The sequence below is a fragment of the Thermobia domestica genome, chromosome 4 (genome assembly GCF_964235325.1).
Source record: "Thermobia domestica chromosome 4, izTheDome1.hap1.1, whole genome shotgun sequence".
Taxonomy (NCBI): Eukaryota; Metazoa; Arthropoda; class Insecta; order Zygentoma; family Lepismatidae; genus Thermobia; species Thermobia domestica.
This window is the reverse complement of record NC_137457.1, coordinates 263,160,746-263,304,924: the sequence shown is the minus strand read 5'-3', so window position 1 is coordinate 263,304,924 and position 144,179 is coordinate 263,160,746. Positions and strand designations below refer to the sequence as shown.

Below are 144,179 nucleotides of genomic sequence, written 5' to 3'. Positions count from 1 at the left end.
TTTATTAAAAATATAATATAGCCTATATACCGGTACACATCTTTTACGATTGTGGTTGTGCCCTTTTGTTTCAGTTAAAGATTTTAAAAAAGCAATTTCAGAAACTTTTTCGAGCTCGTTCATCTTTCTTGATTTTGTTTGCGATTCAGATACATCCAAGGAGTTCAACTTATACTCAGGGTCATGACTTTTGTGGAGTACCCACAAGTTGAAAATAATTACGAGCAAACACCACGACGGGCGAAAACCAAACAACAGCCTTAGTCACCTTGCAGTCTATCTCTGTAAAAGTTACAGCACAAACTCAAATCTACGCCTTATCTTGTTCCTGGCAAATCTGTCGATGACACGAGCGTAATCTACGTTTGTCTTGGTGCGTATATAGTAGTGCCAGGTCGCTAAGTCGATCTGCACCCATCCAGGACCGTTGACTGTCTTCAACCTCTTTAGTGTTGAAATGTTCTTTCGGCTGATGCTTTGTATAGGGTATTTTGTACGAATACACCCCCTCTTTTGCAGTGGTGTAATTGAGTATGTAAAAAAAAAAAAAAAAAAAAAAAAAAAGCATTATACCACACTATGAATACGGGGTTGGAAATTGGCTCTATTAGGGAATTTCTTAAATGCAGTTGTTAGAAACATAATATAATTATAGCTATGCTTACAACAATAAAATTATATTATACTAGCCTTCGCCTAGGTAGGGCTTCGCCCCCAGACCCCCAATTTTCTGTGCATACGGCCTCACACAGTATAGCAAATGCTCCTACGTTTTACCGTGGCACAATTTTCGCTTTCTTCCTTCTACGTATCTCTTTCATATAGCATTGGATTGAGCTAAAACTCTGTGACGAAATTCAAACACCTCGTAAGACATTTTAGTGAACCCCCCCCCCCACCTCTTTTCCTTCGCTTCTACGTTAAGTGGCAAAAAACGCTTAAATATGTTTAATTATTTTAAATGAAAAATTAAACAACCAACTTTTATGTCTCTAACCGTAAAGGATCCCGAGATATGAGCATCTTATAATAATAATAATAATAATAATAATAATAATAATAATAATAATAATAATAATAATAATAATAATAATAATAATAATAATAATAATAATAACCGTCCCTTTTTTTCCTTCTAGGTAAAATATCAAAAACGCTGAAATACATATTGAATTATTTTTAGTGAGAAGTCCATACACCAAATTTCATGTTTCTAACCTTTGAAGATTCTTAGATATTGATATCTTATTTTTATAATTGCAAACCCCGCCCCCTTTTCTTCCCCTCCCTCTTTTCCACATTTTACTAAAGCATCAAAAAACGTTGAAACATGTGTCAAATTATTTAAAATGAGAAATCCAAATACCAAATTTCAAGTCTTCATCCTTAAGGGATTCGGAGAGATGGCCACCCCTTCCCTTCGAATTTCCAAGAAACTTTTCCTTAGTGATACCCTACGCCAGAGATCTTATCTACAGTCCGAATTCCAAGTTTCTAGCTTGAGCGGTTTGGTCTGTGCGATCAGTTACTCACTCAGGACTTCGTCTTTTATATAGCAGCTTGTGTTATTTCCCAAGAAAAAATGAAATGCCATTAAAAGTCACAATAAATCCCTGGTCCCTTCCTAATGTTTCCGTGTTTGAACCCCAAAAGTCAGGGCTCTCTTCGTTGATCTAGTAGCTAGCGAACATATCTTTGATCTTTGATGCATGAGGCTCTGTGGTTTGATTCCCGGTGAATGAGCACAGAACGCACTATAGTGGTTCAGATCCAACTTTAAACTCTAATTCTCGTACTGTAAAGCATCGCTTTTGACAAACGAAGTAAATACATATCAATCAATCAACCAACCGAAAAGTCTCAGATTCAGAGAGCCTTTAGGTAAGATTCTATATTTCTCTTTATTCAAGGTAGAGGTATTTGAAGTTTCGGAATACGAACTCCATTTCCATATCCTTTTTCTAGGACACAATTTTAAAATATACCGTATCTTTTTAGTTCAAAGAGTGAGGAGTCTTACCCTCCTTCCTACAGCTGTTCGTCCAACGAATGAATCATATTCTCACTCCTTTGGGGCTTATGGTGACCGCCCCAAGGAACTAGGGACATAAGTATTCACACTTCAAATTTGTCTCTATTAAGTACTACTAAGTACCACACATTTTGACTAGACTCTGCTAGGCTTGTCACACAGATTGAATCGGTCGGGAAAAGACCATATTTGTATTTTTCAACGATAAATGTTGGAAGTAAAATCCAGACCTTTGGGGGGGGCGGTCGCCCCCTCCGCCCCCCTTGGATCCGCCAGTGGCCATTATAGGTTAGTAAAGTTTTATAATTAAGATCATTTCGAGTCCTAATAGCTTGTAATATAATATCAAAAATAACATTAATATGTTATTCCTTCATGTATAGATTCATTAGCATTCAAATTTTATTGCATCGAAATTTATTAGACTCTTAAGAAACGAGACGAGTTCATCAGACCTACATTTCTTAAAATTGTTTTCCTTATCTGAAATACAACTTTGAATTATGAAAATTTTTGAGGTGTAATTGAATAACACCCTGTATATATTTACTCGCTTTTAACCTAGTTACGTATTCTACACACTGCGTTTGGATAACAGTACGGAAGACGAAAACACATGTTAGATATTAAAAAAAAAAAAAAAAAACTCCAGTTAATCCATGTTTTCATCTTTTTTTCTTCTTTGTCTAACCTGGAATACTAATTGCAGCAAGCGAAGGGAAACACATATTATTTATGGGATTGGCACACCCATATTTTATGATATACGGTACAAGATAGTGTAAAGAAACTGTTAGAACAAGTTACACATTATCTTCCCCAAATGTTTCTATGTGCTGCGTGTGTGTGATACGTATATCCTTAAGGGAATCCCTCGATGACACGTCATTGCTTAGAACAAGTTCCTTTAACATATATTAATTAGTTAGAGGATTATAAAACAGGATTGCCAACCGTCAAATACTTGTATCAAATTTGTTTTTCCTTAATTGCATGTTGCTAGGATAGATGCAGCAAATATAGCACAGATAAACAAAACTGCTCAGATAGCGAGATAGAAGCTTCAAGTGTATTATAGAATCGTCCTACAAGTGGCTCTAACAGGGACGAATCCAGGCGGGGGGGGAAGAATTGCCCCCCCAGAAGAGGAAACTTTCTAATTTTATATATAAATAAAACCCATCCCAGAGTTTGGAGCTCTTAAAAGCAGGGGCGTCATTTAGGGGGGGCAGGGAGGGGCATTTCCCCCCTGAGTTTGAGATTTATATAGATTTTATCAATAGAGTAGTAGTAAATGAGTGAAAAACGCGAAATTTTACTTATATCGAGGGGTTTTGCCCCCCCAAGCAAAATCTGAAATGACGCTCCTGCTTAAAAGTACCGGTAGCTCTAAGTAGCACTATTACAATCCATCGCCCCCCCCCCAGAAGTCCGTCCTGGATCCGCCCCTGGGCTCTAGTGTAGAAGTATAGAAGTAAAGTTCACTAATTGTCCTGTTTACTAAAAAAAAGTAGCAATGTCACATGTACATTACGTCTAGGAGTTCAGTTTGTATGGTGTGATATTTTTTCAATTAATATCGAAGCCAGAAGTAGTAGTAGTAGTAGTAAATACCTACCACTTCAGGTGTTAGTAGCGAGATTAGAATGAAGCCGGAATATGTGCTGGAACTCATAATTGATTGCAGAAAAACGCTTCTCGCTATCTATAACTGTCTATTCTGTACCAAACAACGTTAAGCTGGAAGTAGTTGATTTCGAACACTTTCGGTTTAAATATATAGCTAAGAGGAAAAGGATGGTACCTATTCTTAAAATGCTAAATCGATTCCAAAAAAAAAAAATCTCGCAATCTATTATCGTTTTTACTCAATTATGGTCAACGTTAAAACTGGAAGTGGTTAATTTTTGTTGCTTTCGTTTTGAATAGAAGGTCAACAGACAAAACAGTACATACTCTTGAAACACTAAATCGATTAAAAAGAAAAAAATCTTTCGCCGTTTCCTATACTTTTACTCTATGTAGGTCAATATTGTAACCCTAAGTTGTGGTGATTTTTTAAAATCATTTTTCAGTTTTAATAATAAAGTTGGAAATTAAATGTATTCTTAGGACGTTTAATCGATTATAATTAAAACGTTTAATCGATTATCGATTGCAGGAAACCACTTCTATCTTTTACCATTTTTGCTCTACACTGATTAACGTAAAAACCGGAAATAGTTTACTTCTACCACTTCCGGTCTGAATATCATCTTTATCAAGAAAACTCGATTTCTAACTTTTGACTTTCTACATTCTGTTCTGTTATCCTGATCCATTAAGGGGGCGGACTACTAAAAATGCTACAAAAGCTAACCATATTTCTTTTGCCCGTTTTTCGTAAGTGAAAAGAGATAATGAAATGTAACTTACCACAATAATAGATAATGTTATTCTACACCCGAAAAATACGAATCAAAATAATTTTCAGTGTTGCCATCCATAGAAATTACAGTGTGGCCAGAATATGAATTACCCAAACATTTAGGTTAAGGCAGCGACTAGAAAAATGAACTTAACGGTAATTGATGACTTATCACGTTGTCTTGGTTCCTTGTTAACTACTTTCTAAATAATATTTGTATTTATCTTATAATAAACAGTACAAAATAAATAATTTTGCAGTAAACAACAGTACAAAATAAATACAAATATTATTTAAAAAGTAATTAATAAGGAACCAAAACAAAATGATAAGTCATCAATTTCCGTTGAGTTCATTTTTCTAGTCGCTGCCTTAATCTAAATTTTTGGGTAATTCATATTCTGGTCACACTGTAATTTCTATGGATGGCAACACTGAAAATTATTTTGATTCGTATTTTCGGATGTAGAATACCATTTTCTATTATTGTGGAAAGTTACATTTCATTACCTTTTTTCGCTTACGAAAAACGGGCAAAAGAAAAATGGTTAGCTTTCGTATCATCTTTAGTATTCTGCCCCCTTAAGAGTCTTCATCCCGGCGAAATTAAAATACCGCTAATTTTACAGTAATTATGTAATATCTTCAAATAGATAAAAGATAATCGAAATGTGGAACAAGAGCGCCCTAGACAATATTATTTTATATGAGAAACCGTTATCACGACTCACTTATCTGCTTTCGATTTCGAGCCATTTTGAAAATCGGCATTTATTTTCTCGTTTCTAAACATCTGAAAACGGAAAGCCACTACTAGGTGACTTGTGATAACGGTACCTCACGCAAAATAATATTGCCTAGGGCCAGCGTTGTCAGACTCACAGCTCGGAATTATTCCAAAACCTGATCGAAATTATGCTAGATTTGGTCAAATTATGCTAGATCAGCGTTTCCCAACCTTTTTCAACTTGCGGCACACTACGGGTGTAACTTAAATTCTCGCGGCACACTGATAAATATTATTATTATTATTTGCAAATATAAAATACCGTGGTAATTTTTTTTCTGTAATTACTGATCTCTTTCTCACAGAGATGAAAGATCGATCACTAGTTTTCCCCTATGCTAATTCATTATGCTTATATTTTATTCTAATTTTAAAATAGAAAACAATCGCAATGAAATATATTACTCAGATTTTTAAAAATACGCTTTCTTTTTCGAAAACTGTATCCAACCTTTCACTAAGAACTAAGAACACTAAATAACGAACTGTAGCGGCCGACCTGAGGCGCCTTCGGGCCGACCTAATTTTTTTGCTTTTCTTACTGTTATTAAATTCATAATTACTATTTAAAAACCTTTTAATTGCTTTATTGCCATGTAATTATTGCAGGTATTAGTCAATGTTAAATTTCTCTCTTTATATTTTGTTCTTTCTGTGGAATAACTAAGCCAGACGAATACTTAAAGTTAGCTGTTTTCTCGTAAGAGGAAACTCATATCTTTTTCTCCCCTCTTTGCATCTTGAGAAACAGATCTGAATTGGTAACCTATAACCTTCGATTCGCTGCACGTGCAAGGGAATATCTAACCCTTGTGTCTTATCTGAGAGTCTGATGTTATTTTCTGAATACTCTCATTGTCCTCTGTTTAAGCCCAGATGTTCTCAAAAACATGGTAGACGTATAATTAACATTTTGGCGCCGAAGTTGACACTTCGAAAATACTAAATATGTCTATTTTGACACCGTATAAAATAAGTGTCTTGGGAACACTTGTATTTTTGGTATCATTGTGAAACGATTAAGAAACCTGTAAAATCTGGATAAAGCTTGATTTTCTTTGTAATATCAAATTAACCTTTGACTTTTAATTTGGATATTATGTACCAGATGACGCTAAAGCCTTATACTGTTTGTAATAACGCGCATGCGTGACTATTCTAGTTAACACCCTAAATAGTCGTTTAGATTATCAATACCCAATCTAAACGTAAAGACTAATTTCATTGCACACGAGTATCCGCCCTTTTTGGGAAGATACCACCCTACTATACTCCCACGTACGTAACGTGTGAATAAACTCCCTGAATACAAAATAGCTGTACAAGCTGTTCTCAGGGGGAAATCATTGTGTGTCTACGAGGCACGAGCTTCGTGCTCGTCGCCGGGGGCTCCGGCCCACTCTTCGGGCTCAGGCTTCTGTCCTTCGCCCGCCGGACTTGCGTTTCTTCTCTGACTTTGTTAGAGTCATAGAGAGAAGAACTTAGTGCATTACCAGAGTGTGTTATTACACTGTGTTAGTGGAGAACTCCGTCATCTCCGTTCTCCTACCAAGGACCATCTCTGTTTTCATTTCGTGTGTGCAATACAGCAAGAACTTTGTTACTGTGCTGAACGTTGTTTCTAGTAAGTTTACTACTACTACTTGCAGGCAGTCGTAATTCAATCTCTTCATTGAACTGCCCTTGTTTCTCTTTTATCATTGGTCATATTCTGACCCCTCTCAAGTTTCACGCATACGCCACTAGACTTGTGCGTCATCTAAAATTATCTCTGATGTATAACAACTTATTGCTTAACAACTCTTCTGCGCTGTACAAAAGCAACTTACAATAAAACTCATACTATTCTAACTCGGCGTTCCAGTTATTTAAAACGCCTATCTAAAGTTTTCAAAGTACGACCTCACCTACTCATATTCTCTCAGAAAGTACCTCCGAAGAAGCCGTTCGTCGAAGTCATTATTATCACATCTCTTTCGTTCTCTGGTTCCTACGTGAACCACTACACCAGTCACGCCTGTTGAGGACCGAACTCTTTATCTTCTGTAGTTGAGTGAACCATCACCCTTCCGTGTGTGTTCTGCGACTCCAGTACTATTCCTGCATTCGCCGTGAGAATTCCGATTGGAGAAAGAACTTCACTCTCCGTAGGAAGTGGAAGCATCTTGTTGGTTTTACCGCTCGAACCAATACAGACATCTTCTGGGAATTCTTGGTTGCAACGAACATCTTGTTACCACGCTAAGCTCAACTGGACTTATATAGGACTCGACGATATCTCCAGAGGCCACTTGGAACTCTTTCATCTGTGTAGGTGTTGAATTGCGAGGTGAGTGATTTAAATTGTTTTAGTGATTTTAATTGTGCATCTTGATTCCTCGCATCGACTCAGAATCACGTCTACTTCTTTGCACCCAATATCCGATTTCAGTGTTTGTGTAAAGTGATTCTACAACTAAGGTTGTTAGCGATAACTATCTCTTCCATTTTATTGTTTTATCGATTAAATTGTTATTAGGCTGAATTATTTAAGTATAGCTAAGCCTGACCTTGTCTTGTGAAGTTTTATGTATTTGAGGTCCATTAAGTGTGTTAATAATCCTGTCTCCATTGCATTAGCTTTATTTTTAAATTCATTGTTGTATAATACGTGCCTAATTATTAAGTTGTCGTCCCGCTACAAATATTTATTTCTTTGCACGAGTCCTAGTTGTCTATTATTTTGGAGTGCTAATTAATCTCGTTGTTGTGTGGGCTTCACGTTAACTAGTGACCCCCCTTTGGAGCCGCCACTGCCCTAAAGTGCTGGCAATTACCTGCGGGACATTCATGGATCAAGGCTCCCTTATAATCTCGTAAACTCGTGCTTGAACTTTGTAATTAATTATTGTCATACATAGGCACTCATCCTGTTCTCTCTCTCTCTATCAACTCACCTTGCCGACAGCCTGGTTAGTCGGACATTGTTTGAACAGGACGGACCTCCTCCCTACCGTACTAATAAATTGCCGAGCCCCATAGACTGCTCAGCTCCATTACATTTTAATGTCAGGCAACCCTCTAAGTCAGATATTCTTGAGACCTTTCGTGGTCCTTTATTAACTATTCTGTTAGCTTGATTTCGGCTACCTTTGGTAGAGATATTGTCGCTAATAATCTCTTTTTATGTTCGTGACCTGTGGTGGGACTCCCTCACCAGTGGCCGCAAAAGTTCTGATCGCCTCCTGCCACCGGCCCCGACATAAATTTGGTGGCAGCGGTGGGATTCGATCATTAGCTCGTCATCTAATAATGTGTTAATTGATATTGATTATAGAATCCTATGTTGCGTTTGTAAATGACAAAGCAGGAGTTATTTATATTATTACTTTCATTGTGTTATATTGTTTGCTTAGGGTCACATCTATATTCTAGATGAGTAACGTATAATTTAATGTTTAAATTGTGTTAATTGAAATGACAGGTTTCCTATTACGTTGCTCGAAATTTAAATCTAAAAGTAAATATTTTGTGTTAATGTGTTGCGTTGGGCAAATGCCCCCTTCTACCCTGAAAGCTTAACTATCATTTTGCTTGTTCTAGAGAAGTCAATGAGGGAAGGAAAAAGAAACAGTCCATATATCAAAAGAATAGTTCGTTCCTTTTTCTTCAACACAGAGAGAAAACATCTGTTCTCTGTTAGTTTCCCCAGCTGGGCAAAACAAAACAAAAAGAAAAAGAAAAAGAAAGAGCGAGAAAAAGGAAGTGTGTTGGTTAGTGTTCCTCGGTTGTGTAATGCGTTAGTATTAAAAAAAAAAAAAAAGAAACTGTAGGGAAAAATATCAACACAATACCTTGAGAAGGTTTATGGCGCCAAATGCGGGACGGATACTTTCTTCTTCACCTATCGAGATGAAAGCTATTCCGTTCTGTATTCAAAGCTTCTCAACGTATTCTGAGTTCGATTCTTGCAATGGATTTTCGCGAGATTCATTTCAAGAATCATCAGTCGCAAGGCTGGTGTAGGAACTCCAAGTATTCAAATTCTGCTTGTGTGATTAATGAACAAGTCAGTCAAAACAAACATCATTGAAATTTTGAAATTTATTTTGAAATTTTCATTCTGTGAGTCCTTATACTCACGCGTTGTTAGTTCTTTGATTGTGGGTAAATTCTTGATCTTTCCCCGACTGGCTTCTCAGCGTTAGTCGTAAATTAAATATTATGTTAGGTGCTAAAGAGATTCCTTACACGAACTATGCGAACTAAAGCCTTAATATGTTTCGTTTCTCAGTAAAAGTTCATAATGAGATTCATTATTGTGATTTTGAAGTTTCAAATTATTTTAAAAATCTTCTTGGAGGCCAATTTAATTTTATTGTTTATGAATGGACGTGCTTTTTGTTAATTATGAGAGAATTAAGTACACCAAGATTGAAAGTTTAAAAGGGCAATAAATTCAGTTAGTAATTTGTTTTAAGTAGAGACCATTCTTAATAAGCTGTTGTAATATTAAGCCTAACTCGTTATTTTATTATTTTAAGTCGTGTTTGAATAAAGACAACACTAATGTGGGACACCCCTGAAGTATAGTACCCTGTATTTTAAGACCGCAAAGTCCCTTGTATTTTGATTGAATGATAAGAGCGTAAAGTATTAGGATATGCGTTATTGCTTTTTGAAGTCCATGGCATCAAAGTTTTGTAATTTGAATAAAGCTCTTGTAAATTTTAATTGCCAGTGTAAGGCTGTTTTATTAAGGAAGAAATACGTGAACTTAATGTAGTAGAAAGATTAATCCTAACAATTCCGTTTGTGTTTAGCTATTGTTATTAATTAAGGAGACGTTTAAATAATTTATTAGTAGACATTATTAATCAATGAATCTTTTCTTATTCATTATGTTAGAAGTTGAATTATCGATAAATTTATCACTTTCCGGTCACGATAAATTCGACCGTAGTCATTGTGTTAATAATTTCATTTGTTCAGGACGTAAAACCGTGCTCTGTAGTATTGTTATTAATTTTGCTATTCCTTGCCGAGCGCTAATGCCTCGAGTTGTGTAATTATCTTGTAAATTTTAGCGAGCTATCTAATTTTGGAACGTATCGTTGGGAGACACCCTGTCGGAAAATATTGAGACAGTGAACATACCTCTCCCTTGTTCCAGCAGTAATTCATGGAGTCTAGATTAGGTTAGGATGTGTCAATTCCCTTTCCTAAAAAGAGTACCAATTCCATCAAACGTGATAATTAACTATAATTATCAGCCCCAAAGCGTACATTGGTCGTTCAGAGAATTGTCACCTGTTTCTATCGCTTGTATTAGCTGAGAATCGTGCAATCTCTGATGTTTATACTCCGTTGAATCGATCTTATTGTACCAATTCCATCAAACGTGATAATTAACTACAATTATCAGCCCCAAAGCGTAAATTGGTCGTTTCAGAGAATTGCCGCTTGTTTCTATCGCTTGTATTAGCTGAGAATCGCGCAATCTCTAATGTTGATCCTCTGTTATATCGACCTTATTGTATAATGGTGCGTCCGCGTAATTGTAAGGAAGTTAAGCCGGATCTTTGAGAAGGCTTACCCCCTTAAAGGTACGGGACCCTCCTATTACATCCCAGGTCGCTATGGACCCCCTAGGTCCCGCAGCTGTTTATTATCGTTCAGTTTACTAACGAACGACCAGAGAATGTTTGGTTCTTTCGGAAGGAAGCCCAGTGTTTCGTTCGAAAGACACCCTATGGTGTTAAAGTTTTAACTATGTGCTTTTCGAGATGGTAATGATATGTATGGAAGCTAATGTTGTATTTAAATGGTCATAAATATTCTTGCTCGCGAGTGCCTAATCTAATCAAAGGTGCGTTTGTGTAGACCTAATCCTTTTGAGCACTCTTGCTCCCTAATGAGTCCAAGCACGAGTCCTTAAGAAAATCTAAGGTTGTCCGAAGAGATAATTAAATTCGCTTGTCCAATGTATCAAGTATTGTTATGTTTTCTAGCTTCCGCGTAAATTAGTGATGTTATAATATCATGAGTAAAAGAAATGCTTTTGCAAGTCCAGGAATCGAGTTATTTTCTAGAATAAAATTCTTATCGGGCCTAAATGTCAAATACAGCCGCCCTGTTTAGTAAATAAGTGCATTATTGATCACTTTGTAATTGCATATAAACTCTTTCTTGTCTCCTATTTGAAATGATAAATCGTTCTTTTGTGCGTATAGATATTCGAAAAGGTCTCTAAAATGTAAATACGCGGTTAAAATTCCTCAAAGTTAAAGTTATGAATAAATGCGCAGTAAATGTAAGTCCCAGGGTCATATGAGTTAATATTAGATGATAGGCTAAAAGTAATCCTTATTATACCTCTCTTGCCTCCTGCCGTCCGAGTGCCAACTTAATTTGTACCTAAGAGTCGACATCATGTCTCCTGTAAGGAATTCTCGTTGAATTGTATTAATTGTTCTTAAATGTATTTAAGTAATTATAGTCTATTCCCGTTTGATTGTATTTCTATAAGGTTGCGGCACATTCTATTTTTATCATTTGGATATATTGATTATTGTATTTACCAGGAATAGACATTTTAAGCTGTAATTCTAATAATATTCTAACGTGAATATACATTATAATAAATATGATAATGGTATTTGATATATTATGCGTTATAATGCATATGATAATTGTATTCTGATATCTTCTATATGTTATAATTAATATGAATTTTGGTGAATATCCAGGTTCAAAAATTAAGATCTACCAATTGAATGATATTAATATTTTACTGTAAAAGGTAGTTGTTATCATAGTAAGGCAACAAGATAATTGCCTGAAGTTATAATTTAAATTCATTGTTAATTTCTAAACGTCAGTACTTCAGTTATATTGGTTCCTTTGTTAATAAAATGACGTAAAAGCGAAGTACCTCTGTGCAAAGAGTACAATTAAATATATGTTGATTTAAAATTCTATATTGTAACTCTACCTCTCTTATCGATTAACTATTTGTAGCAGTTCATTTTATAAATTGAGACGATTTATTTGATTGATTTTTATTAAGCGTCTGTTCAACTGCGTTGATTAATTATTTGTGGTAGTTCATTCTATAAATTGAGATGATTTATTTGATTGATTTTTATTAAGCGTCTGTTCAACTGCGTTGATTAATTATTTGTGGTAGTTCATTCTATAAATTGAGATGATTTATTTGATTGATTTTTGTTAAGCGTCTGTTCAACTGCGTGACAATAGTCACTAAACAATAATATTGAACCACGCGTTAATTGGCATATTGTTAAATGAAAATGTTGAAAGTCTAGACAATAATTGATCTTGTATATTGGTCGTTTGCGCCATATTGTAATTTAGGTATTTTTTAGACGTAACTATAAAATTGCCATTTAGTTTATGAACACCCGGTATTGAGTCGTGTTCCATATAAATGCTATTTAAAAAGGGTTCATTTTGAAACATTCATACGCTGTCCCGTACTGAATTCTAATTGTTTAAGGGATGAATGTTATAAAGTGTTTAAAAAAAATATATATATATATATATGTTCTAGTTATCCCTTTCGCGCTAAAAGAAATCAGCCTTCATTTCATTCGAAAGATTGTATGAAAACATAGAAATTCTTCTTTTGGCCGTTCTCTGTTTAAAAGAAAAACCAGACCCTTACCAGACAGGGCTGTAGTATAAAATCTTTTTCTTCACACCACCCTGACCTCAGCGTGGAGTGTAGTAGCAAAAAAAAAAAAGAATAGAAAACATCTGAGCGTCAATTCCCAACTACCCTCCGGTAGTGGATAACCTTCGACCTCAGGGAGTCCCAGTAACCCAATTTTGGTAAAGACTAGAAGAGCATAAAAACAAACTGGCTCCCTTTCTTATCGTGTAACTAATGGTTTGTTTTGACAATTTTGGAGTAAGTGATAAAGTGTAAATTTTTAATTAATGTATCAGAAAACAAAACGTAGAAAAAAAAGAAAATTTGCATATAGTAATAATAATAATAATAATAATAATAATAAAAATGAATTAAATACCTCATTAACTAATGTAGTTATACTCTGTATACGGTAGTCTTGCGATTCTATGTAATGTTTATAATCTCTAGAATTTTTAGGTAGTTGATTCTTGTACTTTTAATAATATAGAAGTCATTCAAATCTTTTGTTAAATTTAGTAATTCTATATATATACCTAGTGGAAATTTCGTTTAGGACATGTGCAGTCCTTGAATGTGTAGAGAGATTAAGACTCCAACTACCGTAAATGATTGCAAATTAGTAAAAAAAAAAAAAATGCGTGTAAATATTTGCTATCTATATATACTTCCTTTGTAGTTATAATTGATTTGTAAAGCATAATTGCATGTTACTTGAGTTTAATATCTAACTATATTATTTTAGTATGGGTCATCCATATCCTTTACATATAGGTATATCCTTTGTATATATAGGAACTCGTATTATAATAATAATAACTATAAAAACTGAGTAAAAAAAAAAATTATTTTAAATGTGTACTGTACATAATTGAAGTCATTTGTGTTATCCCTCGCTATAGTGTTTTAATAGGTATAGTGTATTTATACGAAATCAGGTTGTATTGGCCTTGTTAGTCTTTGTATATTTTTATAGACAAAGCTTAGTTTTGTAAATATGTAGGAACAAATCGTATCAACTAGGAACTCTGTATTATACGTATATAACCATTGGTAGAGCCATGTAGTAATTTCTTAAATTTGTGAGTCACTCACAATCGAGATTTTATATCTAAATAATTGGTAGTCTAATGATAACTTTGTTTATTAACGTAGTTTAATAATGATTTTGGGTTCTCATATTTAATTCTAGTTATAGAGGTATATATATAAACATTTCTTTAACTTTTTAATTGTTTGGGTATGACCTAGGTATTAGACCTTTAGATAATCGTATATCTTCTTATATAAAAAAAAATATATATATATATACTTAAGCTATTTTGGGATTCTAGTGAATACTTCGGTACTACTGATATAATTACTTTTGTGTCATATTATTTTATTATGGTGTTACCTAATGCTATATAATTATTTCAATGGGTTTTTACTTTATGGATTTAAGTACTTCGATTATTTAGCTATAATTGTGTATAAAATAATATTCGCTGGTATAAGCAACAAAAATGTTTTACCTTTATGAACTTTACTTAAAGAATTAGTAAGTGTTGCCAACTAGGACTAAGAAATTTTAATTGAATATATCTATGTATGAGTATTAAGCAGTGTTGCCAATCCTAAAGATTAAAAAGTGTTGCCAACTCTAAAGTTTAAAAACAATATTGCCACTTAATATTTTTTTTTTCAAAAAAATTTAAGCCCAAGTAGTCAAAAAAAAAATATTCCTCAGTTCCCTCGTCTATTTTTTTTATTTTACGCGGGAGGACTGTAGCGGCCGACCTGAGGCGCCTTCGGGCCGACCTAATTTTTTTGCTTTTCTTACTGTTATTAAATTCATAATTACTATTTAAAAACCTTTTAATTGCTTTATTGCCATGTAATTATTGCAGGTATTAGTCAATGTTAAATTTCTCTCTTTATATTTTGTTCTTTCTGTGGAATAACTAAGCCAGACGAATACTTAAAGTTAGCTGTTTTCTCGTAAGAGGAAACTCATATCTTTTTCTCCCCTCTTTGCATCTTGAGAAACAGATCTGAATTGGTAACCTATAACCTTCGATTCGCTGCACGTGCAAGGGAATATCTAACCCTTGTGTCTTATCTGAGAGTCTGATGTTATTTTCTGAATACTCTCATTGTCCTCTGTTTAAGCCCAGATGTTCTCAAAAACATGGTAGACGTATAATTAACATTTTGGCGCCGAAGTTGACACTTCGAAAATACTAAATATGTCTATTTTGACACCGTATAAAATAAGTGTCTTGGGAACACTTGTATTTTTGGTATCATTGTGAAACGATTAAGAAACCTGTAAAATCTGGATAAAGCTTGATTTTCTTTGTAATATCAAATTAACCTTTGACTTTTAATTTGGATATTATGTACCAGATGACGCTAAAGCCTTATACTGTTTGTAATAACGCGCATGCGTGACTATTCTAGTTAACACCCTAAATAGTCGTTTAGATTATCAATACCCAATCTAAACGTAAAGACTAATTTCATTGCACACGAGTATCCGCCCTTTTTGGGAAGATACCACCCTACTATACTCCCACGTACGTAACGTGTGAATAAACTCCCTGAATACAAAATAGCTGTACAAGCTGTTCTCAGGGGGAAATCATTGTGTGTCTACGAGGCACGAGCTTCGTGCTCGTCGCCGGGGGCTCCGGCCCACTCTTCGGGCTCAGGCTTCTGTCCTTCGCCCGCCGGACTTGCGTTTCTTCTCTGACTTTGTTAGAGTCATAGAGAGAAGAACTTAGTGCATTACCAGAGTGTGTTATTACACTGTGTTAGTGGAGAACTCCGTCATCTCCGTTCTCCTACCAAGGACCATCTCTGTTTTCATTTCGTGTGTGCAATACAGCAAGAACTTTGTTACTGTGCTGAACGTTGTTTCTAGTAAGTTTACTACTACTACTTGCAGGCAGTCGTAATTCAATCTCTTCATTGAACTGCCCTTGTTTCTCTTTTATCATTGGTCATATTCTGACCCCTCTCAAGTTTCACGCATACGCCACTAGACTTGTGCGTCATCTAAAATTATCTCTGATGTATAACAACTTATTGCTTAACAACTCTTCTGCGCTGTACAAAAGCAACTTACAATAAAACTCATACTATTCTAACTCGGCGTTCCAGTTATTTAAAACGCCTATCTAAAGTTTTCAAAGTACGACCTCACCTACTCATATTCTCTCAGAAAGTACCTCCGAAGAAGCCGTTCGTCGAAGTCATTATTATCACATCTCTTTCGTTCTCTGGTTCCTACGTGAACCACTACACCAGTCACGCCTGTTGAGGACCGAACTCTTTATCTTCTGTAGTTGAGTGAACCATCACCCTTCCGTGTGTGTTCTGCGACTCCAGTACTATTCCTGCATTCGCCGTGAGAATTCCGATTGGAGAAAGAACTTCACTCTCCGTAGGAAGTGGAAGCATCTTGTTGGTTTTACCGCTCGAACCAATACAGACATCTTCTGGGAATTCTTGGTTGCAACGAACATCTTGTTACCACGCTAAGCTCAACTGGACTTATATAGGACTCGACGATATCTCCAGAGGCCACTTGGAACTCTTTCATCTGTGTAGGTGTTGAATTGCGAGGTGAGTGATTTAAATTGTTTTAGTGATTTTAATTGTGCATCTTGATTCCTCGCATCGACTCAGAATCACGTCTACTTCTTTGCACCCAATATCCGATTTCAGTGTTTGTGTAAAGTGATTCTACAACTAAGGTTGTTAGCGATAACTATCTCTTCCATTTTATTGTTTTATCGATTAAATTGTTATTAGGCTGAATTATTTAAGTATAGCCAAGCCTGACCTTGTCTTGTGAAGTTTTATGTATTTGAGGTCCATTAAGTGTGTTAATAATCCTGTCTCCATTGCATTAGCTTTATTTTTAAATTCATTGTTGTATAATACGTGCCTAATTATTAAGTTGTCGTCCCGCTACAAATATTTATTTCTTTGCACGAGTCCTAGTTGTCTATTATTTTGGAGTGCTAATTAATCTCGTTGTTGTGTGGGCTTCACGTTAACTAGTGACCCCCCTTTGGAGCCGCCACTGCCCTAAAGTGCTGGCAATTACCTGCGGGACATTCATGGATCAAGGCTCCCTTATAATCTCGTAAACTCGTGCTTGAACTTTGTAATTAATTATTGTCATACATAGGCACTCATCCTGTTCTCTCTCTCTCTATCAACTCACCTTGCCGACAGCCTGGTTAGTCGGACATTGTTTGAACAGGACGGACCTCCTCCCTACCGTACTAATAAATTGCCGAGCCCCATAGACTGCTCAGCTCCATTACATTTTAATGTCAGGCAACCCTCTAAGTCAGATATTCTTGAGACCTTTCGTGGTCCTTTATTAACTATTCTGTTAGCTTGATTTCGGCTACCTTTGGTAGAGATATTGTCGCTAATAATCTCTTTTTATGTTCGTGACCTGTGGTGGGACTCCCTCACCAGTGGCCGCAAAAGTTCTGATCGCCTCCTGCCACCGGCCCCGACAGAACGAACAAGAAAATGTCTTGTACTTTTAACTTATCTGTTTTAACCCAAACCGGTGCATATTATTGCAATCACAAAGCTTGCGATGCGTCGAAGTCAAAACACACTTATTAAACAAAGTGTTGTTCTGTCATTCACGTGTGAATGAGTGTTCTATGAACGTTCACTTGACGCGTACCGTACAAGTGCTTCCATTTCTCGGTGTTAGTATGACTCTCAATCGAAGCGTAACATAGCAGCTAACCGTGGAAATGTGTACGAGCCGAAATACTGTCTGCTACACAGTAATAGATGTAGAATAATATATTATAATTACAGTAATTTTTTTTCCATGGTAGAAATTCATAGTCATGTGAAATACAAAAATATACATTTATTTCCTATGTCTTGCAATTGAGTTGCTTTAGAATTAATAATTTTGTTTCAATTTCCTCGCGGCACACCAGCAGTCCATTCGCGGCACACCAGTGTGCCGCGGCACACCGGTTGGGAAACGCTGTGCTAGATCCTCATTCAGGAGTTTTAAAAGAAAGAAAAAAAACGAAGTCGAGATATGATAACGTAACTTAAAATACGCAGAGCGCAAGAATGCGTGAATAGAACTCAATACTTCACGCACCAAAGCTTTAACTCAACTAAACTAGTGCAGTCGTTGCCAGACTTAATGGCGTATATATCGTATAAATGAATGCAAAGTGTTTGTTTACATATTTTGAAAGAAAATTACCTCGCAGCATAAGCGGAGTTGGAAATTCTGCTGGGGGGCAGATTTTTGGTCGGTCTCGGACCTTTCATTTCAGGAATAAAGACGGTCATGAAGTCAGAAATAAAGATGGTGAAGTTGTCAAAAAGTTGGGGGGAGAATGGCCCCCATAGCTCCGCCCATGCTTCGGAGTTAGAGGATTAGAAAACCCTGGGTGGAGACACACACACAAAAAAAGGCCAAAACCGTTTCTAACTTACTTCGGAAAATGAGCCTGCCTGTATGGTTTACCGACTGTATGAATCAATGGGAGAGGTCACATTTCTGCCGTTCTTTTTCTTTCCACGACCAACTTCTTTCTCATCTCCAGGTTTTGCGGCTTTTTGATAAACTTGCTGAAATTATGCTAGATTTGGGCAGGATGCTAAAAGCAAGATGCTAAATGCTAAAGACATGCAAATTATGCTAGATTTAGCATCATTATGCCAGATCTGGCAACGCTGCCTAGGGCGCTCTTGTTACATATTTCAATTATCTTTTATCTATTTGAAGATATCACATAATTACTGTAAAATTAGCGGTATTTTAATTTCGCCGGGATAGACTCTTAAGTACGTAGTTCTTGAGATTTTGAGTCTCCCGGACGAACAATTGCACTCACGGACAGAGTAAATATATTTAAAAGAGTGTTTGTAAACCAAACTTCTAAAAAAATATTTATTCTTCAAAATTTAATTGATCTAATATTTCCAGAAGCATGTTTATAATGTCTAAAGTTATAATTAAATCCAAGTTGTATTTTTAAGACGGGAAGAAGATGTGTAATATATCAATTGGCAGTAGAAAAGCTCAGCAAAAGTAAGGTAGCATCAAATCTTATGTAAAAGCAATGATGTGGTTCATAAATCGACATTTTCTCCTTTGTTGCAAATGTAATATATAAGCATTAGTTCTTAGTAGAAGTCAACGTGCGGTTGGTAATCAATATTTTTTCCTCTGTTACAGGTGCAGTAACGTAAGGTACACTCTTGTCCAAAATGATTGTCGCATATCTATAACTGTATTCTTGTAAGAATATAGTTTGATAATGACTTTGTAGGGTACTTTTAATACTGATACTATCTGTATAATAGGGAAATGTGTATTTGAGGTAAATTTCATAGGAAAAGAATTATAAATACGAAAATTAGAATGAGTAAAAGAAAATGTTGCTGAATGGACAAGAAAGGTTTTTTTCGTTTTATTGTTCTTATTTACTGTTCTTTTGACATGAAATTTGCCACATACATGTCTTTGCCGATTATATATATATATATACTAACATTATAAGAAATACTGGGCGAATTCGTTATCTACTTATATCCCTAGAACAACATATTTATAGACATGCAACAATAATTTTGGATATGAGTGTACAATTAAAGTAGTTCAAGAGGAACGAATTGAAATTATTCTGATATTCAGGAAGCGAAATGACTGTTTTCTCGTTTATTTCAAGCGCCAGCATTTATTAATGTGATCTTATCACCCAAAATGTTGTTGTTAAGCTGTTGCAAAAGTTCTCACCAGATTGATTCCACTGTCGACACATAGTGTTGTTCACGGGACGAGAAATAAGTATTTTCGTCTTGTCTCGTAAATTTTGTAGAAAAATCGTTTTGTCCCGATTTACGAAGAATTCTTTATAATCTCGTCTGGATTCTTGAAATGCTTTTTGCGTGCTGTTTTGTAAATTCACGTACAAATTTAGAACTCTGATTTCTTTCTTAATTTTATCTAGAAATTGCTAGAATCCAAAGGGTCTGATATAACAACATTTAAACAAATTTATTCCTAAATAGTCAGGTCCCTAAAAACGTTGTTGTATACCAGTCACGCGTCCCTTCAATCTTGATGCACGCTCGTCGTTCTTCTTTCCCAAACATTTTAGTATGGTGCTTCCACATTCCTCTTCTATTTTAGGACACTGCTGGGTTTGACTGAATAACACACACTCGTTACCACTTGCTATACTTCAACACACACTCGTTACCACTCGCTATACTTCAAAGCCTCACATTACCTTATCAGCTACGGAACTCTTTGTAGTGCTGAGATACAGCCCTCTGAAGTGAAAAGAGTGTTGCCACTATTTTTATACAACCTATATATTTTTCTTGCTATACATTTTGTATTTTATTCTTCAGGTTTCTCACGAGCTCTGTGTTATTTTTTATATAGAATTTTTATTTTATCATGTTATCTATTTGCAACTTTTTAGAAGACTTATTTTTGGTCATTGTTTTTATTTTTAATAAGAAACATACAGCCGGCCATTAGCTTTTACGTGACGGATACAAATAGCTCTTCTGCAGATGTCCTTACTAAACATTATAATCATTTAATTAATCAACCATATATTTGAATAACGAATGGTTAAAGAAGTTATAAATAGTTGCAAAGTCACACATTTTTGCAGATATTTAACGAAGTACAGGTTTGCAATATTGTGTGCAGGAATTTTTGCATAACTCCAAGAGCAGAAGAGGTGGAGAACGCGAGATAGAAAAAGAGGGCACTATATAAACACTGAGAGGAGTAAAATGATGAATGCCCACAGCTTCCTTAACGAGTAAAGACTATTTGTCCAACTGTCGGAACCTTGACCTTCTTCAAGGTCATTTGTGAAAGGTACCCGTTTCTCATCTTTGATAAATGGCTTCAACTATTTTAATCTCAAAGATGGATATTATACGCTGTGATTCTCTCGAAACAGTCCTTTTTTTTTTTTTTTAATTTCTTTGCGTTCATACTACATCCTGACCAGCTGATTATTTGTAATGTTAAGATCTCAATTCGTACTACGACCAAATGCAAGCCAGTTAGTGTTTGCAATAGCAACAACATCAGAACACCATGGATGTTGTCAGATGCTCAGAAGAGGTTAAAGTCCTCTTATGACCAGAAAACAAACTGAACCTCACTCTCCAAGAGCAATTCTGTATGCATTGTGAAGTGCATTAAAAAAGATGTAGTTTACACGTTAATATTCTTAAATATCTGTTTAAATATTATGGTTTTATTTACTCAGTCCAACAGACCAAGTAAATTTTCAGCTATGGCCTAAGAAGAATGTAAACTCTTTATAATGTATTTGATTTGTTAACTCTTTTATTGGTTTATTTGAAGTTTCCTTTTCAGCAGCGAGGCTATATGAGACGTGACAGGGCGCCGCAGTGGCTCAGTGGTAGAATGTTAAAGGTGGGGTCCTTGGTTCGATTTCATATCGCGCCAAATGGACTTTGTGCTGGACAAACACCGTATGCATGGGTTTTCTCGAGGTTCTCCCCTTTCGTCGCACTTTATTCATTGCACCATTCATTGCATTCATTTCTCATCATCACCATGTCCTTTTGCCTAGCATTTCATTTTAGATTTCATTGAGACGTGACACTACAGTTTAACGTGGGGTCCGAATCATGTGAGCTTCCATTGGAAATCGAACCCAGGTCTCCCTCACTCAACGATGATTTCAGAGGGTGACCCGGGGAAATTTCCCCCGGAGCTAAGAAATTCCCCCGCAAGTCATATCATAACCTTAAATATGGAATAATTTATTTGACCTGAAAAATTTAGAAAAGGAATAGTTTCTCATTTGGTTAAGTTCTTTCCAGATGATTTTCTGAAAAACATCTCTAACGAATTTGTTTATAATTCATACAGCAATATTTCATTAGCAACGGTATACTGTGACATGAGCCATTTTCGTGGAAAACATCCAGAACGGGTAGTTTACTTTTGGGGATGATTTTTTTTTTTTTTTTTTTTTTTTTTGTTCGGACGATCTTCTCAAGAAGGACTCAAGCGAGTTTTTTTTTTTTCATATTTCATAAATAAATGTGTCAATAAAGCAATACAGAATATCATTTGTTACTAAAAAAAAAGTAGGTATTTTTACTCTTTGTAGTGTTTTTCTTTTCGGAGAATGCTCTCAAAACTGATTCAGATTATTTTATTTATATTTCATAAAGCTATATTTTAATAATACCCAAAAATATTCTCAAGAGGTAGGGTAAGAAACCCGAATATGAGACCCTAAAAGTTAAGATGCTATATACTGGTTAATTATAGTATAAACAAGCACTGTTGTTACTTTAATATATTCTGTGGAATGTCTCATTTACGATACAAACTATTGGAATACATAAAAATATAACAATAAAAAATTATATTGAAAAATGTTACCAAAGTTGCTACACTGCCATTTTTATGAGGGGTACCGGTACCTAATAAGAGACCCGGGTTTTTTGTGTACTTTTAAAAGAGTTCTTTTATTAATTCCCCATTCAACACTGTCTTTAAGCCAAATCCTGTGATAGTACAAAAATATAAAACGTTTTGCGCAATTTCAATCTAACTCACTTTCTTCAATTTTAAATATACGCACTGTAAAAATTTTACACTTTTTGTGCGCATAAACTGCAACGCTTCTTGATCATTTTTTTAAATGTTTAAATATGTACCAAATGGGAAGAAATGTGTCCAAAATGACAGTACAATGCCAACGGAATCACTTGATAAATGTACAGGACTAAGTCTAAGAGACAGCTTTGTGAATACAGAAATGTCGATATAAATGAGCTCCTAATATAAGACCCAATATTACTATACGGGTCACATTATGAGACCGGTCTCATATATTGAACCTGTTAAGGGTCTCATTAATAAGACATTCGCCCGATAAATAAATGATTAACGCTATCTCAAATATAAGTGGAAGAAAATCGGTAACTCATTACATGTTGCAAGACACATATTCACTGGTATAAAATAAAGTAAAGATAGAAAGAGTATCAAACTTTCCTTCTCCATTTTCAGCGCCTGATGTGTGCATGTTAAGAAAACTTTGTAGGGGAGCAATTTCTTTCAGCCTCCATACTAACAACTCTCCACATAAGAGCTCCTCCGTGGCTAAGCGGTTAGCGTACGCGCCTTTGGCGTGGGAGGCCCGGATTCGATTCCCGGCTGGAGCTCATGTGGTTCGGATTCCCCGTTAATCAGTAGGTCCACGTCTCATATAGGCTCGCTGCTGAACGGGACGTTAAACTCAAAATCAACTCAACTCTCCACATAACGAGCTCACGTGACTTCCGTTATTGTAGTGGACTATTTCCTTTTGTTTTAGCTCGCTTCCACTAGATTGCAGCTCTTGCTTCACAAAATAGGTAGGGGTCTCAATTTAGGTGCCTATCCTCATATTAGGGGTTTTTACAGTATTTTACTCTTGATGAAGACTTTCCATAAGAGGTAGTTTAGTGGTCTTTCTTCGCACGAAATTTTCCGGAAAATCTTTATAATTTTGTGCGTATATTACAAATAAATGTTTCAGTAATAATTGCAACTTAACATGAAGTTCAAGAACCTGGAGCGAGAAAGTGGTCCGGGTCTTTTATTAATACCTTGCACCCTTCTTCAACTCACTCTTTCAACTTCTACCCTACCGTATCCCTTCCTTAAAGGCTTAGTGGCACCATCTATCGGGAGTTTAAGGAAAATAGAGATAATATACATAGAGATATCTGGAGAACGAATTGGCATATTTCTTAAAACAATCAATACTTGAACTTCGATTCATTAGTTGTGTTGACCAGGCACGTACACATAAATTTATTACGGCTGGGGTCTAAATTCAATATGAGGATAAATTACATTAAAAATCCGTAAATCCACCCCTAAAATTGGACTAAATTTACAGTAAAGTCGGGATTTTGAGAGTCTGGTCACCCAGGGTCCATCTTCTGGGTACGTTCCAGGTGTTGAGGTTCCAAAATCTTTCAGTTTTACGTACCACGGTTACCTATGTTGGCGTTAATGATGAGAATGAATGAAATGGTGGAATAAAACAAAGTGGAAGGAAACGGGACAACCTCAAGAACCCATGAGCAGAGTGTTTGATAGATCAGAAAGTCCACTTAGCGCGAGCTGAGATCGAATCAGGGACCCTATAAACAAGAAGCAAACTCTCTATCCTAAGCCACCGCGGTGGATTTTAGGAGACCTGCCGTTTTTCTTTCCTATACCACTGAAACCTACTAATTATTTGTTTGCAAGTACCGTATACCCTTGAATTACATAAAAGAACTTAAAAAAAAAAAAAAAAAAAAAGATATTAGCAACTTTAGAGTTTCTTATCTAGGTTCCATAAAAAGGGAATTATGTAACTTTACATTAAGCTCAAAGTTTTCTTTATATAAAAAAGAACGAATTTATGATTGTATAAAAAGTCATTTCTTGTAATCTTGATCTTACACATAAGATGATTTTCATTTCTTGTTTTACTTAGTAAACAAACAATGAAATGATAGAAGAGAAAAGAATCAGTGATGACGACATTTGTTCCCATTGGCTGAGAAGATTTTGTGATAGTTATATTTACTTGAGATACCTCACTGTAGTTAAACAATAGAAAATGACTGTATTTATCATTTATTTCTAGTTCTATTAGAAAAGATACGTAGTTTCCTGGAATGCCAAGAGCATGTGATATAGTGTATTGTGTGAAATATATACTGCTTTTATTTTAATTGCACGCATTACCTACTGGAGTTGAATATATATATGCATACTTCGTTTCATTTTATAAGCTCTGATTTAAACAAACGATTACCAGGTAAGATATTAATCAAATAATGTATGTTTATTTATGGAAAGTCGGGTGACCGCACGTCTTGGTTACACCGTGACGGTTCCGGTTTGAAGGTTCTGTCCATGTGCCCTAGCCGGTTTGTAAGCTATCCCGGTAAAATTGAATAATATTAAATTTTGTAATTTAAAAGAAGTTGATGATAAGGATGTGATTGTGATCTAAAAGGAAAATAAGGGTATGATCTGGTGTTGATATATAATTACTGTTTGCACTGACTTTACAATTCACCCGCCTAACCAGGCCCGTATCAGAGCAGTAAGAGAAGAGAAAGAGAATTCTTGTTGTGAGTGAGCTTATTTGAGTTCACCTGATTTCATAGTTTCTTAGTACTTATATGTAAATGGTGTATGATAAAGCTTCCAGATATTCCGGTTTAGTAGGAACAGTCAATAAGTTGCATTATCCGTCCCAAATTTACATCATCTGTCCCGGTTCCGAATTTACAAAGGTATCTGTTCCTCTGTCCCGAGTTCAATTCATATGTCCCCCCTAACTCGAATTTACATCATCTGTCCCTCTGTCCCGAATTCACATAATCTGTCCCGAATTTACAACATCTATCCCCTGCCCTGAACTTACATAATCTGTCCCCTGTCCAGAATTTTCATCAACTGTCCCCCTATCCCGAATTTACATCAACTGTCCCCCTGTCCCGAACTTATATCACCTGTCCCCTGACTCGAATTTATATAATGTTTTCCTGTCCCGAATTTACATCATGTGTCTCCCTGTCTCAAATTTACATAATATGCCCTCCTATCCCAAATTTACATCATCTGTCGACTGTTCCGAATTTCCACCATCTGTACCCCTGTCTTGAATTTTCATAATCTGCCCCCTCCGAATTTACATCACCTGTCTCCCTGTTCCGAATTTACGTAATCTGTTCTCCTGTTCCGATGGAATTATTCGGGACTCCGGGTTTGGATTCCCTTCAAAACGTAACTTAATATCATTCGCTCGTTTTTTTATATATAAAAAACTCTTTTTATTAGTCACCGAATCTCAATAAATTTTGGTGACTATTGTCCTATTATTTAATGATTTCTGATATTTCATGAAGGAGATAGTGTACAATTATGAATATATATGAATATACTGTTACTTTTCATAAGGTGTCACGATTTTCCGTCTAGAAATATAGGATCCCGGAATCCTTTTGAACATTGAAAATACATTGAACAAATAACAGTTTAATGTGATTTTACTTAATAGCTGTTGAAAACTGATTACAAAATAAATACGTAATTTTTATCAACTGAATATAAACCATATCTACATGTAGAAGACGAAACCATCTAAACTTTCAAGAAGAGAAAGGAAGGAAATATCGCAACAGCGAGATTAGCGCAATATATGAAATACAGCTTCAGACAAAACAATTCAATTTCTGAAGACAAAAAGTATACTAAATTCATTCCTCCGTTCGTGATGAACGGGGGCACGGTGACTCAGTGGTAGAGCGCTTACCTCTGGTGCGTGGGGTCCCTAGTTCTTTCCCCAGGCAAATAAAGTTGTGGTGGACAACATACTGTCCATGGGTTCTCCCACATTCCCATTCCACGTTCTGGTGAGAACGTAAACCAACGAACTTGTAAGTACAGAAAACTACTGTTTGTTAAGTCAAAATTGGGGAGGGGGCATGGTGACGCAGTGGTAGAGTGTCTACCTCTGGTGCTTGCGGCTCCTGGTTCGATCCATGCCCAACTAAGTTCCTGATGGACAACATCGTGATCGTGGGTTTTCTCGGTGAACTTCTGTTTCCTCCCACAATATCATTTCACCCTTTCTTCCAACATCATTTGATTGCCTTAATTATCGTCTCCCTTAGCCTAAAGGGCATAATTGTGGGACTTTAAACTAAAGGTTTCATTTCATTTCATAACGGAAGATTGTAAGTCATAATTGTATGTATAAACTACTGTTATAGCTTATCCAGAGTTAAGAGTGGACTGTTGGTCTTATGGGAACAGCGATGCCAAGTTGAGATTTAAAAACAAATGCAGAACAGATCGCGCTTCTATTATACTGCCGGCTGATGTTGCCAACTCACGTAGTAAAATATCCACCACCACGATGATTAATAAATAATAATAATAATAATAATAATAATAATAATAATAATAATAATAATAATAATAATAATAATAATAATAAACTTATCACATTGAATCAATTGCACTCCAAAGGATCAATTCCTTCTATTTGTTTTGTCTTTCCACTCTTTATCCACGGCCATCCCAATATTTACCCACGATTCGCCCATGTATACTATGTTTCTATTTTGGTTTCGAAATTTTCTTATTTGCCGTAGATATTTGTGACGCAACGACACAATATTCTCTCTGCATCGCCTTACTTTGTCTTTTCTCATGAACAAATTCAAGCTCTTTTAAACGTACGTGGAACGTGGATCTTTTAAAGTTCGGCCAATCGGGATCTGAATCAGGGGCGGATCCAGTGGGGCGATTGCCCCCCTACCCAGAAGAGAAAACTTTCTTATTTTCTATATATAAATAAAACCCATCCCAAAGTTTGGAGTCCTTAAAAGTAGCAGTATGACAACCCACCGCCCCCCAGAAGTCGGTCCTGGATCCGCCCCTGATCTGAATTCACCTGTTTGAGAACGGAATTGAGTGTTGGTGGCAAATTTCTAAAGAATAACTTATGGACCTTTTGTCTGATCACACTGTTAACAAATTTATTATATTTTACAAATCGACTGTTCTTTTGCAATTTTCTTAATCGCTTCTTGTTCGGTGTTACTAAAGGTCCACGTTATAACTCGCTTCGAATTTTGAAAACAGTTGTCCTGGAAGTTTTCGTGGCTTCTGATGTTTCACTCGCGAACCAGCTTATACTTTTACCCGGGTTTTTCTGCTTTACGTAATTAAACACGTTCATAACAATAGCCCTTTCTTTGCTCTTCAACACTTGACCACTGTTACGCTTAAAAGAGGTGCTGGCTGTAACTTCTTCCATTTTGATATATTAACACACACTCACACACATATACACAAACAGACACACCCGATTTTGTTCCCAGAACAGCACAGTACGTAAATAAACACAATCAACAAAATGCCGAATGCTCAGAGACCACACTCCGTCACACACTGCACAATAGCAGACACAACAGAGAAGAATTTTGTCTGGAGTCAGATGAGTCATCTAGCGCGACAGTAGTATGGGCTGCACTTTAGGACACTTTTTGGCCCCTGGGTCCCTGCCTCAGGACCCATGGTCCCTGGCCGGGGTCAATGACCTAGGGGTACATAGGACCACCCCCTCTAAATTTTGGCAGGGGTACCATGGCCCACCCCCTAAATTTTGGCAGGGGTACATAGGACCACCCCCCTTTAATTTTGGAAATTGCCAAATCTAAAAATTTGGTATGGTAGCCTAGGACCACAGTATGTACCTCTATCAGTATTGGGGGTCTATGTCGTTCCCTTTCATGGGTAAAAAATTGCCAAAAAGTCAAATTTCGGAGGTTTTTGACCTAATTTATCCCCTTGGATGAGGTGTTATTACCCTATATGGTTATATGGGCGTATACAGGGGTCCATTCCCTTTCATAAGACATGGGTATATTAATGCACCCCTTGAAAAATTTGGGAGGGGTACCTTGGCCCACCCCTTAAATTTTGGAAATTGCCCAATTTAAACATTTGGTATTATAGTACAGGACCCTAATATGTATCAAGATAAATTTGGGTGGTCCACCTCGTTCCCTTCTAGGGGTACAAAATTGCCAAAATATAAACGTAAGCAATACGTTGTACCACGTGTTTGGTTTTTGGTCGATTTTATCCCCTTTGATGAGGTGTTATTATCCTATATAGTTATATGGTCATGTATAGGGGTCTATTCCCTAAATTTTGGCAGGGGTACATAGGACCACCCCCCTTAAATTTTGGAAATTGCCAAATCTAAAAATTTGGTATGGTAGCCTAGGACCACGGTATGTACCTCTATCCGTATTGGGGGTCTATGTCGTTCCCTTTCATGGGTAAAAAATTGCCAAAAAGTCAAATTTCGGGGGTTTTTGACCTAATTTATCCCCTTTGATGAGGTGTTATTACCCTATATGGTTATATGGGCGTATACAGGGGTCCATTCCCTTTCATAAGACATGGGTATATTAATGCACCCCTTGAAAAATTTGGGAGGGGTACCTTGGCCCACCCCTTAAATTTTGGAAATTGCTCATTTTATATATTTGGTATTATAGTATTGGACCCTAACATGTATTATAATAAATTTGGGTGGTCCACCTCGTTCACTTCTAGGGCTACAAAATTGCCAAAATATAAACGTAAGCAATACGTTGTACCACGTGTTTGTTCTTTTGGCCCAATTTATCCTCTTGGATGAGGTTCTATTACCTTATATGGTTATGTATAGGGGTCTATTCCCTATCATAAGACATAGGTACATTTGTGCACTCCTTTAAAAATTTGGGAGGGGTACTTTGGCCCACCCCTTAAATTTTAGAAATTGCTCATTTTATATATGTGGTATTATAGTACTGGACCCTAACATGTATTATGATAAATTTGGGTGGTCCACCTCGTTCCCTTTTAGGGGTACAAAATTGCCAAAATATAAACGTAAGCAATACGTTGTACCACGTGTTTGGTTTTGACCTAAGTTATCCCCTTGGATGAGATCCTATTACCTTATATGGTTATATGGTTATGTATAGGGGTCTATTCCCTATCATAAGACATAGGTACATTTGTGCACTCCTTTAAAAATTTGGGAGGGGTACCTTGGCCCACCCCTTAAATTTTAGAAATTGCTCATTTTATATATTTGGTATTATAGTACTGGACCCTAACATCTATTATGATAAATTTGGGTGGTCCACCTGGTTCCCTTTTAGGGGTACAAAATTGTCAAAATATAAACGTAAGCAATACGTTGTACCACGTGTTTGTTTTGGCTCAATTTATCCCCTTGGATGAGGTCCTATTACCTTATATGATTATATGGTTATGTATATTAGTCCATTCCCTATTATAAGACATGGGTATATTGATGCACCCTTTAAAAATTTGGGAGGGGTACCTTGGCCCACCTCTTTATTTTGGAAATTGCCCAGTTTAAACATTTGGTATAATAGTATAAGACCCTATTATATATATATATATTACTATAAATTTGGGTGGTCCATCTCGTTTCCTTTCATGGGTACGAAATTGCCAAATTTTAGTACAACCACGTGTTTCGTTTTCACCTAATTTATTCACTTGGATGAGGTTCTATTACCTAATATGATTATATGGTCATGTATAGGGGTCCATTTTCTATCATAAGACATAGGTACATTGATGCACCCCGGGAGGGGTACCATAGCCAATCCCTTAAATTTTGGAAATTTTTCAATTTAAGCATTCGCTATCATAGTACATGACCTCAATATGTATCATGATAAATTTGGGTGGTCCACCTTGTTCCCTTTCATGAGTAAAAAAATGCCAAAATATAAACATAAGCAATATGTTGTATCACGTGTTTGGTTTTTGGCCCAATTTATCCCGTTTGATGCGGTCTTATTACCGTATATGGTCATATGGTCATGTATATAGGTTCATTTCCTATCATAAGACATGAGTACATTGATGCACCCTTTAAAAATTTGGGAGGGGTATCTTGACTCATCCACTCAGTTTTAGAAATTGTTTAATATAAGCATTTGGTATCTTCGTACAGGTCTTCAATATGTACCACTATAAATTTGGATGGTCCACATCGTTCCCTTTCATGGGTAAAGAACTACCAAAAATCAAATTTCGGAGGTTATTGACCCTTTGATAAGTATTTAGCACGTTATATGGTTTATTACCTTTATATGTTTATGTTCTCTTTTAAATTTGGGAATTATAAAATAACATAATTTGGTAAACGTTTTCTAGGACCCATTGTAGATGTTGGTGTTCCTCTTATGGCCAAATATTCAAAATTTAAAGGTTATTGACCGGCTTTATTATTGAATAACTACAGGATTTATTACTTTTTCATAAGACACAGGTGTATTTGTGTACCAATCTTAAATTTTGGGAGGGGTACATTTCTTATTGTCATATCAATAATTGGTAATTGTTCTTAAAATTGGATAGTATCTCATTCATTGGGTAAATCATTATGATCACGTGATCAGTTATTGACCTATGATGGGATTAGGAGTCCAGGACATTGGTACGTTTAAACTTTGTAGGATAATTTGAGAATGCGTCATTGGTATTGATTATTACAGCCAAATATAAACGTAAGCAATACGATGTACCACGTGATTGACCTTGATGAGGTAGTGTACAGGGATACATAGCTAACCTTATTGAATCTTATGACTCATAGTCTTAAGGGAATACATGCTACAACACTGGCAAAGTTATTGTTGATGTAATTTGATTGGTTGATCACTATCTTTCGTGCAATCTGATTGGCTGATCACTATCTTTCGTGCAATCTGATTGGTTGCTGATTTTCAAATCTTTGCTGCATTCAGTTTTGTTTAACATTTAAAAGTTTGAAACTTTGGTTTGACATTTTTTCGTTTGATATTTTTCGTTTCCAAAATTTTTTTGTTTCAAGATTTTTGTTTGAAAAAATGTTTGTTTCAGAATTTTGTTTGAAATTTATGCTTCAAAATTTTTTGTTTGAAAATTTTTAATTTTTTTGTTGCAAAATTTTGTTTAAAATTTTCGTTTGAAATTTTTCGTTTCCAAATTTTTTTTGTTTCGAATTTTGTTTTTTCAAAATTTTGTTTGAAAATATTTTTCGTTTTAAAATTTTGTGTGAATTTTTCGTTTCCAAATTTTTTCGTTTCAAAAATTTTGTTTCAAAGTTTGGTTTGACATTTTTAAAAGTTTGTGCACTCATTAGTAAAGAACCGGAACTGTTTAGAACTAAAACCTCTGGCAACATTGTGGTGCAATAGTACACATCAGAATATGGGGTTGTACTTGAAATGAAAAAACACAATTCATTGAAATGGATCATTTTATTACACTCCACATACATCCATACCAGATAGTGGTTCTGGATATTGTCGATACAATGTATTTTGAACTTCTTGCACTAGTTTGTCTTTAGCGTATAATTTTAATTCCAATTGAAGTCTTTTAAGGTCTATTGCGATATCAATTGGTGGAAACTCAATGTCCATTTGATCACAAATAAACTGTTTATCAATACAGTTATGCACCCACGAACGATGTTGACAACCATCACAATATCTAGATACATGTTGTACAATATGCATAACACATTTTTCAAAATAGTACTTTTTCAGGAATATACTTGTTTTGTTGCACACTTCCACTGCATGTTTCACACACTGAAATACGCTGATGAATTTGTTCCATTCCGTTTGCGTTAGATACACCATGTTGCGAGGGACATGGAATGTACTATTTCTACGTAACAGCACCATCTTCTCTTCGAGGACTGTACGCATCACCACTTCATGATTTGAGCCTAATGATTTGACTATGGTCACATTTAGCTCATCATGAAAATAATCGTTCATTTGGTCGATTCGTGAACATAATATTTGCCATTCTTCACAGGTCAGTTGTACACCAAATTGTTCTGCTTTGCCCAATCGAATTACTGGTTCAAATGTTTTAGCACTGATACCAATCATCACATGTTTTGTTTGAAATATATTTATTGGATAATAGCTTGCGAAGATGAACTCTTTATCGTTAGAAGTACACATCTTTCCTCCTGAAAAGTACTTGCTCAAATGATTTCGTGGGATGACAGTGTATTTGCTGGTTTATAGAACTACGGCTGACGTCATTGGAAAGGAATGTGCTGACGTTTGAATTCATGGTTTCATCACAGTTGCTGACGTCATGCTGACCAACCAAATTCATACAACTATGTCTGACGTCAAAGGAATGTGCTGACGTTTGAATTCATGATTTCATCACAATTGCTGACGAATCTGGCTGTGTACTAAATTCAAATTGATGACTTCGACCCAAGAATCCTTTGTAACATAAAGATACAGATCCAGTATTTAAGAAACGCAGCAGTTCTTCTTGTTTTGATGCTTCCATGGGAAAATATCTTGCTGGTAAAATTATATTCTTATCATTTTCAAGCTTCACTACGATTCTTAATCCAAACTTTGTAGGGATCGTTTGGCTAGCTAAGATTCTATAAGGTACATTCTGTTGTAAATCAGTAATCTTGGTAAATGATTTCATCACATCACGTGTGTTTAGAAACTGCAGACAAGTAGCCATGATGATGTTATCATGAATACTAACTCGAACGATACTTATATATGACGCAAAACTGATGACGTTGCATCATGTTCTGACGTGTACTATTGCACCACAATGTTGCCAGAGGTTTTAGTTCTAAACAGTTCCGGTTCTTTACTAATGAGTGCACAAACTTTTAAAAATGTCAAACAAAAATTTCAAACAAAAAATTTTCAAACAAAAAAATTTGAAACAAAATTTTCCAAACAAAACTGTTCAAACAAAAATTTTTAAACAGAAAAAAAATTTTGGAAACGAAAAATTTCAAACGAAAAAATTTTAAACAAAAAAATTGAAACAAAAATTTACAAACAAAAAATTTTGAAACAAAAATTTCAAACAAAAATTTTTCAAACAAAAATTTCAAACGAAAAGTTTCAAACAAAATTTTGAAACAAAATTTTCAAACAAAAAATTTCGAAACAAAAATTTTTAAACTAAAAATATCAAACGAAAAATGTCAAACCAAAGTTTCAAACTTTTTAAATGTTAAAACAAAACTGAATGCAGCAAAGATTTGAAAATCAGCAACCAATCAGATTGCACGAAAGATAGTGATCAGCCAATCAGATTGCACGAAAGATAGTGATCAACCAATCAAATTGCATCAACAATAACTTTGCCAGTGTTGTAGCATGTATTCCCTTAAGACTATGAGTCATAAGATTCAATAAGGTTAGCTATGTATCCCTGTACACTACCTCATCAAGGTCAATCACGTGGTACATCGTATTGCTTACGTTTATATTTGGCTGTAATAATCAATACCAATGACGCATTCTCAAATTATCCTACAAAGTTTAAATGTACCAATGTCCTGGACTCCTAATCCCATCATAGGTCAATAACTGATCACGTGATCATAATGATTTACCCAATGAATGAGATACTATCCAATTTTAAGAACAATTACCAATTATTGATATGACAATAAGAAATATACCCCTCCCGAAATTTAAGATTGGTACACAAATACACCTGTGTCTTATGAAAAAGTAATAAATCCTGTAGTTATTCAATAATAAAGCCGGTCAATAACCTTTAAATTTTGAATATTTGGCCATAAGAGGAACACCAACATCTACAATGGGTCCTAGAAAACGTTTACCAAATTATGTTATTTTATAATTCCCAAATTTAAAAGAGAACATAAACATATAAAGGTAATAAACCATATAACGTGCTAAATACTTATCAAAGGGTCAATAACCTCCGAAATTTGATTTTTGGTAGTTCTTTACCCATGAAAGGGAACGATGTGGACCATCCAAATTTATAGTGGTACATATTGAAGACCTGTACGAAGATACCAAATGCTTATATTAAACAATTTCTAAAACTGAGTGGATGAGTCAAGATACCCCTCCCAAATTTTTAAAGGGTGCATCAATGTACTCATGTCTTATGATAGGAAATGAACCTATATACATGACCATATGACCACATACGGTAATAAGACCGCATCAAACGGGATAAATTGGGCCAAAAACCAAACACGTGATACAACATATTGCTTATGTTTATATTTTGGCATTTTTTACTCATGAAAGGGAACAAGGTGGACCACCCAAATTTATCATGATACATATTGAGGTCATGTACTATGATAGCGAATGCTTAAATTGAAAAATTTCCAAAATTTAAGGGATTGGCTATGGTACCCCTCCCGGGGTGCATCAATGTACCTATGTCTTATGATAGAAAATGGACCCCTATACATGACTATATAATCATATTAGGTAATAGGACCTCATCCAAGTGAATAAATTAGGTGAAAACGAAACACGTGGTTGTACTAAAATTTGGCAATTTCGTACCCATGAAAGGAAACGAGATGGACCACCCAAATTTATAGTAATATATATATATATATATATATATAATAGGGTCTTATACTATTATACCAAATGTTTAAACTGGGCAATTTCCAAAATAAAGAGGTGGGCCAAGGTACCCCTCCCAAATTTTTAAAGGGTGCATCAATATACCCATGTCTTATAATAGGGAATGGACTAATATACATAACCATATAATCATATAAGGTAATAGGACCTCATCCAAGGGGATAAATTGAGCCAAAACAAACACGTGGTACAACGTATTGCTTACGTTTATATTTTGACAATTTTGTACCCCTAAAAGGGAACCAGGTGGACCACCCAAATTTATCATAATAGATGTTAGGGTCCAGTACTATAATACCAAATATATAAAATGAGCAATTTCTAAAATTTAAGGGGTGGGCCAAGGTACCCCTCCCAAATTTTTAAAGGAGTGCACAAATGTACCTATGTCTTATGATAGGGAATAGACCCCTATACATAACCATATAACCATATAAGGTAATAGGATCTCATCCAAGGGGATAACTTAGGTCAAAACCAAACACGTGGTACAGTCAGCGACTGTAAAAAGTGGAGGTTGGATACATAAGAAATGATAGCTTTTTCCAGTAGCAGGATAGTTTCACTCTATGTCTGATAGTTGGACAACCAACATGACAGCAAATACATGCCCGAAAACATAACATGCCAGGATATTCCTCCATTTGGAGGAAAAAGTATTACTATCTGAGAGCATCACTTAGAGAAACAACCACGAGATAAATCTACAGAAATTCCATTTACCTTAAGATCAAAGAGATAGGAATTAATGCAAAGGAAACGAAAACAATAATACGCATCATGCAGAGACCGAAAAAGTATGGAAAGCTAAACAAAATGAGAAAAGAAGGAAAGGAAAGAGCAAAAGACATGGGAATAAATTAAATTTTAACACTTAAGGATAAACAGTGTCCGTCTTTCCCCCTGCCCCCATCGTGGGTTTTCTCCCTTCATAGGATAAATCTCTTTCAGTATCAAACGCGAACATCATTTATAGTGTTGGAAAAAATTTAACTCAGTCTAGGCCGAGACTCGAACCCCACACCCTTAGAATGACAGTCTCACGCGTTATCCACTTACCTACACAGGCTCTATCTATAAGTCAGCTATTACCCGCGCTGTTATCAAACGTGTTAACTCAGCCATTGTCGGTGAGCCACCCCAGTTCCATTTGAGGTTTAAATTTTATTTACCTCACTTAGCCATCTATGGGTAGCAGTCCCCTTGCTTTCATAAAAAAACATTTGTTCTGTAGATTAAAATCAAGAATGAATTAATCTGTACTCTTGGGAGCTTACTGGTGCACCAACATATCTATCTATCTATATATATATGTCTATATATATATATATATATATATATATATATATATATATATATATATATATATATATATATATATATGTGTGTGTGTGTGTGTGTGTGTGTGTGTGTGTCGAATTGATTTTGTATTAAAAGAGCGACTTCGTAAATTTACGGAACGCGTGTTAACACAACAGTAAGGACATCTCGTAACGTTGTTACGTAACACACGGAGTGTAAATAAACTTTCAAAACCAGAAGTCGGAAGATATGCCGTAGGTAAGTCGGTAAGACGTCTGCTTGCTGAGTGGAGAAATACGGGTTCAAATCTGGGCTGTTACTTTTTTTTTTTTTTGTTCCGTTGAAAATACATTTCTATATTTTTGCGTTTGAAATTGCTTTCTTTCATTTTTTGTAGATTATCTTAAATTAGTGAAGGCCAAGTAAGATCAGATTACATATATGTCTGCTTTATCTGTGTGTACAGTCCAGATATGGAGTGGGTCAATTGTGTCAAGATTTGTGAGTAGGTCAGTGGATCGTGGGTCAACAGGACGTGACTCATTGTGACACACCACCCACCGTGACCTCTCTGACTCACGCTGACCCTACGTTTTAAATTTTAAGGTGTCCCTCTTTATTCGGCCTCCCTCCTTCAAGGTCTCCCTCCTTATTATTAAATTCAATGTATAGATAATTATTGAGTTGAATTGATTTTGAGTTTAGCGCCCTTTTCAGCAGCGAGGCTATATGAGACGGGACCTACTGATTAACATGTAATCCGAAACACATGAGCTCCCGTTGGAATCAAACCACGGTCTCCCACGCCACAGGTATATAATTGTGTCTTATATAGCAGTTAATATTCTTGCTATAAAGTATAAAGTTAAAGAAACTTGTAGCTTCACGAAAGGCATTTGTTGGTCCTTCAAGGTCAACACAAAAACAAAAAAAAAAACTAATACTAGGTGTGTCTTTACAAGTGACTACTATGATAACAACAGAATGCTGCCTACGTTTAACATATTATGCCTCCGGGGGTTAGTAAAACACTGAACTGTGTGAAAATCGCTGCACACAACAGGTCTTAGGAACACTCACAAATACGTAAAATTGAAAGAACAGAAAATAGTGCATTTTTGAAATAAGCATACAATTCACACTTCACGCAAAGTTCCAATATGGGAAATCAGTCAATATCTTCAGTTGGAATTACTGAAAAAGACAGAAACTGGCTATTTAAAATTCCAAGTGTAAACCTGCGCTTGGAGCGATTCTATTAGCTATATCACAACGCATTTTCGTGAGTTGCCTCTGTGGTCAAGCGTGCTTAATAGCGCTGTTAAATTTCTAGAACCGTAGGGCGGCGGTTCGAGCCTGAGTACAGTATTTTTTTTTTTTCAAAATAGGTTTGGCTTTTTAAAAGTATATATGAAGTTGTATTTTGAAGTGATTGTAAAACAAATTCAGATGAACTTTCACATTTCCAAGCTCACTCGTATTTATTCGCCATGTCCCAAATTTCACAGAAATAAATCCCTACGTTAAGCGGGTTTACATATCCAGACTCCTAACAAGGAAGGGTCACGCAGTGGCTCCGTTGAGATCCGAACGAGACAAATGTGTTTTCATTTGATATATTATAACTAGATAGATCCCAAAGTTATACGTGCCACCGAGCGGAATATCGTGAGTTACAATATATTTTGTAATGTAAGAACTACAAAGCTGGCAGAATATTTTGACCGAATCATTTGTTCGGAAACGGTTGGGTAAATGGAAAACTCGGATAATATGTATCCCGTCATTTTCAAGAACACACTTTTTCGGATAAAAAAGTTTGCCCAGGATCCTCGCAGGGTCCCACATGGGGTCCAACTCAAAATTTTCAAATGACAAGAGGGATTAAGTAGCACATCGTTTGAAAGCTGTTGCAAAATGAAAGAAGATGCAGCAAGTCTCGACTCTCTACGACAACCCTGTGCAAAATGGCGGAGGGTCAAAATGTAAACAGAAACTTAATTGAAAAGTCAATGGTCACCCCTATAAATCGGAAACGGTGAAAAATGTGAAAATAGGAAAGGAAGTGTGGCATTATTTTCAAAGTACAACAATTTAAGGTAAAACGTCTTGTCCCAGGGTCCCCACATGGTCCCAGGTGGGGTCCAACTAAAAAGTTTCAAATAGCAAGAGGGGTTAAGTAGCTCATCGTTTGCAAGATCTTCTTAAATGAAAGTAGATGGAGCAAGTCTCTACTCTCTACGACAACTCTGTCCAAAATTGCGGCGGGTCAAAAAGTAATCAAAAGCTTATTTGATAAACTATGGCCACCTCGAATCCAAGATGGCCGGTTAAAACTTATGTCGTTCATAACAGTACAAATTTAAATCTCTATTTTTCTCTATTATACATTTAGAAACAACAGGAAGATTAAAGAACAATTGAATTTCGATTCACCTCAACTATAATTTCATTCGGTAACAACACATATATGTTTTGTTTGGTTCCCTCGCCATCATTTACTTTAATATAACGAATATGCGATGAACACACAACTCTGACTTCCACTAATTTTGTCATACGTAGTTCATGCATAAAGGACTTGCTGCACCAGTAGGTGGGTGGCTCTATTGTAATTCGTAACTGCGTATTCGTGGCGGTTACATTTGTATGTCATTCGTTGGTTTGATCATAATACTCCAAGCAATACCAAATATACAAAAAAAAAAAAAATCATTTGCAAGATTGGCGAGTAGTACCAAACCATGTGTAAGTCATTTCAGTACTTCGAGTTGCGCCAAACTTTGTTGGTTTAATTACAGTATTCCAAGAAATAACATATTTATATACAAACTCATTTTTCACGCTGGCAGCCATATTGGATTACCTCCAACACCAGTGGTTTGAGCTGGACATGCGTGCGATACATACTATGGCATTTTGAACTCAAGACGTTTCGTTTTTTGAACATTTCGCATCTTTTCGTCATCCACTGATCAACATTCATGCCAAATTTGGTTTTCCTAGCTTCAGCAGTTTGGTATGCCTATCCTTTCGATATAGGTTTTAAGCTGTCTCTTGGATTCAAGGTGGCCATAGATTTTCAATTAAGCTTTTGCTTATATTTTGACCCGCCGCAATTTTGGACAGGGTTGTCGAAGAAAGTCGAGACGTGCTCCATCTTCTTTCACTTAACAAGAGCTTTAAAACGATGTCCTACCTCTCTTGCCATTTGAAACTTTTTAGTTGAACTCCACCTGGGACCATGTGGGGACCCTGGAACAAGACATTTTCACGTTGTGCTTTGAAAATAATGCCACGCTTTCTTTCCTGTTTCCACATTTGTTTTACCGTTTCCGATTTATAGGGGTAGTCATGGACTTTCCAATTAAGATTTTATTTACACTTTGACCCGTCGCCCTTTTGCACACGGTTGTTGTAGAGAGTCGAGACTTGCTGCATTTTCTTTCATTTTACAACAGATTTCAAATGATGTGCCACTTAACCCCCCTTGCCATTTGAAAATTTTGAGTTGGACCCCATCTGGGACCCCGCGGGGGACCCTGGGGCATTTTTTCTTACCACAAAAAGTTTCTCGTTGAAAATGGTGGGATAAGTGTTGGCAGAGTTTTTCACTTACTCAACCATTTCCGAACAAATGACGGTTCAAACTATTCTGCATGGTAATTTTTTGTAGTTCTTACATTACAAAATATGTTGTAACTCACGATATTCCCCCGGTGGCACGTATAACTTTGGGATCCATCTAGTTATAACATATAAAATGCAAACACAATGGTCTCGTTCCGATCTCTGCGGAGCCACTGCGTGACCCTTCCTTGTAAGTATGAAAACATTTACGTTCACTCCAACCTCAATCATTTCATGAATTCAACCTGATTTACATATGTTATTAGGACGTAAAATTGAATGTGATTTATTCTACAAACACTTTTATACATTGCAAGAGCTGTGACGTCTAAATATTCACTGAGAACTCATAGTCGTATCGCAATAAACAAAAGCGAGTATGGAACAGTAAACTGCTTTCACAAAGGTTAAAAGAAAGCCTGCAAAAGCATGCAAAATGGTCGAGTGGTTTAGGTCGATACTCTATCAATCATATGTTTGTGTGTTAAAACCCGATAATAAGTTTTTCTAAGTGTCTTCCTATTTTCATTTGGAGGCGGAAAACATTTCTTTGAATAACCCATTGGAAACTTCTTTTGTTTCAAATTCGGCTAAGACGGAACAAAATATCAATTGCAAATCTAAAATCCATTGCTGAAAACAAAATATAAAGTATGTTTTCCCATTATTATCCTCAGATTTGTAACGAGACCCGGGTTCGATTCCCGGAGGGAGTTCATGTGGTTCGGATTCCACCTTAATCAGTAGGTCCACGTCTCATATAGCCTCGCTGCTGAACGGGACGTAAAACTCAAAATCAATCAATCAATCTCCAAGAGAGAGAAATAAAAAAAACTTTGTTATGGTAAATTCTAGTTCAAAGTTCGAAGCACTTGCTTTTGCACGTGATTTTTTGTTTCTTTTTTCAGGGAACAGAAAAGTTCTGGCGCCTAAGAGATTATACCATATAATATTGCAAATTTGCAAGTGGATGTATTTACATTGCAATTTGTGGTAATAAAGATATTATGATTAGAAAACAATACTGTAATAAGTAAGTTTAATTTCTTCATCCATCGCAAGTCTTAGGGGCCCCTTATACCTCGCCGCCCCCCGAATATCGATATCGAAAATTTCGAATGATATATTCATGTCCATATATTCGCGATATCGAATGTTGATATATGATAATATATATTTATATATCAACGATAGCGATTTATCGACATATCACAGGCCCAGGTCCGAGAAGTGATGCTTGAAATATACTGGAATCAACAATCAAATTCTAAATAAGTTCTCCATTTCCGTATTCAATGTTGAGGGGGAAGAATGTGAACCCGAATAGAAATTTTAAGAAAAACAAATGTTAAGATAAAAGTAGGTTTTCCGTGTCCCCTTGAATATAAAAATTAACAGAAAACTATTACTGCAATTTACCTTTTACTTCTGTTTCTGATTGTTATCACAAATCAGCGACAGTACACATACTTTACATAGTATACCAATACACTCTATAACTTTTCACAACCAAGCAAGCCGGAAGATGAATTTCCTGTAATATTAAAGTGGAATATTCTACAAAATAGTCATAATTCATTGGCTATATTTCTATCAGAACTTTGGTACGGACTAAGAGCTACAAGACTAACAGAACTAAAAATTAAAGATTTCATTCCTTTTTTCTCTCAGACTAAAAGACTTCTGCATTTTCCTAAGATTTTCATTTTCTTAATATAAGTCCCCTATCCTGGGCTAATTCTGGCTACCGCGGTTTCGAGGTAATCGGTAAACGAAAGAGCAAAGTTTTTCGACTCTCAACTCTCGACAGTTTGTAAGAAGATATTTCACAGTTCATGTTGTTATTTCTTCGTTACAAAAACACTTCTAGTTGACTCTATTCATGGTGAATTACTGAACTTATAAACATTGACAATTATTGAAAAATTAATAATTATTTTTAAACATAAAAGACATTACAGTTCACTAGAATGCAGTAGTAGAATGCAGAAGTGAAAGAAAATATTGTTGAGATGCGCAAACTGAATGTGAATAATAAGTGTTTCCCATTCTCTTGTCCAGAGGTGGATCTACGATGGACTTCTGGGGGCTCGGTGGTTGGTAATACTCCTATTTAGAGCTACTTTTAAGAGCTCCAAACTCTGGAATGGGTTTTATTTATATATAAAATAACAAATATTCCCTTTCTGGGAGGCTATCGCCATGATCGCCCACTGGATCCGCCCCCGCTCTTGTGTAGCAGACTTTGAAGATATTTAGCTCCTGCGATGGTGATTAAGGATTGTAACATCTGGATAATTTTTATACTGATATCGGATAGAAACTTATCCGGATTTGCAATATCCGGTTGACGGACAACAAAATGGATGACGGATAACGGATAATATCAGGATAATGGATGACTGATAATATCCGGATAGCGAATGACGGATAATATAGAGGTAACGGATACTATCCGCATGATGGATAACGGATGTCGGATAATATCCGGATAATGGATTTATCCGGATAATTTATAAAATTAAGATAACGGATAACATCTGGATAATAGAACATTCGGATAACTGATTACATCCGGATGACGAATAAAGGATAATATCCGGATAAAGTATGTGGTTTGAAAAAGACAATATAGGAGAGAGACTTATCAATGCTTTCTCCTCATGGAGTTATTAAAAGACGATCATTGGGCAGTGGTCTTTACCATTGAAAGATATTGCTTCTTAAAATGTTTCCTAGTAACTTCCAATTTTCTTGTTCTTGTTGAGCGCGGTGGCTAATGGTAGACCGCTTACTTTGGCGCGTGGGGTCCTTATTGTTTCGATCCCCGGCCAAATAAGTTTGCGGTGGACAAGATCGTATCCGTAGCTTCTCTCAGGGTACTCCCGCTTCTTGCCACTTTTCACTCCATCAATTCTTCTATTATCATTGACTTGCTTTAATCATTCGACACGGCAGCTCAATGGTAGAGCGCTTCCTCTTTTGCGTGGGGTCCTTATTGTTTTGATCACCACCCAAGGAAATTTGTAGTGGACAATATCATATCCGTGGTTTTTCTCAGGGTACTCCTACTTCTTCCCACTTTTCATTCCACAAATTCCTCTATTATTATTGACTGGCTTTAATCATTGCGCGCGGTGGCTCAGTAGTATAGCGCTTCCTCTGGTGGACCAATTAACATTGAGGTGGATGAGATCGTATCTGTGGGTTTTGTCAGGGTACTCCCGCTTCCTCCCACATTTCATTCCACTAATTCTTTATTATCATTGACTTGGTTCAATCATTGGGCGCAGTGGCTCAGTGGTAGAGCGCTTCCTCTGGTGGGCCAAGTAAGTTTGTAATGGACAAGATCGTATCCGTGGGTTTTCTCAGGGTACTCCCGATTCTTCCTACTCTTCATTCCACCAACTCCTGTATTATCATTTACTTGCTTTAATCATTGGGAGCGGTGGCTCAGTGGTAGAGCGCTTCCTCTGGTGCGTGGGGTCCTTATTGTTTCGATCTCCAGTCAAGTAAGTTTGTTGTTGACAAGATCGTCTTCGTGGTTTTTCTCAGGGTACTCCCGCTTCTTCACACTTTCCATTCCAGCAACTTCTATATTAGCATTGACGCTTTAATCGTTGGGCGCGATAGCTCAGTGGTAGAGCTCTATCTCTGGTGCATGGGATCTTTGTTGTTTCGATTCCCGGTCTAGTAAGTTTGTGGTGGACAAGGTCGTATTCGTGAGTTTTTCCAGGTACTCTCGCTTCCTCCCACATTTCATTCAACCAATTCTTCTATCATCATTGACTTGCTTTAATCATTGGAGATGCCTTGGTCCCATGAGGATTGCGGTGATGTCAGAAATCAGATTCGATCCCAAGCATTTGGGTTGTGATGTAAACCTTTGCTGTGGTTCAGTCTCAGTATTTTATTACGCGAGATAAAGCCATCCATACAGCTATAAATGTTGTTCTAACTTGCGCAAGCAGGTATTGATTTTGAGCCAATTCGGAACCACATTTTTGGCGCTTTGAGGCCAGAAACCGATTTCGGACATTACGCTGTTCTCAAACTACTAGGATCTTTTCAATGTTACCATCCGCGTCCAACAACCCCATGTTTAAAAGGGAAATAGAAAGGACTCGTGTCTAAAACTTCCGGACCCAGTTTCTTGAGGTTCAAGAGTAGGGATCGATTTCTGATATCACCATTGTGCTCAACGGATCAAAACCTTTGAAATGTCGCCAACGCCGTCCAACAACTTCATCTTTAATAGGTGAATAGAAGGGACCTGAGCCCATAACGCCAGGACCCCATTCCTTGAGCTTCGTGGTCTGAGCCTGATTTCTGACATTACTACTGCACTCAGGGGCAGTGGTTAGGGATGGGCACGAGCGAGTTCGAGTGAGTTGTTTTAAACTTCAACTCGAAACAGACATCTTTTAGCTCGACTCGGGAACTCGACTCGAAAAATTTCTTCCGACTCGACTCGAATTTGGATCGAGTTTCGAGTCGAGTCGAGCCAAATCTTGTGTGTAGTTTCAAGTTCCTTTTTCACTTATTCTGCATAAACAATATAATTATTATCAATGTTGCTACTTCCACTACAACTTATTATTATTATTATTATTATTATTATTATTATTATTATTATTATTATTATTATTATTATTATTATTATTATTATTATTAAATTCTGTAATTAAGCTTGAAAGATAGACGGTTTCCATCTGAATAGTAAAAACTAGTTAACTGCCGATTTCGGTAGTCGTGAAATCTAGGACACAAGGACATCGTTCACGAGGTTCTAGGTTTGAGTTCCGGAGGATCAAGTATTCGTGCTTGGGCCAAAATTTGTTAAAAGTTATAGCGTGCCAGGCAAACATGTTTAAAACTGTTCTGCCTGGGTCTACGGTTGTCAACGACTTGTGCGGCTTGGCTCACAGCTTATTCAATATCGAACCGAACCGAGAACCGAACCGGATGTGCACGAGTCGAGACACAATTTGTAAAATTCGAGTCGAATCGAGACTGCTCGTAAAAATCTTGATTCGACTCGAATGTCTCAAAACTCTTCACATATTTTTAAAAATAGTTTTGAAGAAACTAATCACTCAGAAACAGTTATATATATATATATATATATATATATATATATATATATATATATATATATATATATATATTATACAGGTGCGGATCCAAGGGGAGCTACAGCCCTCTTGACACTCAGGTATACACTGGATAAAATAGGCTTCAATCCTGCTTTACACTGGATAAAGCGGCAAACAGTGATTTAGTCGCTCCCTTGATCATATCCTGGATCCGGGGCTTTAAGGGTTCATAGCTGTAAAACTATGGGACCTATCGTTAGGGATGCGCACGAGACGAGTCGAGACAGAATTTTCCTGACAAATTTCGAGTCGAGACACAGCTCTTGCAATAAAAAAGAATACATTTTTCGAGTCGAGACATCACTTTTACAGTACATTTTCGAGACGAAAAAGCCTCAAATCTTGTCTCGTGCGCATCCCTACCTATCGTAGTCGGGTTAAGACTTCACTTAGAAACTAATATGTGCGCTATCCAAAAATACAATGTTTCAGAATCTAGAGTACACATGCGACAATTTTTATAGAGGAACTTTGGCTATGTGCATATAATTTGAAGTACTCACCAAATACCTGTATAAAAATTGTTGCAGAAGTATGTTAGAATTCTGAAACATGGATATTTGGATAGCGCACGTACTAGTTCCTAAATAAGGTCTTGACCCTACTACGGTAGGTCGCCTAGTTTTGTAGCTATGGACCTTTAAAGTTCATTTCTTCATGTTTTTGGCAGCCTATAACTCCGAAATTAAGCATTTGTGCGCCCAGGTTTGTTATTATCTTTTGTCTTATCTTGGTGTCAGGAACAGTATTTCTTCCAGATATGTTTTTGGGGCACTGCCCCCCTCCCGGAGCTCTGAGAGTGCCCCCCGGAGGAGACCCAAATATTACGTCTATAATACAATAATAAATAGAATAGTACCAGCAGTGCTCCCCTCACCCTGAACATTTTTTCTGAAAGAACAACTGGTCAGGAATCTCCTTGCATTTTTTAAATGGAGTATCGCATCGCAGTTTGCAGTGCAAATGGGAATGCAATGCAGCGCAAACATGGAAATGCAACATTGCATTTACATGTTTGCACTGCAAGTTGAAAAATGTATTGCAAATTGCGATACATCTTTGTGTCTTAAATTACTACATAAGCTAAAATAAGGAGCAAGTTAAAAATATATTACTATTATTTCAAGAAACTTCCCCCGACTTGAAGGGTCGGTTATTGCAAGAAAAAATGCCTCGACTTTGGATTACAATAGTTTTCCACTTTTGTATTTCCTTCCCTTTGTCAGTTTATTGTTACTGGGTCATTCTCCAGATCTTCTCAGGTTTCGGGTGATTATCCTTGTTTCTGAGCGTGTAATAATAATAATAAAAAAAATGTTCCTTGAAGAAAAGGCGCATTGGCAGCAGATTGGACCTAGCCGATATATGGTATATATAGCATGATTGTGGGTTGGTTAGTAAAACGCAGAAGTGCGTACAGTAGATCAATAAAACAGTAACGGTATTCTTCAATGCCAAAAATACAGTATAGGAAATTACTCGTCTTTATCTCTCTTTTCTTTTTGCTTTTCATTTGAAGTACTGATATACCTGATACCCATTTACGTTCCTTGTTAAAAACAACATATGTTTTAGCAAGATTTCTTCTTGGGAGACGCCGCGAACCTCAAAAAACATCCCGAACAAATGGACTCTCTCTTTCTGTGTGTGTTTGAACCAATGAGTTGTTTTTCCAAAACCTAATTGTTGAATTTGCCGCTGCTGTAAAACTATTTCGCTCAATTTGACAAATAATATAATAAAATATAATACTTATCCAGCAATGAGCGTGGATTGCAAGGAAAAGCAGTGAACTCTAAAGTACCCCTGTAGCAGGGGCGGATCCAGAACGGACTTCTGGGGGGGGGGGGAAGTGGATTGTAGTACTGCTACTTAGCTAGTTTTAAGAGCTCCAAATTTTGGGATGGGTTTTATTTATATATAAAATAAGAAAGCTTCCTCTTCCGTGGGAGGGGGGCAATTGCCCCGATCGCTCCCTGGATCCGTGTCTGCCCTATAGCCTCTCCTCGAAATTAAATGCATTGATCTATTATTTCCAATTCGAAGTCATTTTCGCTTCCATGTTAATAGTGACGGAGTTCTTGTTCTTTGTATCTCTGTACTCAAGAAAATAATAATAATAATAATAATAATAATAATAATAATAATAATAATAATAATAATAATAATAATAATAATGAAGCATCTGAATAATAATGATATTTTTAACCCTCTTCTTTAAACTTTCTGTGTATTTCTCTGAATCTGGATATGTTGTTTTATAGTGTATAATGCAAAAAGGCTTCAAACAGCAATCAGGCAAAAATTATTTGTGTAAAAGACACAAACGCCTTATCAGTGGCTCTGCAACTGACGTTGTTTCTGCTTGCCTTTAAACATAATGTTACGATTTACAAGGCACAGACAAAAGTAGAGAGCAACGTGAAATTTCGCCTAAGGGCACCTTCGTTGCTAAACTGAAGACTAGCACTCTGTCAACATATTGCATAGCTATCAATAAGTCACACTCAAAGGTTCTTTCCAAACGTTTTGGTATAACAGGTTAATCAAACTACGCTGTTGTAGGTAAGGGATGAGACTCTGAATGACCGATAAGTGTTGGAGTTCAGAGCCGTAGCTAGAAATTTCGTTGCCCGGGGCGAAGTAGAATTCGGCGTCCCCCAACACTCACCTTACCAAACTTTGACTTTTTCTTTCTGTGCTTTTATTTTTAACATATAAGAGAAACACCTTTTTGTTGTTATGCTACGCTGTTTTTTCTTTTTTATCAAGCCGCTTAGACAGACCATTGCAACAGCCAAAAGCGATCGTTATGTATTCTTTAACAAATAAGAGCCACTCTGAAGAGGCTTATTTTAGACCTGCTGCTAAACTTGCCAAACTACCTTGTATACAAATCCATTTGGAGAATAATTATGAAAAAAGCATGGAGTCGATCCTCCTACGTCAGGACGACCATGTTAGACATGGAGTTGCTGGACGCGAGTGGTAGCGTTGGAAAGGTCCGGGTCCCCTGAGTGCAGTAGTAATGTCAGAAGTCTGGCCCAGGCCACGCAACTCAAGGAATGGCGTCCTGACGTTATGGATTCGGGTCCCTTCTATTCACCTATTAAAGATGAAGTTGTTGGACGGCGTTGGCGGCATTTGAAAGGTTTTGATCCGTTGAGCACAATTGTGATGTCAGAAGTCGATCCCTAAACTTGAACGTCAAGAAACTGGGTCCGGAAGTTTTAGACACGGGTTCTTTCTATTCCCCTTTTAAACATGGGGTTGTTGGACGCGGATGGTAACATTGGAAAGATCCTAGTCGTTTGAAAACAGCGTAATGTTCGAAGTCAGTTCCTGGCCTCAAAGCGCCAAAAATGTGGTTCCGCATTGGCTCAATATCAATACCTGGTTGCGTAAGATAGAACAACATTTATAGCTGTATGGATGGTTTTACCTCGCGTAATAAAATACTGAGACTGAACCATAGCAAAGGTTTACATCACAACCCAAATGCTTGGGATCGAATCTGATTTCTTACATCACCGCAATGCTCAAGGGACCAAGACCTCTCCAATGTTTAAAGGAAGTCAATGATGATAGAAGAATTGGTTGAATGAAAAGTGGCAAAAAGCGGGAGTACCCTGAGAAAACCTACGGATACGATCTTGTCCAACGCAAACTTACTTGGCCGGGGATCGAAACAATAAAGACCACACGCACCAGGGTAAGCGGTTTACCATTGAGCCCCACAACAAGAACAAGAAAATTGGAAGTTACTTGGAAATATTTTAGAAGCAATATCTTTCAATGGTAAAGACCACTGCCCGATGATCCTGTTTTAATAACTCCATGAGCAGAAAGGACTGATATGTCCCTCTCCTATATGGTATTTTTCAAACCATATACTTTATCGGGAATATTATCCTTTATTCTTCAATTCATGAATTGTTTGAGGTTGAAGTGAGCGTAAATGTTTTCATACTTAGGAGTCTGGATATGCAAACCTGCTTACCGTGGGGATTTACTTCTGTGAAATTTGGTCCATGAAGTTATACAAAAACCGGTAAAATAAGGAACGTTAACATTCTTACAATGAGAACAGATTTCAATTCCCGGTGGGAGTTAGCGTACGCACGACTTTATCGTGGGAGACCCGGGTTCGATTCCCGGTGGGAGCTCATGTGTTTCGTATTCCATTTTAATCAGTAGGTCCACGTCTCCTATAGCCACGCTGCTGACCGGGCAGTTAAACTCAAAATCACAATCACCACCACACGGCGGGAGTTTACATGGTTCGGGTTTTACGTTAATCAATATGTCCACGTCATATGGTCTTGCTGTTGAAAGAGACGTTAAACTCCAAATCAATTCAACTCATTAAGATCAGAGTTCTGAGTTTAATACCAGCTTGAAACCATACGTTCAAAACAAAAATTGAAATAAAATGAAATCTTTATGTTTAACGTCCCATGGTTATGCCGGTTAGGCTAAAGGAGACGGTGATAATGAGAAAGGAGTGAAATGGTGGAATGAAGAAAGGGGGAGGAAACGGGAGAACCCCGAGAAAACCCACCAGCACGGCGTTTGTCCACCACAAAGTCCAAACGGCGCGAGCTGGGATCGAATTAGGGACCCGAAGCACCGGAGGTGAACGCTCTACCACTGAGCCACCGCACCCCCCAAAATGAAAATTATTCATGCTTCTGATACCTATATAAAAATGGAGAGAGAGAGAGAGAGAATAAATATGGTTGTATTTTTCATAGGGCCAAAGTGGCTTAGTGGTAGAGCGTTCACCTCTGGTGCATGGGGTCCTTGGTTCGATCCCAGCTTGCACAAAGTCAGATTTGTGGTGAAGAAACACCGTGTGCGTTCGTTTCCTCAGGATTCTCCTGTTTCCTCCTACCTACATCGTTGCACAATTTTCGTTCACTTCTCATCATCACCGTCTCCTTTACCTCGCCGACATAAGCATGGGACGTCAAACTTAATTTAATTTCATTTCATTGAAAAAATTACTATAATTCATAATCTGCATCTTTATAAAGCAACTTTAACAATCATATGGATGTATAATGCTTAAAATTGAATTAAATCGCAATTGCAGTAATCTGCAATATTTTAGGTTTCTCATTTATTTACATCAAATGTTTAGTTATTTGATACTTTATAGCAAAAATATTAACTGCTATATAAGACACTATTATATACCTGTGGCGTGGAAGACCCTGGTTTGATTCCCAACGGGAGCTCATGTTTTTCGGTTTCTATGTTAATCAGTAGGTCCCGTCTCATATAGACTCGCTGCTGAAAAGGGCGCTAAACTCAAAATCAACTCAACTGAATAATTATCTATACATTGAATTTAATAATAAGGAGGGAGGCCGAATAAAGAGGGAGACCTTAAAATTTAAAACGTAGGGTCAGTGTGAGTCAGAGAGGTCACGGTGGGTGGTGTGTCACAGTGAATCACGTCCTGTTGACCCACGATCCACTGACCTACTCACAAATCTTGACCCAATTGACTCACTCCATCTCTGGACTGTACACACAGATAAAGCAGACATATATGTAATCTGATCTTACTTGGCCTTCACTAATTTAAGATAATCTACAAAAAATGAAAGAAAGCAATTTCAAACGCAAAAATATAGAAATGTATTTTCAACGGAACAAAAAAAAAAAAACGTAACAGCCCAGATTTGAACCCGGCTTTCTCCACTCAGCAAGCAGACGTCTTACCGACTTACCCACGGCATATCTTCCGACTTCTGGTTTTGAAACTTTATTTACATTGCGTGTGTTACGTAACAACGACGTTACGAGATGTCCTTACTGTCGTGTTAACACGCGTTCCGTAAATTTACGAAGTCGCTCTTTTAATCCAAAATCAATTCGACACACACGCACACACACATAGATGGCTAAGTGAGGTAAATAAAATTTAAACTTCAAATGGAACTGGGGTGGCTCACCGACAATGGCTGAGTTAACACGTTTGATAACAGCGCGGGTAATAGCTGACTTATAGATAGAGCCTGTGTAGGTAAGTGGATACCGCGTGAGACTGTCATTCTAAGGGTGTGGGGTTCGAGTCTCGGCCTAGACTGAGTTAAATTTTTTCCAACACTATAAATGATGTTCGCGTTTGATACTGAAAGAGATTTATCCTATGAAGGGAGAAAACCCACGATGGGGGCAGGGGGAAAGACGGACACTGTTTATCCTTAAGTGTTAAAATTTAATTTATTCCCATGTCTTTTGCTTTTTCCTTTCCTTCTTTTCTTATTTTGTTTAGCTTTCCATACTTTTTCGGTCTCTGCATGATGCGTATTATTGTTTTCGTTTCCTTTGCATTAATTTCTATATGTTTGATCTTAAAGTGAATGGAATTTCTGCAGATTTATCTCGTGGTTGTTTCTCTAAGTGATGCTCTCAGATAGTAATACTTTTTCCTCCAAGTGGAGGAATATCCTGGCATGTTATGTTTTCGGGCACGTATTTGCTGTCATGTTGGTTGTCCAACTATCAGACATAGAGTGAAACTATCCTGCTACTGGAAAAAGCTATCATTTCTTATGTATCCAACCTCCACTTTTTACAGTCGCTGACTGTACAACGTATTGCTTACGTTTATATTTTGGCAATTTTGTACCCCTAAAAGGGAACGAGGTGGACCACCCAAATTTATCATAATACGTGTTAGGGTCCAGTACTATAATACCACATATATAAAATGAGCAATTTCTAAAATTTAAGGGGTGGGCCAAAGTACCCCTCCCAAATTTTTAAAGGAGTGCACAAATGTACCTATGTCTTATGATAGGGAATAGACCCCTATACATAACCATATAAGGTAATAGAACCTCATCCAAGAGGATAAATTGGGCCAAAAGAACAAACACGTGATACAACGTATTGCTTACGTTTATATTTTGGCAATTTTGTAGCCCTAGAAGTGAACGAGGTGGACCACCCAAATTTATTATAATACATGTTAGGGTCCAATACTATAATACCAAATATATAAAATGAGCAATTTCCAAAATTTAAGGGGTGGGCCAAGGTACCCCTCCCAAATTTTTCAAGGGGTGCATTAATATACCCATGTCTTATGAAAGGGAATGGACCCCTGTATACGCCCATATAACCATATAGGGTAATAACACCTCATCAAAGGGGATAAATTAGGTCAAAAACCCCCGAAATTTGACTTTTTGGCAATTTTTTACCCATGAAAGGGAACGACATAGACCCCCAATACGGATAGAGGTACATACTGTGGTCCTAGGCTACCATACCAAATTTTTAGATTTGGCAATTTCCAAAATTTAAGGGGGGTGGTCCTATGTACCCCTGCCAAAATTTAGGGAATAGACCCCTATACATGACCATATAACTATATAGGATAATAACACCTCATCAAAGGGGATAAAATCGACCAAAAACCAAACACGTGGTACAACGTATTGCTTACGTTTATATTTTGGCAATTTTGTACCCCTAGAAGGGAACGAGGTGGACCACCCAAATTTATCTTGATACATATTAGGGTCCTGTACTATAATACCAAATGTTTAAATTGGGCAATTTCCAAAATTTAAGGGGTGGACCAAGGTACCCCTCCCAAATTTTTCAAGGGGTGCATTAATATACCCATGTCTTATGAAAGGGAATGGACCCCTGTATACGCCCATATAAACATGTAGGGTAATAACACCTCATCCAAGGGGATAAATTAGGTCAAAAACCTCCGAAATTTGACTTTTTGGCAATTTTTTACCCATGAAAGGGAACGACATAGACCCCCAATACTGATAGAGGTACATACTGTGGTCCTAGGCTACCATACCAAATTTTTAGATTTGGCAATTTCCAAAATTAAAGGGGGGTGGTCCTATGTACCCCTGCCAAAATTTAGGGGGTGGGCCATGGTACCCCTGCCAAAATTTAGAGGGGGTGGTCCTATGTACCCCTAGGTCATTGACCCCGGCCAGGGACCATGGGTCCTGAGGCAGGGACCCAGGGGCCAAAAAGTGTCCTAAAGTGCAGCCCATACTACTGCGACAATAGATGATACAGTAGGTAAGCAATTAGTCCTACCCACCGCAACAAACCGTCTCTCTATTTCCTGGTGTAGTTTCTGAAACCAATACTATTATAAAACCCAACAAAAGTCGGTCAGTTTCGAACTCCCAAAGAAATTTCAATACAAGAAAGATGAAAGAAGAAATATGAAATGTGCCCTACAGTAATTCTCGCTAAAAATTTCCTTCCCGACGAGGAATATATCTAAATAATCGAACTCAGATGTACCGAGAAAAATTTCATGGATCAGTGCTAGGCCTAAGAAGTTTTATGCTTAGCGTTTACTTTTAATACAAAGCAAGTTAATAGTTTTGGAAAAATATGGATTATGGCTGTAGCTTTGTTAAATAATAATAATAATAATAATAATAATAATAATAATAATAATAATAATAATAATAATAATAATAATAATAATAATAATAATAATAATGACCTAATAAAACTGAATTACCTTAGATGGTAATTTCGTACTTGAAAAATCATCCTGCAGATCATCCCTGAAATTATTACTGCCTTTTTATTCAGTGTCCAGCCGCGGATGAGGGTTACGCTCGTCGCCTTGTAAGCAAAGGGTCACGGGTTCGATTCCAGGTGCGGACACAAGTTGTTCGAATCTCATGTTAAGCTGCAACTCCTTTTCTGCTCTCTTTCCTTTTTGATTAAAATATTTCTCTTTGGTTGAGATAGAAAAAAAGAAAAAAAAAAGGAGATGGAAATAAATTTTACTTTTTTTCCAAAAATCAGAAAGATTCCATTCAATTCTTTCTGGCTGTACTTTTATTTCTTTTTAGCTACGTGAAATCAGTGTAGGTGACAATACTAATGAGCTCACGAATGTAGGTTGACACTACGGTGAAATTTTTCGGCAGTTGGAAACGCTATCTTTGAGCAGACAGTTTTAGTCACGTACAAATGGATCGGCAACGTTCCTGCAGCCATTACGCTTATCGTGTCTTCCCCCTTCAAGTTTGAAAAACAAAAACTAGCTATTAAAAGGTAATTACATACTTTATAAGGAAAAGAGAAGTTATGAAAATTATTTTTGTATCGTCGGTAAATATTTAACATTTTAAAAGATAAACTACAGTAGTGAAATCTGTTCTCTTTAAGGGGGTAAGTACGCAGAAGTAAAAGCCCATAAGCAGCCACAGTACAGACTAAACGCTGGACGAGCTATAAGCAAAATTTGTTCATTTGTGTCCTTTTCACCCATTTCGCGGATTATCCGCGCTTGCTGCGCCACCCAATTCAGCGGATAATAGGTAGATTACTGTATATTTATCTAAACAAACAACTAAAGATTTCAGATGGAGGTTGTAGGTGATCCTGGTGAGCGTGGAGTCCTAGTTTTTACAAATCTGTTCGTATCCTCTCCCCTTATCCTAGTAGTTGAATCTACAAAAGAATTATTATATATATATATATATAGTCTAGCAAGACCAGGCATATTAGCATGTTAAAACAATAATAAAATATTGCTTGAGCAGCTTTCGTGAGATGTTTGTTGAGTCAAGCGCTGGGAAGAAGAAAAAATAGGGTTGAACTATCTTTAGACGGGTTGTTATTCTAAAATGGTTTCACAATGACTTCCGAGTAAATAATTATGCCTAACGTATCCTTTCTAAATAAATTTGAATAACTGGTACACATATTGTTATTACTAGTGTTAGCGTACATAGTAAAGTAAGCATAACTTTTTTAATTCTTAGTTTGATTGAATACTTACCCGCAATTAAAACAATTACCAAAATAACGCTGTACGACGCATTTCGAAAACGACGAAACGACGAGAAAAACGACGAAAACTAAAGTAAACTTCCAATATACAATAATGTTCCGCTCAGAGTTTGGGAGCATTCTAGGCCATAATTTGGGGAATAGAGAAGCGATTCTTTCGGGATATGTCAGTCATGTTCTGTACAACATGATTCCACCAGAAACTCAGAAAAGTTAAAAATGTGCCTTACAGCTTTACCCTGGAGAATGCTTAAATTATGTTTTTATGAGCATCAAAGAAGGTACGGATCAAGTTTTTTGAGAATCGGAGAACATTAGGAAACTTCTTGTTTGATTTAATGGTTTATGTTCATTATGCGTGTGGGAGTGTTAGGTAAAAACAGATTGTATGTATTGAAAGAATGCCGTGGTTCAGTTTGTATTTCCGCGTTCCTTCATTCATCCAGCAAGTTCTTTAACATCGTAGCAGTGTTGTTTTTCACTGTTGTCAAATTTAATACCACTCAACACTAGCTCTGTGAGAAATCGGCAAATCTGGGTTTCTGTTGACCGCAACACTGAATGAGTGTTCATAGGTTTCCTTAAGAAAATTTCCCTCAACTAGCACAACATTTTCCCTTTTCATATCATATTTTCGTGTACAGTAGAGCGTCGATTATCCGAACGTCGGTCAACCGAACGACCACTTAACCGAACTATGTACTCGCTCGCACCTGTTACTCTCCCACCCTACCGTCCATCATCCCCCTCACTCCCAAACCAAGTTTCCCACAGTAGTCGCCGCACTGAGCCACCGCTGGCGGAACATTGCTTCTAATGGGGCCTTCATAAGGCGCTGCTGACCGGCCAAGCCGCCAGTCGCTGTGTTTCAACAATCAGCACACTTCTTTTTATGAATAAATTTACTGTACAGTACTTCTTTTTGGCAAATAAACATGTACAGTTCGATTATCCGAACAAACCAGTTTTCCGAACACCCATGTCCCCCAATTACTTCGGATAATCGACGCTCTACTGTATATGAATTCTTTAAGTTTTACATTCTACAGTTATGCCAGCTAGGCTACAGGAAACGGTGATGATGAAAAATGGATGAAATTGTAAAATGAAGTGAGAGGAAACGCGAGAACCCCGAGAATACTCACTCACACGGTGTTTGTCCACCACAAAATTCACTTGGCGCGAGCTGGGTTCAAACCAAGGATCCCATGCACCGCTTTTACACTGAACCACCGCGGCCCTAAAATTTTCCCTAGTTTGCTGAGTGTTCAATTCTCAAGCGTGGTTGTCACGTTACATGAATCTTGTAGCTGTCATTTAAAAAAAGAAAAAAAATGCAACCGTACTATATTTCTCCACATAGACATAATCTTGAAACGGGCATTTTTTCATCTTGCAAGGAGTTAAACCATGCGCAACTTTCTGGGTCGTCTTACTGCTTGCTACCTGCTATCGCCAACCCGCTGACATAAAGGAAAAAACAGTTTCACTGCTTCCGAAACAACGGATTCTTTTGGACAGGGAGGGGAAGTGCGCCAAAAAAATACAAGTTTTTTAATGAGGAGGTTCACTATTTGTCCACTAGAGTGCAGTGCTGCATATGTGGAGATACCTTTCTTGCTTTCAGGAAGTTGTAACATCTAAACAGTAAATAGAAAGATCGGGTTGCAAGTTTTTTTTTTTTTTATGGCAGCTACAAAATTCATGTAAAATGGAAACGTGGTCTTATGAAAGAAGTTATGTAATATGATTAGTTTACATATAATGAAGGAAGTATCAACTACATTTGTTTTGTTCGTTTAATTTTTGCTTCAATTTTTTTTATGTTTTCCTTCACTTATTTTTACAAAAAAAAAAAAAAAAATACACCCAACCAAGAATGGGTGCTACTTAGAACAGATGCACGCACACTATTGCTATTGTATTGGTCCATTTCTGAAGAACAAAGGAAAGTTTAAACATTTATATTGGTCAACTGGTCTGTGCGAGAATTTCCCTGGATTTTTATGTTTTGCGGGGAAAAAATTCCTTTTTGCTAATTTACCTACGAAATTTATCTTAATTAGGGAAATTTGCCTCAAACAACAAACACTGCATTGAACTTTCAGTGTTGAAATAAAACACTAACGTTGTGGTGACCTATATTAAAATAGAGTTGTATTAACACTACCATTTGTTACTTTCTAGATTATATCCTCTTACCTTTGAAACTGATTTCAACCTCAAGCAACAGGGCTAATTCTTCACACTCGAAGCAAATATACGATAATGCTTCATGAAAATTAAAAAAAAAAAAAAAAAAAAAAAAAACTTACGAAATTCAGTGTAAAACTTATGTTTCTAGATGATATATATATAGTCAGAAGATTATTGTCACTTTACACTTTAAAATCCATTGACACAACTGCTCATTGCGTCAAGGTTTTAGAACTCAACAGCTCATCCCCTAAGCTAGGAAGATAACGTTGGTATCAATGTATTCCTGAAGGATGAATATTTTCGTTGATATGTATTTTATATGTATAGGTGGGTTCTACGGCGGAGGGGTAGGATAAAGTTCTTGTTCTTTTTGCATCAGATTTTTTGGGGGTCATTTCCCCTTGGGGTACGCTCATAAAAATTGGTATGTAAAGCAATGAAGTAGTCCACTACATGGTAATACCGTATATATGTACTTCTTCCTTATATAGGGGGAGGAGGGGCAAAAATTGGCTTATTTTTGAGTCTCAGTTTTTTTTAACGTAAATTACATTTATTTTTAGAATAGTTCTTCTTCTTCTACGAATAGGACTGAAATTGCCCAAATGTTAACTCGTTGGAATTTATGTCCCATAAGATTTCCAGCGATGTATCAATCATGACTCTGTGATAATTAGGGGGGTCACCAGGCCCCCCAACGCGAGAGTCTACGATTTCATTCAAATTCCTGGTAGGCGTAGAAAGGTTAATGTGTTATTCTAACACCAAGGATTTGGTGTCACATCTTACACTGGCCCAGTGTTTTACGCTTGACACTAATTTTGCAGTGTGAAAATAACATCAGGGCGATGCTCTTTTAATAAATACCCGTGTTATTACTAACACTCCATTTAGCATGATAAATACAAGCCCTTTGAGGTACTAATATTGATTAATGCATTCTTGTTCTGTAATCAGACAATCTTTTATAATAAAGGTATTGCAGTTGCTTCAAAATTTTGTGCATCACAGAGGTAGGCTATATCTACACTGATTTTAGTGTAGGCTACATGTAGATACCACTTTCCAAGGATGTAATAAACATCTCAGTAACTGGTACCGGTACTTGAAACACTGTATTTGTTTTATTTTTATCTATGAACGCAACTTTATGACGTATACTTCACACTTTTATAAAGAAACAAACATTCATGTATTTTCTGAAACTTTTCACAAAAATAGTATAGTGAGCGTGTATGGTTTTCTGGCAAAATGCACATTAGTGTAAGTGCTGCCATCTATTTTCGCACATATCAACTTACTACTATCTATTTGATACACACACGTAAAACAAAATCAATGAAATTCAATAAATGAAATGTTTATGATTATATATTAGGTAAAGCATGAAATCAAATATTGCATTGAAATATTCTTGTTTCTATGTGTTGATTAGGCTACTTTGATTTTGAATAACCGATGTTCTTTCATTCAGAAACAAGGTTGCCAGATCACAATATCGACCGTACGTTTCTATTCCTCGCCGGATTATGCTTAATTTCTCTTAACTACTTATAAATAATGTATGTTTTATTTTCCCTCATAAATCATTTATATTTAATGTGTGATAATGTAGTTACTTGGCAACTGTACACAAAACAATACCAATGTCAAGTTATTAAAACTAGTATATATTTCAAGTCACAACGTCAGGTAGTTGATTTATTGCAACATTTGACGGAACTGAAGTAAGTGCCAGGTTTGTGTAAAAATTAAACATAACTGAATAGCACAGATTTATTGTGTTGAGTTAGCTCCGCCGTTTTTTACTGTATGGAAGGAGATTCAAATTATTCCTTGGCAGGTCTACTACCATACTCCTTATCATATTTAATAGATTTTAATTTAAATTTCTGTATACGAAAACTGTTTTGGACATTTTCCAAGTATTTTTCCAGCTTTTATAAAAATGTTATCTTACGTAGATTATTATATAGTAAAAAGCATGGATATGTTAATTCAACACGATGGCTCTGTGGGACTCATGCTGTGTTAAGATTTGACACATGTACTACTTCAGTATCATCTGATCTTGGACTAAATTGTTAAAATGGTAGTCACCAAAGCAACTAACTGACATAACGACTTGTAGTATGGAGCGATTCAGTAACACATCATTAGTATTGTTTTATGAACAATTGCCAAACAACTACGTTTATATAATGGGCATTTTATTGATTATTATTAGAAAGAAATTAGTATTATAAGTGATAATAAAGATGTGGAACAAATTATTTATAAGTGGTTATTAGAAACAAATATAGTGGGTGAAGAAGAAGATCATCGTGGACTTTAATCTTGCAATTTTTAATAACGCTTCCGGGAAATAAAGAAAAGCATAGGGAAATGAAAAACAAAGGAATCAAATGCGGTGTCAAATACCCTTGGCTTCATCTCATTGCGAAGTAGTGATGAGTAAATGCAAGACCAAGACCAAGACTTGGGTCTTAGTCTTGGTCTTGCATATCCAGTCTTGGTCTTAGTCTTGCACTGGAACACTTGGTCTTGGTTATGCACGCCCAATCTTGGTCTTGCTTGCAAGACTCTTTCAAGTCTTGCTATTAAGAAATCTTACGCTTTTCATACGTAAATTTTACTCTGGATATAAGAGATAAATTCTATAATGCGCCAATAGTAACGGAAATACAATTTATGTTTCTAAATGTAACATAGTTTACCTTCGTGTAAGTACTGTATGATGATAGTGTACAACATAAGCGATTACCTTTATTTTGTTTTCAATGGGTGCCTACGCTTCACTACTTATAAGATAAATCACAACGTTTCGAAATCTTTTTTTATATTTTTTTTACAGATCCAATACTCCTCTGGTTCCCAAACTGGGGAGGCTACCCCTGAGACGCATGAAAGAAAATCAAGGCAGCACAAATTACTGAAATATTATGAATTGTAAAATTACTTTTACACTCCAAAGGCACCGGGTTTTTTTCTTTTTAACCATGATTAGCTAATCTTTGTATTGAACAAACTTCCAATTAAATATTGAGATTTTGTTTTTCTGTTTTGAATATGTACTCTATGAGGCCGAAACAAGGACATTACGTAAATGCGATGAAAAAATTGGAGGCTTTCGAAACGGGGGCATGGAGAAAAAAGGAGAGCATTAGCTGGGTTGAACGGAAAACGAATGAGAAAGTTTTAGAAATAATAGCAGTAGGGGAGAAAAGATTTAGATGTAATTAAGAGGAGGAAGATGAACTGGTTGGGACATAGGCTGAGGAGAAACTATATTATGAGGAACGCGCTAGAGGGTATGGTGAAAGGAAGAGAGGAAGGAAGCGAAGGAGATTGTAGTTGAAGGAAGGTATTAAAACAGAAAATTGCTATATCTAGTCGAAGAGACTAGCTGAGGATCACCGTACATCGAAGCTTCTCAGTTGCACCAAGTGACCTGCCAATAATGGCAGAATAGTCATAATAATGATGGTGATAAGTTTAGTAATATTGAGAGAAAAATTGCTAATAAAACTCCAACTGACAAAAGCAGTATATATATTTTAAGATTATATATCTGTGTTACAGTTTCGGCTATGTAACATGTCTTGTGTCTGAGGAAGGCTATGTTACATAGCCGAAACTGTAACACATCTTATATATACTCTTAAAATATATATACTGCTTTGGTCGGTTGGAGTTTTATTAGCTGAATTTTTCAAAGCTGCAATGAGTAATTTACAAGAGGAAAATTAAAATAATAATGATTATAATCGAACCTCTTAATATTCTAGAATAATTTGAGTGAAAACTGGAAACGACTTAACTGTCTATGTCTATTGCGTAAACTCAATTTGTATAAATACTTTTGATCTATGTTAGAAATACAAAATAACGGCATCAAACTCCAAGTTATTTTAATTAACTGTACAAAATCATTCTCATGTGTGAATATGGATTATTTATTGATGTTTAATGTTATATCACTCAATCCTCGGTGGCGTGGGAGACCCGGGTTCGATTCCCGGCGGGAGCTCATGTGGTTCGGATTCCACGTTAATCTGTAGGTCCACGTCTCATATAGCCTCGCTGCTGAAAGGGGCGTTAAACTCAAAATCAAGTCAGGTCAATCCTTGGTGTGTCGTATACCTAAGGAGGGTAAAAGTTATATTGATAAACAATATATTATTCAACGTATAAGCATCCGCCCATGAAATCAAACTTGCGGTTACATGCACTAAATTTTGTCAATGTCATGAAAATATTATTTCGATATTAATTTTATGAGTATACATTAAAAATTTCCAACGGATGCTTGAGCCTCGGAGCCAAGGCCAAATCCATGTAGTTGGCATCTATGGTGTACGGAATTACAAATGTTTAACACTACTTTCCTCTTTAGTTTTGGAAGGAGGTACTTATACAAGACTCTTGCGCAAGAGTCTTGGTCATGCGGGTATGGTCTTGGTCTTGCATCGGGATTCCTGGTCTTGGTCTTGCATAAGCTGCAAGACCAAGACTTGCGCTCACGCGAAGACTCTTGATGGGTTGAAATACACTGAACAGAAATGTAATAATATTTAAAACAGATGGAAACATTGTTCTACTAATGTAAAGTTTATCAGAGAATCCAACAGAAAATACAATACATTGTTCATTGTTTGGTATACATTTCAAATACATCGCGTAAAGCTTTGATCATAGCAAAAAATATAAATAAATAAAAACTAATACAAATTTTCAATATGTCGGTTATGTGGTATTTATGATTTCCCCACAAGACATTGTATACGCTGAAATTTACAGTATAGGTCTTTCTTAGCAAATGAAAGAGTTGTTTGATCACCGAAAAATAATAGAGTTACAAGTACCGTATTAGTACCTTAATTACTTGCGTTCACAATGCGAGCTAGGATGTTACTAACATTGCATGGCATATATTGGGAAAATACTGTGACGTAGTTCGTATTACGGCGTTCTAACATCCATATAATTCTTATCTAAGACCGCTGTGCTGTCATTATCACACCTGTTCTGCGTCAAACCAGTAATACTTGCAACGTGTTAATCATAACACCAGACCCTTGGTGTTCAAATAACACGGTAAAGTGGTAATCATGCTGGGAGGACAGAGCATCACCAATATTTTTTTACCGTGTACTATTGTACCGGTACTAATAATGGTAGTTGCCAATGTTATATCTCAACAATTCACTCCACATAAATTTGGTTTCAATGAGATGGAGTGAGTGTGCCCATACATCAAACACATCGGTGGCTGTTCTCAAATAAATGTTTCCCAGGTATCTCATCTTCAAATAAAGTAATATGATATGGTCACATCGCTAACCGGACTCATTGCCAACCAATTATTTTCTATGGGGTTACCTTAAAGGAAAAAAAATTCATGACCAAACTGCGTATCACAGGCAAACTGAAATGTGCAATTCCGAGAGAGAGACATTTTCGTAATATATGGTCGAATATAGACTGTGGAATTTAGGTGACAGGTTGAGAGAATGCGTTCGTAAGAATGTTGACGTCATTATATCGTACAATTTCTTTATTTAGTTTTTTAAATAACACATAAGTTGCATGTTTGCTGTCAGAAAAAAAAAAGTTTTCAAGTTACAACCTCATAATATGATTTCAAAGCACCATTAGATTTTTTTCCTGTCTGATCTTGCATAACGTACAAATACTTATTAATTTAATGGAAATACCTGGAGTTGGAAACATTTCAGATGTGTGGATTGGCAACTTCCGACTGGCAATCGCAGCGCCGACTGTTATTGGTAGCGTGGTAGGGCAAACTTCGTACTACGTTAGGAGCAGTAGAATGACAATGTGCAGTGAATTGAGTAGACAGTGATAGTGTAAAAAAAAGAGCGATCTCTCTGAATTCCAAAGAGATCAAATTGTTGGCGCTTGATAATTCGTTGAGAGCGTGACGTAATTGGCAAGTGTGTTCGGTATGTCACAAGGAACAGTATCCAAGGTGATGACGGCCTTACAAATTCTGGGCAAAACCATATTGGCGAAGAGGAATAGTGGTCGGAAGAAAACCTTTTATGACAGGTCCCGCCGAGCATTACACTGAATTGTCACTCAGAACTGTCGTGCGACTTCAATGCAAATGACGCAGGAGCACAAGCAGCACCACCCACAGCCTGTATCAATAATCGCAGTATGCCGCGTGTTACATGCGGGGTCAGGTTGCACGAGCGAAACTGCTAATAAGGGACCATCACGCTTTAGCACGATGTCAATGATGCCACGAACATGCAACGTGGACCGCTGATGACTGAAAATACGTATGCAATATAGTCGGATGAGTAATCGTTTATGTTATTTGAAACTACGGGTCGTGTTTATATATGGCGACCGCCCAAAGAAGCGTGTGGCCGACAGTGTCTCCGTCCAATTGTGAAACATGGCAGCAGCTGTGCGATGCTGGGGACTACAATATTCTGGTCTTCAGTGGGTCTTGCTGATGCTTACCCGCCGCGGTTATTACCTGTGATTAATCACCATTTTAGGCGAGCATTTTCTTCCTAAGTATGATCGAGATGTTGTTTCCGGGCAAGGATCCCATTATTTCAGAATGATAATATGCCTATTCACTGAACTGGAGCGGTTGCGGCATTCTTTGAGGAACAGCGGAATGAAGTTAATCATTTCCCATAGCCCACTCAATCTCCAGACCTGAACAAAATCGGACACCTGTGCTCCGCTTTTGGAGACACGAATCCACGGCAGATTTCTGTTTCCACCTTCTCTCACAGAACCGAGTGATTCACTGTAATCAGAATGCTGTAATATTCCACTTGTTATAATTCAAGAACTCTATAACTTCATTTTACATCACGTCAGAGCTCTTTTGTGGGCGAAAGGTGGTCCAACGCCGTATTAATCTAGTTTTACTTTCCTCCAGGTATTTCCATTAAACTGATAAATATGTGGATGTTATGCAATATAATCTATAATTATTTTGCATTAAAGTGTACATTGAAGAAATTGCAGGAAGGCACGTGTTGAAGAGCTTTTGAAATCAGTAGGAAAGAAACTTCACTTCAAGTATGCAGTGTATTCAATTTGTTGACACATAGTTTAATATCTTGTGTTTCATCAGTGTTATCTGCATCAGACCACATTGAACTTTGGTAGTCAGCAAATAAAAATAGTAATCTTTCTCTCAAAGTGATTTCAAGTATTAGTGGAAAAAGCTCAGATCATTGACACCAGCTACCGTGTTTATTTTGTTTGTATGTACATGTCATCAATATGTGTTTATAGATTGTCTAAGCAATGTCTGCAAATGGAAAGAAACGTTTAAATATACAACACGTAGCGCCGTACCTCGCCTACTTCCGTGGAGGTTTAGCCGCCACCACATTTGAGGTTAGGACGCTGTCTATCAGTGATGCTACTATAAACTAGTAAATTGCGATTACACGATACTTTGGTTCATTCTTTAGTAAATAGTTTCCAGTGCAGCGTTTTCATTAAGGCGAAACAGAAATTCAGGCAGTCTTGTCTCGAAAACGTATAGTGTAAATAATATATTGACTCGAAACTATCTGTTTTATAGAAAAAGCTTAGTTTATCTCGAAAGTATGTGTTTTATTGGAAGAGCTCAGTTTGTCTCGAAAGTACGTGTTTTATTGAAAGAGCTCAGTTTGTCTCGAAAGTATCTGATTTATTGGAAGAGTTCAGTTTTTCTTGAAAGTATCTGTTTTATTAGAAGAGTTCAGTTTGTCTCGAAAGTATCTATTTTATTGAAAGAGCTCAGTTTGTTTTGAAAGTATCTGTTTTATTAAAAGAGCTCAGTTTGTCTCGAAAGTGTCTATTTTATTAGAAGAGCTCAGTTTATCAAGAAAGTATCTGTTTTATTGAAAGAGCTCAGTTTGTCTTGAAAATATCTGTTTTATTAAAAGAGCTCAGTTTGTCTCGAAAGTGTCTATTTTATTGGAAGAGCTCAGTTTATCAAGAAAGTATCTGTTCTTTAAAAGAGCTCAGTTTGTCTCGAAAGTATCTGTTTTATTGGAAGAGCTCAGTTTGTCTCAAAAGTATATTTTATTGAAAGAGCTCAGTTTGTCTCGAAAGTATCTGTTTTATTGGAAGAGCTCAGTCTCGTTTCGAAAATATCTATCTCGTCTCGTCTCTTGGGCAACTCCGTCCCTCAAGTTTTAATTATGTTCTCTTTCCTTGGACAATATTTTCTGCCTATCGATTAGTTGTCTGCCAGGACATAATATCATGACCAAAGATAAAGTATACAGGATCACTGTTTCTTTTAGTACTTCTGATAAGGCTTTGTCCGCAGAGATGATCTATCACTTCTCCCTCCCCCTTACCAGAATTAACACAAATTAAATTCTGATTACATGACACTCTCCTACAAGGCATATCCTTTATCTATTAGTGTTCCAGTACAGCCTCCTCATCAGTGGCGTAGGGAAGGGGTGGGCCCAGGAGGGCCGAGCCCCCCAAGGGGTTTCGACAATTTACTTTGGTGCTTCGATGTTTAATTTTTTTCTCTGAAAAAAAAAAAAAACAACAATTGCCTTCCACGTACTCTATTTCAGAACATAACATGCCACTAAACAGTTTCTAGACAAGTTGAATGAAAGAAAGGACAGGTAATGTTTTCGTTTCATTCAAATGAAAAATATTTGAGGAAAAAATGTTAACAGGAGAGGGTGGAAAACAATAGTAAACACTTGTAGCATGTGACTATCTCACAGCAATATCTGATTTTTGATCGATTGGAGCAAGTCAGAAGATTTGCCTAAGTTAGACGAGTTCAGGGTCTCGAAATCAGTCTTGGGAAGTAACGTAACGCAAGTAACGCGTTACTTGTAACGCGTTACTTTTTAAGTAACGTTTCCTAGTAACGCGTTACATTTTTTCCAAAGTAACTCCAACGGTAACGCGTTACAAATTTTTAAGTAACGTACCTAGTTTGCGTTACTTTTTTCGCGTTACATTTCGGATGAGCAACTACAATATATGTATTTTTTTTCGGAAACAAATGTTTCTTTCCTGTAAGTGAATTTCTCAGAATAAAACAATCGAGCATGACCTACGTATGTCAGTGACCGACAGTCACAGACACACAGAGAAACAGAAAAGTTCGTAGTGCCACTTGCTGTTTTTTGAAGATGAGGACAACCTTAGGGAAATCATGTGTACTGATTACAAGCACCTGGAAGATTTTGTCGTTGATTTTGACAGCTCCAAATCAATACATTCAGTGAGTGAACTAGGAGTGCAATGATACCGGTAGTCTATTTTACTTTGATTAGTGTAGTTTTTATAAAGATGGAGAACGAAAATATTTTACCGTTCGAACATTTGAAAAAATACTTTTTTTTTAAGAGCTGAGGACGATGGTGGACAGAATTTAAAAGTAAAGTGTCTGAAGTGTCCCGGCGGAAAATATTTATCAACAACTAGGGTGTCATAATTAACGATTTACAGTAAGGGGTTAATATGAATAAACCGTGTTCTGATGAGCAGGCCTACTTTATTAGTAGAAAATAGTTTGCTGATGGTATGTAATATTGGAGTTCTCTCAGATCAGTTTGCTTATCCTGGAGTCCTATTGATTATAGAGTTTGAAACGCTTTAAAAAGCATGTATCGATTTTAGGGTTACTGGCAAGTTTTGATTCCCTCCCAGTTCATGTGTTCTCATTTTATTAGTTGTAGTGTAATGTTTCTCTATATTCTGTATTTTTAATTTTACGTAACAACATTGTTATTATTATATAATTAGTTTAGCAGAATTATAATAAGCAGCCATTTTTTAACGCATAGAATAAGCTACAACTCGACTCGACTCGAATTCAAGTTGAGTTTCGAGTCAAGTCAAAGGTAATATCCTCGAGTCAAGTTCCGAGCCGATTCAGTTTTTCGCGTCGAGTTTCGAGTCCAGTCGAGTTTGATAAATGGCTCGTTCCTTTTAACTCGTCTTGAAATCATGACCTGATTACACTGAAAAACGCAAGCCATGAGAAATGTAAGCTAAACAGTAATATGGAATACTTTTAATGTTGCTCACGAGAGGGGACACTGCTCGCATCTTCTCTCGTCTCGATAGCGAGACCACAAGAGATTTTTTATAACAAGCTCAGCTCGGCTCGGCTCAACTGAGAAGATGGCTCGAGCCGGCTCACTTGGGGTGAACCATCGACTTGAGCTGGCTTGGTAGGGATGAACCATCTGCTCGGTTCGGCTCAACTGAGTCGAGAGCTCTAGCCGAGTCGATTGGGTGAGCTGTTGGCTCGGCTCACTTCTCGGTTCGGGTCGATAGTGAATGAGCTGTGAGCCGAGCTGCTCGAGTCGTTGACAATTATAAACCCGGGCCCAGCAGTTTTGCAGATATTTGGCCAGTGCCCTATAACTTTTAACAGTGTTTGGCTCGAGCCCGAATACTCAACCTAGACGCTCAACCCAAATTCAGAAGCTCGTGAACAATGTTCTAGACTCCTAGACTTCACGACTACCGAGGTTGGCAATCAAATAGTTTTTTAATATTAAAATACAAACCGCCTATCTTTCATTTTTATATACAGTGTTATTATTATTATTATTATTATTATTATTATTATTATTATTATTATTATTAATAATAATAATAATAATAATAATAATAATAATAATAATAATAATAATAATAATAATAATAATAGCGGTAGTAATAGTAGTACGGAAAATTGAAGTAATTTTTTTTCACATTTTTAAAGTCTCGGACCTAAAAGTAACGCGTTACTTTCGAAGTAAAGTAACAGTTACTTTTTTGGTGCAAGTAACGCGTTACTAACGCGTTACATTTTAAGAGAAAGTAAAGTAACTTGTAACGCGTTACATTTTTACAAGTAACTTACCCAACACTGCTCGAAATAAGAACTTCCTTTGCAATTGCAAAATGTCGCAAAACGTTTTACAAAAGTGGTTAAAGCGGAAAAAAGGCAATTGTGTTTTTGCCAAATAACAATCCTGACTACGCTACTGCTCCTCATACTTTGATTTTGCTTCCACTGGACAAAATTTTCTTGAAGAAGGCCTCTCAAGGATAATATCCTAACTCATACGCGTAACAATATGGGCAGAGCCCTCTAGAACACTGTTGCTCTTTTTAGAATACTCTTGGATCACAGGCAAAGTTATTTCAATTTTCAGATATAAGGTAGCATGGGCCCCTTGACAAAATATTCTAGTTATGTCAATGACCTACCAAAACCTGGTAACATAACCTTACAGCTTTGTGCACCTGTTGTCTACATTTTAACCCTACGTGACACTCTGGGCTACATGACCGCTACGAATTATTTTATATTTCAAAACTGTTTTCATGTACTCAGCAAGTAATGTACGAGCAGCGACGGAACTAGACTAGTTGTCGCCGGAGGTGTTGAAGAGCCCAGCAGGTTCCCCCCCCCTCGACCAACCAAACCAAAACGCTCCCAGACTATACCTTGATATTGACATCACACGTTAATTCTCCTATTCCATTTTTCCTTCAAGTTGTAAAGCTTGATTTCAAAATTGCTGTACATAATTTAATTTTTGGTAAAAAAATAAAACACCAAACTAATTAGTATTTGATTGCCAAATAATCTAAGAGTAGCGTAGAGTAGCTTGACCTATTCTTATAGTCTTATCATAACTGCAAATCACAATGTCTTTTGGAATTATGTCAGGATGTACATATGTGTACAATGAATTATATTATATTATATTATATTATATTATATTATATTATATTATATTATATTATATTATATTATATTATATTATATTATATTATATTGCTTTAGAATATAATATTTAATTATGACAAACAGTCAAGCTGTTGTCCCAGTTATTATACTTGGACATTTTGCAAATCTCTTAAATCGATGTAATGTAAATGAAAATACAAAAAGTTGGAACTAAAATTTGACTTTACGAAATCTTTTAGGTGCAAAAGTTTTTACAATGTTCTCAAAAGATAGCTTTGAATCTAACTTATGCTCTGTGGATATGATCCTAAGGTTGGTGAGTCGTTGTTGTTCTCTTAAGCTTCTGAGGTATTCTTTTCTTAATGATCTTTAGTTTGCTAAAACTTCTTTCCTTGCCTTATTGTGAAAATAAATATTTGCCCTGTTTTGCGCCCCTCTAATCAGGCGCCTGAGGCACAAGTTCCGTTTCCCCCTAGTTATAGGCTTTTCGAGAGGTTAACCATCATTGATAAATGGGAACAATTAGAACTAAACGGCGTGACAAACATCTTGGCATTTGAAGGCGGCGCTCCGAGTTCCCTTTAAATGGTGCTAGCAAATGAGAGGCCAGCGGTATTGCCACGTTCATTTTGTATACATCTACGTCTATCCCCTGCCACCTGATCGTGCTGTAGTTTGTCTACTTAGCCGTAGCCACACCCTTTTACCACTTGGCAATGTTGCGCCAGAGCTAGCGTTTCATTCGTTTAGCTGAAATGCCAAGATGGGTTTGTCACAGGCTTTAATCTTACAGTTTTACGTTCAATGGTTATCCCATATAGGCTAAAGGAGACGGTGATGATGAGAATGAATGAAATGGCGGAAGAAAGCAAGTAGGAGGAAACGCAAACGATATTTGTCCCTCACAAATCCTACTTGGTGCGAGCTGGTATCGAACTAGGGACCCCAAGCACAAGAGGCCCCATTTGCAACTTATAAATCGTTATACTGGTTTACCATTTAGCACAGTTAAATTGTTTTCTGCTATGCTTACATAAAACGATGGCAGAATATGAATAGGAACTTCCATTCGTTTATAATTTTCTTCCAGATGACGTCACGAAAATAATCTGTACTATAATAATCGCGGGGAAATATTGAAAATATCGTCGTCGACTCTGGTGGAAGCAAAAAGTTTATAATTACGCTACATGGTGTCGCTACTGTCGGTAGTAAACATAAATGGTCCTCAGTTACAGTTCCCGTTTTGTTCCAAGTGCCCGTTCCCGTTATTCACACGGGGAGGAGAGGTTTATGAAAAATATATGAACGCTCTTAGTATAAGCACTTTAATGAAATTGTAATAATACAAACCCCCTTAGATTACTCTATTTTTCGCAGAAATTTAGAACCTCTACCCCCGTAAAATACACGCTTTAATCAAAGTGACATGATAAAACCCCAGTTTGAGGTAGGTATTATCTTCCAAAATGCATTTCAAAGGAGTCAAGCGTTTTCCCGTGATGCGATTACAAACAACAGACAATATAATATGATTTGAATGTTAAGAAATAAATTATACGCAATGCCCCCTTTCCTTTTAAAACGGGAATTCTAAAAAAAACGCTGGGACACGGGTTTGCTTATTTTTAATGAGGAAAGTTTTATATAATAAGCTTCATCCTTCAAAATACACATTTTAGTCAAAATAAAATGATACAATTTCAGTTTGAGTAGGTGGAGACAGTTCAGCCATTTTCCAGTGATGCGATCACAAATAAGATCCTCTTCATTTTTATGCAATAGATTACTTTGTCCGGTATACGAACCCACACCGTTTTCTTGGCATGTTTCTAGCGAAGTAGCTCAAGTGGTAGAGCGTTGGCTTCGCATTCGGGAGGTCGTGGGTTCGAATCCCGTTGCCGACCATCCTGACTGAGGTTTTCCAGGGTTTCCCTCAGTCCTACCAGGCAAATGCCAGGATGGTACCTACTAAACAGGCCCTGGCCGATACCTTCCCAAATCCTTTCCATTGTTATTGTTGTTGTTGGATATGCAGTGTAAAATGGCCTCTGAGCTGTATCTGGTGATTGTTAAATAAAATAAATCTATATTATAAAAGAGAACGTACAAATCCTTTGTTCCCTCATCACGCTAATACGGCTGAACCAATTTCTTTTATTTTTGGGGGGTTATTAGGATTTGGACCCTAGATGGTTTTTATCATATCACTTTAATTTTTAATTACCAGTGTCTTGAGATAATTGACCATTCAAGTGTCCATAACGTACAAATCCTTTGTTAGTTCATCATAGGTATAAAAATAAACGTATTTATATGCAACCCGCATGACCGTGTCACTCGGCGGGTTAACATAAATGACAGGCGCTATAATGTTAACATTTACTGCAATTTGAAAGCGAAAAAGTAAAAATTATCTAAGTAACAAAGTTTATTGCGTTCCGGGGTGACCGCAGCGAAGCGGGTCACTCGGCGGGTTAACATAAATGACAGGCGCTATAATGTTAACATTTACTGCAATTTGAAAGCGAAAAAGTAAAAATTATCTAAGTAACAAAGTTTATTGCGTTCCGGGGTGACCGCAGCGAAGCGGGGTGAACGCTGCTAGTAAATAAATAAATAAATAAAGTAACCATATCGAAATATAGAAGAGACCGTACGCTATTTTGAATTTTTTCGTGCGTATTCTAAGGCGAGAGAAGAAAGTTTCAAAGATTTAAAATTTATGCCAATAGTACAGTATCTCACAAGCTTCTCATGCTAGTGAAGATGAAACTCGGTATGTAAACTCATTTTTAAAAAGAAGTTGACATACTCATACAACTTATAATCTGGAGAAAAATGTTGTGGGGAAAGACACCCCCAGTTGGTGGGAAGGGTGACGTAAAAATAATCGAAAACGCCCGTTATTAGTATCGAATCTATAGTTTTCGGGGTCGTTAGGATGAATAGTGACAATCCAGATACTAAGTCCAAGTTCAGCCCTCATCGGCATGGGGAAGGGATGAGAAGGGGTAGAAAGTAAAATGTCCAAAATCACCAAGACTAGTGTCGAATCCATAATTTCGAGGCTGTTAAACTGATTGGTGATAAGCAAAATAACATTTAAGCCCAAGTTTAGTCAAGAACGTGCATGTCAGCCGGTTCGGAAATTGGCAGGGGCACACCGAAGGCGTAGTTTGTCTATTCTACTCAGTTATGTGTTTCCAAAATTTGTACGTAAATATTTTCCTTACTGCGAAGCCAGGCACTTCTGTTAATAAATAAATAAATAAATAAATAAATAAATAAGAGACCTTCTATAGGCGCCCATACACTCGTATTAATTCTAACCAATCGACAGTCACATACGGCAAAATACTGATGTATTGTTACTATCAGTATGTCATATATTAATATGAGATCTACTTTTCTGTAATATTAGTAATATTAAATAATTGTTTATTCTTACAGATATTTTAACATGCAAGATACAGAAGCGAAGAAAGAAGATAAAGATGAAAAAGCAAAAGAAAACGAAAAAGATGGATTCTTTAAAAAATTAAGAATAAACAAAAATTTGGTAATGCTCAAACTTTCTGTGTTCACCCTGTATGGAGGTAAGAAACTGAAGTAATGAAACTATAATGAATTGTACTATTTAGCTTCTTAACAAATAGTTGATCTTCTAGTTTCGCATTTCTGAAACTGTGGTCCGCTGACCACAAGTGGCCTTCAAGATCTGCCTTACTGTCCTCTTAGAATAAGGATTAGTTCAAATAAAATATTGGGTTTGCCCATAAGTTCTTTTTTTCAGGGAAACTTTTGCATGAAAAATAAAATGTTGTGACCATGTGTGTTATGTTATTCGATAAAACATTATGTGCTCTACAAAATGGTGTGTTCAATTTTTTTTTTATGCTGATATACTTTCTGTTCTTTTCAGGTCATTAAAATGGAGTGTCAAATCGACAGAAAAGAGCATTTTCGACAATTGCTGCTGTTTGGGTTTAATCGAGGTGCCAAAGCCACAGAACTTGTTCGAAAAAATTGTTAAGTTTATGGCGAGAAATCGTTGCTTGTGTCGACGTGTTGATGGATAACGGGCAAGCAAACTAGTAGTGATTGTGGCGCTTTGATTTTTGATGTCGGTCAAAACATGCGGAATACTGCGTCCAACTTTTGAACCTTTCCGATCGAATGGAGATGACGCTCTATAGTACTGAAGGAGTCAAGGATGTTATAAAATAGAGGATCTACCGATACAACAAAATCGTGAAGCCATACGTCACAGCTTCGCCACACCTAGTCTGCCCACTCCGCGCCACTAAGATCGTAATGTTTCGAGCCAAAAATCATGGCGGAAACAAGAGTAACCAATCAGACGTGCCGGCTCAGACGATGCTCGGTTGTTTTTTGGCTTCATTGAGTTCATATGATGAAGATACGCATGGGCAGATCCTCTATTTTATAACATCTTTGGTAGGAGCACTCCAATATCCCTGCCAATTCTCATGTTGTTTGGCGTGGATCTTCGTGAATAAGCTGATCCAGTCGTTCCTCATCGAACTGAACGTCCGGGGCGATGTACATCTTTGAGGTCAAAATTGCCATCTTCGAATCGCTAAAAAGCCAATATTGAGCAGTCCTAAGAGGCATCGCTTCTTCGCTATAAACTTCACAAATCTCTAGAGCAACTTCTGTGGCTTTGGTACCTCGATTAAACCCAGCAGGTGTTGAAAATGCTCTTATATGTCGACTTGACACACTATTTTAATGACCTGAAAAGAGCAGAATGTATATCAGCATAAACAATTTGAACACACCATTTTGTGGAGCACATAACGCCCTATCGAATAGCATAACACACATTGCCACATTTTATTTTTTATGCAACATTTTCGCTGAAAAAGGAACACAAACACTTATGGGCCAATCCAATAAAAGAAATAATAATTTTAAATCAATTGCGTATCACATATTATAGCGTAGTTAAGAATCTCAAGCACGTATAGATTAAAATAGAGTATATAGTGTAATAAGATAGATATTATATAAATTTAGCTGCGTATATGAATTATTATTATAAAATATACTCGATAGTCATCAGTTACAAGAAAGACTAGGCTTAATATATATTTCCTTCTACTGATACCAATATAAAATTAATTGGATTTTAATTAAGACTATTTTAGAATTATAAATGAACTAGTATAGGTATACGGTCACATATAACAAATGAAAAATTATATTCGAAAGGGATAAGAATAGGGTGATCCGTAGAACATTCTGTCTATAATAAAAGTGGCTCCACTTGAAAGAAGTTTGAGATATGCTGTTCTAGTTCATAGTTCAGATTATTTAATTGTTTCTATTTATTTAGGAGTGAGTGCATGTTTCACTTTTTGCAAGAGCAACTGTAGAAAAAAAGGTGAAACTATTTTTGCTCTTTGAACTGAAATGTTATGCTTCATGAAACATCCATTTCGTATCATCGTTCAGGAATCGATGCGTCTCTCATCCCCACTGGATCTGGATCCACTAGTGCAGCGCTACAAAAACTGTGGACCGGAGATCACAAGTGGTTATCGAGGTTTGTCCTTGTGGTTCTCTTAACATTCATCCAATAAAGACGGAAGTAGCCTCTAGAACTTCTATTCTGTCACCATTTAACTGGGAATGTGTTAATCACAAGTAGTGTCTACCAATTGCGACATAACGTATCTTATCAAGCAAAGAAGTTATCACGTTTGCAGACTAAGAAAATTAAAATACCGAGATCCAATGATAACAAGCACATCGTTAACCTAACAGATAAACAATTAGATGACGCCAGCGTCTTCATGGTTAAGGAAGGACCAAATTTCGTCTCTACACCAAAGTACATCCCCTCCGAGGAGATCATAGCCGGAATTGAACGAGCCGCCAGCCATCTGCTATAGGATGTGAGTGACCAGATACGAGTGGAAGCCAAACAGGTTCTTTCTAGGGCAATTCTAATAAAATCCAACATATGAAAGCAGATCATGCTGCTTTTAAGTCGCTTCGTGATAACCCAGATGTAACAATACTGCCAGCTGACAGCTGTAATGACAACATTCTACTGCCTACACAAGCTTATAAGGAGAAAATAGCTGACCTACAAGATGACCCAGCCTACAAGAAGCTAACTAAAGGCCAGCCATCAACTATTGAGGGGAAAACCCACCTGTTGCTGAAGAAATTTAGACTTCCCGAAGATCTACACAAAACTCAGTCCGTGTACGGAAGCCAACCATCACGATTCTATTGTTTACCAAAAGTTCACAAGATTGGTGCGTCTCTGAGGCTCATTGTCAGCGCATACATATCGCCTTGCAAAGCACCTCACACAAACTTGAAATCCGTTGGTTAGAAACTATAAATATCACATTAAAATCTCCTCTGATTTTGATAAGATCCTGAAGAACTGGAAAGTGAATCCAAACGACCTCCTAGTCCATTTCTGCATAGTTGCTCTATTTACTAGAGTTTCTGTCAAGAATACGATGCAGCCGATACGAAATCACTTCATCCCGGAACTAACTAACCTGTTTCACCATACATTGACTTCCGCGTACTTTTGTATGATGGCTGTTACTGTGAACAAAGGATTTGGCATGTGTAAAATTGGGTCCCCTCTCTCTCCAGCCATTGCCAACTTCCACATGGAGCATTTTGAACATGAAGCTCTGGGTGCGCCGGTTCTTAAGCAACCCTGTTTCTTTAGATATGTTGATGATACATTTGTTATCTGGCCACATGGAACTGAAACACCACAGGATTTTCTAAAATTTCTCAGCAGTCGTCACCCTTAAATCAAATTCACCATGGAATTGGAGTAGGAAGGATAAATCCCATTTCTTGATATTCTTGTTCACCGTAAACCTGATGGAACATTAGGACACAGCGTATATAGGAAACTGACACATGGATCTTTATCTCAATAGAAGCAGCTTTCATCACAAGTCACAACATCTATAGTGCTAACACCTTGACTCATAGAGCAGTCTTCATAAATGACAAGGAAAGTTTACCAGAGGAATTCAATAATGTCCGTTTGACGTTACAAGAGAATGGCTACAGTCTTACAAGTATTAACATAGCCGTAAAAGGAGCCGTTACTTCCCAACAAAAAGTGATAAAGAAAAGTCAAGAGTGAGCATTATCTCTTTACTACCGTATTGTCTTTCATCGGCCACACCTCTAATAAACTCAGCAGAATACCTGACAAACATGGTATAAGAGTTATTTACAAAGCTCCAGTCAATATCAGATCTTTACTCGAACAAGTGAAAGACAACATTCACCTGAACATTTCTGGAGTATATCGTGTATCTTATGAATGTGACAGAATATAGATAGAGCAAACTGGATGTATCATCGAACAACAATGCAAAGAACACAACAGCTACATAGGATTTAAGCAACACGAAAAGTCAAGACTAGCAGAGCGTAGCTTAGAGCTAGGACACAGAGTCAATTTTACAAATACCACCATAGTAGCCAAGTGAGCAATTTTTGGGATAGAATAATAAAGGAAGCCATAGTCATCTTACATGAAAGGAACAATGTCAATGCAGACAATGAGTATCAACTCAGCCCTGTCTAGTCGGCCCTTTTCGGGTTTAAAAAACAAATAAAAAAAAAGGCGTTCAACAAAGCCATTTCTCGTAGCCGCAACAATATCAAATCAGGAGCCAGCATTTCCCTCAGCCGGCCAATCAGGAGCCAACATTTCCTTCAGCCAGCCAATTAGGAGCCAGCATTTCCCTCAGCCAATCACAGACCACTATTCATAGCTCCACCCCTGAGTAGTAGTCACCACATACATATGCCCAAATATCTCCGATCTCTCCATCACAATCCCTGGGAAAATGAAATCCAATGTCTGCACTCCAAACGTTGGATGTCAATATCTTCACCTGGTTGGTAGTCCGAGAACACTTACTAAAATATGCTAGTACTGAAAAAAAATAAAAAACAGTACTACCGTTTTGTGTAAAGTAAGAAATTAGGTGCTCTACAGTGTATTTTTCACCAATTATTCAAATTTCTGAGCTGTACTATAGAGTTTTAGATTCTGATTCACATGATAAATTTAAGTTAATATGAAATGGGCTTATAAGAAGCATTTATAAGAAGAAGAATACATTCACACATATAATTTAGTCCAACTGAGTGAGACCTATGGACTTCTATATATATATATCATCTTTCGATATTTCCCCCTGTTAAATGCTAATAATATTACAATATTAATATTACTTTGCAATTTCTGACCATTAACACTTACTACTTTACAAAATGTCCAGTCTTGAAGGTGAATTACTCTTAAAAAAAATCAGATTTTCTAAACCCGTTAAACAGTTGGGAAGAAACATTGCTTGTTAATAAAAGGACGATATATTGACCTACATATATTGATATATTGACTTACAATTATATTGCATTCTCATTATAGCAATGGCTGCTCTGTTGCCATATCTCACTATCCATATGCAGGATGTTGGACTGACAGTTGAAGAAATAGCAATAATTTATTTGGTCCTTCCTTTCACAACTTTTTTGAGCCCGCCTCTCACAGGTAAGGGTTTAAGATTTCGTATGAATTCGGACCAGAATATGATTTTCAGGTCGCTTGTAAGAATGACAAATATATTTTATTATTATTATTTATTCTATACTTAACTCAAACTCTATTTATTTATGAAGTTCCATATATAGTACATTGAAAACAATTTCACAATGTTTCATTTCGGGGCAGAATTGAGTTGGTTAAGGCCCAATTGGTGTATAATTTTCGGTTAGGAATGTTTTCGTTTGTTCTTGTTTTCTCAATACGTGACCTAAACATTGCAGTGTTTCGTGTGTTTTCGGGGCGTTACCCACAGACATACTATGTACTGCTATTATTCTTAACAAACAATATATATGTTGGTAACACCCCGAAAACACACGAAACACTGCAACGTTTAGGTCACGTAATGAGAAAACAAGAACAAACAAAAACATCCCTAACGGAAATTGGAGTTACACCAATTGGGCCTTAACCAGCTCAATTATCTCTCAATTCGAAATATGAAATGCGTGCGAGAAAATTAGACTGAAGGGAAACTCATACCTACATAGAAAAGTCTACAGTTATGTAATAATCAGTAAATTTCTGAAATTCGGGTCCATTTCGAGTTGATTTGAATATCTATCTAGTTGATTAGATAGGCTGGGACAATAGGGCTCAAAGTGAATGTAAGATTTTTAATTTAGTGGCTGGTAAAAGCAAGGGCGCCGATCCTGGGGGTCCGGGTCCCCCAAATCTCATGTGGGCCAACCTGTATTTTTATGAATAGGTATTTTTCTTGTTATATGTATTTTTTATGAATTCCCCCCCCCCAAAGTTACAGAGAAATCGGCGCCCTTGGGTAAAAGCCTTTGAAGAAAACCTACGTTACCCAATCGTTGTTTAACTCCATCCCCTTACATTGCCAACTTTCTCTATAGAGGGCTGGGTTGTTGCAACAACTTTTTTTTTTTTTTTTTAAACTTACGTTCTTATGCATTCTCACATATTATATATATATATGGAAAATAGTTCAATTCCTGCTGTAGCTTCTTGTCCTCCTAAGAAAATAATCTATTAAACAGTGTTGAGCCCCGACAGCATCATACGTGAGACAGAACAATGTAGCGATAACAAGATAACATTCGAGAAAAAGTGAGGTTTGTAGTACTGTTTGTTAGAGGTTATTCATCATTCGAAAGATTGATTTAAAAAAAATATTTGATCGAATTATGGGATATTATTCAAATATTTTTTTCCAGTGGCGCATGCAACGGGTGTTTTGGTATGAAACCCCCCTATTGAGTAAAATTTTGGGAAAGTAAACATTTACTACATTAGGATATATGCAGTATATACAAAAGTCACGTTTGTGCTGATGGGATTGAATGCTTCGACTCGAAGTGATGAAATTGTGCGTACATTAGCAGAAAATTACCTTGATAGGAATTCCACACAGACGATTTTGAAGTGTTCACTTACTTACATTTTGCCTTTCTACTACCGGTTGGTTCTGTGTAATTACTGTTTCACGTTTCAGTATGTCTAAAACGGCTATACACCTATCAAACATGTGCAGATCGGCCATTATTCATACACAAATTTATACACGGAACAATTTACAGTAGGACGTCGATAATCCGAACGTCAAAAATCTGAACGCGGTCTCTAGAAGCTTTTTACATTTTGTTTTAGCGCTAGTGATAAACAAGCAATAGGGTTGTCCATGGGCGTTGTGTAAAGTCAGTGATTTTTATAAAAGTTCATTCATACGTAATTGTTTGTCATACACAGTTTTATTTTTATTTTCCCTTGGGCCTATACAATTAAATTTTAAGTGTGAGTTGCAAGAACAGTGTAATTTAGTGTACGAGCAGGTTCTTCAGAAACATTAAATGTAAGTAGCCTTACGTACGGTATTGTAATTACTGTATATACCGTATAACCACTGTATCGACAAAAGAGCATACCGTACAGTACATATATTTAAGCTTAAATATACATTTTCTTTGTCATTTTCGAAAACCCGAACAATTTGAAAATCCGAACTACCTGTGATCCCAATTAGTTCAGATTTTCGGCTACTGTATTAAGAATAAAGAAAGAAATACATACATTCATGAATGAAAATTTAAATTAAATCAAGAAACAGAAAACTCATATCGTCATTTTCCTTGACGGTTAATTTAGTGGATGTTACAAACTATGGAGCCGGTCAAAGAATAACATTATTGATGGTGATTTCACTGCTGTCAATATGAAAATATATTGACAGCCATAGGTATTACACTTTGTGGGTCGAAATTTACAATTGTCACATAAGAATATCTATTGCATATTTTGTAAGTGTTTCTGATAATTTGGTTCCGACATATAACGCGTCCCTCTAATGCTGTCTGTATACGGTCAAAGAAAACTTGAACAAGACTCTTGTTCAAGACCATTCATGACTATTTGGTGAAAAAGACATATCAGCACTAACGTAACTTTTGTCTTGAATTCAAGATTTCGTTTCGGTTCTGTTCTAAGTAATCCAATTCAAGAGCATTTAATAGCCAATCAGCACCCGAGTTGATTACAGGAAAATACAAAACAACTATGTTGCATCGTGAGACAGAGCGTCAGTTGTTGAATAAATATCTTTTTATTAATGTTATCCATATTTATCTGATATTCAAAGTGTGCAGTATCATAATAAACAAAGAACAATATACGCGCTGGAAGATATTGTTAGTAATCTTGTTGACAATGTACACGATTAATTTGGAAGTTAAAAATACAAGAATATCGGGTATGGTAGTTTCGGTCTCTTGTTCTGGACGGCTACCTATCAACAAATATATAAAATACGATTCGGTACCTCTGTGATCGTGTAAAAATTGTTTCAAGTTCATTCGAGACTCTTGTTCAAGTGTCTTGAACAATATTCCTTGGAACGTGTAAAGGACCCCGCACTTTTCTTATGGAAAGTGGCTTTCGGCTAATGTTGTTGAAACTTCGCTGGTTGATAGTTCTTAACATGTGGATCAAAAGTCTCAATGGGCACAAAGACCGAAATCCACTCCTTCCCCCCAAAAAACCGCCTCCAAGTAGCTGGGGGGATTGAACTGATTTCAGCATGTAAAACAATTTGTTGTTTTAATCAACTCAACAAGGACCCCAAACAACCACATGTTAGACTATCAAACTACCCCACTTGACACCGCCCTCTTCCCCCCACATATCCCCCCCCGCGAATTATCTTACGGATGTTCCATATTACTGTAGTTTATAGTTGCGCGTATCTGTTGAAATACCTACAGTTTTGGTCTCACCGACGATATAATGGGTTTCACGTATCGCTGATTACGAATCTGAGGTGAGAGTTCTAGAATTCAAGATGGAGGATCAATATGGCGGATCAAAAACACGAAACTCCTGAATGTAGCCACAAATAGCTGTTTACTAGGGTATTTTGGGTCGTTGGTTACGAATCTGAGGTCAAAATTCTTGAATTCAAGATTGCAGATCCAATATGGTGGATAAAAACGTCGAAGCCACAAATCGTAGTAGACTAGAGTGTTTTTAGATCGCTGTTTAAGTACGCAACATTCCTTGATACTTCAGCCACCATGTAGAATTATTCTGCACCCTTGCCCTTTGCCAAAACCCACCACAGATATCTTAATGCTGAACGGTGTTAAAATAATTCATCAATTATCTGTTCATTATTTTCATCATTTCGGTTTGCAGCATCTAATGTGGTACTTAGCAATGAGTCATCGGGATATCTAATATTCTGTAAATGTCGTGCATGGCCTAAATACCACAAGACACTTGCAACGTGCGCACATGTACCTAATGTACGAGCACCGCTTTGACATATACAGTAGTAACCTTGAATAACATTTTGATCATAATCCTAGTCATCTTCATCATTGGCTACATATGCTATGAAAACTTGATGCTTAGTTGCATTGCGAAACCTTGAGTAGACACGTATGCGCAGGAATCCCGGTTCAGTTACGTTTTCGTCAAGCTGGAATTGCTCATCCTTATCTCGTATTAGTTTATCTTGGACGTAAGAGGATGAGAGATCTACTTGATATGTGCCTACAGTCAAATCTCGTAAGTAGTTTAAGTTAAGTACAGAGAAATCAATTAGGCTTTGATCATTCAGCGGTACCCATTGACCGTTACTTCTAATAAGATTATCTACCTCCACTCTTGCTTTAACAACGTTCGGCATGATTGACCTATTTCCCATTTCTCTATCTAATTCAATGGTTGCATCTTGCATGAAAATAACGGGATGGTATCTGTTCAAAACAGCTCCAGCTATGCGGTAGAAACTATTCAGTTTTTTTGCATGTTGCGGATTCAATGTTTGTGCTAGAAACTTAAAAACAGATCTTAGATGCCCGTTTCTTGCCTCGACTATCCATCGACTTTTAGTAACCAGTCGAGAAGTATTCGCATCTTCTGTTGATAGTTGTCTTTCACGTGGTAGTAGGAGTGCGGGCATTCTATGATCAATTCCTAAATATTCCAGTAAAGGAATTGCATCGCGGTATCCTCTGCCTACTAACACAATGACCAGGATTATGATCAAAATGTTATTCAAGGTTACTACTGTACATGTCAAAGCGGTGCTCGTACATTAGGTACATGTGCGCACGCTGCAAGTGTCTTGTGGTATTTAGGCCATGCACGACATTTACAGAATATTAGATATCCCGATGACTCATTGCTAAGTACCACATTAGATGCTGCAAACCGAAATGATGAAAATAATGAACAGATAATTGATGAATTATTTTAACACCGTTCAGCATTAAGATATCTGTGGTGGGTTTTGGCAAAGGGCAAGGGTGCAGAATAATTCTACATGGTGGCTGAAGTATCAAGGAATGTTGCGTACTTAAACAGCGATCTAAAAACACTCTAGTCTACTACGATTTGTGGCTTCAACGTTTTTATCCACCATATTGGATCTGCAATCTTGAATTCAAGAATTTTGACCTCAGATTCGTAACCAACGACCCAAAATACCCTAGTAAACAGCTATTTGTGGCTACATTCAGGAGTTTCGTGTTTTTGATCCGCCATATTGATCCTCCATCTTGAATTCTAGAACTCTCACCTCAGATTCGTAATCAGCGATACGTGAAACCCATTATATCGTCGGTGAGACCAAAACTGTAGGTATTTCAACAGATACGCGCAACTATAAACTACAGTAATATGGAACATCCGTAAGGTAATTCGCGGGGGGGGATATGTGGGGGGAAGAGGGCGGTGTCAAGTGGGGTAGTTTGATAGTCTAACATGTGGTTGTTTGGGGTCCTTGTTGAGTTGATTAAAACAACAAATTGTTTTACATGCTGAAATCAGTTCAATCCCCCCAGCTACTTGGAGGCGGTTTTTTGGGGGGAAGGAGTGGATTTCGGTCTTTGTGCCCATTGAGACTTTTGATCCACATGTTAAGAACTATCAACCAGCGAAGTTTCAACAACATTAGCCGAAAGCCACTTTCCATAAGAAAAGTGCGGGGTCCTTTGAAGTATTGAATGGTCTTGTTCAAACTTTCTTTCACCGTGTATAAACTGCATAAGGCATAAGGAACGTTGGGAATTTTCTTAAAATTCGGGATGTTCCACCTAATTCAGCACAGGTAGCAACCTCAGTGACGACTAGCACTCTCTACTATTGCTGGAAGAGCACTTTTCACTGGAAAAGACTTATACAATGGGTATTTTATTTCAGTTCTGTTGGGGTGCTTTCCAGAGGACAAAGGCACCTGTGCGTACTTTACGAGAAGATAAGCAATATTTTAGAAGTCCAAAGGTACTGTACAGCAGTCCACTGGACTGGCATTGGTATTCTTCACCGGGTGTAGGTGAAGGGAATAGCATGCATTCCAGCCCTAGCTTTCATCCGTCTGTAGAATATAAGCATTGGTTATGTGGCTGGATGTCTTGCTTGAGACAGTTCATTCGTGTTTATGGCAATGTTTGACTATGCTGAAACAACTGAAGTTGTGCATCGGACTGTGCTGCAATATACTTCCCCACAGAGTTGATTGACTGTCAACTCAATTCGATTTCTCGCAACGCGACTACTTTACCAGGAGACACACCATACACTACAACCTCAATAGCGCAACTTTTACGTTTTTGCGCTGCGCCTGCGGCGTACAGCAATTTTCACATTTCATATATACGGAAGCTTATTAGCTTTTGTATGTAGAAAAAAATAAATCTTTGAGTTTAACATTTCATGATTATGCTAATTAGGCTAGCGGAGACGATGACTAAAGCAAGTAACTGATGATGGAAGAATCAATGGAATGAGAAAGTGGGAGAAACAGAAGAACCTCGAGGAAATCTACGCACACGGTACCTTTGTATTCTAGAAATTTGAATGACAATTTAATAAAACTTAAAATTGTATACAGCATTCGAACAGTGACTAAATGACTGAATGATCGAAGCAAAAATTCGAACAGTCATGGAAAACGACTAATTGGATAATTATGAGTGTGCTGCAAGGCAAAAAAACATTTTTGTTTCAAAAAAATATATAAAATTATTTCTTCCAGTAACATTCAAACGTAATTTTAAAGATGTATATTATTTTGTTTTTCGAGATTTTTTTTTTTAAACAAAACATTGCAAGAACTATACAGGGTTGGAATAAATGATTGATCAGGTTAGAAAACACTGTTTGTGGAGGTCTCCAGATCTCACACTATGTGATTTCTTATTACACGGAATACATGAAGGATTGAGCAGCTTATTTAATACCTATGCAAACAATAGTGAAAAACTAAAGAAACGGATCCCTGAAGTTGTGACAAACATTGACGAGAAAATGCTATTGAATATATGAACGAACTGGAGGGCCGATGCGGCTCAGTGGTAAAGCGTTCACTCCTGGTGAATGGGGTCCCTGGTTTGACCCCAGCTCGCGCCATGTAAGCTTTGTGTGGTGGACAAACACCGTGTGTAGGGGTTTTCTCGGGGTTCACCCGTTTCCTCCCACTTTCTTCATTCCACCATTTCATTCATTTCTCATCATCACCGTCTCCCTTAGCCTCAGTGCATAATTGTGGGACGCCCATCTTACCCCCTCAAATATATTGTAACTGGAAATACAAGGGTTTAAAGAGAAAAACCCTTTCTTATAAGACTTTTTTCTTCTTATTTTGCCTCGAAACATTTCGGCTTTTCTGCGGTCAGTCGAACTTCTTGATGGGTTTAACCTATCACATTCTCTGAAGGTTTCATGATTGCTTGGGCAATCATAAGAACAGCTCTTACTGGGGAACAACCACAAGCCCTTGCAATCACGGACTAGCCATAATCTATCAGGCAGATCCTGTAAGGTAGGGTTCATCCCATCCAAAAGGGAGAATGCGAGCAAGGTGGACACGCTTATACACTATATATCCATTGGAGGTCCCATTTTTACCAGTAAGATTTTGGATTTCTGCTTCTGTCCCAGAAATAGGCCTTGCAACGGGATTCCTGTGGATATCTCTGGGCTTTATGCGGATAATCACACGAGGACCTATGGACATCCACGTAGGACATTCAAAGATAATCCCATTGACCGTTGTAATATTGTGTTATGTAGATTGATTGTGTCACACGTAGTGTTGTAAAATTTCCGGAAATTTTGAATCTGCTGGTGAAAAAACGTTTTTTTTTTCGGTTTCTTTCCGGAAAAATTGGAAAAATTGGGAAAATAACAAAAATCTTTGTATTAAGTTAGTTCTACTAGTAATGGAACAGTTTTTTTTCCAAACGCGTGAAAAATGTAAGTTGAGAAATATCAATATTGTGAATACTTAAAAAAAGCATTAGAAAATAAAACTGTTGTAATTATTCTTGAAAATTAATAGTCTACACTCATTTTCTTTATGTGCCTTTTCGTCGTTTAGTCCTGGTTGTGCATTAATTACAGAACGTTTGCAATTGCATACACATCTACCATCATGAAGCGTTTACCGTATATTGCAACAAATAGGGCTCCGTTAGAGTGAAATTTTGTTAATTTTAACCAAATTACTTCTTAAAAGAAAGAGCAGTAGGCAAATTTCACTAACACTCATGCACTAAGACACAACGGCGCCGACTTTCCAAAATTTCTGTGGTGCATATCAATAACGGGACGTGTTAGCCTATATGTTTTTAGGGAAGTCTCGATATTTGATAGATTTGTTTTTACTTAAAAGCTTTTATAAACACTGAAATAAAGGGCTATGCTGTGATAAAGCAAAATATACCAGTACCATAAGGATAAGTTGGGGCTGCTCTACCTAGCTCAGTCGATAACATGGTTGACTTAAACGCAAGAGAAACGGGTTCAAACCCGGATCCAAACTAAAAATCTTGTGAGTGCGCCCCCCACACAAGATTATTTGTGTGGGTGCCGGAGCCCCGGAGCACCCACCTAGTCGGCGCGCATGCTAAGACATATAATTACTATTAATTAATATTCAAGTACAGACTTTAATATAAACTTTATGTACAAAATTTTGTATGTAAACAAATACGTGTTTTCTAGTGCGACAAGCGACAAATTATCTATATGTATAAAAATGAAAGCGACTATATTTGTAACTTAACAACTCTTGAACCACCAGAATGATCTCGATAAAAATTTACACCATATTTTCTAGATGAGGTTCGGGCCTGAGATGGATGTTACCATTTCACTTTGAAGGTGCAACTTGGAGGAAGGAAGTGCGGATATATATTGAAAATTACCGATCCTAGTGTCGAACCCATAGTTTTTGGGGTTGCTAAGGTGAACAGTGACATTTCCGATGAAGCTTAAGTTCAAATTCAGCACTGTAACTTGGAGGAAGGGTAGGAGAGATATATAAAATGATGGAAAATGACCAATATTATTGTCGAATCCATAGTTTTCGGGGTTGCTGAGATGAACAGTAATACTTTCGATGCGTTTAAATCAAAATTCATCCTCGTAACTTGGGGGTGGGAAGATATATAAATATGAACGAAAATAACCAATATTAGAGTGGAATCCATAGTTTTTGGGGTCACTGAAATGAACAGTAACACTTCCGATGCCGTTTATATCAAAACTCATCCTCGTAACTTGGGGCGGGGGAGAGGGGAGAAGTATATAAAAGTGATCAAAAATGATCGATATTAGTGTCGAATCCATGGTTTGAGGGTCGTGAGATGAACATTAACAATTCCAATGCTGTTTAAATCCAAATTCAGCGCCGCAGCTTTGGAGAAGGAGAAAGGATATATAAAAATGATCGAAAATGGCAGATATTGATGTCGAAATCATAGTTTTCGGGGTGGCTAACGAGGAAACGGTACTAAGTGTAAACAACCGATTTGGCTGGGGTCGGGATATGTGTTACGGGAGACCAAAGTAGGAGAACACGTATTTTGGCGTTTGGGCCCATACGCAGAAATTTCCGAAATACGGGGTCCCAAAGTGGTCCTACATGCTATAATTAGGAAGCGAATGACGTTACTTGTACACAACCGATTTGGCTGGGGTCCGGATATGTGTTACGGGAGACCAAAGTAGGAGACACGTATTTTGGCGTTTGGGCGCATACGACGAAATTTGCGAAATACGGGGCCCCAAAGTGGCCCTCCATGCTATAACTAGGAAGCGAATGACGTTACTTGTTCACACCGATTTGGCTGGGGTCCTGATATGTGTTACGGGAGACCAAAGTAGGAGACACGTATTTTGGCGTTTGGGCCCATACGCAGAAATTTCCGAAATACGGGGCTCCAAAGTGGCCCTACATGCTAGAACTAGGAAGCGAATGACGTTACTTGTACACAATTGATTTGGCTGAGGTCTGGATATGTGTTACGGAAGACCAAAATAGGAGACACGTATTTTGGCGTTTGGGCCCATACGCAGAAATTTTCGAAATACGGGACCCCAAAGTGGCCCTACATGCCATAACTAGGAAGCGAATGACGTTACTTGTACACAACCGGTTTGGCTGGGATTCGGATATGGCTATTATAAGCCCAAGTCGAAGACATGTAGTTTATCTTCCGACAAAATCTGACAGGGCGGCAAACTTTACTTCCGCCACTGTGCTCGGTTTCCTGACAGCAACGCCAAATCGATTAAATATTAATGTTCACTCTCCTGCACAGAAGTGTACCGTCCGGTTTCCACACATCCTAGCCATAGAAATACAAGCGAAAAACGCAAACATTCTTTCGCTCCGTTGACACCCTCGTGGTCAGCAGATCCCCTCGACGGCTCGTTCCAGCTGGACATCTGTTCAGAATTGCATGGTTACCACATACGCCAACTTCATGGCCTTATTGAAAATCTACCAATATCGGACCCTGTACATTCGACATTCCTTTTTGTGGGACCTAACAACAAACACAAGTCTCATACCTTTGGATATATTATAACATATTCCAACCCAGGCCAACATTTTGCACCAGTAACGCCATTCGCTTCCTAGCTATGGTATGTAGGGCACTTTGCGGCCCCGTATTTCGGAAATTTCTGCCTATGTGCCCAAACGCCAAAATACGTGTCTCCTACTTTGGTCTTCCGTAACACATATCCGGACCCCAGCCAAATCGGTTGTGTATAAGTAACGTCATTCGTTTTCTAGTTATAGCATGTAGGGCCACTTTGGGGTCCCGTATTTCGGAAATTTCTGCGTATGGGTCCAAACGCCAAAACACGTATCTCCTACTTTGGTCTCCCGTAACACATATCCGGACTCCAACAAATCGGTTGTGTACAAGTAACGTCATTCGCTTCCTAGTTATAGCATGTAGGGTCACTTTGGAGCCCCGTAATTCGGAAATTTCTGCGTATGGGCCCAAACGCCAAAATACGTGTCTCTTACTTTGGTCACCCGTAACACATATCCGGACCCAAGCCAAATCGGTTGTTTACACTTAAGACCGTTTCCTCGTAAGATGAACAGTCACACTTCTGATGCCGTTTAAATCCAAATTCAGCCCCTATTATCGTAAAGGGGGAGGGTGAAATGTAAAAGTAATTGAAAATGACTAATACTAGTGTCGAATTCATAGTTTTGGGGGTCCCTAAGTTTATTGGTGACAGTTTTATTGTCCTTTATACCCAAAATGAAACGTATTCTCTCCGTGCGAAGAACAGGTATTCTGCTAGTCTTTAATAATAACGAACGGAAGTTTCACATGTTAAATTCTTTAATATATTTGTTGCTGCTCAAATTTACAGACTTGTGCGGTTTATGTGTGTATATGTAAATAAGATCATGTTTCTTTTAGAGTTGTTCGAAAAATATACAAATAATAAAGAGAGATTTTTATCAGGAATCAGACAACTAAAAAAGAAAATTTAAAAGCTGTTGCTTTAAGTATTTTTCCTCTAGCGAAATACGCTGTATATATGCTGCAGACACGTTGCAGCAAATAAGATTAGCATCAGGCGAAGAAATAGTTTTTAAATTATATTTTCCGAGTTTTTCCAATATTTCCGAACAAACAATTTTCTCTAATGGGTTCAAAATTTCCAAAAAATTTACACAGCACAAGGAAGATACGTATCTCCATTATATATATATATATATATATATATATATATATATATATATATATATATATATATATATATATATATATATAATTTTAACATACTGATATTAACTGAAATGATTCTGGCCCTGTTATTTTAACACTTCCCTGCCATAAAACGGTAACTTTATAAGATTACTTAACATAATTAAATGCGTCTATATTAATTAATCTAACTAGGATTATTTTAGGGACTTTTGTAGTCATAACTCCATTCTATCACGGTGCTAACTTTAAACAAGTGGTACAAATATATTTGTTGCCATAAAATTTCCCTACTCTAATACAAGAAACATAAGTACTCAATGATCTTAACTGTAAACTAGTAAATATAAAATAGTTTTCATTTTAAAAGCATAATGTAGTAAAATATTTGAAAATTTCAATTTTTCCCAATTTTTCCGTTTCTTTTCCAAGCTCGAAAAAAAAACGGTAATTTTTTTTAAACCCAAAATTTCCGTTTTTTTTCAGCCCTTTACAACACTAGTCACACGTGTTGTAGCACATTATCAAATGGTAAGACTTAACCTGTAGAATGAGGATTAATTTTACAATTGCCTTTCTGCTCAATCAAGAAGAAGTATTTCTATTATTAGATAAAATAATTAAGATAATATCAAGCTTTCAACACTGTCTCGTTCTCGAGGAAAGTTCTCATGTAACCATTAGGAGATAACATTAGCACAGAAATTACTGTTTATCCTCTGGATCTAACGAAGAAACTTACATGAAATAAGAGCGTAATGTAAGATAATGTAATCCTAAAGTACACAGAAAGAAATGTTAAGTAATACAAGATATCTCGCACGTGTTTTCACTTGCCTTTTGTTTGAATGAGAAATCTCTTTTGATAGATTCAACTGATAATACTCTTAAGGGTAATTCTTACTAACCGATAAACTGGATATGTCAGGTTGGCGAAGAAAGCTTGGACTTTACAATAAATTGAGGGTTTTGGGTTCGAACAAACACAACAACATTTCTTGAGTATTTTCGAGGCACTTCTATGAGTTGAGTTGAGTTGATTTTGAGCTTAACATCCACTTCAGCAGCGAGGCTATATGAGACGTAGACCTACTGAGTAACGTGGAATTTGAACCACATGAGCTCTCGCCGGGAATCGAACACCCGGTCTCCCACGCCAAAGGCGCGCACGCTAACCGCTTACAAGCAATGTACAGAACAAGGCACGATCAGATCCGACTCAAACTTCGCCCAGAGAACACATGATAGAAAAGAAGAAAAATGCCAAATTGGATCTGCCCTCATCCAGAAACACCGGAGATATGCTCCGCAACATAACGCACCACGCGACAATATGATATAAGGTAAACATCGCAAGATACCCGTTTATGTTGGAAACGGAAAGGATGGGCAGCACCAGGATATCAAGATATTTGATATGCTATAACACTGACTTGGCGGCCATCTTGAAAGCCGCCATCTTGGATATAGCGTAAGGTATTGAAATGAGAAGCGGGGTGTATGATATAACAATGTAAGGTAAAATGCAAAAGGAAAACCAATGATGTAACCGCGAAAATCATATGAGTAATGGTATGGACGGGACGAAGTGTAGAAGACTCGGGCAAAACAAACGTGTATTCGAAGGGCAGAATAAAAGGGCAAGAGCCCACGATAAATGGTACGCGGCAAGTAACTGCAACAGTGTCTGTGCATGGAAGTGCATCCGCCTTGACAGATTATGCCTTCCGAGGATATTGGTGCCTTTCTCTGATATTGTGACTGTTTGGGACCGTCGTGAAACAGTGTAGCAAACCGTGCAAAGGAAAAGATCCATTTGTAAAGAAATGTAAGCTAGAACAGGGCTGGCCTTTCCCATCCGTACGCACTTTGTTTCAGATAATGTTGTTTAAACGAACGTGGGTCGAAATGTCTCTTGTTCACACGAAACAACAAGAAAATTGAACAAGAAACGTACAAAACGGTGTCCAGGAGTGGGCTTCAATCACAGGTAGGTCGCGCTTTTGATCACCAAGCCAAGATGATATGTCCTACACTCCGGAGTGAGGTGCTGAATTGCTGTTCCATAAGAGGTAGTCCTTTGTAGATTAACACTATGTAGTCTCCAAACGAGTGATCGTATCGCGGGTTGCAATTGTGGTTTTCACTGTTCCAAACGGAATCCCAATATCCTCGGAAGGTATAATCTGTCAAGGCGGATGCACTTCCATGCACAGACACTGTTACAGTTACTTGTCGCGAACCATTTATCGTGGAGTCTTGCCCTATTATTCTGTCCTTCGAATACACGTTTGTTTTGCCCGAGTCTTCTACACTTCGTCCCATCCATACCATCATACATATGTTTTTCGCGGTTACATCATTGGTTTTCCTTTTGCATTTTACCTTACATTGATATATCATACACCCCGCTTCTCATTTTAATACCTTACGCTATATCCAAGATGGCGGCTTTCATGATGGCCACCAAGTCAGTGTTATAGCATATCAAATATCTTGATATCCTGGTGCTGCCCATCCTTTCCGTTTCCGACATAAACGGGTATTCTGCGACGTTTACCTTATATCATATTGTCGCGTGGTGCGTTATGTTGCGGAGCATATCTCCTGTGTTTCTGGATGGGGGCAGCTCTAATTTGGCATTTTTCTTTTTTTCTATTATATGCTCTCTGGGCGAAGTTTGAGTCGGATCTGATCGTGCCTTGTTCTGTACGTTGCTTGTTAACCACGAAGGACCTCCAGGCGCTTCTATGAATGACATCAAAAATCTTAATTTTAGATTAACACCTTGGAAGAGGGAGGGGACAGAATGAGACTACTAATCGAAATATTTAATGTATGGGCAGAAGAAAGCAGTATTTAAAATTTTAAGCTAAGGGGAATAACAGACTGTGCAGAGCTATTTCTTATACTTTTGTGATAATCAGGAAATTTTTGAAGTTTTGACCCATTTAAAATTAATTTGAATATAGGACGAACTCGAAACAAAGGCCAAGAAACCGAATTGGTCTTATACGTCTCGTACTGCGAGTTAAATTTTGGCTTCAGCGCCAATCGAAGAAGAAAGTAGTTTCATGTTATTTGGACAATTTCGAATAGATTCATCTGATAACGCCATTAAGGTTGAATCTCACTAACCGACAAACAGCAAGCGTTCGGCTGGCGACAGAACATTATTGTATTGGTGTATGTTTTGTATTGGTGTGCTCAAATATGCCGATAACCAGTGATGCTTTCAAGGAATGTCCTGGCGGGTGGAATTCCCACTTCGGACCACGGAACCTTATGGCTTATTGTGTTCAACGTGAATCCCCACTATTTTCGTTAAAAAAAAAAGTAAGAAAGAAAAAAGAAAAGAAAAAAGAAAAAAATATTTCAGTTTAAAATCCCATGATTATGCCCTTTAGGTTTTAGGCTAAGAAGGAAGATGATGATCAAGGTAAGTGAATGATAATGGCAGAATTGGTGGAATGGTAAAGTACCGAGAAAACGGAAATACACATAGATAAACCACGAACATTTATTGTCCACCACAAACTTACTTGGCCGGGGATCGAAGAGAGACCTCACGTACCAGAAGTAAGCGCTCAACCACTGAGCCATCGTGACCCCACTATTTTCGTAATACTACTTTACACCCCCTGTGTATTGAAATTACTTCCCGGAGAAAATCTTCTGAAACCATCACTGTCAACAACTGTTAGAAACGCAACGAACACAATTTGTACTACAGGCTAAGGATGGCTCAACTTCGTGATAATAAGGTATTTCGCGTTTTGTTAAAGAATCCCCATTATTTTCGTATATCTGTCATACATGCCGACTACGTGGGTGCTCTGGGACTCTGGCACCCACACAAGATTTTTAGTTTGGACCCAAGTTTGAACCCGTTTCGTTTGCTTTTAAGTTAGCCGTGTTACCGACTGAACTAGGGCAGCCCCAACGTATCCTTATAGTACCGGTATATTTTACTTTATCACGGCCACAGGCTGTGCTCATAAAAGATTTTAACTAAAAACAAATCAAACATCGAGGCTTCCGTGAAAACATGTAGGCTAACACGTCCCACCATTTATGTGCACCCACATAAATTTTGGAAAGTCGGTGCCGTTGATGTCTGTACGTGTAAGTATTCGTATACCCATATCATAAACTGAATCCACTTGGTGCTCATGCTCCCAAATTCGCTAGAGACATAACATTTCTGATATTGCCGTAGCACTCAGTGTTTCTTACTGGCATACTTTCTAAGGGGAGGGGGAGAGAAAATCCCTCCTTCCGAAGCAAAGATAAAAATTAATTGTGATTACATGTCACTCTTATAAAGAGCATGTCCTCTAGTAGTGTCCTAACGCAATCCCCCTCACGTTTTGATTTTGCCCCCTTCCCGGACAAGATTATTTTTTTTTAGAAAACCTGACACTGCAGATGTTTGTGGAGCAAATTAAATTAAGAAGTATCTAAGTTCAGTACAGAAGCTAGTAAAAATTATGTAAAGGACAATCACTCAATTGAAAGTAAGCCATCTGACGCAAGAACGCCCTAATATTTTTCCCAAGGCAACGGGGCAACTGACACACAAGCAAAGATTCGAACATAACACACCTTGATGTACACTCATGTCCAAAGTGATTGTAGCATATCTATAACTATAGTGTTGTAAGAATATAATTTGATAATGATTTTGCAGGGTACTTTTAATACTGATACTATGTGTATAATCGGGAAATGTATATTTGTTTGTAAAATTCATAGGAAAAGAATTATAAATACGAAAATTAGAGTGAGTAAAACAAAATGTTGCTAAATGGACAACAAAGTTTTATTGTTCTTATTTACTGCTCTTTTGACATGAAATTTTCCACATATATGTCTTTGCCGATTATACACATACTAACATTATAAGAAATACCGCGCGAATTCGTTATCAAGTTATATTCCTACAACAACATATTTATAGACATGCGACAATTATTTTGGACATGAGTGTACATAATAATTATTTCATTTAAAACCAACAAATCTAATATGTTTTGACATATATATGCCGAAGAAGTGAACTCCTTTTGAAAAGCCAGGGTGGAGATTGCCCCGTCTTCCTCCTCCGCTGCGGGTGCTGATGATCTGATGGGTCATACCCTGTATTTCGTTTGTAATTTAATATTCCTTTTCCGTATTGAAGTTATATAAAACGTATAACCATAACTTAACATGGAATATAAAATATATGAATCCTCAATAGAAATCGAGCCCAGATTTCTCCAGAAATAGAAGAGGCAGCTTAGACCTTGAACTGCTTGCTTATTTCACATGTGCAATCTTTGTTCTTGGCAGTCATTCGATGAATAAGTTTGGATATAGAACGCACACAATGTGCAGCGATGATTTCAAATGATGGAAAAGCATATTATTATTTATTATACTGAAATTAACTTCCATTTTCTTGTAAAGATTGTCCATCATAATGCAACTCCAGGCAGTGGTGTAACTAAGGGCTTGGGGGCCACCCCGCAGACAGCGTGGAATGGGGCCCCTTCTCTACGCCCTACATCACGATTTAGGAGCCCCGTGGTGGCTTGGCCCCCCCTCCACAATGCGGGGTCTGCGGGGCCCTTATTTACGCCCCTGACTCCAGGTGAGATTTTCATACTAATGAAAATTGCGCGTGTTTATTAGAGTTGCATAAGTGTAGTTAGTGTTGCTCTTGAGACGAAATATTTCTCGTCTCGTCTTAAAAACGACATGAGAAGTGCACTTTCGAATTCGAGACAAGACGAAAAAACATTTACAATTCTCGTCCCGAAAAGGAGACGAGAAATTTCTCGAGTCTTGTAGGCAATATTAGTTCATCCGTCTTAGGTCTCGTACCTATGTATAGAAAAAAAAAAAAAAAAAAGAATAAATTGATAAAGTAATTGTAAGAGCACAATGAAGAGCATTTATCAACGTTTAAGGATACACAAGTATTACACAATAAACTTCAACTATATGTATGGTTTAAATGTTGTTATGCCACACCCTTCGTGGACTTCTCGTGATGCATAAGGATTCTGATAACTTCTAGATACGAGGAAAGATTAGATACTAAGGTTACAAGGTTGATATTTCTGGAATTTAATCTGTTATAGAGGAATGAGGAGTGTGCGGTAATAATTTTACTACGTAGAATTGGTAACTGTGCAGAGTTTTAGCCACACGCCACCTACGGCGCTAATGGCACGTAAACACAAATGGCTACTCATTTGGAAGACTGGTCTCGCGAAGAAGTCCGCTCAGTTATTCGAATTCTGTGGGCGAAACATGTAACTGGAGCTGAAATTCGCCGGCAGCTGGTAGAGGTTTACGGCCCGGACTTCTCATCGAGTGCGTCATCTTCCTTCACGACAACGCGCACCCACATACAACTCAGAAGACCACCACGCTGTTGAAGCAGTTTCGCTAGGACATCATCGACCACCCTCCCTACAACCAGGACCTCGCTCCAAGCGACTTTCACCTGTTCCCGCACTTGAAGGAGCACTTAGGATACCGTCGCTTCGCTTCAGACGAGGTGAAACTCTTCGTGACAACGTGTCTCAACTCGCAAGTACAGGATTTTTACAAGGAGGAATCTGCAAACTCATCCTACGATGTTGGCTGTATAGGTTGTATGAAATAATAAATACACGTTTTACTGCAGGCTTTGTAATCTTAGTTTCTGATCACCCCTCGTAAAATTACGATGGAAACAAGGGCACATAGTTTGCACATAAATTTATAAAACGAGACGAGACGAGAAAAGGGGTTCCGGAAATCGATATAAGACAAGAAATAATCCTTCGAGAATCGAGACGAGACTTCTACATAACTTTACGAGACGAGACGAGAACACGCCATCTCTCGACTCGTCTCATAGACAACACTAATCACATGCTCAAAACAATGGTTTGCTCTAAATCAATGCAAGATTATTTTTTCTCACTTGGCTTAAATTTACTTTTTTAACGTATACATATAACATATTTAACCTAAAAATGAACGAAAACGAGTATGATTCTTCTTTGTGGGGGAAGGGAAAGGAAGTAAAGGAAAGAAGAGAGAGGGAGAGGGGTTAATATTTACACGAAAAAAGTTAAAACTTGCAAATTTTAATCATTATCCTATTTTCTTTTTACAGGATTTCTGGTTGATAAATTTGGAAGATTCAAGCCAGTAGTTGTGCTCGGTTTCATGTTTAATGCAGCTTTCCACCATTCGTTAATGCTTATGCCAAGCGTCCAATCACATCGAATGTTTCCAGATGCTTACTTTGTACCTGATTATAACAACAATAGAACTGAAATCTGGTGGCAACCCTGCTCAGAAGAAAGTAGTTGCAATGTATACGAGAACACACCATTAAGTGTTACCTCGTGTTATTGTTTGGATGCTCTCTCACTTAACGTGTCTTCGAGTGGTGAAAATTTGAACTTTGAGTTGAATCTTTTACCGGAAAGCACGAATAGTAATGATTTTTTACGAACTATTTTGTACGAACGACTAAACAACACACAAAACTTCGATTGTCATGGTGTTATTGTATCTAAACAACACAAGATCAAAGAAATTCAGTGTTCAGTTTTACGATGTCATTTTGCGCAAGATATACCAGACAACTGTCCTCTTGTATACGATAAGGCTAATAGAATTATTTTTTGGATTTATTTTCTGCTTCGATTCTTGGCCACATGGGCGCTATCTGCAAGTGCCACCATGATGGACCCTATTATTTTATTGATGATTGAAAAATTCGGTGGACAATTTGGAAGAGAAAGAATCTTTACTACGATTGGAATGGCTATCTTTTCGCCGTTCACAGGATTGTTAATAGACCAAAGGAGTCGTAAATTAGGTAATGATTTGATTATTCATTAATGTTACTTTGATAATACTTTTAGACCATAATTTGGGGCAGGAAGTGGATAAATAGCGAAAGCCCTCAATGTGTGCATGTCAATTATCAATGGATAGAGTTGCATTGGGAATAATTTACTTTCCGAGACTTGGATTCAGAGATTGTGCATTTTCAACTTACATATCAATAACTTATCTTGAAAAAAGAAAGCTATCGGCATCGAAATTGGAGACTTGCTAACTCAAATGAAATGCAATCCTTATGTTTTACGTCCCACGATTATGCCGGCTAGGCTAAAGGAGACGGTGATGATAAGAAATGATGGTGGAATGAAGAAAGTGGAAGGAAACGGGAGAATCCCGAGAAAACCCCAAAACACGGTGTTTGTAAACAACAAAGTTCACTTGGTACGAGCGGGATCGAACCAAGAACGCCATGCACCAGGGGTGATGCTCTACCACTGTTGCTAACTCAATTCCAGTATGCAGTTTCCAATTAGTTTCCGCTTTCGGGGTAGGGTATATCCAGCAACTGCGCACAAACAACACATAATTATACATACACGACTCATCTTGACGGAAGAAACCGATCGGTAAAGAATTTAGACACTTTCTTTATTTTCCGAGTTATACCTAACAATTGGGTAGGGGTCTATATGCAACTTACTTATCGATCAACTCGTCTACGGAAAGGCAAATTAAATACGAAATCGGGTGGCCGAAAGTGTCCAATTTTGGTACCGATCGCTTTCTTTCATCAACGCGAGTTGCGATTGACATATATAGGCTGTATGTGTGCAACCACTGGATATACCCTATCCACCGGAAAACTAAATTATTCCATTCACGGTGGGACCTATTTTGCAACCTGTCGTGATTTCTTTCGCAAACACTTCCACAAACGCATTTCAAATGTGCAGCAGCTTTAGGTATACCTTAATTATAATTACCCTTTTCTTTTTCATAGAATTAAGACTTATCTAAAGCTGCAACACATGTGAAATTCATATGTGGAAGCGTTCGCGAAAGAAATCACGACGGGGTACGAAATGGATCCCAATCGTAATATGAGGATTAGAAACAATGTTATATCTTAGTCTACAATTATAGAAAAGTAATTTTGAAGCTCTGCAAAGGTTTCTTTTTCTAAAAAAAAATGTTAAGACTTCACGAAATCAAACAGGTTAAAGTTATCTGCACCGACAAAAAAAAAAAAAAAAAAAAGGAAGCAAGAGTAGTGGGAGGTTTCCAACGCAAACAAAGAGCACTCTACAGGATTGCATCTGTACAAGAGTTTTTATATACACAAATAAATCTTAGAGTGATGAATTCAGTTCAACACACCGGGGTGAAAAGTAATACTGCAAAAGTACTGGGAATCCGTATTAAGAACGACAGAAGACATGACCCTGGGAAATAATTTCGTGACTTCGGAAGGGGGAAATGTTTCCAAGAGTTACCCAATGAAACCATCACTATATGTAGCAGAAGGAAAAGTATACTATATGGTTTTGAATTAGAATAGAGAAATGAGTTATACATTTTCTACATACAATGGTAGGTTATTAACTTATGGTAAAATATATAGGGTAAACCTACCTAACTTCGTGATATACCTTATTTCGTGATACGAGACAAATTATTCTTCACAGAGGAAGGTATGCATTATAGATAGAGTTACAGCGAAGCTCAAGAGAGGACAGGAATACCGACAAGTGGTGAAAAAGTTTTCCACTGGTAACTGTTACCGTGCGGACGTCACTCACGATGTTAGTTGGTCAATAGGGTAGAAAGCGGTTCTCAGTCAAGTGACTTTCGAAGACCAAATATTTTGTGTCTGTGTACGATGTCATTGTGTAGCTGTTGTTACAGACGTTTGCTCTAAAAATACTCTGGTTATCATTTTGTATATCATATTCTTATAAAATTTTGTGCCAGGATGGCTCATGGTCGATATGAGTTTCACTACCTCTTCAACTTTCCTTCATTAAAGCATTTTCCGTAAATAATACCATATCTGGCTTCATTAACACGGAAATATTTCTTCTGAATCCTCACTCAATATACAGTGAAGCACTTACAACAGTCCCAAGACGTCTCGATTCCTCTCTGGATGTAACTAGGTCTGTATGCGCTGAGTATGAATCACTCGCTTAGACCAGTAGTTCTACATCACCAATGGATAGTCTTCTCCGTATACCGAATTTAATCCTGCCTAACAAAAACAACATTGTTTCTGGCAGAAAAGCTCGACGAGACACAAAGGCAACAGTTTATCTTCTTGATCAGTCTACAACGTCGACGGTAAATGTCACTACAGTGCAACATGATTTTCCAGCTAAAAAGAACAAGTGTCAGCGTAAGCAAACTGATGACTTGAGCGCTAGTTGTAAGGAGCGCTACGGTTCGGGGAAGAATAGTAGCCCCTGGATACAGTGCTGCTCCTGTTTATGGTGGTTTCATGAAAGGTGCTAAAATCTAAATTCAGCTAACATAACCATTTTCATTTCCTATATTTTTCTCCTCTTACGCTACTAAGCCTAGTAAGAAGCAGACATTCTTCTTCTGGTTCTAACATTCGATGTTCTACGAGGGCCGCGGTGGCTCAGTGGTAGCGCGTTCATCTCTGGTACTGGGACTCCCGGATTCGATCCCAGACCCCGCCAAGTAAACTTTGTGGTAGACAAACACCGTATGCATGGGTTTCCTCAGGGTTCTCCCACTTTCTTCATTCCACAATTTTATTCATTTCTCATCATCACCGACTCCTTTAGCCTAGCCGGGATAATCGTGGGACGTAAAACTCAAAGATTTCATTATATTTTTTAAGATGTTCTATGACTTATATGAGTTGTATTTTATAAATGTTATGTGTTACATTCTATGACTTATATGTGTTATATTCTATGACTTATATGCAGGGGTGCCCACCCCCTTATGTCCATGACGCACCCCCCTTAATTGTCTATCCATAGGTGTTCTTCCATGAAAAAAAATCTTTTCGATTAATTTTTACATCCCCTCAAACATATTTATATAGATTTTTAACTTCCCAAATATTTCAATGACGCAGTTTGCGTCATAGCCCCCTTTGTGGGCACCCCTGCTTATATGTGTTATGTTCTATTACCTATATGTGTTTTATTCTATGGCTTATATGTGTTATATTCTATGACTTATATGTGTTGTTTGTTTTATTCTATTACCTATATGTGTTTTATTCTATGATATATGTGTTATATTCTATGACTTATATGTGTTTTATTATATTACCTATATGTGTTTTATTCTATGGCTTATATGTGTTATATTCTATGACTTATATGTGTTATATGTTTTATTCTATTACCTATATGTGTTTTATTCTATGATATGTGTTATATTCTATGACTTATGTGTGTTTTATTCTATTACCTATATGTGTTATATTCTATTACCTATATGTGTTTTATTCTATTACCTATATGTGTTTTATTCTATTACCTATATGTGTTTTATTCTATGATATATGTGTTATATTCTATGATTTATGTGTTATATTCTATGGCATATATGTTATATTCTATTACTTATATGTGTTACCTATATGTGTTTTATTATATTACCTATATGTGTTTTATTCTATGATATATGTGTTATATTCTATGACTTATATGTGTTATATTTTGTATTACCTATATGTGTTTTATTCTATGATATATGTGTTATATTCTATGACTTATATGTGTTATATTCTATTATCTATATGTGTTTTATTCTATGACATATATTATATTACCTATATGTGTTTTATTCTATGACATATATGTTATATTCTATTACCTATATATGTTTTATTCTATGATATATGTGTTATATTCTATTACCTATATGTGTTTTATTCTATTACCTATATGTGTTTTATTCTATGACATATATGTTATATTCTATTACCTATATATGTTTTATTCTATGATATATGTGTTATATTCTATTACCTATATGTGTTCTATTCTATTACCTATATGTGTTTTATTCTATGATATATGTGTTATATTCTATGACTTATATGTGTTATATTCTATTACCTATATGTGTTTTATTCTATTACCTATATGTGCTTTATTCTATGACATATATTCTATTACCTATATGTGTTTTATTCTATGACTTATATTCTATGATATATGTATTATATTCTATAACTTATGTGTGTTAAATTCTCTGACTTATATATGTTGCATTCTTTAGGATACGTCGATTACTCAGCAGCTTTTTATACCCACGATGTCCTTCTTGTAATCTCTGCGGTGGCCATCATTTTAATGCCGCTGGAAGGAAAGCTCCCTGCAGATCATCTATGGCAAGATCTAAAGAAGATCATTCGAATGCCTAATCTCATAATTTTCATTTTGTTCGTCTTTGTACTGGGAAACTTCTGGGGATTCATTGAATCATTCCTCTTTATCTATCTGAAAGAACTTCAAGCTCCCAATTATTTGCTTGGTAAGTACACAGAGATTTGTTTTAAAAAATAATTTTGTTCGTGAGGTTACTAATTACTTATATATATATATATATATATATATATATATATATATATATATATATATATATATATATATATATATATATATATCGCATTAAATATATAGGGCAGGTTTTTACTTTGACTCGGACAGCGACTGCAACACTGTTCCCGGAGCAGTTTACGAATCACATTGAAGTTGCTCTATCCGATCGTGTGACGTAATGTCACGTGGCATTATCATGGGGGTAAAGGTGGAATACAACAAGCCCTACTGGGCTTCTAACCCTCTTCGCTCGCTGAAGCTCGCTCAGCTATGTTTCGTAACGTAAGTAAATCACTTTTTTAATGAATAAAGTTGTGTGCGAAAAGTGGACTATATGATAGTTCCAACAAGGCACAAACAGTTCCAACAAGTGACTGAAGCACAAACAAGTCCAGGAAGTGACTTAACCTATAAGAATCGATTGAAGTCACTGTCCGAGTCAAAGTAAAATCTTGCCATTTATAGTAACAGGTAGATTATTATTAACTGTTACTAAGTATTCTACCTTCTGGGAGGTCCTGAGACTAATAGAAGATCCTCCTCTCTCTTAGGTTAGGGTTGGAAATGTTTCTTCCACGTTTCTCCATCTTCAGCTTCCTCCGTTAACTCCCAATATATTCTTGTTTTCCAAAACATCGATAAGTTGTGTTCTTCTTCTTGCTCCTCGCTTTCCTTCCATGTTACCCTCTATAGCGGTATGAAGAAGGAATTTTTTTTTGCAAGGTGTGTTCAATCCAGATGGCCTTTTCACGAATGATGAATAAGAGCGTCCTCTTCTCTCTTTCTCATTTTAAAACATCTTTCGTTTGTTACTCTATTTGTCCGTTTTACTTTCTCCATCTTCTTCCAACGCCACATTTTGAAGCTCTTTAAGTATTTCTTCTCTATCTTCCGTAATGTCCAAGTCTCTGAACCATACAATTTCATGCACCATATATCGCATGCATTTTACCATCTCCTTCCTTAGTCGAGCTAGCCTGCTAGTTAGGGGTGAACTTTTCTTGTTGAATGCCTCTTTTGCTTACAGTAATTCTTGACCTGATCTCTTTGGTACAGTAAGCGTCTTTCGTCAAAATACTTTCCAGATATTTGAAATGGTCGACCTCTTCAAGCTCTCTTTGTTCTATTCTGATCATCAAGGATGTGTTTTTACGGGATATTCTCATTTTCTTTTTTTATTTTTCGTTGTTGATTTCTATTCCATATTATTTCTCAGTGTCACTATTCTGTTTATCATCTGTTCCCAAATTTTGAAATCTCATACTTCAGTTAATGGTTACTTCATTAAGCATTCACTGAAAATGTTGAATAAGTAGGGCGACATACTATATTCTTGTCTGACTCCTCTTCCAACCTCCACAATGTTGGTTTCTCCTTGATTCAGGCACAACTTCACTCTTTGTCCTGTGTATAGGTTGCGAATGAGTCGACGGTCTCTCTAGTCGGCCTCGATTTCTTTAAGTATTTCTAGAAGTTTGGTTTAAGTGTTAAGTGATCCGGATGAAAACTTTTGCCAGTCGATGAACTTTTTACCTCGAGATCACTGAACCTTCTTTACTTGCTTTTTCTTAAGTAATGCAACAAGTGTAACATCCAGAAAATCCTTCGGCCATTCACTACTTCACTTTTCAGCAATTGAATCCTTTGCCATCTTCATAAACTTCTTCTGCTTCGTTTACGATATCTCTTGGGCAGTTCTTCTGGTCATGTAGATCCTTTATGTATTTCTTTAAAGCCTAAGAATTCTTTGATATCAGTAACTACGTGATCTTATTGAGCTTCGACTTCAAAAATGCGTATACTTTTGTTAGTTCTTCCACCCAATTTCTGTTTTTTCTTGATATACCAGATTATATCTGTCATGGTGTTGAAGTTTCATTATTTCATCACATATTGCTTCTATATGTTTTTCTCTGATTCTGCCAGTTTCCTATCTCAATTCATTATTCAGCTGTCTGTATTCTTTGATGTCCATAGTTTACATCTTTCTGTGTTTCTCCATTTTCTTAAGCATCTCTTGCAAAATGAAAGGTCTTGAAAACGACTATAAAATTATTCCTATTTTGTAGGTATTAAGTGGCCCATTTTCCGAAATTGCCACATTGTTTGTTATTTATTTATAAAAATAAGGAAAAAATGTGAATCGTAGTAAAAAATCATTAAGCTTTTATTGATTGCAGAATTATCTTGGGTATCTTTATAACGTCTTCATGAATCAAGCATATTAGTTAGTATATGTTATAAGCACAGTACAAACCCCACGAAATTATATGTAAAAAAAATTAGCAATATCTTGTTTTAACCCATTACTGCCCCTTGGCAACTTAAGTTGCCATGGCAATTTTTCGTCATAGCGCAAAAACTCATGGATTGGCATTGCTAGTTGTAACCGTAAAGTAACTTTGGGGTCTGTTTCGTTATAGAATTGTTGCATTTTCTTTTTATAATATATTGATGCGGGATTAGCAGTATTTTTTGGGTACAATGTGTTTAGAAGAGAAAGACGCAACTGAATTAATTTGAAAGACTCCAGAAGAAAGGATTGAGGGTCTGTAAAGGAAAGATTGATTTGATTTTGATAGTTATGATTTTCCAGCGTATTTTCTTCTTGAAAATTGTAACTTTTCAAAATGTTCCCTTTTTTTTGAATATGGTGCCTGTTGGGAACTTACGTTGCCGGGCTAAAAAAACAAGAAAAAAACATAAATATTTTTCAAAAATATTCTAACACATATTTTAGAGTACTAGTAAGACCAAATAGGCGAAAAAACTTTTCAAAATACCAGTGGGAAATTCTGGGCACTAATGGGTTAATTATGCAATGATGGCAAACCTAAAATAAGATTATTTTTTTTACGTGTACATATGTAAGTTTTTCTCTCACGAACATTAAAAAGATGAGGTAGACTTTAATGGATTAGGTGTAGACAGAATAGCTATCTCCTCGGGTGCGACACTGGAAATATATGGCGTTACATAAGATTCAACATGGCAAACGATAAACACCGTATTGTTAAAAACAAAACAAAAAAAAATATTAGTGAGACGTTTTGTAAGACAATACATAAAAGAACTCGGCAAATGCTTTCAATGCTTTCAATTTCAATATTTTACACCCGCACATTTTTCTCTTTCAAAGAGTATAAGAATTGCATAACCAAAAGGAGTTAACAAGTCAGTCTCTTTTTGGATTGTAAAACTATGGTATACTTCTAAACTATGTGAATTCAAAACTGAAACCGGAAGTAACTTCCGGTTGCTATAGGGGAATAAGGACGGACATGGAATTTGTTCTTCGGACGTTGACTCTAAATGAAAAACAGTTTCCCACTACCTCTTACAGTTATTACTACTGTATGTGGGAATCAATATTAAAAGCGGAACTTACACTAGTTTTTACTACTTCTGGTTTCAATAGAAGAATAAGAGCTGAGATTATATCTATTTTTGGACCCATAATCTATTTTTGGACTCTTAATCCTTTTTGAATCCTTAATTTTTTTGTATACTTAATCCATTTTTGGATCCTTAATCATTTTGGCTACTTAATGTAATTTTGGAGCCTTTACGTTTTGGACCCTTAATCTATTTTTGGATCCTCAATCTAATTTTGGACCCTTAATCTATTTTGGATCCTTAATCTATTTTTAGACCCTTAATCTATTTTTCGCCCTTAACCATTTTTGACTCTTAATCTGTTTTAGATCCCTAATTTAGTAAATAATAATAATAATAATAATAATAATAATAATAATAATAATAATAATAATAATAATAATAATAATAATAATAATAATAATAATAAAATGTCAGTATTGGATATAGTTCCTACTACTTCAGTATGCAATTAAGGATTGAAACCCGAAATTGTAAGTTTTTACAACTTTCAGTTTGAATAGGGGGATAAAAATTTAGACTAACTTTATTCTCGTAACGCTGAATCCATACATATATATATATATATATATATATATATATATATATATATATATATATATATATATATATATATATATATATATTTGGTCTAGGAATTAATTCGTGCGGGTGGACAAGAGATGGCGCAACGAACGGAGCGTCCCACAGTTCCGTGTATCCACACATGTGTTGCAAACCCCTGTCATCGCGTATCGTTCGTAGTATAGGGCAGTGGATTAAAGCGTCAACAACACCAGTTTATAGTTAAGTGAACATGGCGCAATTTGTGCCTGATAAAGTGTTTTTGCGGGGTGTCCTGCTGCATTACTTTAACATGCAGAAAAGTGCGACTGAAAGTCATCGTATTTTGGTGGAAGTGTATGGTGACCATGCTCTAGCTGAGCGAACGTGTTAGAAGTGGTTTGCACGGTTTAGAAGTGGTGATTTCGGCTTGGCAGACCAAGAGCGAGCTGGACAGCCAAAAAATTTCAAGACGAAGAATTGACAGCATTGCTCGAGCAGGATTCGTGTCAAACGCAGGAACAACTTGCAGCAGCATTAGGCGTTGATCAAACAACAGTCTCCAAACGCTTGAAAGCCATGGGAATGATTCAAAAGATGTCACATTGGGTTCCACATGAATTGAAAGACAGAGACGTTGAAAGACGAAAAACCATTTGCGAATTGCTGCTTCAACGACAGAGCAGAAAGGGGTTTCTGCATCGAATTATTACGGGTGATGAGAACCCTAAACGAAAAAAGGCCTGGGTGAAACCAGGTCAACCAGGTCCATCACAACCAAAACGGGATATTCACTGTGCAAAGGTTATGCTGTGCATATGGTGGGATATGAAAGGTGTGGTGTACTATGAGCTGCTGCAACCGGGTGAAACTATGAATGGAGAACGTTATCGACGACAATTAATGCGTTTGAAGCAAGCTCTGGCCAGAACACGACCAGAATGGGAGAACAGACATGATAAACTTATTGTTCAACATGATAACGCTCGCCCACATGTCGCCAAACCGGTCAAAACCTATTTAGAAAATGTCGGATGGGAAGTTTTACCCCACCCGCCGTATTCACCAGACGTTGCTCCTTCGGACTACTACTTGTTCGATTGCATGAACAACGATTTGATTGGACAGCGGTTTACTTCTTCAGAAGATATCGAAACATGGGTCTCTGACTGGATCGCTTCCAAGGATGAGGACTTCTTTCGCCACGGAATCCGTACATTGCCTGACAGATGGGCGAAAGTGGTGGCTAGCGATGGACAATATTTTTCTTAAGGTATTTATGTATTTTGTGTTTGTACTACAGCTTCAATGTATGCGTACCAACCGCACGAATTAATTCCTAGACCAAATATATATATATATATATATATATATATATATATATATATATATATATATATATATATATATATATATATTTAAAAAAAGGAACTTCCCGATGTTTCTTACTGCTTCTACTCTATGGAAATTAATATTGAAAGCAGAAGTAGTAATAAACTTCTACCATTTTCAGCATAGAGATAAATGGGAGACGCTGAATCTTTCGAATCTTCGGAAGCTGAATCTATACCAAGAAATCTCTCTTCGCTATCTATTATCATTTTTGTGCTATGGTGATCAACGTTGAAACCAGAAAAGTTGATTTCTATCACTTCCGTTCTGACTAGAGAGTTAATAGAAGAGATGGGAATCTATTCTTGAGACGCTGAATCGATTCCTGAAACATCTCTTCTCGATATCTCTGATCGTTTTTACTCTGAGAACTCTCCACAGACAGACAGACGAACATAACCTTTCTATAAGACTTCCCTATTTATGCATACCATACTCTGGAAGTTCAATAAATCATACAGTTAAAAAATAACCCTAACTAAATAATATAAATAACCTTCCAATGATCCTGCAATATGATTTCGCAAGCAGCTTCTGCTTTCATCCTGTTTCTTAATCAGGCCCGTATTAATATATTGTGCGCCCCTGTGCTATAAATAATTTTCCGCCCTCACCCTTAGAAAGCGACTATATTAGAGTTGAATTCACAGTTTTTGGGATTACTGAGATAAATAGTAAGTTTTAATAGAATTCAAGGTCATACTCCATTCCCCAGGAAGGGGGCGAGATTTTAAAAGTAATCGAAAACGACAAATATTAGTGTTGAATTCACAGTTCTCGAGGTCGCTGAGTTTAACGGTATCAGTTTTCATGAGGTTGTAGTTCATCCTCACCCCTTGGAGTGGGGGTGGTAGAGGAATCAGATAAGCGAGCTAATTAGTAACTACTATAATTAGAGCGAATGAAACACATGAAGATATTTTCTCGCTCTTGCGCGGGACTCTAGTTTTAAGTATTACTTTTTTGTAAATTTTTAAAAATCCAAAATTTTGCAGCCCCTTAAATCCTGCCGCCCTGTGCTCGAGCACAGAATAGCACTTACCTAAATACGGGCCTGTTCTTAATGTATAAACAATGAAATCACAAAACTCACATGTATATTTGTCAGTAATTAACAGTATAGAAAACATAAATCATGATATATAAAGTAGCTGATCAACAAAAAACGGTATTATCACTCACGTGTACCGAAAACAAAAATAAACAAACAAACAAAATAAAACCTTAATAATAAACACATCCGAAACAAGAACTATATCAAGTGTCAATACATCACTGCAGAAATAAACCCATATAGATTGTACACCTCCGTGAACAGTTACTCCACTATCATGTACCTGGGCATGTGCATAAGGAGAATTGAAAAAAAAAATTCAAAATTGATGCAAATTAAATTTTTGAACAAAGCTATTGATAACAGTCTCAATTCTTGTCTAGATATCTTCTTCCAAATTTTGGTTTGGTTTTTTCTTCAGAACAAAAACAGACATTCGACAAAGCCATTTTTCGTAGCCACAACAACAACCAATCAGGAGCCAGTATCTCTCAGCCAATCATGAGCCAACATCCCTCAGCCAATCACAAGCCCCCATTCATAGCTCTGCTCCTAAATAAGTCACTACATATACATACTTACTCTCCGGTCTCTTCATTATAACCCTTGAAGAGGAATGCAATGTCGGTATTCGAAACGTCCGATGTCAATACCTTCACCTGGCTTATAGCCCGAGAAGGCTTACTTAAATGATATGTATGTATACATCTTTATGTATATTCCATAGATTTCTCTATAAAAAGAGCAACGCCTACATCTTTTTTTTAAGTTTTGTTATTGGTCACTTTGTCACATGCTGTGGTTTACATACAATGGCTCTTTGTAAATGGACGCCTCATTCGTTGTTTTAGGTAGCGATGTATGATGATAGCTAATACCATAACTAATAGAATAAGTGGTAATCTAATCTTACTAATTCCTTTTTTTTTTTTTTTTTTTTTTTTTTGTTTTTTAATCCTAGGATTGACGCTAACCGTTGGCTCCCTTAGTGGGATTCCTTTCATGTACGGAGCCCAAAGTATTGTAAACAAATTTGGACATGTTACCATTATTATTGCAGCGTTTTTCTCTCACGCCACACGCCTCATGGGATATTCATTTATAACGTATGTATTTTACCAAACGGAAAGTTCATAGGATAATTCAATACAAAATTAAGTTTAGACTTCAATATATCTATATGATTGACCCAGGGCCGGATTAATCCATCTGGAGGCCCGGAGCTAGAAAAATATGTGCCCCCTGCTAACTTCGCCTAATACATTTCTGTGAAAGTACATTAGGAACGTTAAGAGACTGTTTCATATTTTTGGTATATTTTATTTTATGATGACGATTGTATCTGGTATGATAGATATTTTTTAGAAAGCCAGATGAGATTTTGATCAGAGTGGAGGCCCGGGGCTAGAGCCCTCCTAAGCCCCCGTCCCTTAATCCGGCCCTGGATTGATCTAGTAACAGATAATTATTTGATAGATTTTGAGATTCATTTCGTAAAAGGTACGACTATAACGAGATTAGTCATCAGAAAGCGACGAGATACTAATGTAAAGGTTAATACGAGATGCATTTGTGCAAAGTTAAGTCTTAAGTCTTGCAATATTCCAGTACACAACATACCTTTGTATATTTCTTACAGTGCAATGAAAGCAGGTAAATATTGAAAATATAGTCTCTCGTGTTGGACTTCTGCAGACATCTTACTTCCAGTTTCTTGACTGCACGCTGATATCACGTCTTATTCTTAGAGAGAAAGAAGTGAGTCACTGCTGTTTCCACTTACTACTGGTTGGTTAGGAAGTATGTCCTGGAACAAAACAGTAATTCGAAGCGTCAAGGTCAGAACTATATGCTGTGTGTTGCATCAGTAGTTTGACTCCAAATTTCTATTTTTTTTTTTTTTTTTTTGTTTTTTTTTTGTTTTTTGTTTTTTGTTTTTCGAGCTTAGTGTGATTTTACGTTATCCTATTTCAGCAGGGCGCGCTTTCGATTTACCAATGCAAGATATTATTGGCGTAGTGTAACATACATCCAGAGCCGTAGCTAAGGGGGGGCCAGCGGGGCGCCCGCCCCGGGCGCTGACAGCAAGGGGGCGCCGCACGAGCAAGGAAAAAGAAAAAGTGGTGTTGAACATGAGTAAAAGACGAGTCGCCCCCAGAAAGTAATGGCGCCCTATTAGATAAATATTGCTGTAGATTATCAATGAAAAATACATAGATTTCTTAAAAATTTTCTTGCTCGCTTCGCTCGCAATGCAAGAGTTTAAATAAGTCACAACAAGTTTTTACTTATTACTTGAAGATTTATTATACATGATTTCTTAATGACATGTGGTATACAAGGTGCCGAGTAATGACTTATAGTGTACGCATGAGCATTTTCAAAATCAGAAACGAACAAAGGCGTGTTCGGCGTTTTGACAGTGATGAATTTGCTGACTTCAAAACGTTTTTCTACCCAATCGGATTAATCACGACGCACAGTGGGGCCAAAGCACTGAATTCTTGGCAAAAATATGAATTCGCAATATGAAGCGGAAAATTGAAATTAATTAGTTCGGCGTATGCAGTGGCTACAATAATGTTATTTCGACATTATTTAATCAAAAACATAGTTTTACATCATAAAAGGAAATATCCCTTATATTCGCGCCTAAATTATATAACATATTATATGATTGGCATAAAGAAACGCGTGGGCAATATGCTTTGATTTGGCAATTTACGATTGGCTTATATTCTTATGTATGAAAGGAAAGAGTGTACTTATTCATTTTACAACTGAAGAGTAATAAAATTGAAGAAAAGTTCTTGCTTCTCAAAATTATTTCAAAGTTGTGGAGGATTCGTTATGACAATGAAGATGCAAGGACCTTCAATACATAAAAATTATCTCATCACAAGTTCTCGATATGAATATATTATCAGATACATTAAACATATTATGATTTACAAGCATCAGTAACCTGTTCAGGTTATTTCATATATTGCATCCTGCATTACGTGAGCTCATTTCATAGCTTGATTGGAACACTCTGAACTGGAGCGAACGGAGGCTCATTACAGTTGATTCAAATGTCACTTCTGTGCATGCATTACAAAAACACAATACTGAATTGATCAACACCATTTTAATATGGTTCATAGATTGTTTAGCATTGGCGTTTCAAAATGTCGCCACGATTAATCAAATATGTTTGACTAGAGTTTAGTTCTGTTGGTGAATGACAGAGAAGTATGACTAAATGTTGGAAACAAGATGGGTCTGGGGGCAAAATTCCCAGAATCGACCTATATTCAACTTTGTCACTGCATGTCTAATAACCTAACACTTGTTCTCACATTCATCCCAGCTCAATTCAAAAGCAGCATTGCATCCAGAATGCGGTTTTCCTCAAACATTTTCATGTGCTATATTTTCCAAACGTGCAAATATGTGCAGGTTTTCTCTTTGCATACAGTAAGAACAATGTTTCTGTTACGACATATTAAAAAATCACAGACATATTATGCCATATTTTCTAGTAAAATGCCATTCTATCGTTTGACCATAGTTTATATGCTTTCAGTACCACAGCATTTTCCAAATATGATATTAAGTAGGGGATTATCATAAGGATATGATAATGATATTAGCATCATTGCTAATATGATTATTGACTACACATCACATCAATATTCTAAATATACAAAACGATACATACATGTCGGTCGTGTCACCATGTTTACCAGTCACTGAATATCTACACGCAATGTAGAAATAGTCGCATTCAAAATCAATTTCCTATCTTCTCTCCGGCTTCAGCGGATAACCAAATTTACACGTCCCATGAGTTCATTGTAAGTTGCTATCACTTATTTTCCTGCACACTATCTTTCGTGTACACTATTAAGGCTTCATTATAACAAATTAAATCAAGTCAATCTTTCACTTCATTCTTTGAGTTTTTGCTCAGAATTGCCTGGTTCGGCCCCACTGTGCGACGGTGAGAATGAAGGTATGAAAGTGAGAAGAGTGAAGAGACACATTCAAGCTGCTGTTTGTGCGATAATATTAAAAATAAAGGTAAACGAGGGGAACAATAACATTTTCGAACTTCAAGCAGTTGTAGAATAGGGACTTAAGGGATCAGAACTTAGCCCAAAGAAGTTCAACTTTTTTAGATACTAATCACTACCAATGATTTATTTTTAAATTCCATTAACATATGAAATTCTTCCAGTTTGAAGGAATTTATTGGGGTCATTTTTTCATCAACTTTTTGTATTGTCAGCATATTTTTTGCATACGTGTCTAGTTGTGTGATGTTTTTATCTATCTACATACATACAAAACATAAGTAGGCACACTCTTAATATAAGTACGTGTTAGTGTATTTTAATATGTTAATTAATAATAAGTAGCTTAAATTCGGAACTTTCATTCATTAAGAAATTAAGTAATTACTATAATTTCAGACATATGTAGTAGCCAAAGTATATTTTGGATTTTAAGTACAAACATTGAACATATTCTTCATCTCCATCGATCAATATTTAGAAATTCACAAAGAAGGCTCCTTCTGAATTTCCATTACATTTCACAAAACATTTTTTACCGTAAAAAGATCGAAATTAAAATGCTATTGATGTGGTCACATACAGAATAAAATTAAAATGTTTACAAATATTATTGGAAATTAATACTGTCACCCATTTCGAACAATTTAGAAGCACATAGTTTTTAATGTATTGAAATTTAATTTCTTATCGATAGTATTAAACATTGTAAATAGTAGTAATTTTCCTGAACTGTTCTCCTAGTGAATTTGTATACAACCAAACGTAGTTTTGTCAATCTTAACAAAAAGCCCAAAATAAGACTCTTGAAAACAGCTCTTATTTGAAAAAGGATACTAATGATCGTTTTTAGTTGTTGCAATGGTCTTTCCAAGAAGATTTATAAAAATTCAGCGTAGCATAACAACAAAAGCTGCTTTTCTTATATATATATATATATAATGATTGGTAAGATTGGTAGGATGAGTGTAGGGGCGCCGAATTCTACTTCGCCCCGGGCGCCGAAATCTCTAGCTACGGCTCTGCATACATCCGATCCAACTGTTCGGAATAAAGATTGGCATTGACGGTAGGACCGCTAGGAACAAACTCGAAGTGAATTGCTCCTTTGTAATTCCACCACACACAGAGCATGATTTTATGCTTTAAAAAAAATAAAAAATAAAATAAAATAAAATAAAAATAAAAATAAAACTGTTTGACGACTCTTACTGGATTTTGGTCGTTGCTCCACCACTGTTTTTGCATATTTGGAATCGCTTTTCGTCACATATAACAGTCCGTTTCAGGAAACTCTCATCGTGCAGATTTTGCAGCAGTTGTCACCACACACCTTCTTTCCTCTGGGTTTGGGCTGGATTCAACTCATGTGACACAATGCGGCAGCTCTCGATGATTCTCCCGAGTTCATGAACGTGATTCACTACAACGGACTGAATCATACTGAATCGTCCTGTGCTGGTGAAAGGATTTTACTCAGTAGCGTGTCGTATGACCTCAGAATTTGTTGCTCTGGGTCGATTGGACTTTGACTGATCTTCGAAATTTTATAATCTGCACAAAAATTCCTGGAACCAATGAGTTGCTGTGTGGTTCAATGCACTTTTCTCTTTCGCATGACAGATGTTTTAGGTTGCTGTCATAGCGTTATGCCCGAGACTGAGCCCATACAGTAACAGTGTACGTATCATACGTTGTTGAACACTCATCGTCATTGCCACCAATAACTGACTGAAGATACCGACGGAGTGGCTGCCTCCGTTCTGAATAGTCCGTTTGCCACACTACCTCTTGGGCTAGTTTGACTTTATACTTACAGACAATCATCACGCACGTGCTGTTTGGATTGTGAAAATATTGTAAGAATTATGACTATCTTTGTATTTTGTAAATGATATAGAGATAAGAAAAATTAAGACATGTGAAGATTGGCAAGAAAGTACGCTTAAATATGTTAATTATTTCAAACGCAAGGTTTATTTTAAATTGGATTTTATTTTATTTTTTATTTTTATTTTTATTTATTTATTGATAAAGTATGCCAGTCAAGCTTCAGTAAAATCCTGTACAACTCAAAAGTTTTTTTAAAATATACTGAGAGTATCAGTGTTACGCCTTTTAGTGAATAAGGGTTAATCGGTCGCACTGCACAGGACTATTTGCAAAACGTGACGTTTATGCTAGGATTCCATTGTCAGCAGGTAGCCGTCTGTATATACATATGAATAGAAATAATAAGCCTTTCTATCCCTGTCATAATATCTTAGAAAAGAAATATTTCCAATTATTTATATGACCAGGAAAACAAAAATAATACCAAAACGTAATATTTCAACTTTCTATTGACGTAAACATTGCAGATTACCAATTAAAATCATATGTGTGGTATTAAATATTAAGGAATGAACAAATTTTAGGTTGTTAAGGTATCGTGACTTTCCTCTTTCTTTGAATGATGCAACAACATTCCCACGACTTCTCAACTATACTCTACAACTTGTTCAGAATAAATAATCCCAGCCCAGCATACATAAATACAGCACTTCTGGTCTAAGTTTACTACACTCATTGTCAGTTCTTCGTTAACTGAATAATTTTTTTAACAGAGATTTTTCCATGAGAAGGTATTATTATGCGTGAGTTTGACATAATTCCGCAGGCAGAAATGAATGGAAAAAATATAACCCTTCTAAATGTTGTTTTTTTCGTTCAAACTTCTTAAATAGATGGCACTTCTTTCTAATTTCATTTAGAAAATTTAATCTGGAGGAAAAAATACATCACACCCTACTGAACTATTTCTTGTTTCAGATTTTTTAAAGGAATTAATTGTTAAATCCTCATCAGACAACACACCTCTCGGATCGAGGCTTCTAGACGTTCATACTATCATAAATGTCACTGGTTTCTTTTCTTGGGTACCCTTAACTACAATTTTCGTTATACGTCACTTTGGTCATTTTTCATGTTTGGATTTTTCTAAGTGTTTACAAAATAAATCAATTTCTGACATGAACAATTTATTTTCTACATTTTTTCTCTGTGTAAATTTTGAGGTTTCTTATATTTTACTATTCAAAACTAATCTATCTAATTTTGCTATCTTCGTTTGCCAACAATGTACTACAAACCCTCCCAACACATGTTCTTGATCAGTAATTCAGAATCAATTGAATTATTTCAACGGAATTATCTGTAGTATAGAAAGTTAATGATTTTATGAAAGTGTAGATAATTGCATTTGGGCTTGTCAATTTGTTCCAAATATATTGCTAAATGAACATATATTAAACTTTTATGTTCTTTTACTAGCGTCAGTGAATTTTTATAATTCGATTGTCTACCAAGGCATGTGGGTTTCTTAGAATATGTATTTTTGCTATTCATTACTAGATTCTCTGTTTTATAAAGTTTATGTTGCTATTTGCATTTATTGTGAAGTTCATATTTAAATTTTATTATTGTATAATGTCGTTCGGACTTTCGAATAGAATTTATTTCCAGATAGTTATTGTTGGTCTTCCTTTAAATTTTCTTTTCATCTACACATATAACTGAGAACAACATGTTGTCCTTCCTGGATCTACCTCGTCTAAATTGTGTTACCACGAGACAAGCGTTCTTCAAGGAAGTATTCTGCGTCCTTTGTTATTCCTTTTGTAGATAAGTTGTTAGATTTTCAGTTTCTTTAACAGCAGCATGCATTTAACAATAGGTTTTTAAGAATGTCAGAAACTTAGCCGGTTACAAAATTTCTCAGTACTCTATCGTTTAGCCCACTGGTGTAACAGACATAAACTAATATTTATATGCTCAACAGACTTGTACTGTTGTACTAACTTCATTTCCAAAAGATCTAGGGTTTTAACAAATTTGATCTACTCATAGATTTATTGCATTTCTATTTATTTTGTGATGTAAAAATAACTAAACACAAATATAATATTCTCATTTGTTTACGCAATAATGTATTGTAAGGAAATATAGTATATTAACATGCTTTCGTTGATTTGTGACTCTGATATTCCCCTTCTCATTGATTTATTTGCTTTGTGACCCTGGTATTCCCCTTCTCATTGATTTATTTGCTTTGTGACCCTGGTATTCCCCTTCTCATTGATTTATTTGCTTTGTGACCCTGGTATTCCCCATCCTATTGATTTATTTAGTTTGTGACCCTGATATTTTTCTTCCCATTATTATTTTTTTTTTTGATTTGTGACTCTGGTATTCCCCTTTTCATTGATTTATTTGATTTGTGACCCTGATATTCCCCTTCTCATTGATTTATTTGATTTGTGACCCTGGTATTTCCCTTCCTATTGATTTATTTAGTTTGTGACCCTGATATTTTCCTTCCCATTATTTTTTTTGATTTGTGACTCTGATATTCCCCTTCCCACTGATTTATTTGGTTTCTGACCCTTATATTCCCTTTTCCATTGATTTATTTGATTTGTGACCCTGACATTCCAAATCCTTCAGACGATCTTTTCAGTGCAAAAGAAGGGAAATATCAGGATCATAAATCAAATAAATCAATGCAAGTATATTAAAGCTTTTATTTTCTGTACAATATAATATACTAGCAGCGTTCACCCCGCTTCGCTGCGGTCACCCCGGAACGCAATAAACCTTGTTAATTAGATAATTTTTACTTTTTCGCTTTCAAGTAAATGTTAACATTATATCGCCTGTCATTTATGTTAACCCGCCGAGTGACACGGTCATGCGGGTTGCATATAAGTACGTTTATTTTTATTGGTCAATTATCTCAAGACACTGGTAATTAAAAATTAAAGTGATATGATAAAAACCATCTAGGGTCCAAATCCTAATAACCCCCCAAAAATGAAAGAAATTGGTTCAGCCGTATTAGCGTGATGAGCTAACAAAGGATTTGTGCGTTCTCTTTTATATAATAGATAAAACATTTATTTTCTAAGCAAACATAATTACAGTATTCCTGAATTTGAGCTTCTAAATTGTGTAAATGAAAATCTTTCCAGGAAACAGGTAGATTTTCGAAAACAAGAGAGAGAGAAAGAGAAATCTGAATCACATTACAGTTTAAGTTAAAATTTTTAACAGAACGAGACATAATAACCAATAAAAGTAGCAAATAAGTATTTCTAACTAGGATTGTACTTCAAGTTTCAGAACTGAGTTTTGTTCCGAAAAGGTTTGTGGGCAGAAAAGTTTTAAAACTTGAAATATCCTAGAACTACAAGATGCCTTATGAGAAGCTATGATACGAAGTCCCACCAATCTTATTCTTTTACTAGGTTTAACATCACGAACGTTAAAGAAGTTTTCTCTTTCCATAATTAGGGTAGAAGGGGGGAATTGGGAGGTATGTTTTTGTAAACATTTTTCCCTCATAGATTATAGGTGTTTTTCAAGTTCAGGTTCTGATTGAATGTTGCAGGTTCTTCTACACTTACTGTGGTAGTGGTAAGCTTTAGGCGTTTTTACTTTTGATGCAGAAACATTTTTATTATTGTTGGTCTGATTTCCTCCCAATTATCCCCTTCCTCCCAATTACCCTCCCAAATGATTAAAGCCAGTGCCGGTACACATAAACCCGTAAAGGTTATTGGGTGTAAATGAAGAAAACTCAAGCTTTCATTTGGTGTATATAACTTGTATTCCACTTAAAAACTAATAGTTTTATGTGGCCTAGAAAATAATTATACCTTTGTTTACGCAAAATAAGGAGTAACTTATTTCTAAATCTCAAAGATATTTGAATGCCTTTTCAAGCCTTCCAGTTATTGTTTATAGCATAGTATATTGTCCTTTGAAGTTAATCCAAAATGTATCATTAAAAAAAAAAAAAAAAAACCTATAAGTGGTCAAAACTTTGGCCAAAAACGTAAAAAAAAAAAAAAAGAAAAAAAAATAGGAAAACCAAGAGAACAGGCCCTGATATTCAAACAAACATGGGAGAAGGTAATAAGATCTACGCTAAATAACTATACTATTACAATAGAACATGTGTTGGGAGTCTGGATGGGTAAAAAGGTCCTATTTACAGCATCAGCACTATTGGCATACGCAACGGCCATTGGAGGCCTAAGTTGAACAAAATAGCTTAATAAACACAATGCACTATGAAACAAAAGTGTACACCATAGAAGACTAAGATACAGGGGCGCCGGAACCGGGGGGGCAAGGGGGGCAGTTGCCCCTCCTGAAATTTTCAAAGGGGGCAAGATACCCTTTTTGCCCCCTCACTTTCAGACTGTAGAAACATCACACAACACTGATTGTATGAACTAAATTTTGCTTTTTATAGTAATGTGAAAAAAAAAATTATCTAACACTGATTGTATGAACTAAATTTTGCTTTTTATAGTAATGTGAAAAAAAAATTATCTATTCCAGATTCATCTTTCTCTTTGAAACAAGAGACCGGGCGCTTTTCCTGCCCCCATGTTAGACAGAAAGAGTTAGGAAAAAGAATTGGAAATTCTCTATTTCCATTGGTGTACATTCTCAAAACACTGTAAATTCTTTTAAATTTTTTGTTTAAGTAATCGTAAGTCTGCAATAAGAAAAGAGTCGTCGAGCGATATTTTATAGTTTGAAAAATATAACAGTTTAAATGAGTAACAGGACATTTAGGAACTAAATACATTTTCCATAAAGTTAAATTAATGTTCTTACAAACAATATGCAGAGTGCAGTAAGATTTATAGTGAGGAGAAAAAATGTATAAGGTAGGATTGTGGTCTAATAATTCAGAGCATATGAAAAATGCGAACTCTATTGTCGTTCCGTTCGTTTAATCCTTTCATTACCATTTTTTTCGGAGTGAAAAACATTAACATATGACTATTTTAAGTTGTTTTCAAACGTATAAATATATATAAAAAATATTTTCTACCGTTTCGTTTTTCGATGTGGGAAGGGTGGGACATTATGTATCCCTCTGATATTTTTACGTGGGACCTTTATGTCCCAGTGGTATTGACATGAATGATCATCTTGTATCTTCAATTATGAAATGTATATCGTCAGAAAAAACAATTGGGTCGTATTTATGATTACAAATATTTTACATTTCGGAATCCTTTTCCAAATTACAGTACATGCAACCACTGCTTTATCACTAGTACATTGTTCCTCACTTTCATCTGTTCCATTATCACTTTCATCTGTTCACGTTCACTTCCACTACTGTCTATTTGATAATGTTAATAAGAATTCTGTGAACCATTAGCGGGCTTCTCTTTACCAGTGGAACATCGATTCATAGCAATAAAATGTGGTAAACTACAGGGGTTCTCTGAGAATGTATCGTTGGACACATATATCCCAGTGGTAATGAAAGGGTTCAGATATGAGTGCAGAAACAGAACCACTATTTCAGCTCTCCTTTCAGACCAAGTTTGTAAACAAGCATAAGAAAGACAGTCACTGCTTATAATAACTAGTAGTGTTAGATATTTAGCTCGCAGTGGTCAAGCAATCAGTGGACATTTGCATAGTACGGGTAATTTGATGTCACTGCTGGATGAAAGAAAAATGAATGTGCCTGTTCTCAACCAATGGATTAATCGACAGGATAACTGGCTTATTGCTGATTGAAAGAATTTTAAAGATTATGGGACATGCAATATACAGAGACTTGGTAGCAGAAGTTAAAGAGTCTCCATTTTATGCAATCATAGCCGACTCCACGACTGATATTTCAAAGAAAGAACAGTTGTATCTGTGTGCGCTGTATTGACTCTGATTCATGAAACCCAACAAAATATTTATGGAAATGATCACCCCACATGGCACAAAATCGGAAACAGAATTCACGATCCAAGATATTCTAACGAAACCTAACCTGAATGCAGAAAATATACGCGAACAGTGTAATGATGGTGCAGCTATCATGTCAGGTCGAGTGAGTGGTGTGCAGAAGATAACTTCGACTCAACATCCGAAAGCTGTATACATTCATTGCAGTACTCATGCATTAGATCTTCCATTGCAAGAAGTAGCACGAAAATGCGAACCTTTGTGTGACGTGCGGGCCATAGTCAAAGACGTTTGAAACATCAACCTGGATGCTGCAAAACGATAGACAATAAACGCACGCCGACATTGTTCTTGAACCCTGTAAAACTATCAACAAAAGTAATCCTAAACATTTATTGCCTGTTTGTGCTACTCGCTGGTGTGTTAGGCGAAAATCTCTAATCAGACTTCAATCTACTACAAACGAATTCAAATCACGTTCGAAAAGAATCATCAGTAATACAAGTGGTCCAAACGATGATCAAAAAGTAATTCTAAAAGGACATTTGAAAAGAATGAACAAATTCGGAATGATATTTTTTCTGATAGTCAATATACGTGCTTTTGTACCTTGCGGACAACTGGCGAAAGTGTTTCAAAATTCTGAAGCTTCTGCTTCTGGAGCTAAAAGAGCAGCAACAGTGAGAAACCTACAAACGTTCAGTGCATTTGAAAACATCTATAAGGAAGCAAAGGAAAATGCAGACATACTACACTTAAAATTGCCCACTTCATCAAGATCAAAGAGAACACCAATTAGGTTGGAGGAGACTGATAATCCTTCTATAGCAGCTACCCTAGAACCTGTATCAGATCTTCGAAAAATGTACTTCGAAATCATTGACTCTTTGTTGAATGAAGTGCAGCGTCGTTTCAATCAGCCAGGCCTCAAACAACTCATAAAACTCTAGAAGATACTTTCTGGAGGAGCTATGTGCTGGTGGGCCTCTCTCAAGAAAATATTTGAAGCAGGAATTGGGAGTTCACTTGTCGGATTTTAACCTGGATAGATTATGAGCTCAGCTCAGACTGCTTCCACCCACCTTGATGAGGACTGAATCGCTGATGACCATCAGAATATTAAAAACTATTAGTGCTGAAACCCCAACTGTTCGCAGTCTTCTCGACCAAGTTGTTGGTCTAGGGACTTTCGTTCTCACTATGCCAGCTTCTTGAGCATTTGCGAAAGATCATTAAGCTATTTGCGTACAGGGGCGTCATTTAGGGGAGGCAGGAAGGGGCATTTGCTCCCTTCTGAGTGAGATTTATATAGATTTTATCAATAGAATAGTAGTAAGTCAGTGAAAAACGCGAAATTTTACATATATCAAGGGGTCTTGCCCCCCAAGCCAAATCTGAAATGATGCTACTGTTTGCGTAGTCTAAAGACATATTTGAGGACGTCCATGACGCAGGAAAGATTGGCTCATCTACTGTTGTTGCGTATGTGTAGCGACCAGATTCAAACACCATTGCAAGAGAATTCATATCAAAGACAAGCGAAAGAAAATATACTATTGGTCAATTTTGAAAAGAAATAAATGTAGAATTACGTAAGTGAAAATATTATGCGTATTATAACCAATTATTTAAATTACAAAATAGCACTTAAAATTCAATATAAATTTGAATTATTTCTTATTAATTGTGTCGTACTTCATTAGTGCGAAGTGAAGTGAATATAATGAGATTAGGAAGAGAAGTGAATGTAATAACAAACTGGATATACTCAAGTAAGTGTAGTAAAAAAATACAAATAACTCTGGATAATTAGTGTAATTGAATTTTCTATATAAATTTTATGAAGTCTTTAGTGAAAATTCCATTTTTCCATTTCTAGTAGGAAGTCAAGTAGGTAGAAAAAAAAATATTTTTTCTTATTTTTTACTTGATTATGTAGCCTGTTTTATAATGTACAAGTTACTTTCTACCACAAGGTGCTACAAAGTTTGTAGTTCCAAATACCAATTTCTAACATTACAGTGTACTGCAACACTAGAACTGGATTTTTAAAAATATAATTTTAATTTCCTCGTTTCCAAGTGATTTAAATAGCTTTAAGATTCTTTAATAGTGTCCGTGTGACCATGTCCAATACAGTTAAAAATATTACCAGTATATAAGATAGTAAAATTTGTACTTACAAACAGTCATTGTGAGCAGTACAAATTTTACAATTTTATGTTTTTAATTTTGATTTCAGTGGTTGAAAATTTCTGCACCAGACCAAAATCCAGCACAAAACTGACACGGGATTAATTAATCTAAAGATGTCAACTAAGATGCCTCTAATAGATGGAAATTTTACTCTCACGAAACTGTTTACAGCTTCATTATATTATTATTATTATTATTATTATTATTATTATTATTATTATTATTATTATTATTAACCAATCAAATCAAATTATTGTTACATTACAAACATATAATCGTATTATCTTACCTATGTTACATTCCCGTGTCTATTTTCTAGACAACAGTTTGCCCCCCCAGCTGAAAAATACTTCCGACGCCACTGCTAAGATAGCACAGTATTTAAATGAATTCTAAGCAAAAAATGTTCACTTAAGGCATTCCACTCATTTACCCCTGTATCATGCGCCCAATTACCCCGTGGGGGTAATTGGGAGGTACAAATTTTAGCAAAATTTTAACTGTCTCACAGTGAGGATTCACGACTGCTGCTCTTCACAGCACCATCGTCACGATGTTTTTAAGCAGCAGTAAAAAATCTGGCTCAAAACATTAACAAATGCGCGATTTAGTGTGACTCAAACCAAAACATACACAAACCTGAAACTCGGTTTCAAATGTAATTTCTCAACCAAATCAGTTTTTTTTTTTTTTTTTGTCATTATTACACCCTCTCAAAACTCTTCTAAGCATTTTTTTTCTGATCAACATCTACCCACCCAAAATATGGGTGTAATCAGCGGCGTGCCGTCAAGGGGACTAGGGGACTAGGCTAGTCCCCTGGCATTTTAATTAAAGCATTTTGTGATAAATATATACCAAAGAAAACGAAAACATTGTTTGTATTTCTCTATTTTCGTAAAATAACACTATTTCAATTGTTCTGACACAACTTTAGTCAGCGCCCGTGTGCTGGGTGCGACAGCGAAGTGGAGATCGGAAACGCTCGGGTTTTAATCGGCTTTTCTCGGGAAAGGGAACAGGGTCCAGCCAGCTAGTCCTCATATTATGTTGTCTAAGCTCTAAGCACGGGCGTTCTGTCGTAAGCGAATTTAATGCTCGTTTGCTTTTTACAGTTAATAGTTTTAATGCAATCAAATTTACAGTATTAATCTTGACACTTTAAGAGATCTAGTGAAGTGTGAACTTTTTAGATAATCAATATATTTTGAAAATGACTCGAAGAATAAAGTATGGAAGGGGACTCGTTTGAGAAACCGAGTCCCTTGCAGCAAAGGGATGGCGCAAGCAGTGATATTACTTCAATTGGTACGGGAGACAATAGGGGTGGGGATCGGCCGTTTCAGGGTTGTATTCTGGACTAATTATTCATCGTATTATTTGGATTCCTTAATTTTCAAGAAAAGCAACAAGTAATAACCAGTGGTAGAACAACTCCAAGCATTTCCATTCAGACAAAAATGAAAGATCATATACATAATATCAAAACGAATTATTTTGCTTCTTCAAAATAGTTAACTGCATGTAAAACAAGAAACAAACTGTATTGCTGGTCTTGTATTCTGTTCCACATAGAAAAGGACGTGTGGAATAATGATGGCTTTTGTGACATGAACAATTTTCACAAACCCAAGTTGCGCCACGAAAAGTGTTATTCACACCTGTCCACAATAACTAAATTGAAAACTTTCGGGAAACCAGAATTGATTTTCAATTGAGCGAGCAATGCAGAAGTTGATTCAAACCGAGAACTAATGAACCGATTGATTTATGCCTCTTGTTTTATGGCTAAACAAGAGCTATCATTTAGAGGTCATAACGAACAGGAAGATTCTGTCAATTAGGGAAACTATATTGAAATAATTCAGTTACATTTTAAGTAAGATACTAAATGGACTTGCAGGGGCGCCCGAAGAAAATGTTCTAGGGAGGGGCCCATCTCCATGGATGCTATGTTGCGTCTGGTATTTCTGGTATTTAATATACGTGGTTTGCTATATTACGTATACATTTTCGTGAGCCAGAGGAAGGCCCGGGCCACACCCTGCCCTCTCCTTCGGGCGCCCATGTTGACTTGTCATCTTCACAGCACAGAAGTCTTTAAAGGAACATAAAACAGGATTCAGAATGATATTATTAAATGTGTTGGTGACGGTATTCTGGATAAAATTAAGTCAGAAATAAACAATACACTTTCTACAGCAATAATGTTGGACAAAACTACGGACATTGCAAAGATCTCTCAACATTCATTCGGTACGTGAAAGACGGCAATATTCATGAAAGATTTATTTGTTTTGCGGATGCTACTAGTGATTGCACTGCGACTGATCTAAGTGCAGGGGCGTATCCAGGGGGCTGATCGGGGCTATTGCCCCCCGCAGAAGAGGAAACTTTCTGATTTTATATATATAAATAAAACCCATCCCAAAATTTGGAGCTCTTAAAAGTAGCAGTATGGCAACCCATCGTCCCCTCCCAGAAGTCGGTCCTGGATCCGCCCCTGTCTAAGTGAGCATGCTTTCCAAGTTCACTCTCACTTTAATTGTAAGCAAAAGCTTGTAGCACTAGGTTATTAATGGAGCTGCCACATTTTCTGGACATTTGAACGGTTTACAATATTTTGTGAGAAGGTGTTTGAGTGCACTCACCATACACTGCTATGCTCACAGACTCAATGTCGTTGATCCACAGTCTGTTAATCACATCAAGGAATGTAAAATATTTTTTAGAATAAGTGGCATTCCAAATTTCTTTTCATATCCATTGAAACGCTGTAACGCGCTTGCTGAATCAGAAGTAATTAAGCGATTTCCAACAGTTGCCAATATAAGATGGAATTACAATTCCAGAATTGTGAATGCAGTAAATGAAAATCAAATATAACTCTTACGGTGTTCTGAGAAGATTGTAGAGGATTCAGATAATTGCGACATCGAAACTTTCATGACTACAAAAAAATGTTAGAGTTATCATTGAAGGATTTCGATTTTGCATTTCTACCAAAATTTTTCAGTCATTTTTTTTCGCGCACGGATATACTATTCAACATTCTTTAAAGTAAAACCTTGGATGTGAAATATTGCATCCAAAAAGTACAAAAGATGGTATCTCAACTTAGAAATGCAAGAAACGATTTTGAAGAGACTTATAGAAAAGTAGAATTGGATGACAACGGGAACCTTCTAATAAAAGACGTAGACTAAAGTAGATGACTCAACAGATCCAAAAATTAAATACATGCGTCTCTTCAATGACATTATTGATACTGTGATTGGACAAATGGAGGTGAGATTTCAAGATCTCATTGAGTTACAATTTCTTGAGCTGTTAGATTTAAAGAATTTTCAGTGCTTCAAATCTCGATTTCCTGATTGTTTTTGACCCTTAAATCGTTACAGGAGTTTTTTTTTTTTAAATTTTAACAATTTGCGGAGTGAATTAATATAGGTTTACAGACTCTTAGATTTTTCAAATAAAACTGTGACTGAAATTATCCATTTCTTGAAAGAAAGAGGCTTGGTAGAAGAAGCGTTTACAGAAACATATAAATTGTGTTATTTGGTGTCAACAATACTAGTCAGGACCTCCACTGTACAGCACACATTCTCTTTGAACCTAGTCCCCTGTGAGAAAAGTCACGGCACGCCACTGGGTGTAATTACATTTCATAAAAATATACTGAAATGCAAAATATAAATTTTTAAAAAGTTTTTGGCCCAATTCCCCCCTGTACCCAATTTTCCCTTCTAACTTTTTTTTTATTATTATTATTTTTAGTTCAGCAATAATAACTGACTATTTATTTCGACTTCTTTGTCAAATTGTAAGATTTTATTTGTTATATTAATCTCTCACTTCTCGTGTAGTGATCCCTGGTGGTGCTTTCCATTTGAAGCTATTGAAGCCATTGCAGTCCATTTAATGTGGGTATCTGCTGCAACATACTGTAATATCTTGGCCCCTAAGAAACTTATGGCGACTGTTCTGGGAATCCTTGGGATGGCACACTTCAGTTTGGGTAAGCAAATATTTTTACAAATACAAATTATTTTCTGAAAAATAATTTCAATTAAAAATACATTTCACATCCATTTAAAATAAGTATAGCAATTTTATGTTTTCTATAATGACTATCATTGTGAATAGTCTTTCATGAGTAACATTAGCGCCACCTAATAAATCAAAATAAACTCAACTTTGTTTTCCTTTCTTTCTTTTTCATGTTTTAAATCGCGATACCATAAACAAATTTCAAAACTGATAATTTACCATTAAAAAAAAAAGCACAACTTAACAAAAGCATACTATACTCTTTCCTGTACACTTCATCACATACGGAGAAGAAATATAGAAGAGTGGAGATTGTGAAGCACACGCAATGTCGCCATGATAGTTATATCGCTGTAAGTATAAAATTTTCACACGACAATTTAAATAAATCAACATATTTTTGGATTTTAACGTCGTACTACTACATACATTCAAATAAACCCGCAAAATACACTGATTTATTTGAAATCTTTTATCATGCAGTGTTCGGTTAGTAGAAACTTAAATGTCAGATTCTTCGTGGACAAAAATTTAGCGTTGGTGTCTCAGTTAGTAGGACTAGATTCTCTTCTCAGTTGAAGCTCGTGTGATTTGAATCCTACATTAAGCTGTAGGTACATGTCTCATATGGTCTCAGCTCTGAAAACGGACAGTAAAATCTAACGAAACCAGCCAATCTTCCGCTTACCGAGTACCGACGGCACACAAACTTTGCTCAGTTTCTCTATCGGTGAAAAAAAAAAAAAAAAAGTATCATCTTCATCTGAATGTCGTTTTCGCGCTTTTCTTTCTTTAACACGTGAAATGGGAGTGTTGACATTTCTTATATCATTTTGTAAAGTAGAGTGGGTACTCTGTACTAAAATGATCATTTACTGTGTGACTTCAATGTTCTCCTATTTGCCGCCAAGTCTTATGGAGTCTCATGTAACGGCAACATTGCACATATAATGTTTAGTGAGATTTTTATAACGACTGCAGCGAGCACTAGCTAAATTATTACTACAATATGTTGAGGGCAATGATCTTTATTCTGTTATTCAAAGTATCTATGCGTCCATTTGGCCCTTATTTTGTTATAGCGATTTATTTTTGACGAATCGAGGTATTTAAGACATGGTTGTCATAATCAAGCGTGCAGCATTCTTTACTTTGATTTCTCTAAAGACTGCAGCGAATTGTAAGCTAAAATATTACTAGAATATGTTGAGGGCATTTAACAACCTGCGTTTATATATACACACACACGCATATATATATATATATATATATATATATATATATATATATATATATATATATATATATATATATATATATATATATATATATATATATTAGTTTAATCTATCGGAAACAAAGAAAAGTCGATAAAGGTATTTAAAGTTACCTTGTATGTAGTCGCAATTCTGAAGCTTTTAGTGACGAAGAATTATGAATATTTAAATGAGTGATACATTCAATAGAAACAAGGTCGCGTACAACGAAAATGTGTATTGTTTTAGTTTTCTACGAGTGTTTACATGCAATAGTTCCACTAAAATAATCAAGTTTTAATTTTTTTAACGCAAAAAGTCTACATTTGTGTCAAAAGACACAAATAAAGAGCTTTGACCATACAAACTCGATTAAAATATTGTCCTAAAATCTGCTCTACTAACATGAACTACTATTATTATTTTAATACTAATGTACAGACTTTAGGTCCCTGAGTTATTGGCTATCATAATTGGAGTGTTTAGGCTCAGTCAAAGAATTTAACTTTTCCCTATTTAGAACAACAACTACGGGAAAATTTATGAAACAGCAATATTTTTCTTTTACATATGGTACAACAGTATTTCCTTGTAATTTCTTATATTTGAAAAATATATGTACCAACTTATCCCTAAACCGCTCATAACGTCGGAACTCAACTTTCTTTGATGCAGAGATAAAACATGATCCTCTCTACATTACACACAATCTACTATGGACAATGGCTGCAAAGTTATAGACAAAAGAACAGGTATAAGTAATTATGTTCTTCTGTGGGAGCTTGTACTATAGTCACTACATTATCTACTTTCATTGTTTAAATGTGAAAATTAATTGTATTCAAACAAATTTTGAAATACATTAAATTTAACTCAGATCCGTAACGGAAAAGGGTCTATTTAATTTTATTTTAACAATTTTTTTCAACAATATTAATTTAATTTATATTTTACAGAATATTAAAAATAATCAGATATTTCTATTTTCAATAATCTGTCCTTCTGATACGAAATATTCTACTATAACGTTTCCTTGTTTGCAATCTCTTGTAACACTGTTCAATAAACAATATACATATGCATGGTAGAACAAATTAAGTTCATAACTAAAAATAGCGAATAAATCCATCCTCCACATGTTTGGAAGTAACAGGAGAAAATATCACGGAGTTGACAAAATTTAGTTTACAAACTTTTCAATCGAAAGTGTTCATAAATATTTCAATGTTTTTGCAGATACATACAAAATAGCAATGTATGCAATGTATGTTTTTGCAGATACATACATTTCAATAAAAATAGCATAGTTAAAGATAATTTGAAAATTAAGCAGGAAATCTAACTGACGATTAAATATAGTACGTATACTATACAACTTAAGGAACAATCTTCAACTAATTAAGTATTATCTGTTTCTGAAACTTAACGATATCTTTCGTTTTGTTTCTAAAAGAAATAAATGTTTTTAATAATTATATCGAACAAAGAATATCACGATGTATAAGGAAGTATTTAATATATTTCTATAAACAATACGCCATTATTTATATTACTTTGTGTTCTCATTTGTGACTCTAATAATCATATACATCACATAACAGCTAGCACTATAACTTCATATAACAAGCAATTATTTAAATGTATTTTAACTCGTTAAGAAACTATCGATGTAGTAAAACTGGAGTTTGACGTTGAATGAGAGGTGAGAAAATGATAGCGGATCAAACAATCTATGAAGCATAATTATTAGACGCTCTTTTACAATTTAGCAACCTAAAGACACTTACTTTTAGTATTGAATGAATAACAATACGTAAATATCATATTACTGTTTGAACGAAAAAAAGAAAAAAGTGCTTATTTATTAGTCATAATTACATGACAATCAGTTTTATTAGTAAGATAACATTGATATTAAAGCATTATTGGTAATTACCTTTCTTTGATAAATTTATGCTGTAGTTGCAATTATCTATTTATGTGGCACCTAAACTTACCATTCTCTAGAGGTTTTTTTTTCTTTTTTTGCTAACACTGCACACTTCCCTCCTCCCTTCCCCTAAAATGTATATACCTTCTTGGTACAGTTAATAGCAATAATAATTCAAGATGGCGCCAAAATTAAAATATCATACGTCAGAAATATATATTGAGGAATTCTGACATCAGCCAACAAACGATAATACCAAGTTCATAATATATTACGAAGTCTCTTTAGTCATAATTTTTGTTGAGATTGCGATTAAAGACGAAATTAATTATTTCTTGTTTACATTTTATTATATTTACTTTATGAATGATTATACTTCAGTAATTCGGAAGTTCTATACTAACTTAATCTAAGCATATTGGAAAGGAGATGATGCCTTCCCTATGCCACTAATGTCAAGTGTGATGTTTTTATTCATCTCGCTTATTTGCAGGTAGAGGCAGTGGGAGTTTTGCTGGAGGCTTTCTCTTAGGAGCAGTGGGCACAAGACAGGCATTTCGAGTGATGGGATACCTGGCAGCAGTTGGTGGAGTCATTTATGGTTTACTTTACCACTTTTGGTTAAAGAAATCAGACAAGCAACTTATAGAAAATATCAAAGGCAAGTAACTACAGTTAAATAACGTAAACTTTGTGAACTAATAAAATGTTCTTCTGAGTAAACTTAAATGGTTCGGTTCAAGAAAGGAAGCTGATTTTCCATTTAGTCCCACGAAGCGGAAGTTGCAGTGGTGCCTTTAAAATATAATTCCCGCTTATCTTCCCTTCAAACTTTTGTTTCCACTTTCCAATGTCAATGTTTCCAGAGTACAGTACCTCATGTTAGTATCTAGGAATTATTTCAGTTTAAAGAGTAAACAGGTATGATTTTGTAATATATTGTTCAAATCCTGTTTTTATTTATTCGACTCAATCGCACGGCTAATAGACTTTCTCCAATTGCTGATAAATCGAATTGACCAGGCTGAATTTGATAATTGAATTTTCTTCAGTTAATTTCAATGAAAATTGAATAGTGCTTGTCGACTTTTTCTCCTCTGGACGATTCGATACCGATCGACAGTTTCAAAGACGTCCAAGAGGAGAGCTATTGCAACAATATGTTGTGTTATAATAGAGTTATTTAGTTTAGCGTCTTCACGATTATATTTTCTCTAATGTATACTTCTTAAATTTTAGCCCATAGTTCGGCTATTGTCATTTTTAAGTCATTTTATAACACAAATACTTCCTTCTCTCATACAAGTCTATAAGTAATATCATATCATTACTTCAAAAGCACTTGTAACTAGAAAACACACTCTAGTTTGTTGTCTTCCACCAAACTTTTCAGGCAACAGATGTTTTCACTAGGCGATCTTGCCGACCGACCTTCGTGGTCAATCAGATCAAATCGACCCAAGAAAACAGAATATCTCCCATTTTAATTTGACAGTCGATTCGTTGCGTTCGATCTGTAGATGATTCAGTTGAAGGTCTGTTTACAAAGTTAATATCAGCTCAACTGAATTGAACATCAATCGACTAATGGGAAAACGTCCTTCATCAATACTATGGATGATTTGGAGTAATAATAACGGTATCGTCTGTTCATATGATGCACGTCACTTAGGAAAAACTACAAGTGCCTTTGTCAATAACTTCAAGAGTTAACCAGTTTTAATACTTTTTTTGAAAAAAGTAAAGTAAAGAGTAAGTAATTCTCTGTACTGTAACTATGCAACTCTTTGGAAGTTATTTACCAATAAAAAGTAGGGTATATATATACACTCCATTTTGTTTTTGACTATACAAAATTACAGTATGAGATTGTCATTTCATAAATTCCTTAAGAGAAACTCAGACGTGTACAGTCATGTTCAACCATAATGCCGGTAAATTAAATGTCGGAAATAAATAAGTGAATGTAATTCAATTTATCAACGATCTCTTGATTTGATAAATCATGCATGTAGAAATTAATACAATACACGGCTTACTTCACATTTAATACTACATTACTCCTATCACTAACATATATTGTCACGCTAAAAGAAAATTTAATCCTCATACACGTTTGAAAACTTTTATATATACTTCAAAGGTTCAATATTATTATTTGTTAATCTATATATTATTTTTAAAAAAACATAGTTATTTGTGAGAATTTTTATTCTTAGAAGGTAAGGTAGGGGAAGGTACTCTATTAAAAAGTAGAGCTTTATTGTGGATAAGTGGTTAATGTTCGTTCATGCATGAAATCACTGTTAGATTCTCAATGGAAGTATACAGTATTTGATTCAGAATCCACGTTAAATAATAAGTTCACAGTAGGCCTACTAAAGAGGAGTTAAATTGGATAATCAGGCCTATTGAAAGAGAGTGACTGCAAAAATTTTGTACATGCTGTAGGTTTTATTATTAATGATAATAAAAATATTCTATTTGGTTCTGCTACCAGGAAGCAACAAGCACAATAAAGGATGATGTAACTTTTCGCCGCTTAGTAGAATATTGTCAGCTTCACATTGAAACTTTTGAAGATTGTGGCGTGATGACTGCAAATTTTTTTCTGACAGCAAACAGTTTGTTGTGACAAGATTCTTAACTGTGTAAAGATATGCAAATTGATATTTTTATCGGAGGCAAACTTCCAAGTGAGGGGGAAGATACTGTGTCCGGAAATTGTCCATAAACTGTGGGTGCAGTTCCAGGATGTTCATGAACGCATGTCGAATGATGCATGCATTGATTAGGTAATATTATCACAATTTTGTAGCCTCCTATAGTTAAAAACATTTTTTTCCTAAAGAATTGCGTAAATGCATGAGGCCACACGAAGAGGTATCACCCTCTTCCACTGCTGTGGACTCGCTAAAGGAAAAATGGTTCAGTGCAACTAGACAAAAAAAAAAAAAAAAAAAAAAAAAAAGGAAAAATCCGGACATTCAAAAAAACAAACTGAAACCTTTTCTTAAATGAACATGATACTCTATTCAGCAACTCAGTGAAATTCACAAAAAAATCTCGCGTCGGGTTTGCTCACTATGGCCACCATATTGGATAGCCTATTTCCAACGCCAAATATTTTCCTGGAAACCATAGTATTTACTTTAACTGGTCATACACTAGGTTTAAACAAAACAAAGATATAAACTATCCATTGTTGAAAAGATATTTAATTAATTGTTCTTATCGTGTGAAAATTGAAGAAATTTACATTTTCCCGAAAAGAAAAAAAATGAGAAATTCCACAAAATTTCTGAGAACAGAAGTGAAGTTGAGTTTCTGGATCTTTATTACAACATTGTCGAGAGAAGGAACATAAAATAATTATGTGAAAATTGTTAGCTAAACCCTTCTCAGTAAAACATTAAAAATACATAATATTAATATTTTCTAAAGCTGGGATTTTAAAATTAGATTCAAGTAATGATTTAAATTTCCTATTCACCCATATTGTAAGATTTTCACATTTGCATCTACAAGTTTTGAATGAAGTTATCAGTGGGTAGGTATTTGCAGAGGCTCCAATATCTATAAACACCAAGATTTTGGCTTCTTTGGAGAAAGGAAGAACTTGAAATTTTAATTAATTACTTAATCAATCAATCAATCAATATGTTGGTTTTTTTTCCAGTGGTTGCAATATTGATTAAATTTTTAAACAGTGCATATTCATCCACTTAAGTCATAACATTATCCCATGGAAGGCACTAGTAAACCACCATGGATTCACCTTGTCCAAGGACCTTCGGGTCAAAGACCTGTATTTGGGCAGAACTCTACACCATCGTCATCAATTCAGCTAACTATCCGCTATAACTAGAATCTATTTTACCAAAAGAAGAATTCCAGAAGTTGTAAAACAAGGCTATTCAAAATTAGACGAAGAGAGGAGTTTTGGTGCGTAATTTGGAGTGACCTGGCAATTGAACAGATTTTAATGAGCTATGAAGATGAGTGGTGGCCTGCCCTGGAGAAGAAGAGCTTCACCTTCAACTATTACTACATGCGTTTACTCCATGCCTGCATCTTTAAGAATAGTGGAAGGCTATGGAGGAATTCACTGATGTTATCTCCACCTACTCCGTACAGCAAGTTGACTTGTGAGAGTCTCGTCAAACTCGTGATGCCAAAAATGTTCTCTGTTTCATCAACTGGTTCCGGGACATAATCCACTCGAAATATCATCCCAACTTGCATCAGTATCTACTGGTTTGCTGGCTGTTGAAAATGTAAATTGTGATAAGGCATTAGAAGTTGAACTTGCTGTTATGAAGATCGAGGGAAAGCAATTCAGTGAAATTCATCTGAAACGCAAGTCAAGTGTAAAATCTTTGGGCACCTTAACAAGATCAGTAACTGTGCGTAATGAAACAATCTGTGTAAACCCAAACCAGCTTCTGCACCGCATGGTATGCACAGTTAGGTCTGAAGAACAGTTGTCTGCGATCTTCAAATATAAACTATCTGCGCATCCTTTCTGCTTATTTGATGAAGGAGGTCTAATGAGGAAAGATACAGAATCATCGATAATAGCCGTTTTGTCCTGAACTTCGACTTTGTCCTGAACAACAAGCAGTGTCTCAAAACAGGGTGTATCCTACCTAGTTGATAGTGGGCATCTCTTACATCGTGTCGTATGGCAGCGTCCAGCCACATTCAAAGAAATATGTCAGCAATATACTGCATATGTACGTTGTTACACATTACGGAGAAGCTCTTTCGTTTTTTGATGGATTTAACGAAGGTATAAGCACAAAAGACGAGGTGCATCTGCGATGTGCAGGAAAGAATTCCTACGTAGACATGAAAGTAGAAGATAATATTACTGTTACTGTAGGACAGACTGAATTTCTCCTAAATGATAGCAACAAAATGAGATTGATCCATCTTTTGAATAAGTATATCCAGAAGTCAGGATGCAGGGTACTCCAGGCCAAGGCAGATGCTGATTGTAACCACGGCTAGTAGAGGCCAAGAAAGACCTTGAAGTTATTTTGATTGGTGAAGACATAGATTTGTTTGTTCTTCTAGTTGTCCTTGCTCCACTAGACTCATCTTTGAAAATGATGATGCCAGGAACGAAGACTCGCCCAGACAAGGTTCACCACATTGATTTATTCAAGATGATATAGATGATATGAAGGACTTTCTTCTAATTGTACACGGCTTCACAGGATACAATTCAATTTCGTCAATTTACTGAAAAGACAAAATTTCTGTTTACAAAAAGTTGCAAAGTAATACGGAACTGAGAGAGGAAACTAAGTATTTTCAATAATCCTCGAGTGTTAGCTGACGCTATAACTAAAGCTGACGAATCTTTCTTTCTGTCACTGAATGGTTCAAAAGAAATCGGGACAACTTATGGGGGTCAATAACTATATACGAAGACATCCGTTGCTCCTAAAGACCTGCTGCATTTTGTCTCCTGTTCCTACACCGAGAATTGTGAAAGAAGTTGTGAGTGCCGGAGAGGTATATTAAAATGCTCAACCATGTGTATGTACTATGTAGGGCATGGATGTACCAACAGGGACATAGAAGATGAAATGAAAGTGCATGGATATTTGCTAGTCCCCGAAAAGGAAGATGCCAGTGATATCGAAGAGACATTCCAAGATACTAAACATCCTCGTCTGGAATAGACCGAGATTCAAGTAAAAGTAAGTCACTTTTAAATGAAAGTTACCTAAGTTTGAAACCTTCATATAATAAATAATTAGTTTTTAGGCATTTTCCTAGCTCAAACATTACGAATATTTATACGTTACTGAAAATGATTTTTTCAACAATTTTGTATACACGTCAAATCATTCCGACTAATCTGGCATGCTAAAAACACAGTGATTAAAAAAAATCCCTAATTTTTTTCCTCTCTGTTTCCCTTCCTAAAAACAGTCAACATCACTGTTTGTAAGAGATATTAAAGCCTTTTCGGATGCCTATCCATTGAAAACTTTACTCAAAACTTGTGAGTGCAGAGATGAAAATTTTACAATATTTGGCCAAGAAAGAATTTAACGCATTACGTGAATCTAAGTTTAAAAAGATATTAATATTATGTATTTTTAATGTTTTACTGAGAATAATGTAACAACAATTTGCACATAATTTATGTTTCTTCTTCCTACAATATTGTGATAAGGATTCAAAAGCTCGATTTTTCACTTTTGTTCTGAGAAAGTTTGGGGAATTTCTAATTTTTTCTTTTCAATTTTCACACGATAGGAACAATTAATTAAATATATTTTCAACAATATATAGTTTATATCTTTGCTTTGTTTAAACCTGTATTATAGTCAGTTAAAGTAAATGCTATGGTTTCCAGGAAAACTTTTGGCGTTGCCCAATATGGCACCAAACCCGAAGCGGGATTTTTTGGAACTTTCCCTAAGTTGCTGAATAGAGTATCATAATCATTTAAGAAAAGGTTTCAGCTTGTTTCTTTGAATGTCCGGGTTTAAACCTAATTGCACTGTGGTAAAAAGAACTTTTAAGAAACTAGATAGATTTAAATGAGTAACAAAGGCAGAATATAAGTTATTTAGAAAGTGCAAAAGACAGAAGAAAAGGAGGGTTATTCTAAACAAAACGAAACGTCGAATTCACACATATCATCGGGCAAATGTACGTTTGCTGGAATAGAAACTTATATCAGCCACAGGAGCATGTGGACAACTGAGCATTGTGAGATGCAGGAATAGGTATGTATAATTAATAGCTGACGACCTTCGTACGTATTGGATGCAAGTAGGCCCAATACTGCAGCATTGAATATATGGTAACTCTCAAGGATATCAACATGCTATTAAAGGAGGTGTTAATATTATGAGTCTAGGACAAAATTCAATAATATGGAATTAAACCATCGGCATCTCCCTGATGAGTTCAAAATGCCAGGGAGTAAAAGGTCTTGCTAACGGTTTTCTTCGACGAGCAAATTCCGTTCATGGTGGAGTCCCTCGAGCATAAAGCTACTGTCAGCTATAGAACAGTACGACTGCATGCAGTGTTCAAGAGCAAAAAGACAGAAATCTTGAGCTTTAGTGTGATATTATTACACGGATGTCTGGACATACACTCAAAAATGGCAAGAAACAACCGCTCTTCTGCATCACTTTTGTGGGGAAGTACCGGAACGACCATCGTATTGTTCAGATTTGTCATTAATTCGTAGCCCAGGAAAATATTCTAAAATTAATATTTTACATGAAGCGGCGAATCTGTGAAGTGAGCGATGGATTAGCACTTCTATCTGAATAGCTACGTCAAGGCTTATAGCAAATATTTCTTAACTAATATATGTGTGTATGACAGTTAGAGGGCTTTGTCATCTTTCCATTTGGACCTATCCTTGAAATGATAATTGCTCAATTATTTGAGCTCTCGTGTAATAATTGAGATGATCGGTACCTTTCAATTGTATTTTATGTAATCTTATCTGCAGTCTGCTGATCGTTTGTGAGTGGTCATTACATCGTCAAAACTGATTTTTTAAAACATCCCTGTTCTCATGAAATTTCAAATATTTTGTGAGGAGTGTATTAATATTAAGCCTATAATTAGACAATAGATGTCGTCAATGGAATATACCACGTGGTTTATGAATCATTATACGAGTATACTTCCTACCTTATCACTATCACACTTATAATTTATACGTATTTGCAAGAATAAAATTTACACTCTATGGTATCACCAGTGAGCATTTTAAGTTTTGAGATCCAACTAATCCATTATCGTAAAAAAGCATTAACACTAATTTTTTTTTTATAATTTAGTTTTAAATTTATCCATAGGCAAATAGTGCATGTGGATTGGTAATATGTTTATAAATGTTATACTTACAATAACATGGCTGTCTTTAACTTTACTTTTAGATAGTCTATTCTATGGGTTATCAACTTGTTTACACGTTGATCTAGTATTATATGCACGTATATCTTATCCATATAATATAGTGGGAATATTCTGTAAAAGATATGCTATGTGAATGACTGTAGGCTGTTGGTATTATCTTAGTGTGCTTCTGTTCCATATCGTGCCTAGGATTTATTTTACAGGGCCAATAATCAATGCTCGGATTACTTTTTGTATTCAATATGTTATACACTAACATATATATACAATACTTATTTCAGATTCCGATGAAACTAAACACTTGAAACACAATGATGAAAATTGTGATAGTGCACAAAATGAAGACAATACTAGGAACACAGTTTCTGAAACCATTACTGACGAAGCTATGGGAGTGAAAGTGAATTTAGGTATGGAGCAGAATACCACAGGTGATCCTCCGTGGAAAGATTCGTGTTCAAACAAGAACAGTAGTACAAATGAACTCTTCATCAATACGGACTTACAACAAAATTCAAGAAAAGAAAATAGTTTGAGTGCAAGTAACAATTCTAACCAGCGTGTTAATTTAAGTTACAGTTTAAATGATTTACGAAAACAAAACAATTGCAGTTTTTTACGGACAGATGGAAATGAAGATGAGGACACAACTAGAACTGAAAAAGAAATTGCTGCTAAAAGAAAAATTTGGGAACGTAGAAGTTGGTATGCAGAACAGGTACCTGTTTAGTGAAATAATTACGCATCTTACAGAGCTGTGTTACAGCAAATAAGCAAAATACCATTCCGTTTTAATTTTTCAACTGTAATTCAGTCCTGCGTTACTTACAAAACTCTGTTTAGCACAACTTATGAAAATCTCTTGCCGGCTAGATTTTGATGCATCTACGACTAGGCCAAAACGGAAATATTTCTATCTTTCTAGACTAGCTCTTAATTCAAGTAACCCCCAAAATGCTTGACAAATGTTGGGTCAATGCTCACAATTCTACGTTTTCATGTGTGCTAGAAGGCTAAATAGGACAGCTTTTCCTGTTTTACGGTAAAGTGAAATAAGAAATATTTTGCACAACGCGTTGATTTTTTAAAAATTATTACTACACGCTTTGAATTCGCAATAACATTGGCAATTTATTTTTTCTAACATAATGAAATAAAGTCAGTAAACAGTACGTGTGTATCTATAAATGGAAATATACTGTATGTCAAGTATTTGTAACATAATAATAATTACAGTTGAAGAATTGGGGCATTATGGCTTATTGGTTCTGAAGTCGTCATGTTAAACAAACAAAATGAGCAGAGTATTCACCTCTGGCGCGAGGAATTCCCAGTGACGGAACTAAGGAAGGCAAAAGGTGCTTGTGCTCCAGGCGCCACATTGCGGGCGCAAAACTGGGTAAATATTTATTTTCACTATTAAGGCAAGGAAAGGAGTTCTACTAAACTAAAGATCATAAAAGATTACCTCAGAAACTTAACAGGACAACAATGACTCGCCAGCCTTAGGATCATACCCATAGAGCATAAATTACCTTCAAAGCTATCTTTTGAGGACACTGTTAAAAAAAAAAAAAAAAAAAAAAAAAACTTTGCAGCCAAAAGAGGCAGCAAAGTTAAATTTTGGTTCCAGCTTTTTTGTGTTTTCATTTAACTTACATCAATTTAAGAGATTTGCAAACTGTCTGAGTATAATACTTGAGACAACAGCTTGACTGTTTGTCATAATTAAATATTCTATTCTAAAGCAACAGACTGTTGATTCTTTTCTACACATACGCATATTCCGATATAATTGCAAAGACATTGTGATTGCAGTTATGATAAGACTATAAGAATATGTCAAGCACGCTACTCTCAGATTATTTGGTAATCAAATACTAATTAATTTACTGTTTTATCTTGCACTAAAAATTAAATTATGTACTGCGATTTTGAAATCAAACTTTACCACTTGAAGAAAAAATGGAATAGGAGAATTACTGTCTGATGCCAATATCAGCTGTAGTCGCGGAGTATTTTGGTTTGGTTGGTCAATTCAGGGTCTCAAGAAAAGATAATTTAATTTCTTAACCCGCAGCTCTCTACGAAAATCGAAAGTGGTAGAATTTTATTACTATTTCTGGTTTCACTATGTATTTCAATAAGGCAGAAACGATAAAAAGCGAGAAGCAGTTTTCTGCAATCGTTTAAGCAAAAAATACTGGGCCTAATGCAGAGCCATTTTTAGCGTTATATTCAGAGCTTGACTAACGCGTGATGCTAACTTTAGTATTTAGTAACACATAAGTGAAGTTAACAAAGATTTATATCGAATAAGACCAACTTCGACTTTTCCGCAAGGTTGTCCAAATACAATAGAAGAAATCAATATAAGAGGGAATAGGAATTACCTAACTTGATTTCTCCTAAAGTGTTTGAACAACCTTGCGGAAAAGTCGAGATTTTTCCTTTTTCGATATAAATCGTTGTTAATTTCACTTAATGCGTTACTAAATATGAGAGTTATGGGGCGTTTACACTTAGTCGATTTGCGTTCGATTCAGTTGAATTGACGTCAATCGACCGTGTAAACGGGACTTCAACTTAATCGCTTGTTGATCGAAGGCGACTAATCGACTGGCAACTGAATTGAAAGACGTTCTATTTTCTGTGGTTGAAATAATTGAACACATCCATCGATCTGATTCGGCCTAGTTGCTTCGATTTAGTGGCAAATGCAGCGAGTCGATTTAGTCGTGCGACTAAATCGACCAAGTGTAAACGCCCCATTAGCATCACACGTTAGCGAAGCAACGTTAAAAACGACTGTGCACAAGGCCTACTATGTTCCATTCCTATTTTATTCTTCTAGTGCAACAGGTAGTTGTAGAAATCTGTTACAGCTTCTGGTTTGAATTTTAATCTTCATATAGCAAAAATTGTAAGAGACTGCAGCTAAGCGACAAGTTTTAAATATGGCTTCAATATTCAATGGATAAGTTCCATCCCTGATTTATACCCTTGTCTTGTCTTGTCTTCATCACCATTAACGGTGTTTCTTAAAAGGAGCATCAGCTTTTAAAGTCAAGTATGCTAAAAATGTGGGTAAATTGAATTACTTGTACAGTCACGAACATTAATAAATGGAGGCTGAAGCCATTATTTCTTATGGCTCCAACTTCCATTTATTAATGTTCGTGACTGTACAAGAATTGAATTATTTTGCCAAAAATTGTAAAGAATTTTACAAATGGCGGATGACGCCATTTCCACTTTTTGGTCGACTTTCAAGTCGCATTACCTGTCATATATAGTAGTAAATAAATAGAAAAAATTTTAAAAAAATGTTAATTGTGTAAGTTTAGGAATAAGAGAAATATTTTGTCGTAGTTAGGTAAAGAAATGTATGGACACCATCAGGTGTAGTAAGAGTCAAAATCGTGGTGGAGTTCCAACGGGAAAAAGAGGGCCAGTTACCCAGATAGTCAGGGTGGAAGGTTTGGAAAAAATGAAAAAATAGATGAGATGTAAACGCCTAAGGTAATTGTAAATGAGCGTAGATGATTTTAGGAGTATGTGTATGAAAAGTGTACGATGAAAATAATTCACTTTTTCCACTTCCTCTTCGGCAGTTTACTCCAGGAGATGTTGACACTATCACATTCACCGCGGAACTCCTATTTATAACCGTATTACGACTGGAAGTTATAATTTCACAATACGTAATGACACTGATTTATTTTCGTTTTTAAACTTTTTATTATCCTGAATTTTAGTAATGAACAAATTCAATTTAAACTCTTGCAACCAGTTAACCGCGTTATGCAAAATATTCCTGTATTTCATGCTTAAGAGTCATTATAATAATAATTCTAGAATGTGAAGGTAGATACATGGAGATAAGAATTTACTCTAGACTCACAACGCAATATTGAGAAAGAAATTAGTAATAATAAAAAAGAGCTATAATTTTGAACACGTTACATTTCACAACAGATATCTACAACTTAGATAATATGCTTGCTTCTTAAATATAACAACTCACCTCGTTCCTCAAATATACAGAAATTCATAAAAATTACGCAATCATAGATTACAAAATTTATTTAAAAGTTTTAGATATGTGCAAATACATAAACAAGAATCTCTCACATTCATAGTGTCAAGATTTATGTGCAAACGCATATTTAGAAAGGACGCTTAAAATTTATTCATAAGACATGTATCGTTGAAAAATAAATTGGACAGATATTTGTTTTCACGTATTTGGGAAATTACTGTATTGTTTATGTTTATGCATATTTTTTCAATACTTCTGTTGACTTATTTGAAGACTCGCTGTAGAAAACAGTGTAAGTGCCAAAAACAAAAGTTACTGTAACAGTAGTGACAAAAGATAGTAAATTGTGCCCAAGTGTCTCAAAATAGAAAATATTATTGCTTTGAAATATAACCTAGCATATAACGAAGTATGAAAATTTAACTAAGTCATAAACGTATTAAAAAAAATAAAATAATGAAACAATTATAAGGTGGTACTTACATTGTTTTCTACAGCGATTCTTCATTTATATCTGTTAATTGTACCTTTCACCTCTGTTTACAGATCTTTCTTAATGTAATAAACACAAGTTAAACAGAAGTATTTGCTCACATACTTTAGTAATAGAAGGAAAGGTGTTGACTGGTGTAAAGTGGTTTGATATGAATCTTGAATATTATCAACTCATTTACAAAATAGTATTTTACAATAAGAAAGAGTCTTTTTGTGCTTATGATTTGGAATAATATTTTCTTCTAATATAAGTCTAAAAATAAAGGCCAATAAAATATTTTAATAATTTATGTATGTTATTGTATCTTTGCAATGCTTTCGTTTCTTTACTGTGATCTTTGTGTCAAATCTTGCAACTTAATTTTTATGCATTCCCACACTAACTAGAGCTCTAAAACTTTGAACAGATACGTAAACACAATGACAATAGAATACGAGGGTTGTTACAAAAGTTCTAAGACTATCTATGAACGGAGCAGCAGAGAGTTTATGGATTGTGTTACTTTTCAACATAGCCCCCTGACAAGTCAATACATTTTGCTCATTGATGTTCAAGTGCGTCAATGACGCTGGTAAAAGATGATTTGTTGAAGGCGTGTAAAATTTCATTTACGAGACACATTACGTCATCATCGGTGTCAAAATGAGTACCTTCAAACTTCTTTCTGAGTTTTGGAAAGCGATGAAAGTGGCAAATCAGGCCACTAAGGTGGGTGGGGCACCAATCCGTAGCCACAATCGTGAATTGCTGCTATTGTGATGACTAGCTTGTGACAAGGGCACTGCCTTGATGGAGAAACACACCTGCTGTCAGTTTCCCACGACGCTTCTACCGAATATTATCATGTAGCTATTGTAGAAGACCTCTATAGTACTCCCCAGTCATTGTTCGCTCCTTTGGAAGATAATCCACTATCCTTATCCCTTTCGAATCCCAGAAAACTATAGCCATCACTTTTACAGCTGAGGGTACTGACTTGACCTTCTTCAATCTGAAGTATAAGGAAGTAATTAGGAAATGTTTATCTACTTTTTTGGAGGCCCTTTGGCAAATAAATTCGGTTTACATTTAGAAACTTTGCTATCCACTCTATTCATCACTAGGCATCAATTAGTTTGGAGCAGCAACATTTTCAACAATTCACAATAATACAGTGGAATTGCCCGAGCATTTACGGAAAAATACATAATCTCTATAATTTAATTCAAACTTTTCCTCCAGTTATAATTTTACTACAAGAAACTTGGTGTAACTCTACAATACCACTACAAGTAAACAATTATACAGTAATTAATTAATTTAGATATGACAATTATGGAGGTATCGATACTTGTATCAAGCATAATCTTTCTTATAGTACTTTTAATATTCAGAACCCTTGTAACTTACCTAAAATTCAAATCCTTGGTGTTATTCTGAATAATATTAAATTTCTTAATGTTTATATTCCACCAAGTATTCACCCTAATTATTTAGTTTGGGATCAACTGTTTGATACTAATTTAAATATAGATTATAAAGAAGGTGACTTAATGTACTCTGGGGATCAAACGGCACTGATATTACTGGAAGAACCTTTCTGTCAGCATTAGCAGATTCATATTATCTTTTTCTAAATAACGCATCTACTAGAATTTCTTCTACGAATAACAGCGCTTCTGATTTAACACTATCTCAAAATCGTTTTTACATTCACACGGAATGGGAGACGTATTTCACATTCTGAGATAACGACCATTTATCAATTATTTTTTACAACGTATTTTTTTCCATGTTTATATGAAGGCACCTCTATCGTCCATTTAGGTTTTAAATCTAAATTACAGCATATCAGCACAAAATTAAACTGGAATCAGTATCATACTCTTATTGAAGAAAAAATTTCTAGCTTGCCCCATGAAAAAATGTTTAATTACTCTTCAAAGATATTTTCTTTTAACAAGTTTACAGTTTCTCAACTAAATAATAAGGATTACTCTGATAAAATTAATTATTTCAATAAGAAAAGTGCTGATATTAACAAAAAAACCTATTTGGCGTTGTCTACAAAATATTAATGTTACTCAACAGGTTCAAAATCCATCACGGAAAAATTTCATTTCTTATTGTTCTCAAAAAGCCCGCTCCAAAAGAATAATTAATACTATTAAACGACACAGCTGGCATGACTTTTGTACTAAGCTTTCAACTCGAGCACCTTTCATACGCTTTGGAAATCTTGGAAATACATAAAAATACGTCTAACCAAGATATACTCATTTATTTTCGAACTTTAATTTGGATAGAAACTTTTCATCACTCTTTGTCTACTCCTTATGTTAATAATTCTCAACTTTCACTTCAAAGGCCACTTTTTACAATCAAAATATTGCTCTAGAACATGACTTTACACTACGTGAATTAGAAACTGTTCTCAAAAGTATTGCAAGATCCACTACACCAGGCATAGATGGCATCGCTTATATTCATTATAAAAACTTAATACTGGATTAAAGTTACTTTTATAATATTTTAAACATATATGGAATACTAGTATTAGTATTATTTCTTGGAATGGGAAAAAGTAATTCCGATATAAAAAAGAAATGGATCAGCAGAGAACTTCCGCCCTATTTCATAACTTCCGTGTGAGCATAAAATTTTTGAACACCTAATACTTACTCATTTAAATTGGTTTATAGAATATAATCAGGTTCTACCTAATGGTATAACTGGATTCAGGAGGAATATCTCGACCTGGTCTGT

General features: G+C 36.1%; 1 protein-coding gene across 1 annotated transcript; it reads left to right on the top strand.

The window, feature by feature from the left end:
- The first annotated feature begins 24,560 nt into the window (after positions 1-24,560).
- LOC145684039 (major facilitator superfamily domain-containing protein 6-like) lies at positions 24,561-140,981 on the top strand. Its single transcript, XM_081755866.1, has 9 exons — positions 24,561-24,753; positions 72,257-72,402; positions 77,265-77,387; positions 96,087-96,800; positions 101,033-101,287; positions 108,702-108,846; positions 125,619-125,770; positions 129,482-129,649; positions 137,178-140,981. Exons 2-9 carry the CDS (start codon positions 72,267-72,269, stop codon positions 137,624-137,626), a joined length of 2,142 nt encoding a protein of 713 aa, XP_081611992.1. The 5' UTR covers positions 24,561-24,753; positions 72,257-72,266; the 3' UTR covers positions 137,627-140,981.
- The last annotated feature ends 3,198 nt before the right edge of the window (positions 140,982-144,179 follow it).

Bases quoted from the DNA above. Each gene is read 5' to 3' on its own strand.
- LOC145684039 (XM_081755866.1), top strand. From the start codon at position 72,267: ATGCAAGATACAGAAGCGAAGAAAGAAGATAAAGATGAAAAAGCAAAA. The intron at 96,801-101,032 runs GTAATGATTTGA...TGCATTCTTTAG, and splicing joins CCAAAGGAGTCGTAAATTAG to GATACGTCGATTACTCAGCA. The intron at 125,771-129,481 runs GTAAGCAAATAT...GCTTATTTGCAG, and splicing joins GATGGCACACTTCAGTTTGG to GTAGAGGCAGTGGGAGTTTT.